General features: G+C 42.2%; 1 protein-coding gene across 2 annotated transcripts; it reads right to left on the reverse strand.

The window, feature by feature from the left end:
• Positions 1–40710: 40710 nt before the first annotated feature.
• Positions 40711–107031, reverse strand: LOC147436982 (uncharacterized). 2 transcript variants are annotated; one of them, XM_086485808.1, is made up of 3 exons: positions 106779–107022; positions 105286–105453; positions 40711–41232 (listed from the first exon to the last, which is right to left on the reverse strand). In XM_086485808.1, the coding sequence occupies exons 1-3, from the start codon at positions 106914–106916 to the stop codon at positions 41140–41142; spliced, it is 399 nt and encodes a 132-aa protein (XP_086341934.1). In that variant the 5' UTR covers positions 106917–107022; the 3' UTR covers positions 40711–41139. The 2 variants fall into 2 exon arrangements, with proteins under 2 accessions (XP_086341934.1, XP_086341935.1); XM_086485809.1 differs by lacking the exon at positions 40711–41232 and adding an exon at positions 58662–58798 and having other exon boundaries at positions 106779–107031.
• Between the last annotated feature and the right edge of the window lie 37148 nt (positions 107032–144179).

Consider the following 144179-nt stretch of genomic DNA (forward strand, 5'->3'; position numbering starts at 1 on the left):
ACAAGTTCTCTTGCAACCGTTCGGGTTGCCTTCAAGTTGTCTCTACTTATTCTCTTAGCTCCTACTCAAGCCGGTATTTTGCATTCTTTAGATTCCCTTGGAATGCATCACATAATATCTTGATAGCTGCGGATCTAGTGTAGTCTTTGGAGTTAGGACTCTTGAGGATGCTTACAAATGAGATACCTGGTTTGATAGCAGCAGATGTGGTTGACCCTTATTCACCTCCGTACAAATCGTCCCCTGGAGCACGCCCGCCTTGAGGGTCTTCACCTCAAAATTGATCTTTTGTGTAGAATGGACATGCTATTTTTATTTATCTTTAGCACCAAGGACCAAGTCCTTAGTGCTAAAGGACCAAGGACCAAGTCCTCTGAGAGAGCGTTATTCACCAGCGATGTCGGATCCCTTGCCTGAGCCGCCTCCTTCATAATGGCATCTTTAGAGGGTCGTGGGGTGAAATCTTCACCTTTGTCCATCAAAGCCTAGCTGCTAGCATTTTTTACAACTTGAAGATGCCTTCGTCTATCGGCAAGGCCTCCAGTTCCATAAAAGGGGTGCGGCGGAGTAAAGCCCTACAGGGGGTGGGGATGGCAGACAGTGGTGCACCCTAGTGAGAACAAGACCTAAAAAAGGCACCCTAGTGGGAGTGAGTCCTAGGAAGGCACAAAGAGCGCCGAATATAGAAATAAGAAAAAAATACCAAATATAAGTTGAAAACGGATGGAGCACCAAAGATATGATATAACGCTTGCAAGAAAAATGGAAATAAGTGCGCAAGCAAAATAATCACGCACAAGATGACAATGGGGAGCATGAGCTGGCAAGGGAACAAAAAGCATATACAACAGCTTGAAGCCACTAGCCCCCTTGTGAGCATAGTTTGTAATTGTCCATCATGGCCTTTGTCATAATGGCCCATGCCTAATCTTGCTTCGTGATTTTGACCATGAGCTTGGCACACTGTGCCTCCGCATGAGTACTTGGGTTACGAACTCCAAGGCCACCTTGCTCAATAGGTCTCGCTACTACAGAATCCTATCTAGCCCATTGCCAAGCCATCAAGTCTTTAGTGTAAGGTTTTTAGAGTATGAGGTTTGTTGTCTTCCAATATCTCTGTCCCTGCATCACCGTATAGTGATTGGATACTGTCGGGGTAGAACTCATGGTCTAGATTGATTTTAATGATAAAGGCTGACTCAAGGGTCTCACTTCCATTCTTTTTGTTTCTGATATCCTCCCACAGATCCTGTGGCCATGGTTCTTCTATTTCAAAATAAGCGTCACCGCTTGTGATCCCATCCCTTATGTGGTATTGGCTACTTCCCTTGTATCTAAAGGTGCCTCAACTTCCGGCTCTTCCTGATCTTTGTTTACAACACCTTCGTTCTCCATTTCTTGGATTCTTTTGCTGATTAGAATCTCCATTTTTGGAACATATGGAACATGTGGTTCCATAAGAGCTTGGGCTTTTTGGATGAGCTCCTTGTACATTTGCAACCTCTCTTTTTCATACCCTAGATGAGGATACATCAGCCATCTATGCTCTTGGGTTTTATTGGGTTTTAGTCTAGCTTCAGAAGCCTTCAAAATTGCATCTAAAGGTTCAAAGACTTTTTCCACAAGACTGAATCTCCCGATGGTAATTCTGATGTTTTTATTACAATAGTTTTTCCTTATGGTTCTAGTCCAATCTCAATTGCTCTTCAATTTTCTTTAAGTTGGTTTCTAAGACTGACTTTTCTTTTATCCTCTTGGCTTTCCTCTTGTCCCTTTTTGCTTTCCAAGATTTTTTGGGGGTCCTAACTGACAAACTATCTACTTTAGTTTGACTGGGTGGGGTGTTTTTGCCTCTCATCGGCATTTTTTGTGGGCCTCCTGGGCTTATGAACTCGTTACAACATTTATTGGAATAGCTGGTTTTGTTTCTGATCCACTTGAGCTTGATACAACTTTGATTTTGTTTGTGGTGACTTTTTTTCCATCAATGTTGTATGGATTTGTATGGCAGTCTGGAACTAGATGGTTAATTGCACATCCCTCACAGTACCCAAAGGTTTTGATGCACTTTGTGTGGACACCTTCTTGCCCAATGATCACCTCTACATTAATAGCATGGCCCTACTGGTGGTGGGGAGGCTTGTGGAGTTCCCATAGGTTGTCCTGTTTTAGGAGGGTATCCCCTAGGTTTGTAGTTCTAGTTTTCCATGAACATGAGCATATTTTCATCAATCAAGTAATGGTTTTTTGGGGATTGTGTTATGCAAAATCCTTTTTTCATCCCCTCAGAACCTATCCATGGGATTTGTCCTTCAGGAGCATAAGCATTACTATCTAACCCTCTCTCATAAGTGTTGTCTAAATCTTCAGAGTATGAAGCTACCGGCATCGTTCTTTGATCCATAGGTGCCTCCATGGGTTGTGAAATTCTCACCATGGCTCTGTTCTTTTGGGGTAAGTGAAGTTGGTGTCCCAACATAGCTTGAGGTCCCCCCCCTTGGACTGCATCGTTTTTTCATATTTGGTATCTTGGAGGTGGTGGAAAATGTTGCACTCTAGGAGGCCCATATGGCATTTCCCTTATGTAGTCTCTATTGTAGAAACAATCGTGGGTCTCATGGTTTGTCCATTTTTTCTCAATAGAGTACCACTCTAATACATGATGTATGTTTTCTATTGGCCTCGGCTGCATGTTGCACCATAGAGTCGGATGGTCTCCTCCAAAAGTGTCACACTTACGAGTGGGATGTTGTCGTGTGTTGTGGTTTGTCCTGCTACCTTGCTTCATCCTTCATATCACTTCCTTGATAATTTGATCAACGTCGACATAGTTGGGTTTTGTCCTCCCAGTTTCAATATGGATTCACTAGTGGGTGAAGAGGTGCTACTTGCCTTTTGGTCATGTCCTCAGTCACCTCCCCATACACTTTGTAGTTGTGACTTGCTCAAAGGTAAAACATGCCTTCAAGTGCAGATCCTTCTTGAGAGTCTCATTTCGCAACCCTCTATGAAAAGAACTAATAGTCTCTCATCCTGAGGTAGCTCTCTAGCAGGACATCTTTCAATGCACTATTTGAATTGAAGGCAAGGCGTCCTTTACTTTTCTTTCTTTTTTTGTCTAAATGCATAGATTTCAAAGACCGTATTATGCTTGATCCCTCTCTTTGAGGATTTCTCTGCAAATTCTCGTAGAAGTTTATCTATGTTGGGAAATCCCGGATATTTAATGGTTGGAACCAGGAAAGGTTGTTCCTTCTAGGGTCAATCCAAATCCTTCGTATGGAGTATGGAAATCTGCTACCTACTCCATCCTCAACACTTGTTTGAAGATTGAAACATTTGCATATGAATCCCCCGACCCACTCTACCTTTTGGGTACACACTTGGATACTTGAGATGGTCACATGCGTCTAGTTTTGGTAAGCATTCTAACCATTCCTGGTCCTCATGATAGGATCTCTAAAACTTCGTATTCTCCCATTGTCACTATAATCGGTGTCCTCTGCGCTACTCTTTCATGTGGTCGATCTATTCGATCTTGTGTAAAAGTCAGAGGGGTCCTTGTTGCGTAAATCAAATCAGATGCTTCACTGTCCCAATGTGTGTTCAAAGAAACTCTAGACCCCAAGGATCCCCCATGGGTCCTACATTCGAGAATCGTTGGTGACCAACTGAATCTTCCACTCTTGTTCTTACTGGACTTACGTATCCAATTTTTGCTCTTGTTTGGATCATTGTGGGTCTAACTTTCTCAGGGGTTACATAATATTGATGGAGTGGTTCACTAAAATATGTATATTATTCTAACTCCTTACGATCTATACGAGAGTATTTATGTTCAAGTTTATCCATCATGACCACATGGATATTTCTCCATCCGTGTATGTGAAAACACACAGTTTCTTGTGGTCGGTCGGCTCCTCAACGCAAGGTTCATCACATCTATAATAGAGTGTTTATTCTCCATTATTATATTTATACATCCCCACATAAGTGTTATCCGTATTGATCCACTCCGTCTCATTAACGTGACTGAGCATAGTGTTTTGCTTGTCCATCTTGGGTGGTTCATCTACTAATTCCTCATCTACTTTGTCCTTGATGCCAGTCAATCCCCATTTTTCCACAATGAAGGGGTTGTTCATGACTACATACATCATTCCTTCCTAGTTAAAGTATCTATCTCCATTATAGTCCACATATACAAGGTCCTTGAACTCGCTTGGTTTGTTCTCCAACTTAACAGAGTAGCTGTCCATACCATCCTTATAGATTTTAGCTTTTAGCTCGTTCTTGAATTAAAATTTTACATACAATAGCTTGACATCCGATGCTGGCCGGGGGAGGGACCTGCCCCATGGAAATTCCCTCCTTAAAGCTCACTCTGTTGAATCCCTCAGCCATTATGGTGTATGATCTTTCCAATGATGTATCAGTCAGACCTTCTTCTATAATGGTTTCTAGCGAATACAACGGCCTTGATTCACACTCTCTTCATTTGAAATGTTGCTCACTTGGTCTCTCAGGCTTGGATTTCTATTTTGGTACAATATTCCTGATCACAAATACATGAAGAAATGAATTTGCAAAACCCCAACCTTGTTACCTCATTGACTGCTTTTTATTCTCTTTGATTTGACTTATTTGTTGAGCCGCACCCTCTAGCCGTTCACCCTGTACAAAATGCTTGATGGCTATGAGTTTACAGCCATTCTATTAGTCAAAGCTTACAATCGACAAAATTTTATCCCTCTCTTTCACCAATATCACAATTCTACTTATAACACCCACAACTCAAGTCCACTTTCAATTTTGAAAAGACCACCAGGGTCTAGGAGACTATCTCTGGTTGTGGTGTAATTCTAGTTTCAATATATCTCAGAGGAACATGGATCACGATCCATGTACCTCAATGGAAAAATGGGATGATTTTGTTCCCACACGTAGCCCTTGGTCTAATGATATCAAGTCTATGCTTTTTGCAAGATTTGAGTCTCTTTAGGGTGGACAAAGTCAAACCCTAGTTCTATTTTGGCACTCTTTTATTTGAATTGATTTTGCCCCTTTTGACCCCTTTCTAAACTTCTTTTGACTTCCTTGCTTTGGGAACTTTTGTTCAAATGGTTTAGGCTCCTCACTGGTCCAGTTCTTGTGTAGAATTTCAAAAAAGATACATGGATCACGATCCATGTTTGGAAGCCAAATTAACTTTTCTTTGTACCGTTAGGATCAGTATATTTACTAGATGCCAAGGTATTAAATTTTTTGCATTTGGACTACTCTTTGTCAACCAAAAGTGAATTCTCAAGTCTGTTCTGGTGGATTTTGACTATCTACTATTTTTGGCCTTTTTCACCTCTTTTGTAAACATTTATGTCAATGGTTCTTTTGAAAAATGTGTTTAAACTTGTATTAGTTACCCACTTGTCAATTTCCAGCCAAAGATCAGGACGAGGTTCATGGATCACGATCCATGTTTGACCTCATTTTGACATGAAACTTGGTCAACTTATAGTCCATGTTATGGTGATAATCTTCCCCAAATTGTTCGGAATTTAAATCACTTTTTCCCAACCAAAAGCAAAATTTAGTGTCTCCTTTGCGGTTTTTGGCTATCTGGCAAAAGTTTGGTGTTTTGATCAACTTTTTGCCATTTTTTTCTATGGTCCATTTTGGCAAAGTTGTTCCACTAGTTATCAAGGATGTACTTATCAAATATCGATCCCAAATATCAAAAAGGTACATGGATCACGATCCATGTTTGGATGCATTTTGTTATGCTGGTTCTCTATTCCTTGTAGAAGTCAAATCTCACCCCTTTTTGAATTTGGAACACCAAAAGTTTAATTCCTCCATATTTTACTAGAATTCCAAGGTTTTTTGCATATTTGTCTAATTTCTTGATTTTGGATGTACTTTAGCAGTCTATTTATGTTTACACTCAGGATTCTGGTGTTTGAGAGCGAGCTTTAATAGTGGGTGACAACTTCCAATCAATTGGTCACAGAGGTACATGGATTGCGATCCATGTTCCTCAGCAAAACTAGAAGGAAGTTGTTCAAATTATTTCCTGAGAGCTTGTTTATCCCTTTTTACAAGCTATTTTTTAGTTTGAATCAACTTTGATAATCTAACCATCAAATTTTCATTTTTTAAGGGTCTTTTGTGCCAAAATATGGTTTTGGATAGTTTTTACCCTGATTCTTTTAGCCCCATTTGATGGTTGAAGTTGTTATTTAACCTACTCCTATGAACTGAGATGAATCTATGAACGAAAATGAATAAAACAATGTGAAAATAACAATGAAATGGATGGTGAAACAGTCCTTTCCAAGGATAGATAAAATCAAAGAATGAAATGTCTTTTGTATCTCACTCACAGCTCTCTTTGCTCATAAATAGTAGAACTAGCTAATCCCCAACTCCAGTCTCTACCAAGCACTAAACGCTCGTCTAGCTGCTTTACTGCCTAAGTGTAAATGGAATGGTTATCAAAATCTCTGGAAAGGATTTTTCATACGACTAGGTAACTCACCATCTAAGGATCAAATCTCCGGCAACGGTGCCAATGTTAGCGGTTCATTGTGAGATGGACGTCTATAGCATAGCTATCTGGCAATAACATAATGTCAATACTTAGGGAAGCGAGTTGGGATGGGACACGGAGACTCTTTGAGGTTGTCAATCTCAAGAAGTGAACCTACAAAACTACTCAATCGACTACTATAGAAAATCTATCACTCTCTAGTCTGAAAATCTATCTATGTCCAATCTCATCGCTCTAGGTCTTTACTCCTTTTTGGCATTCAAACGGAGTCGGAATGCAACAAAACTTCGAGAGGAGTATTATAACACCTAAGGGAACAATCCTATCAATTCTTGTGGAATCTCAGGAGGTACCAGAATCACAATCCATCACAAAAAATGTGTAGAAAATTGTAGTAGAACTATTCAAAAACACTCTTCCATGGTCAAAACATCAAAAAATAACCATTTTAGCACTCAAATCTATGCATTTTAGCTCACAAAATGGTTGTCACAAACCACATCAAAACTTAGTATGATTACAGTTAGATTCAAGAGCAAGAGACAAGGAGCACAATACCCTAATCGAAATCAATTTTTTATTACCCGACAAAGAGAAAGAATGATTCCAAGTTGTAGCAAGAGTTACAACTTAGAGGCCACCTTACAAGGCTTGTAGGCTTTTGAGCGGAAGATAGAGAATATTAGGCTTTGTGAGTTCACTTCAAGAATCATTACAAGGCTTCTTTGAAAAAAATATAGAGTACAATGAAATGTGACTAGTAGACGGCTCTTTGGGTGCCCGTCTATTGCATCCTCCAAACAATGGGCCATCATTGGTGCAGAGCAACCAGATGCCTTACACAAGGTAATTTATGCAAACAACCATTGTTTTTTGTCCCAAAATCACAGCAAATACAAAGCTCCAACAAATGGTAAGACACCTCTAAAGCTTACAATGGCAGATTGGGAAACCATTTTGGAAGAGCACTACAATAATGATCCTCCCTATCTACTCCACAAAAAGGAATGTCAAGGTACTCCATATTTTTAAGGCTTCCATATTGGAACGACTTAAAAATACAACATCTCTTGGATCCCATGCACTTATTCAAGAACTTTGCTCACACACTATGGGACTATATTATGGGCAAAAAGGACTCTTTACGTCTCCCCACCTCTGCTACTCCATATCAAGCCCTAAATGGAAAGAATGTACTTACTAAAGCCCCATGTAATCTAGCCAAAGATGAGCTAGATCAAGTGAAGGGCTCCATTTCATCTATTTGCCCACCCACAAGACACATGAGGTCACTATAAGGAACTTTCACAAAGGCAAAGAAAGGTGGAAGCGTTCAATTGTATGGATTGAAGGCCCATGATTGGCACAAGATGTTAGAGGTAATTCTATCTTTTCACTCTATCCTCTCCCTCGTTTTGTTTAGATATTGAATTTTGTGCAAGACTAAATTAACATGATATTTTAATCTTTTGACATTGTAGTTCATTTTTTGGTAACAATATGCGTATGTCAGGACAAGTGAGGGAATCTATTTTCTAAGTTGGGGAGGTAGTAAGGTACATCATATCTCTATTCAATTGAACTTTTCTATATGCACTATATCTTCTACTGTGTGTACTTTTGTGTGTTATCTTGTAGATTTGTGAGCTCCAAGAAAATTGAAATAGATGTCATCCCTGCTGCTTAGTCGCTTGCCTTGGAAACCGTGTGTGCCAATGAGGAAGCATTTCCTCGATCTGTTCTTCTTAGTCAAGTCCACCTCTTGGTTCATGTGGTTGAGGACATCACTATATGTGGAGTAGTGCATGCACGATGACAATTCTTTCTAGAGAGGTTTTTAAAGACTCTCAAAGATTTTGTGCGAGTGCGGGCTGCGGGCCCATCCAGAGGTATGCATGGCCAAAGGATGGATCGTGAAAGAGGAATTTTTTTACATTTCAGAGTATTGGTACAAGTTGATCCCTCAAAAGCTCGCATGTGGTCAGAGGAGGAGGATGCAAGGATGAACTTACTTTTGCCACGCAATTGTGAGCAGGTGAGTGTAAACCTTCTTTACCCTTATTTTCTTGTAACATAATATATATGTCACTCATTTCTCCTTTCTTTTCTATAGGTCATCTATATCCCATCAATCCATCAACCAAAACTTTGGTTTGTAGTTCCCGTAACACCTCCAGGAAGAACCATGTTTTCCACTAATGTAATGGAGACCGTTTTCATACTACTTTGGATGAGGGTGAGACAAGGGATAGAGAGATTGATAATTTGAGTCCCAGCTCCGCGAATCTCAACAAGGATGATTGCCATGATGACAATGATGAGATGGAAGATGACAAGTTTGAGGATGATGAAGCCAACAGATCCATAAACGACAATTTAATTTCTCTCTTTACTGATTTAGGAGCCATGGCTTTAGATTTATGTCAAGCTACTTGTAGAGATCTTTTGGAAGATGATTTATAAAAAAATTGTATATTTCTTCTATGAAATTTTTTTGTCGTGGTTGCCCATTCATGGCTCTCTCTCTCTCTCTCTCTCTCTCTCTCTCTCTCTCTCTCTCTCTCTCTCTCTCATTTTGTCAAGCATGCCTCCTCCCATTTGGAAGACAATGAGGAAGGTTCTTGCAAAAGTGTAGGCCACTTGCACATTGTTTCAAGATAGAGCTTGAAGAAACTAACATAGGTGCTACCAGAGAAAGTAGTGCTCATGCCTCGGTAGAAGATGTTGTCCATGTTTGGCTTCTCATCTTTGATAGTGCTTGCTTTACATGGAGGCGCATGCATAACTCTAGGATGGAACTTCCTCTTTGTATTTTCATGTTTATCCACATAGCCATTGTTTCATGTTTTAATATCATTTCTTTCATTTTTTTGAAATTTTAAATAATGCTCTTTGATTTTTATTCACAAGAAAAATAGAGGAAAACATCGCAATTTGAATGTTTGCGGGGTTCGGTAATAAGCGCATTGGTTTTTATGGAAATACACGTGGCAATATATGCGGTAATATTTGAAATATAAAAAAATATGCTACCGCCCCCCTCCATCTCCTCTGGACAACCCATTTTGGACTCGCTCTCTACAAAACACGGTAAAAGATCGCGGTAAATGTTTTGAGATTTTCATAGTGCTTAAAGCATTAAGATTTCTATAGTCTTCAGAGATAGAGCAACACCTAACTCAAAATCAAGGTAGAGGGCATCCTAATATCAGAACTTTACTCATATTTGCAATAGGCATAGGTTACGGAACCATTGAATGGGATCATTCTAGACACTTGGTGAAAGGGTATCCCATCCCCAAGGGATTCACTTATACTTGGGGAGGATGTCACCTACATGCAACTATATGGGAAAAACCCTCTATCTACAGAGCCCATGGCACTAGCCCAACCCCCTATCTACAAATTTTAAAGAACCCATATACCCCCTTTCTACAGACCCCCTCCATAATATGTGTACATGCTATAAGTATTTCTTTTGTACATTGACAATAATCTCAAAATTTTGATAGTCTCATTTGTGAAAATGGGAACTTTTTACCCTAACCACAGTCAATATCCCTTAGTGCACATGACCAATGTAGGCTCCAATCAATTTTTTTGAGGGAGTTATTCATGTTTTCCTATGTTAAAAAATGGGAGGATCCATGGGACCCCCACACGTGTCCCTTATCACTCTAGCTCTTAAGTACCGACTCGAGTACCTGACATCCAATGCAAGGATGGTAACTTCAAGCATCTGCACGCTCTCCACTAGTAGCAAGACAAAGTGCGGCCAATGCTTGCACCAACTTTCATAACCATGCTCTCCTTGCAAAGCTTTCACACTCCTTGCACTTCCTCGCATGTGTTTTGTGCTCATTATTCCCAACGCACACCCATAATCTCCTACCTGTATATATATATATATGTATGTATATATATATATGTATGTATATATATATAAAATATCTACTCTATCATAGTACTATATTACATAAACTATATTATATATATATATATATATATATATATATATATATATATATATATATATATATATATATATATATATATATTATATACCTTATATTATATATATATATATAATATTATATTATATTATATTTACTATATACACAATATACTATTTACTATAAGTATAAGTAAAAGTATAACTTTATATACTATATACTCTATTAATGATATACTATATTATATACTCTATTTTATATATATACTATATATGCAAAAAAAACTACATTATTTGATATTTATTTGTTCAATAACCACATCAAAAATGCCAAAAAAAAAGGGGAGAAACAGAGCTCCCCCATCATCCGCACGCGCCCGGATGATGGGGGAGACTGTCTCCCCCTTTTTTGTGTTTTTGATGTGGTTATTGAGCAAATATATATCAAATAATGTAGGTTTTATTTCAAAAACCTTAAACAAAAGCATTTTTCCTGCAATACTGTTGACAAAGCTCATCAAATCGGCCAAAAAAGGGGGGAGACAGAGCTCTAAGAACGTCCAAGAACGTTGCAACCATACTTGCAGCTAACTCGAATCTCTTTTGCGCTTCTTTGGAAATACCATGTCTCCACTTACGCTTTCTGCTACTGGTGCCTCCTTGTGTAAGAGCAGCATTTGTATTGTTCATGCGTCATAGTGGTGTTGCAAAACCTGCAAATTGAATCCACTTTGTACCAAGCTGTCACTATCTTCCTTTGATAAGTTGATTCCAACATCCACTTGCCAGAAAGTAGGAACGACATGTGAGAATTTAACTTGCCTCTTTTTGTGTGGCCTACTTCATAATTGCAGTACCATATACACTGTGCAATTGTCTTGTCTTTAAAAGTACTCTCAAACACAAAAATAGGGAGCAACCATTTCCACTTGACGGCCCTGTAGTCTGTTACCACAACTTTTCTTCCCTACCATTCCAAAACATTTCCTCATGCAATTGGCTGGCATCCTTTGTAAAGCCCACTCTTCACAGGCAACTTTGACCTCTTAAATACACCTTGTTGAATTCTCCCCAGCCTGCACTGGAATGCTCTCTCCTGCCTCACTGTCAGTGACAGCATATACTTCTTCATTATCCTCTCTATCAAAATGTATACTCCGTGGTCTCCATCTGGTTTTGTGATGTCCTGCTTCCATTACATATCAAGGTTTACGTGAGCTTGTAACGACTACACTTGTTTTCTTCTTCCGTTGTACTGTCTCTTTGTCACCTTCCATCACAGGCTCCTCGTACAAAGGACTACCAACAACCAAGCCTTTTAATGTACTTGCAAAATGAGTTGGATTTGGAGATTCTCTGCGTTTGGAACTGGCCATCATTGCTACTATGGAAGGGCCCGTTCCGATGTGTTTGCATGTGCTGTATCCCAATCTTTTTGCACATTGACTATATGCATTCAAAACGTCACTGACATATGCATCATAAAGTGAGATTTTACGTTTACCACCTTCACCTGCCAGCCAACTAGCATGGATGCTCTCTAACAAGTTTATACTTGGAATTTGAGCTTTTTCCCATGGACTCTTACTGACCTATAAATACAAAACGATTAAAACCATTTATATGTAGATATATGTTTTCATGTATTCAATAAGAACCAAAAAAATGATTGATATACCATTGTCTCAGTGCTTCCCCAATGGGCAATCCGTTGCTCCCACCAATTAAACCATCTCTCTAAAGCCTTTTTATTACCCCCTGTCACATATTTCACCCACCATTATTGTATTGTGGAAGCTATATGGGAGGCCTCATTTGTAGTCTTTGATGAGCGCCATGCTTCACACATTTAAATGTGATGCATTTGTCTATCTATATAGCGACAAGTTTTTTTGGGTGTTTGTGTAGACTCTTCTTCCAATGGAAAAGACACGATCGCTCCCTCCCCTCCATTACATTATGCCGTCCTCCATTGTATACAGCTTGTATTGCCAACCAATTAGCCCCGACTTCATCAGACATAAATCCAGCAAAGTCTGTTGGTTCATGCCCACACCTCTCCATAACTGTGTTTAATTTGTGTTTCTTTGTCTTCTTCTTTACATTCACATATTGCAATCACCTGCAATGCTTGCATGCTGTACACATAGAACAAATAAGTAATAAAAGGTGTCTTATATCAAAACATGCTATCTAAGATATTTTTATAAATTCACTTACCCAGGATCATAAATCAAGCAGGACATAGTTGCCCATCCTTCAATCCGATGAGTATGATCAAAGTGCACCCAAGCACTACTCGAATCTCATGTCCCTCCTCGCCTCATTCTATTGACTAGTTCAACTCCAAAAGCAGGTTCTTTTGTGGACATTTTGAATACGTAACATTTGTCGTTAGGTCCACCATGGCTTGGAAAACGACTTCCATGAAAGAATAGAAAAACACATCGTTTCTATAGCAATAGTATAATGTCGTATCCATCACTGACAACCTGACCCCGTTTAGATTTCTCATTTGACAAAATACTTTTGAATCCCCCAGTATAGTAGAGTGTCAGTACAGTAAAGCACCAAGACAATACCAATACTAGTTCAGCACCAGTATAGTGCCATTACAGTATAGCAGCATACCAGTCTAGTACTAGTACTGTGCAATATTAGTACAGTACCCGTACCAGTACAGTACCAGTAGTATACCAATATAGCAATACCAGTATCAGTACTACCAATACAATACAATACCAGTATCAATATCATTATAGTACAGTACAAGTACCAGTATAGCACTATAGCAGTATCAATACCAATATTGTCATTACACTTCAATACCAGTACCAGCACAGTCCAATATCAGTATAGCAGTATCAATACTAGTACTGTACAGTATCAGTACTAGTATAGCAGTATCAATATCAATACTATCATTATAGTTCAATACCAGTACCAGTACGTTTCAATACCAATATAGTAGTACCATTATCAATACTGTCAGTACAATAAAATACGAGTATCAGTACAGTACCAGTACCAGTATAGCAGTATCAGTACCAATATACCAGTACCAGTACAGCCCAATACCAGTACCAGTACCAGTATATTATTAATAGATTATATAGTATATAACGTTAATATTTTACTTATACCTATAGTAAACAGTATATAGTAAATAGACTATATAGTATATAAAGTATATAATATATATAGTATATAGTGTATATAGTAAATATAATATAAGGTATATGATATATATAGTGTATATATATATATATATATATATATATAGTAATTATACGTATATTGTACTTATAGTTATTGATATTATTTATGCATATTATCCCTCATCGTACATAATATAGAGTATGTAATGTTATATAATATTTATCATTCACAGTCAGGTCGAGTTTGGTTTTAATTAGTTTGGTCTTTGTCCATGCATAATGTGAATCTTAAAGCTTAGGTTTGAAGCATTACTACTTTGGGAACCGATCGTCTACCTGCTCGAGCTAGCATAGGTGCCTCCTCTTTCTCTCTCTCTCTCTCTCTCTCTCTCTCTCTCTCTCTCTCTCTCTCTCTCACACACACACACACACACACACACACACACACACACACACACACTACTGCCGTTCCGGCACCAGCACCTCTTGCAATCGTGCTCTCAGTGACCTCCAAAGCCTTGCATCTATTACCTGCCGCATCCCCATCCACCTCTGTGCCATTGAATATTGCAAAGACATGTTCTCTCTCTCTCTCTCTCTCTCTCTCTCTCTCTCTCTCTCTCTCTCTCTCTCTCTCTCTCTCTCTCTCTCTCTCTCTCTCTCTCTCTCTCTCTCGCCCCCCGGCTAGCTCTCCTCTGCTTGTGTGTTTCACGTCTGTGTGCACCTTTGTCACAGGGTTAGGGCACGAGTGGAGAGTAGTCATTAAGGTTGGAGCACGGTTATTTTGTTTATGGTCATGCGATGCCAAAGTTTGCGTAGTTACAAATCGTAACAATGGGTTGAGATTCTCCATGCATAGTTGTGAGGTTCAAAGCATAGTGTAATAATGACCCCTTGTTTGATCGTGCAAGGCTATGGTTGCTCATTTAATGCTCTATTTGGTCATCGTGAGTGAGTGGTCTTAGATAGGCTATGGTAACACAAGGCTTCGTGGGCTTATTGATAACAAAGCTAACTATGCCCAGACAAAGTATTAAATGAATAACTAAGACTCTTTCATTGTTCTGACCTGGCCTCTCAACACACGGGTCAGAACCAGGCCAATAGGGGCCTTAATAATTTCCCAAGGGCTTCACTTGGTTCTGACCTTCTGTGAAAAATGGACGCGGATATACAGTGAATTGTATTGATATATTCTCTTGGGTTAGAGACACCTTCAATCCCTCTCTTCGCTTGGTCCTGAACCCAAATGGGCGTGGGTATAGCGTGGATAGTATCGAGATGATTACGTTGGTAAGAACCAAGCGAATATGGACCGTGGGGTATTTTTCACACCTTACTCGCTTGGTTCTAACTTTTACCACATCATCAGTTCTACTAAACAAGCGGGTCAGAACCAAGCGAATAAAGACCTTTAGGGAATGCCAAGGCTCCATATTCGCTTGGTTCTAGCCCCAAATACCATTCGTTATATAATAATAGCTTTGTCGTGTTGTTTCTTTCCAAGATGCGGAACATAGTACTAGAGACGGACGATGTAGGGGAGGATACATGTGAAGAAAAATTATACATGTTCCTATACAGCGTCCGTGCTCATCATCATCGTACACAAGAGCTATCAAAAATGTTTAATACAGAGTATTGTATCCAGCGGATCATTTATTGCTCAATGGAGTACCTACAAACACATTTGCAATTGTACGAAGCAATCATTTGTGATAGCTCCCTGAAAATTGATGGCATGCGATTTGTGCACTCAACCGAGCTTGACCCTGAGAAGCGTCCTACAAGAAGATTGGATCATTGTCTGGAAAAGTGTCCCTCCAATGCATTGCTTATCAAAGAAAGATGTCGTGAGCACTCTAAAAAGTGTCGCTTAGTGGAATTCCACAAAGCTTTGGGTGTTACTTGTACTTGTTGACGGATGGTGAGTCAGAGACTTCCCAGTCATCAAATTTTGGTAGTTGCCCATTGGCACCGAAGGAAGAGGTAGATAACGTGGTGTTACAATTTGACACAAAAGAAGAGTGGGTAGAGGTATTAAAGGAGACATTTGATGCGGGCTTAACTCTTACTTCTCTTGCAAATGTAGCACTTGGAAGCAAGCAAGAAAGCCCTTGTTATGGACAACAACATTCACTACATTCTCCTCACAAAAATTACACATGAGCTAAGTATACGGGAGGACTATTTCTTAGCTGCAATTGAGAATTTTTGTGAGACAGACATGAGATTTGCGGAGGATGGAGTGGACAAACATCTCCTTGCTGACAATATTGTCCACAACATACAGTTCACTTCAGGGGGTCAGTTGATCAAAGTTATATTCAATGAAGCAAAGTCTGGAGAAGCCAAATTTCCAACAGAGGAGCAGTTCCAATCAACCACAAGACAACTTGTCTTAGAAAACATGGGTATCCCTGTGGCACCCCTAGCCCACCTAGCGAATAGCCACTCAAGTCACTTATAGGGAAGGTCCATGTTGGAAATGGATGAGAATCAGATGGTAATTTCTTTTAGGCATGCATATGGTTTTGCCCATGTCCTAATGATGCAATATTGAGATAAATATGATTTTTGATAGGTGCTTGTGTATGACGATAGTTTCCTTAGAAGAGAAGGAGGCTCAAGGCAAGGACTTGTCATTGGAGTGCAAGGCAAGGATGCGGCATTGTCTCACTACATCGAGCTTTTTAACCACAAAAAGGTTTATAGAAACAATTCAAGTACTTGACACTATTGTACGCATATCAATAATAACCCATGAATGTTTTGATATTGTTTTGTAGATTATAATATACCACAAGGAATACTCCGAGGATAATGTAAGGTTCCCTTTGTTTGCAATGAAAGTTATTACAAGATTGTGTGGTGGGTATCCCTTGCCACTGAACGTAGAAAGGATAATCCTGATAGAAAAATAGTTTGCTCTACACGTTTTTGGCATCGGGTATGGGTGCCAAGCACTCATGGCCCCCTATTTCATGTCGTACACAGCTCATGCCCTGGCGGTAGGAGTCAAAGACCTAGAGATCTTGGATCCATACAACAAAAGGCTATTTTTAAGGGACAAAAGATGCTTGATGCCCACGGGGATGCTGCCATCAACAGAGGAAAGAGTTTGGCTAAGGGTCATGCACGTCGAAGAGATACACAGTGACGAAGAAGGGGGTGTAGTGAAGAGAATAAAAACAATGGGATCATGCCCATCTTCTCCCACTTTGAACTCGTGACTGCCGCCACCTCGCATGGCGCTCCTCCACATTTGAGTTTCCCCAAGCGCTTTGCTTCCTCTCTTTGTGGATGAGATGTAAAGAACGTGTAATTTTTGAACTCTTAAGAAGCTCCTTCTACCTTGCTCTATGTATAAGTTTTCTATAAGTCCATTGGTGTAACTCTAATAGGCTATTGGCTCTTTCTTTGCCTCCCCCGTGTTTGGTGTGCTTAAAGTAACCTGTTCTTGCCATGTAGTGGGTCTTTTCCATGCATTGTGTGGACCATATTGACAACGATCCGTATGTTTTGAAAAAATATGGACCATGGTTGAACAGTATGTGCTGCATTGGAATAAAAAATGGTGAGTAGAGTAGGAATTTATGGATCATATGTTGTTTGCATATGGAACATGCTAACTCACCATGTAGTGAGTGATATGTTGCCCCCACCATCCTGCCAGGTATGCCTTCTTCCAATCCAGCAAGGTTGCTTGAAATGATGTGAGCTTACCTTTGTCCCATGAATGCTGCTCAACATAGTGGAAGATTTTATCAAGTATTTTCCCACATTTTTTCCTTTTGATTTTGGATTGCCCCACCACCAGCATTGTCTTCAACCACTCTATGTAACTATTTCCATTTGTTGAATAGATTTCTCTTCTCCTCTCTATCGGACACTTTGAGGCTAAACCCAAGAAACCTTATGGCATTCACGCCACCTATCAACCCTTTCCTTGGTACCTTGTAACGACCTTGAGACATCTTAGGGTCCTCTTTAATTTTGACATTGCCTCCATGCAAACCAATTGTTGAGAGCACTTCCTCTAATGCTTTGATGACACTTTTTGACTCACTCACTGGTTTTAAGGTCCATGCAAAACATATGTACAAATAAAGCACATTTAATTTATTATGTAGAGTGCATGGAGTGTACAAATGTGAACTCTACATAGAGGAATATCAAGCACTAGCTGAAATGATTTATCTTGAAGATGTTTGTTGGGAGATCTACTCCATTGCACAATCTCAAGAGATTGTGCATTGGCCATGCAGTATAAACATGGATTTGCCATGATGCACCATGTGTTATGTTGTACATGCACTGAAGAGTCTTTAAGTCACCTGTCATGTGCCATTCAACTTTGTAGTCACCAAATCCTTCCACTGAAAGCACACCTCCGTTTCTTTGGTCACTAATGATAGAAGGAATCTGGGTTTGACTAAAAACCCAATGGAGGATTTCAAAATCTCCTTTATTGACTTGTATGTAAAAAAAAAGAACATAAAGCCAAGAACCATACATGCAATATTTTTGTTATTATAGATTGAACAAAGTATACCTCAAATGAACCTAGCATCAAAATATTATTTTTGAATTGCATGCTGAAATGTCGTGGGTCCTTTTTGGTTATTGATGGATCCAAAGCTTTGTTCATAAGGGTAATGGTGACTCTCTCTAGCTTTCTGTTCTTCAGGACCTCACACTCATCGAGCTTCAAAGAAAACTTGAGAACCCCATTGTACTCCTCTCGACTCATATCATAAGAAGTGAACTGGATACCTTTGCAATGCTTCAAGATCAACATGAGGTTTGTTATGCTCGTTATATTGTACCCCTTGCCTATGAATGTTGCTTCGATATGGAATGGTGATCCAACTTTCTCAAACACCTCATGGTTTACGTGTCGAGATGCAACCTTTACATGTGATGGATTTGGGAGCAATGATCCTCTTTGTAATTTATTTTGAGACTTTTAGCTAATGCTTTGAAGAGAGCCTTTTATCCCATCTACGAGATGCCACTCTCATCAAGTATTGCTTGCACTTCCATTGGCTCCAGTCGATTCTCCTTCATGAAGGAGGTAAGGAGCTTTCCTTTCAATTTATCAAATTTCTCTCGAGTTGTCATCTCTTCGACTGCATGTTTTGGAACTAGACAATTGTAATGCACTCCGGCATTGGAACCTACTCCAGCTTTGGAACCTATTCCGTTTGAGTTTGGATGTAGCAAAGTCTTGCAAAGAAAGCACCATGCGGCATGATCAATAATAAGAAAGTGTAAAGCATATATATGATACAAAAGAAAAATCAAACTTTGAGCCACTACCAATCTTTGTATTCTCTATGTTATATAGATTTTGTTTTCTTTTTCGACTCCAAGCACGGTGTCTTTCACACATAAACTTGTGATCTTCTTCTCAAGGTTGTGGATTGTCTCTCTGTTTAATGAAATCTTATGAGCACATACTTCATTAAGTTTATTCAACTGCATGTTCTCCATTGCTAGGATGTTTATTTGCTTCTCCGCATTCAATCCTTGATTTCCAAATGTTCAGTGTATCCCAGTAGCCCGTCCTTGCCATTGCATGTGAAATGTTAAAGGTTAGTGATATTAGAAAAGGAAGGTGGCACATTTGTTGTGGGATCCTTTGGATAAATAGACCCATCGGTCCACAAATCTAAATAATGTTCCTTGTATGTCCTTTTAAGTTCTTTATCCCGTTGGGATAAGAAAGACTCCTTCCTATACATCAACGTGAAGATGATGTGTGTTCTTTCTTTGGGTAAGAATTGAGGATGAAGGGGCTAAGGATTGCAAGTTCAAATTGATGTTTTCATTAAGAAAAAAAGTGTTATCCATTCCTATGACTAACGAAATATCTCAAATTTTGGCAGTGAAGGCTTGGAAGCTCTCGTTTGAAATCACTATAGTCCCATGTTTAGAGTTGATAGAGTTCCTGTAGCTTATGTTTTTAAAGGGAACACTTGTAAATTGGTGTTCCAAATCATTAGTCATACAGTTATTTAGATTTCTGACAAGAGAACAAAGGACAAGAAAAGAAGACGGTGGCTAACAATGAATGTCATTTTGGTTGTTTGTTGGTACAAAAAATCATCACCTAAAATATAATATCTAGCATTTTCATTTTCTCTCTCTAAGATGACTTGGAAATTCTTACAGGGCCCAAAAGTGAGTCCAAAGTTCTTTTAATGTGTATAATGCTCTCAAGTAGCGATTAAATCCTCAAACTCAGAGCCTTATCTAAGACTTTGTAGGCTGAGTTGACAATGGTGATGGATGTCACTGCCAAATCTCATCCAAGAAGCCACCCTCCTTGGGAATAAGGTAAATCAAACCCTCACTCATGGTGTCATGCATCTCACTAGTGTAAAAAATGTGATGGTAGGCGGTGCAAAGCTATGAGCCAAGCACCTCTCAGTACTCCAAGAAGAAGTTGGGAGTCAAACCATCCTCCCATGGCCAACTACCTTGGGGGAGTGCCTTGAGGGCCTCATGGAGCTCCTCTAGCTGGAAAGGCATCTCTAGTCTCTGATGCATCTCCGTAGCAGTAACTAGGCAAGGCATCTGTGCCCAAACCTGCTTTTTGCATGCATCCCCACGTTGTAGTTGTGGCTCAGTTGAAATCAACTCTCGATAAAAGTTGGTAGCAATTGCATGCATATCCTTAGGCTTTGAAGCAATTGACCCATCCGGTCTTCTCAACTGGCCAACAATAGTGCGTGCATGGCAAGGCCCCACTGTGCAGTTTCAGCCCTGGGGGTTGAGCTTGTGCTACGAGTTGAGATCTCCTATGAGGACAGGTCTTCACTAAGTGGTCCATCTATCTACAAATGAAGCACTGGTTTGGGATTCCGAAATAATCTACCTTCTGGTGTAGCCACCCACCACTCATTCTAGGTAAAAGGAGAACCTTTAAGAGAGTATGAGTGTCTCGTACTAGAACACATCTTGTAGGAATATCTCCCGATGTGGTAACAACTAAAGCTACCGTGCACAAGGTCTCCAAGATTGTTCCAATCTTGGAACTAATCCTTGAAACAAGTGGGAGATACTCTCTCCTCAGGCTGGGGAAGCAAATCAACATCGGTAGAACTACTTTCTCGACAAGAACATTGAAAGATGGGTCAAAACCATGGCACCACTGTCGGAAATGGGCCTTGGCTGCTCAGATAGCCAGTGGGCTTATCAAGATGAATTTGGCATCCATCTTGAGAGTCTCAAACTCAATCTAATAGTATCCTCACCCAAGAAGCTGTAAGGAGGTGGGCTTGCAGGAGGTTGCATACCTCACCTCGGCTGGATCGACTACCAATGATCTTGCAAATAATTGAGGTGTCCTAGAGGCACTCCACCTTCTTCCATGCATCCTTGGAGAAGTGGTATTTTGTATATTCTCAATCATGGTATTCTCCACACCAAATAGTTAACCAATACATTACCTTTTGTGCTCTCTAGTTCCAAGTTTTGAAGCCTTTCATCTGTTGAGGAGTAGGATTCTACTTGGACAACATTGGAGCATCTTCTAATTCACCTTCAATATATTCTCAATAACCTTTACCCATGAGGAAATTGGTCATTATGAACTTCCAAACATGGAAGTTTTTCTTGTTCAACTTCTCACTGAAAATAGGATTAATTCCATCATTCTTAGACATGTTTGTAGAAAATAAAAAATCTATACAAACCTTAATGAACCAAAAGTAGCATGTATTTGTCATAACTATTGAGAAATGATCGGTGAGATAATGACACTCGTACTAACCTCAACCTTATTCTTCCTTATTGTATTACAATAAGGAGTCTATTCGTGGTAATTTTTAGTCTACATGACTCTTTGTCTTCCCCTTCTTTACATCACAACATACACACTCCCATGTAGGCACTCACAAATGGTTTCAGAGCTTAGCAGGGTGGTGGCGGCATCAGCTTTGCAGGTACATGAGCTTATAGAGAAGCTAACCAATGGATTGGAACTTTAGAAAGCTTTATGACTCACATATAGCATTGAAATTTAACACAAGCTAAGCAATTGAACACCAAGGGCTCCGAAGAATTTGCACATCAAATACAGGGAAGGTAGAATCTAAATACAATAACGCAAGAGAAGGCTCTTAAGTAGCATAGAAAAGGTTGGCACACAGAAGAAGAAGGCAACATTGTTGTAGCTGCATGTTGACCTCTCATCTCTCTTAGACACACATGCACACACAAAGGCGGGCACACCGTTTCATTGCAGATGAGCCATTAGTAATCAATAAGGCACCCAACTCAAAGTGGCTAGTCTTGGAAAATTAAGCTGCAAAGAGAGTGCTGCGTTGAGCTAAAGAGAGCCACACACACATAGAGGGGCAACATGGGGCTACTTAGCCCGAACAGGTATTTCTCAAAGCTTGGATATAGCTCGGACATAGCTTAAAACTAGTTTGCTAGTGTAGTTATAGAATTTTGTATCCACATCACATGTGGTGATTTGGTTGAGGGATTTTGGACTCAATCAAGGAGTACTTTTCTACATTAACACTACAGTGGAATTTTGTATCCACACTGACATGTAGTGATTTGGTCGAGGGATTTTTGACTCAATTGAGGAGTACTTTTCTACATTGACACTACTGGTGGAGCTTCCTATATCTATAAGCTCAACAAGGAGTCATGTATCCGACCTCCACACATAGGTATACACTTAGCCACCATGCATGGGTGTATGCGAGGGCGTGCTTTTCTCTACATTTTTAAGAGAAATTTGTCAGCCATTAACGTTTATGGCCCATATATGCTTACTATGGTTTGAGAGAGTGAGTATTTGAGTATATGCAAAGCCATAGATTGGCTCATCATTGATTGCTTCTACAAGTGAGATGTTTTCATAGATATAGCTGGACATAGATTTATAGCTGGCTTGAGAGAGTGAGTATTTGAGCATATGCAAAGCCATAGATTGGCTTGTCAGATTGCTTCTACAGGTGAGATGTTTTCACAAATATAGTTGGACATAGATTTATAGAAATAGACTATGAGTACTTTTGGCAATCACAAAGATTTGTAGCATGTTTACACTTATATGGGATGCATTTAGGAAGGTGATTTCACTATTGCTTCTATGCTCTTTTGAGAGTTTTTTTTCCCATAGGGCGTTCAAATACTATTTTATGCTTGCATCTCATTGGCACTTGTTTATGCCCAGTTTATGCTATCATAGAACTATCTGATCCATTATGTATGTATGTTGAGTTATGGATATTGTCTTGTACATCGATTATAGAGCCATGTTGGCATTTATAGTAGTCTTGGTCATTTTTGAGAGTTGATCAATAGATGGTCATCTTTGAGCTTGACCATAGTCCTATTTGTTGAGCCTTTGGATGGTCGTGTGCTGAGGTTTTATTGAGTTGAAGATTTAAAAATTTTGAGATCCTTTCAGTGATATAGGTTGATGGAGTATTTGTTTTTACAAGCCCTCAACAAAGAGGACTAGGTGCTTTGGACACCGTGTTGGCAGTGTTTTGGTCATTTGTGATCTATGTTTGTTGTGCCTATTGTCATTTGACACTCATTATGTGTTTTTTATGCTTTTGACTACATTTTTACTCATTTGGGATTGAGATTTTGCTCATTTTACTAGGGAAAATCTACCAAAATGTCCCATCGCCATAATTTAGGTTTTCTCACCATAGACTTGATACGTGTAGTTATGGCTTCTAGTTCTTAGAAGGACATTTAAAACATCCAAAAATTTGATGGCACAAAAATTTCCATATAGAAAGAGCGGATTCAAAATGTTTTGATCCAAAAAGGTCGGTTGGAGCCATTGTTTAATTTCCAAGAGGGCGATATTTACACAAATGCCTAATTGAAATCACTTGATGCTAAAGCTAGATCCACTAATTTTTATTATCTTACAAAATCAATGTACATCATTATTATAGAATCAATGTTACTTCACTATTACAAAATCGATGTATGTCACTATTGTTGGTGAAGCTACTTCTAAAGCCTTATGGGATAAGTTATACAACATGTATGACAGCAAGAGTGCAAGTGATACGGTTTACTTAATAAAGAAGATATTTGAGCTTTGTATAAATGAAGGTAGCACTATTTTTAGACACTCAACCAATCCTTCAAAGGTTGTACAATCTCTATGGTTTGATCTCCCTATTGACTTGGTGTATGATGTTATGCACACATTATCATTGAATGTCTTAAGATGTAAATCTCTCACTTGATAGAGAATGCTTCATCGGGCCTCAAGAAGAAAATTGATAATATTGTGACAAAGGTTTCTAAGATGGTGCTATAGAAGGTGAATATGGTGCACTTTGAATGAACCTTTAGGAAACTTAAAAATTTTGAATACTTAATTTAGAAACAAATATAACTGACTAACCACCTAATTTGTGGATGCAATTGTTAATTGGAATCCATTACTGTAAAGAGATTGACTTGTGCGAACTTCATTTTGTATTTCATTGTGTGAGAGTACGCCATTCTATTCAATGTTTTAGAATCATGGGAGATTGTATGCATGCATTATAAGTGATATAACAAAATTGTCTAAATTTTGATATTTTGAATAGTACTGCTGTTTAATTCAATGTGTATGTACCTAGAATTTGTGACAAGTTAAACAATGATGATCCGATAAGTCCAAACCTTGGATTTTGGAATGCAGCATTTTGCTATACATTTTGATGCATTGATGACTGTATGTCCAAAAGCGATGATATAGGAGAATATCGTGGGTGCAAGTACCAGTGGAAGTTCAAGTTATGTTGAAGAGGAGTATGTGTAGCTTGATCCTTTCAATTATGATAATATTGAAGGAATATTAGATTCAAAAAATGTTCAGGGCAAAAGGCCTATAGAAAGGGAAAAAGCAAACATAGAAAATTTAGAATGAAGAAGGATATGGTCCAACAATTCAAGAAGAAGAAGGGGCTACAACATCATTTGAATGTGGTATGTCTACTATCCTCTCAAGTAGTTTGAGTACGTTATTAGTCTTAAGGGCTAGAAGGAGGTTGCAGTTTAACCCTCTAGGCATTAGACGCAAGAAATCATGAATTATGCTAAGAAATCCAAGAAATCCACCAAATCGAGCAAAACCATCAAATCAGCCAGCCAATCCTAAGAAATCCAAGAAAGCCACCAAATCGAGCAAAACCATCAAATTAGCCAGCCAATCCTACGGTTAAAAACAAGCAATCATGGTAAGAAATCTAGGAAACCCACCAAATCCAACAAATCAACAAGCCAAAATATTACGATTCAGATAGAAAAATATATAAGGGAAACCCAAGCAGGACCATGACTACCATGTGTCCCAACTCCAAACTAGATGGGCGGTTATTGGATACAATAGAATGTAATGGGATGCAATAATTGTCTCAATGTACTGCTACACAGGAAAGCAACGCTATGGAATGGTATAGCCAATTTGGTGTTGACCACTTTGCAAATTTTGATGACGTGAAGGATGCCTTCCTTTCTAGGTTCAGAAATGAAATGACACCAAAATGTCTTAAAGAAAGTCAAAAGCATGAAACCGGGGGATATGTTAGTAGAGGACTTTGCTCAACAATTTAGAGGAATGATAGAAAGACTACATGGGGCAAAAAAACCAACAATAGAGACTTTTCCAGTTGGAAAGAATTCAAAAAAAAAAAAGAGAATCTCACTTGATGTGAGCAGAGGCATCAAGCAAGGCGGACAGCAGATGAGAAAAGGATGCAAGGTGTCGAGTACGGGGTAAGGGCCATGCACACAAGAGATAGCTATTGCAAAAGGTGTCAGTCGAGAGTAGGAGTGAGCATGTTGGGGAGTTGAAAGGGGTTGCTTCTTTTTTTATATATGCGGAGCATTGCAAGCACCAAATGCATTGGATGAGGTGGTTACCACAGCATGATTAGTGTTATGAACCCGTCTATGCGAGATAGAATCTTGCTTGGGAGTTTTTGGCTATATCAAATCTTGGTTGGGAGGTTTTGGCGGGCACCCACACAAGGGTTGGTTCAGGAGTGGGACATAATATAAAAAGAGTCCACCTATTGGAATCAAGACGAGCCAATAGACAATGCGAATTTGGCTAATGGGTCACAAACATTAGTCACTACACTAGGGAGAGTAGAGAAGAGACTTGATCTAACAAGAAGAAAGAAGAAAGAGAGTTCTAAATCAGATTCAACTTTATAAATAGACATAGATGAGGATTTTGATTTGGATTTAGAATCGAAATCAGATAGTAATAAGTGGAGAAAGAGAAGCACAATTCACCTTCCTCTAGAGATAGAAGAAAGAGAAGTCCAAGAAGGTTGAGGGAGTGGAAGAGGGCTAGTTGTTGAAACAACTTAAGGACTTAGGATATCCTCCCACAAAGCCCAAGGATAATCTCTTCTATGATATTTGTGAAAGAGAGGACCATTCAACTTCCTTTTGTTGGTGTAATCCCAAGAATATAGGGAAGCCTAATCCTTTAAACAAAAGAGTAAGGAAGTAGCTCAAGACACAGGTGTTTCCTATCAATTAAAGCATGAGTAATTTCAGATATAATAGAATTATGCCAAGACCATCTTGGTAGTATCATGGATCTACATTTAATTCAACCCTGATTAAATACAACTACTACCCCAAGGAAGGCCACAAAGTAGGACATGACTGTGAGCTATGGTGCAAGCATAGAGAAGAAAGGGGAATGCCCGTAACCATATATAGTGGGCAAATCACGAGTCCAAATTTGAATCATGAATCATCCTCAAAACCATTCACTCAAAGTAATCTGGTATTTATAGATATGGATCAATCACTTGTAATGAAAACAGAATAGGTTATGAAGAAATGTAAAAGAAAAGAAAAAGATTTATTAACTGAGTCAGTAATGGGAGTCCAATGTGATTGCTCAAATTGTATAGTAATTGAAGAAATTGAGGTTCAAGATATCACAATTTTTTTATAGCTCTATCACAAGATCCAAGAAATAGAGTTTTATCCAATAGAAAGATCAACAAGAAATAGCAAAATCAATTGCTAGCAAATTGGAGGATTTGGCTCTAACTTTAAATGCAGTAGATTAGATACCATAATTTGGGTGGGATTTAGAAACATAGGTATCTATATAAGTGGTTCCTTAGTACATTGCCAGTCACTATGCTACATGCTCTTTGACTAGATTTACTCAGTTAGATCATGTGAGACCTAAATTTTATATGTAAGATAGGGGTATGATAATTTTCTGCATTGATTGTCATATAAACATAATAAGGGGGGTCATATTACCTAATATGAGTCGTATATAGGGGTTTTATCAAAGTTGTCCGGTCGCGCAGGTGGCATCTTGTTTTGTATATAGAGTGAATCCCCCGGGTATGGTAAGTTCTAAGTCGTAAATTTTAGTAACATTTTAAGTTGTTTTGCCCAAATATATATATATATATATCTTTTTGTAGAGATGGCCTTTTTTATGTTTAAAAAAGCCAAGTGTTAGTAATTAGTGTTACAAAATAATGGAATGCCTTTCAAAGACTAGCTTCCAAGTCACATGCAAGTTATATATATAATTTCATACTTGAGTATGTGCTAAATAAGAGCATAATTTTGGTCTTTCAAAGGTCTCCTCATGGAATTAGGACTATTCTAGTGTAGTTTAACAACTACAAATTACATTATATGTTGAAACCAAGAAGCTACGTATTTTCAGCTCCCTAACTCAATTAAACCTCGCTGCTTGAACTAGATCTTGAATTTTTTATTATGTAAAAACTCTTAAAAATCTTTACTCCTCCATAATAACATTGAAACCAAGGTTTTAGGTGCCCCAATTGTTTTTGTACCACGTACTTTCATGTGTTTAGTTGATCTACATGGAAAGTTTGATATTAGTTGAGGTTTTGAATGCTTATGTCTCAAGAGTTAAAATATCAAAGTTTTCTCTTATGCAATTTTGAATATTTGAAGTGATCCAATATTTGTTGCAGACCAAAGCCCTTCTACTTGCCATCTTGAGTCCTCAATGGAAAGGGTAAGGAATGTTTCATTTTCTAAAACTCACAAATAAATCAAAAACATATTTTCTTGTGTACAACGATATGCTTAAAATGGCCATACAAACATGTAGAACTTTCCATTATTCTATATGGTCTCAAGTGAATTTTTCTTCACATGAAATTTTCAATTATCTATAGCACAACTATGGAAAAGTCACGTAAAATTTTCTACAAGGTCGCTTTATTTTTTCTTGAGCTTATAAAGTTGATCTCTTCAAAGCATTAATTGCAGTCTTACGAGGCTCAATTTGATGAGTATAGTTCTTGACCATGTCAAGAGGGTTTTCTTAAATACACTATCTAATGCAAGTAGCATTTAATTTAATTTTTTATAAAAAGGACACTTAAGTGTCCTATTTTGGTACCAAACTAGTGTTAAATCCCGTCTTTGGTATTTCCTCCTCCTTGATTCGGATTTGGTAATACCCTGACTTAAGATCAATTTTTGTGAAGATAGAAGCTCCATGTAATCGATCAAGCAATTCATCAATCGTTGGTATTGCATGCTTATTTTTTACTGTTACCTGGTTCAATCCACGATAATCAATACAAAGACGTAGATACCATTCTTCTTTTGATTAAAGACAACAGGAGTACTCTATGGAGATACGATGGGCCAAATGAAGCCTTGTTCAAGAAGTTGAGTTAGTTGCTCCTTGAGTTCCGCAGATTCAGGTACCGACATTTTGTATGGTCTACGGGCATTTGGTTGAGCTCCTAGAGTAAGCTCCATTGCATGATCAACATCACGCTTGGGCAATAACTGTGAAAGTTCTTTGGGAAATACATCATCAAATTCTTTTATCCATTCAAGTTCAGGTGAATCTATTTTCTTCTCCTTAGGGTTAAGCTTTGCTGCATAAATCCTTTCATTCTTTCTATGACTCTTCATAAGTTGTAAAGTTCATTAACCTGAGCTTAGGCTTTCCCCGTTTCTCAGTAATTGTAACCCTAGAGTTTTGGTCATTTTTGAAAGTCAATGAAGCATCTTTACAATGTATGTGAGCATCATTGGCTTTAAGCCAATCCATTCTTAGGCGTCCATCATAGATTCCTATGGGTAAGACTCTGAAGTTTGCAAAAGTATTATGACCATCCAAAACAAAATTCAAGTTCCCCACTGAAGTAGAAGATCTAACCTTTCTACATGTAGCTAATTCTATTGTAAGGTCTGTATCAGGGTGTTCATGCAAAATGAGGTTTATGATGCACTTAGGAGATATTAAAGAATGTGTACTCTCTGAATAAATCAATAAGGTAAAATGGTTACCTTGATACTCATTGTGGTTGGAATTACTAAAAATTGTTCATTCACTCTCTGATGTTCGATTGCAGCATGAACATACGCGTTTGCCCGATTCCTTCACCTCTGGCCCCTTGAGCTCTGTTAACTTGAGGTCTTCCTTGAGGTCTTTGATTTCCTCCTCCTCCTGGACGAGATTGACGGTGAACATTTCCATTGTTGTTATGTTGACAGGCGGTCCATTACGGACAAAAGGTTGATTTCCTAGTCTAAACTTTCCTTAGTTTTGAGGTTATCTCTAGTTTTGGTTAAAGTTCTGCTAATTGAAGTTCCTTTGAATCGTCGATGGTCTAGGTCTAAAAATTTTAAAAATTTCAATTCAAATTGAAGTTTCTACGATCATAATTGTCCACCAATCCTGTGAAGCTTGAATTGTTAAATGAAAAATCCATGAATTGATGACCAGGATCAAGACAAGTGTAGCACAAATGATCCTGTATGGCCTTCATACGTAATAAGCTCTCTCTTCTTTGCTGTGGATTTCTAGACCTTTGTTCCTCCTCGGGATGAGTCCTTTTGATTTCATGAATAGGAGTAGTTTTTTATTTCCTCTTTTCGGTAGTAGGTAATTCTATTTCAATGGGTTTGCCTGCATCAAGGACATCTGCAAAATCGGTAAGACGAAGACTTTGGAGTCTAGTCTTCATAGGATTATGTAACCCTCACACGAATCGAGCTACCTTGACCTCTTGAGTTATCCCTGCTGGAGCATACTTGACAAGGGTTAAGAAATGTTGAAAGTATGATTCCATAACTCTAGTTCCTTGAGTACATTCAAGAAACTCATTTATACGGTCTGAGTGATAAACTTTGTTCTAATAGTTCTTCTTGAGTTGGGTTTTAAGGTAATCCCGAGTTGCAGCATTGGGATCAACATTTTTTTCTATGCAATGGTCTCTCCACCAATGCTTGGCTATTTTCTCTAGTTTGAATTTAGCGATAATAGCTTTGTTTACTGCAAACGAATGATGCAAATCAAAGTAGTCAGCCATGTGCTCAATCCAATCTTCAAGAACTTTGCTTACATCTTTGCCTTCCCCACTAAAATTTACAGGTTGAGACTTGCAAAGCATAGCATCGATGTCTCTATCAATGATGGTGTGTTGAAAAGTAGCAGCCGCATTCCCTCTAGGAGGCATGGTAACTTACTGCATCATATCAACCAAGGTCACATTTAGTACAATATTCTAATCCGCTCAAAGTCCTTTAAGCCAAATAGAATAGACAGTTGAGATAAGATGAGAGAGAAATAAGTCCTTTAAGCCAAATAGAATAGAAAGTTGAGATAGTATGAGAGAGAAATTGGAGAAAGAATAACGAACAAATTGATCCAGTTTCTATATCACAAAACTTTGGGGTTCCGAAAAGTCTACAAAGCGTCTTAAAGGTTTCTAATAAATTCTAATGGCTCTGACACCCCGGTAATATCCATTGTGACACCCTTCCACCAATGGAGTATAGTTGTTCCATTCCTTGAGTATATCGGACGGATGATCCCAATAATCCTTTTTGATCTTTGGTTGAAACATTTCTTTGTTGACGTGTGAGTCATATCATTGTTGAGTAAGGGATCTATTTGTTACAGGTACCCCCATTTTGGCATGAACAATTACCTTCTTTTATCCGAAGTAGTCATCGAAGTAAGCAGATTCTTTTGGAAACACATCCGGTGTGTCCCACCCATCTGAGCTGTGTATATTTGCACAATCTACAAGGCACTTGTAGGCATTGTATAAAACTTTTACATGGCGAGGATTGTGGACTAGTGACTTTCCAAAGAAGTCAAATAAAAACTTCCAAGGTACCAGGCTAAAGGAATGTTGATCGTTGTTTTGGCATTGACGGCCCCATACATTGAACATAACAATGTCGAAACATCTCATAGCCATAACTAAGGGAAGTATGTTTCTAACCATCCATGTTTCTTTTATCGGTCTTAGGGTAATTTCGTAAGCTTTCATGTACAATACTTGGTTAGTGATAACAATCTCCTTTCCCAACTTGAATTGTATCCACTCAATACTCACAATGAGTAAGGGTTTACGTTCACGTGGTCTAAAGTTGGGGTTCCCTGCAGCGTAATCGTACCAAGCTCGAAATGTACTAGGTACAATACAATCCGTGGACATTAACATTTTCTTCTCTTCCCCATTATGCGTGGTAGTGACAAGCCTTTGTACTTCCACTCCAGTTTAAAGATGTTCCTCCACCATAAGGCGGGAGAGTATATCGGCCCATATCCCTCGAGGCAAGATGTCAGTCATCTACATACACACCCCATCACTCAAGTTACTTAGAATGATAAAAACAAGATTCAAACTCAACTATTATATCCTCAAAACAATATGTGTTATATCAAAATCAAATGTTTATAACCGTAGAAGACCAAAAAGATACATAGTGTCTCTAGGGAGGTACATAATACAAAAGGGTCCTATGAATCAATTCTTGGTTCCTACAACCGAGGTTCTACCCCTATATTTGTTCACATCTCAAGTTTCAAAGTTTAAAACTTCAACTTGTGCATTGAAATTCATGTCTTCCTTTTCGTACCATTCCTCTCCTCGTGATACATCCGTGGGTGGTAATCCATTAAAGCAGTTTACATGAGCATGTCCTTTATTTACATCATCTGTGTAGAAATATATACTCGAGTTCACTACCATTGGTTGTGCCTGGGCAAAGTCACTAATGCACTTGGGCTTCTCGTAGTCATCAAAGGTAATGGTAACATTGTGAGGATTGTATTTGACAATAGGCCCATAGACTCTATTGAACCAATCATGGGGTACATAATAGAATTGGTTTCCGCCATTTAACTTCTTCCATACTTTGATTATGATCTTTTCACAAAAACCGTATCTTCGGTTTAGCATGAGGTCCTTCTTACTAAGTATGAGTTCTCGACTCGGTATGTCCAAAAGAGAACATAGGTTAAGGTAAAAAACATATCCCTTTACTTTGTTGTCGCCTTCTTGGATATTTTCCTTGACCCAAAGCTGTGGATTGGTCTTAAACCTATTAGGCACTTGTGTTCGATGTTCAGGTTGAGCTTCCATATATAATTTCCATGCTACATAAGTTTTCGGTAGTACAAGGTAGTCTCTAGTCCCCTTTGAAGCTCGAACCACTTCAATTTCTCAATGATAACTGAATCCAACCACAATAATTGGAAAAGACCCTTTGTGCAAAATCACTTGGGAGTTCATCTAGACAATTAAGAAGATCCGTCTAAAAACAAGACAAGGAGAGAGAAAACTTAGTACACATGTGAACCAAACTAAGTCTATGCTTCTTTTATTCATCAAAATCTAATTTTTATGATATAATTACAATATTAGGGTGTCTCGGATCTAAATCTCTAAATATTCTTCTAACTCTCATGGCAGGGTATTCTCTCAGATCTCCCACGTAACAACGTGGTCTGTAGTTATCCTCTAGTTTTTCTTTTCCTATGACAGTTGCAAAAGCTTCAAACTTCTTAGCAACTTTAACAATCCTTCACATTTGGAAGCGCATCGCAAAGTAGTAGAACATGTCTTCTAGGCCTAACCATATTTTGAGTTGAAGTAGCCTAAGGTAGGCAAACCACACTCTTGGATTGTCGTCAATGTAGATAAAGAATTGACGGAAGGGTTCTTGGTGACAAGTAAGGTAACTATGATCAACACTCATCCAACAAGTTGTGCTTCCTGGCATGCCAAAGACTTCGGTCTAGATTTCTAAGTAAAAGAGTTCCCTTTCATCCCTGGACAACCGTGTCGCCATATTGTTGAATACTATGGCCAAAACCTCATTCCCCTGGCTAAAGCATTCAAACGTCACTCTGGGAGCCATTTGGTACTACAAAACAAACATTCAAAGAAATTACAACGCCGTGGTTGAACACTCCAACCCCTTTATTATAACTCAAAATAAACACTTCCACTCAAGAAGACAAGTCAAACAGGTACCACCAACCAATGTCACTTATAGATGCACCATAAATACAATATCCTTTTCCCAAACAGCATCCATGAATGCGCGCATGATGCATAACTAATCTGACTAGTATCAGGCTTTAGGCTATTCCCATAACCTTAAGCATTGGCTCTGATACCAAGTGAGAGATATCCCTCCCCAAGGATCTATGCACAAAATATATAATTTACACCTTTATACAATTTTTAATATACATAAGAGTTGCAGAAGCGTTTGCATCGAGGAGCAGTTCTCAGCGCCCGACCAAGCATGGAGTTCAGGCCATGAGCCGGACTGCATCCAGAGGTACCTAGCGACTAGTCCTACCCCTGAATGGGTGTTATGAATGAAAGCGTACTCAAGAAAAATATAACATTGTGGAGGGTGAATATATGTGTACACCGCATTGCGGGAAGAGAGAGAGAGAGAGAGAGAGAGAGAGAGAGAGAGAGAGAGAGAGAGAGAGAGAGAGAGAGAGAGAGAATATAGTGGGGGGTGAAATAGAATGCACAGAGACGTGAGAGAATGACAACAGAGAATATTTAAATGCCCCTCTAAATGAAACAGACAATCATGCAATGATAAAATTTGGGTATACCATAATATCAAAAAAATTATGACAAACTAACTAGCAGAGCACCGGACCCTGTGTAGGGATAGACTGGTCTACCCATCCACATCCGCTCTACTATGGACAGAGAGAATTTCACTTCGTCGAGAGTGAACCAAAACACCTCCAACATACTCGAGCCAGACATAAGCTGAGGCCGCTTCGCCTCTCTCCATGAACTCGAGCTCTGAAAGGATCCCAAGTACCAGTAGGTGGTAGGGTATCAACACCAACCATACCAGTTTAGGTGCCATGTCCCTTCGATGCCTAGCATCGGGAGTTTAGGCAAAGCCAAGGTAAAATTCCCGATGTGTTAGCCGTATGGATCATTCAACCCCCGACGCACTAATCATGTAGATGAGCCTAACAAGAAGTAGAAGACCTAGGCAACACCCTCGGATCCAGCAAAGCCCCAGGTCAACGACCCTTAAGTCTAAGGCTAAGAAATGTAGGTGATTCTAGTCTTGTAGCGATGTTGCCATGAGAAACATAATATGTGAGTCCAATCCCAATAGCACTTTCCATATGCACAAACAATCTTTTCCAAGCAGTTAGACTGTACAGGGTCTCTACCCTTACACGTCTACCATAGACCATCCAGATCACTTCATGATCTAATCCCAAGACCATAAACCATCATCCAATCACTTCACATGGGTGAGCACTCCACCCAACTTGGGTGAGGCACAACCAATCCTGTATAACCACTTTATAACATAATATGATTGCAAAAATTTCGGTAGCATTTCGACAGCATAACCATATCCAGAAAAAAAACCAAGAGCCACACCGGCTTCCACCATAAAATCATAACCATAATCCATGAGGGAATCTCAGCGCTTAACCACAAATCATATTCACAATAAACCAACTTCCACACTTGGAGTTTGACATATCTCCTGCAGTCAATCGGAGTCCACACATATATGACCCTTAAGGCATGAGTTTCTTATGCATAAAAAGAGTCTGATCAGCAACTAATCATGATATAAAAATCCAATTTTTCCAACCATGCAAAGTTGATGCATCACATTTGCACTTCACCTCTCTAGCACATAGAGTTAGTTTTGACCTAGACAAGTGGAAAGCAATCATAAGTATGCACATGAGGCATCCACATAAATCCATAAGGTTCCATAGACCATATGATAACATTCCATCACTATAAACATGATGCAAAACAGCTCCGACCTTCAAGTCAACCATAACTTCACACATATGCAAAAAACAACTTTTTGACATTTTTTGGAGCATGCATAACATGCAAATGAAATCATTTGACCTCAAAACAATGCATCAAGCTCAGCTCTATAATATAGACTAGCACTCTCTCACATCATTTTATCCATATGATACTTACACAACAAACGATAACCCCAAAAGAAAGCCACTTTAATCATATTTGCCTATGCGGTTCGGGTTGTCTAATTATATATCCTCACATAAGTTTATGGGCATCTAATAAAATCAACTCACCAAAACAAACCATATATCATACATAAATAGCTCGGTTAACTCACGACGTCATATGGCACTCCCCTTCGTAGCACCCCTACACGCGTAGGTAAAACCGGTTATGGAACGATTAATAACTCGCATTCTCGAGGTGATAAAATTAAATACCTAAAGCTCTCACAAAAGGGAAAAGAGGGACACATGTCAGAAGGCTATCACTTATGCTCCTTAAATCCTATTGGCTAAGCCTGGAGAGGTCCAATGGGGTGGTAGCATGAGCAAATAGCAAGAGGGGTCGACCAAGAGAGAGAGGGGGCTGAAGTTCTCAAGGCATTATTGCATACACACTCACACTAACTCATGCGTGAAGCAAGAAAACTCTCTCTCTCTCTCCTTCTCAAGCTTTAATGGAAAGCTTATCACCTACTCCAAGCTTGTGAGAAGGGAGGCCTACACCAACAACTCTTGGCTTTGTGATGCAGATCCAACCAAGAGCCAAGCTTCAATGCATGCTCACCTCCTCTACCATGCTAATTACTAAGCTATGCTATGCTAATATGAGTGACTATGTGAGGAGATGTATATCTTTCTCGTAAGACTACTCCTCCTTCCTCTCAATCTACTCTCATACCCCACTAGCTCTCACCATCTTCAAAGGTATGTGAGGTCTTGGGTCTGAGACCGTGAGGGAATTGATGTTGTGTTTAATAAGTGTTTTGCTTAGTGCTTGAAGTTTTCATCTTCATTGCACTAGCTAGTACTGAAGGAACACAAAGAATTGTATTGTAAAATGTCTCTCTTGATGGGAGAAACCATAATACAAAGCCTTTTGGAGGGGGGACCGGCTCCATGTAAATCCGGTCCTCAACTGTTGTCAATAGCTTAATTTCTCTCTCTTTTAAAATATTATTCATGCTATCTAACTAGGTGTTATGCTTTTTGTTGCTTTCTCCACCCAAGCACTCTTGTTATTCTCATTAGGAATCTATTCTAATGAAATGCTCACTATGTTCATGCTATTTTCCGCTACACACAAGTTACTAGGCCATTAAATGTTACAGTTGGTACACAACAGCTTCTTGGTAGCATGTGCACCTTGTGACCATCCATTGGAGAGTCAAGATCATTGTTTGTGGGACTGCCCCTTTTGGTAGAGTAGGTTTGGCTTCGGGTTCTTCAGCTGATGCTAGCCCTCTCCACAACTCGACAATACACTTGGGGTGTTGCAGCCTGGTCCACTCTCACGGGCCTTGTTCTCGATTTTGAGTTGGCTTCCACTAGCAAAATGATAGTGATTGAGGGGGGTTGACCTACACTTCGGCATGCCAACAGAGCTCATCCCCCATGAGTGGTGCAGTGATAGAGAGTGGTGTTGGAGGCTCGTTTGCAGCCTGACACTGGTTCATATGGCGGGCCCGTTGCTTTTTCATCTTCAAGGCTTGCCCTATCCCACCGGCAGAGGCTGTTCGCTCGTGACATTTGGCTGGAGCTGGTTCATACACTCAAGGGCAAGTTTGAGAAACTTCAAGGCAGCTCCGAGCGCATGCGAGAGCGCCGAGAGGCTTTCATGTGATTCAATGCATCCAAGTCCACATACCATACATTATCACCGTGTTTAGATACATTTGTAGACATAGTGTTGACCATATACTACATAACAAGCAATCTCTCTGGCTCATCCATACCTCTGCTAGTACTTACTAAGTTGTTTTGCTACCTTCTTTGTGGACAAACGCACCAAAGTGGTCTTGACTGGCAACATCCCCATCCATTATTTTGCACATTATTTATGGCAAAGTTTTCACAACCTTTTCAATTCCCCTACCTCAAAAGTTTCCTCTACCGTGTATGTTCTACCTTTAATTTTCAAATATACGATAATTTCCTTGATTCCGATTTCCATGACCTTGGCCTACACCACATCCTCTACCTCTACCTTTTTTGTTATTGTAGTCTTCTTGCACTGCATGATCAAAAACTAAACTATTGCGTAAAATTGAGAGAACCATTCATGATTGCAAAAAGAACTACTATTGCGTTGATTTGATAATGGAATATAGATACATATTTTATAGGCTTGTAGCCGTTGATTTGTGCGCTTAATTGGAAAGCTTCAACCCTTTAATTTCAGGAAACTAGCCCTAAGTTTACTGGTGACATTACATACTATTATTATTGTATGAGCCTTGAGTATGCATATTTTAGGATGTCTCACAATTAGACACATGTATTAGGCATAATTTTATTGCTCGCCCAGTACATGCATTTTCTATTTACTACTATTAGTGTATGAGCCTTGAGTATGCATTTTAGGATATCTCACAATTAGATACATGCATTAGGCATAATTTTAAAATTTTATTGCTCACCTAGTGCACATGCATTTTTTATTCTTAATACATCGACTTCAGCGACCAAATAAAAAGTTGAAGGCACTTTTTTCCCACTGGGTTTTCCCTTTTACCTCACACTTTTTTTTCAAGTCTTTAACAAAGGAGAGTCTCACAATAAGACAACTCATGGATGAGTCATGAAAGGGTGTTGCATGTCCCAATACTTCCAAGGCATAACTCAGTTTAGATTGGGAATTGTCCCTTACAAAAATACCTCTTCGCTAGTGGGTTCATCCCTCATTAGTCTCTTTAACATCCATTGCTTCATCAAGCCAGAAAGGATTTTAAAAATCTCAAAAAGTAGAGACGATTTCATTAGGAAGTAATTTGAGTTTCAACACATTTGCAACTACCACTACCATGGAGCCAAAACATTGGGTTTTTAAAGCCAAAGTAACTTCCCATGTTATCCTCTTCAAGTTGAAGGTCTTGCCATACTTCAAATTGAATGTCTTGCAAATAATAATATTTCCTTCCAAATAATAACTTAGTCATCCATCCACACTATGTATTTGAATATACAAAATGGGCATAAATAGGGTCATTTTTAAAAATCAAAATGTCTTGACCCAAACTTTGCTACAATATCAAATGCAAATGGCAATGCAACACAATTCAAGCTATACGCTTTCTTCTCTCTTTTATTATCCCTCTCAAGCAACCACCTTACAATTTCCTACATGTTTCCCTGTGCTTTACCATTTCATCTTTGACACCCTCTACAAGAAGTGTCTAGGCATTGGCACTCTTCAAATATAGGGGATTTTTATGGAGATAAGTGCACACATGTCATTTAGGTTTTTGGTCAACCCTGGTAAAAATAGCCAAAGCTTGGTCAACCCCATTAAAAGAAGATAAGGATGGTTAAATTTATGTTCCAAGGCCTAGTATGGCTGTTTGGAGTCTAAATCCATCACTTTGATCCCTATAAGACCTATCTATAAAGTATTTAAAGATTGTTGTGGGAAGATCACAGACTGAGTTGAATTGTTCTATGAATGCTTTGGGAAGGTTCACGACCTAGCCATGTACAAGGTCAAAGTGAGCTGCTAGTGAGTGAGATAGCAAGATAAGTGGCCATCACTCTTGGTAGGTAGACCAAGACGGTGACGTCCAGTTGTAGTATCACTAGCGGTGATCCTCGTGCCCCCTATATCGTGCCAATAATAAATGTAGGAAAGAAGTCATCCAGGTGTACCATGTTCACAACACTCCCCCTCAAATTCAACACCATCCCTTGTACTCTAAGCATAGCTCGAAATTCCCTCTAAGTCTCTATCCCCAAAGCCTTCTCAAAGATGTGTGCAACCTCCTCATCTGTCCTCACGCACTTGCAAGCCAAGAACCTATCTTTGATGAAGTGATTGTCACCTCTCATCCTCAAGTGGAATACTAGGCTCTACACCAATTGTATGCTACTAAGGTTGTTGATGTAGATGACAACCGGCCTTTGAGCTTGTATGCCCACCTCTCCAAGTAGCATCCCCATCCATGCTACCTCACATGCTCCACTGTCGCACCTTTGTACTCAACCTCTGTACTTAAAGCAACCTTGGGTTTCTTCTTGTTGCTGCATGTGATAACAACACTCCCAAGTGAGAATAAGCACCCACTAGTAGATCTTCAATCACATGGACTACCAACCTAATTTGTATCTGTGTATCATAGAGTTGCACATCTACACCATCCTCATAAAAGAGTTCATGATTCATGCACATAGCGCAATGTGCATCTCACTGCATTCAAATGTGGCTTTTGGGGAAGATGCAAATGTTGATATATTAAGCTCAATTCATGGTACGCTTGGATGACTTCTCACCTACATTGTCACTAGCATGAGATAACGAACATGGAGATCCTCGTGAGTGGTACTACAATTGGACTTCCCCAACATGGTCTATCTACCAAGAGTAATGGTTCATTATCTTGCTAGCTCCTCACATTCCTTGGAGAAATCAAGGTATTCCGAGGCAGAGGAACTAGATTTTCTTTGTCATCCTTATTCGTAACTTGCTCCCATAGTTCATCGGCCATCTTGGCATCTAACTATGGAATCTCTTTCTTTGCTGATTTTAGCTCCTTTCGGAATTTGAATCCACGCTTGAAAGGTTTCCTACTACTTTGGCATTGACAGTTGACCATGAGTCCCTAGATGATGTCGTGTCCTTGTGATCCCCTCAAGTATAGGGTCCTTGGGAACTCTATTTTGACTTGAGTAGTCCTTGTTTGTTGGGTGTCATCACTATCTTGGATTTTTCCTTGGTCAAGCTTTAATTTTGTATTTTTGTTAAGACTCTTCTACCATGAATGGTATGACGACTTATCCACCATATCCATTGATACCAACACACATAGCCTTCCCACGTATGGGAAGTGAGACTTGGACAAGGTTACGGGGTATGGATTTCATAGAGGAAGTGAAGGGATACCTCGTTACGCTTGGATGACTTCTCACGTACATATCACTGGCACGAGATAAACGGACATGGAGATGCTCTTGAGTGGTACTACAATTGGACTTCACCACCATGGTCTACCTACCAAGAGGAATGGTTCATTATCTTGCTAGCTCACTCACATTCCTTGGAGAAATCAAGGTATTCCAAGGCAGAGGAACTAGATTGTCTTTGTCATCCTTCTTCGTAACTTGCTCCCATAGTTCATCGATCATCTTGGCATCTAAGTATGGAATCTCTTTCTTTGCTCATTTTAGCTCCTATTGGTATTTGAATCCACGCTTGAAAGGTTTCCTACTACTTTGTCATTGGCAGTCGACCATGAATCTTTAGATGATGTTGTGTCCTTGTGATCCCCTCAACTATAGGGTCTTGACTCCTTGGGAACTCTTTTTTGACTTGAGTAGTGCTTGTTTGTTGGGTGTCATCACTATCTTGGATTTCTCCTTGGTCAAGCTTTAATTTTGTCTTTTTGTTAAGACTCTTCTACCATGAATGGTACAACGACTTATCCACCATAGCCATTGATACCAACACAAATAGCAGGCTTCCCGCGTATGGGAAGTGAGGCTTGGACAAGGTTAAGGGGTATGGCTTTCATATGGGGATACCTCGTTACAAATATACTATGGAGAAAAATTAAGCATCCCACAAGAACTTATTTCCTATAATAGAAGCTAAGATGTGTGTGTGTGTGTGAAGGCTGACATCAAATCAATGCTCGATTCGAGGCGCGGAGGGGCGGGAGAAAGAAAAGGCCGAGTGCAATCCCACCTACAAAATTTAGATTTACAGCTAATTTCAAACTTTGAAGGTGAATGAGGAAACCTACAAAATTTAGTGTAAAAACCTTCAATATATGTCTCAAATTTAGGTTTTCCCAGTTTTGGAAAAAATATATATTTTTTGAGCACTGCATCAAATGAAAAGGAAAAGGGAGTTGAACAAAAAGGGGATGTAAGCTTGTTGAGCTAAATGCATGGAACATTGGGATTTACATAGATTGAGTCCACTGAGATCAAGAAGCCAAGAGTGTGAGGGGCTGGCTGGGTCAAGGTCCACTCGTTGGGGGCAGGCAGGTGAGTGCAATGGGTGCAGTGCAAGACCACCGCCATGTTGATTTGGGGGCCTTACTCAAAGCCTCCTGCTGGGTAAAGCCTTTCTGAACATGTCCACACATAAGAAGACACTCCTCTCATGCCTTACACCCACAAACTCACTTGTCACATACAGCATCCCAGGCCTTTTTCAAGTGGAGGCATTCGTGTAGGTGAGTTGCGCCAATAAAAGCTCTTGTTCTCGCCTCACGGTTGCTAGAGATTCGTACTCTGTAATCAATCTCTGTAAAAACAGTCAATTCTTTTATATGTCGAAAACATTTTCGCATCGTCAGCACTGAAAAGGTGGCGATTCAAAATCTCCAGAAGGGACTAGTCATTTAGAGCAATCAACAGCTGTGCAACTGACAAGATATTCAAAAGGCACATTCCTGTGAAATTGGTGTCTTTTACCGTTAGAATTTCAGGTTTAGGGTTTAGGGTTTAGGATTCAGTCCCCATAAAGCATTTAATTCACTCATGATTGAAATTATACCACTTCTAACTCTATGTAAAGGACAATGTAAATGCAAGGACCTATTTACACATCTATGTAAAGGACAATGTAAAAGCGAGGACCTGTTTACTTATCTATGCTAAGCCCCTGAATACATGTACATGTGCCATGCATGCTGTGCAAGGATTAAGATCAGGGTCAAGACTTCAGGTCGAGCAACATGATAGATTCTTGAAGACAAAAGAGGAGAGAGAAAAAAAGGAATGCCAGTAAACAGAGAGTGCTGCTACAAATAAAGGCAGGCTCGGCGCACACCAGCAGCAGAGTGCACAAAGGCTGCACAGCAACTCCGCAACATACTCATGATGGGCTTCGCCATGGCAGAGCTAGGGCTCCAACATCTCTCTCTCTCTCTCTCTCTCTCTCTCTCTCTCTCTCTCTCTCTCTCTAACAACAAAAAAAGAGGCTGATTTCTGTTACTTGAAAACCCCTCAGAATGCCCAAATAGTGCTGATTCTGAGGGCAAGTATATCACTGAGTACAAAGTGTGCCCGAAGGCAACAATCTAGAAACTGTAAAAACTGAATACAACAAGCCATATGGCAAACTGTAGAGAACTGAAAGCCAGGGTAAAAACCTTTTAAAGAGAGTAAAAAGTGCCATGATAAGCGAAGTGTAAATCAAAAAAGTGCCCTGCTACTGTATGTCAAAAAACCTGAACCACCACAAGCCACCAGCCGTCAAAGGGACAAGGAACAATGCAAGAGATCGAACGTCAGGCACAGCCCACCAACTGATAGGATCAGGCAGCAATATGCAGAGGATAAATAGAAGAGAGAGGGCATTCGATGACAAAGATGAGGGAGAACAAACAATTGACATCACCAAGAGCCTGCATAAGGAGGTCACAGGATGACCAACAAAGCACTGCACTATAGCTGACAAGGAGCTATCAGCCAGGATAGAAACCGGTTCACTTGCTGAAGGTGGCTCCTGAAGACCAGAGCTCGGGAGGGAACTCCAAGAAGACAATGAAGGAGGCTCTGATGATAAGAACATGTGGAACCTTGATGAAGAAACTTGGTAGAGAGCGAGTAGAGAGCAGAGTGGTAGGCCAAAAACAGCAAATCCCAATAACCCAGTGCAGAAATTACCAAAAAGTGAGGAAGATAGGAAACAAAATAGAAAAAATCGAGGAAAACAAAGACTTCACTCACACTCACGCGCGCCCCGCCCCGCCCCCCACCCCCCACCCCCCCCCCCCCCCCCCCCCCCCCCCAAACACATTGACACACACACTAACTCACACTCACCCCCACCAAAAATCAGTAAAGAGCACGAGAAAGACAAAGCATGCGAATTCCAAACTCTACACAAACACACAAAGAGCAAGAATTGCAAGCTAAAAACCAAAAACAAACAAAGAAAAAGAAGGCAGACACAGAAAAGCAGACTTGTCCATCAGCCTTTACTAGAGATTCGCCAAGTTGGAAACCTGCTACACCTCCACGAAGACCATCGACCGTGACTCGATGCAGGGCTCTTTGCTTGTAGGGTTTGCTGCAGGCCTGGGTGAAACAGGACTGGGGAGCCTCTCCGAGTAGTTTCCACGACACTGCGCGGGGAAGTTATCGACACAACCTACTTCACTAGAGATTCAGGCTCCCAACAAGGTGACAGGGAATACTTGTAACGAGAGGGGCACCACGTGCCAATTGCAAAGAGCACGCTGAGACAATCGTTTAGCACTTCAAACAACTAAACAAAAAGAAAGAGAGAATCCACTCCCACAATGCAATGGCACCTTCCTTATATTGCTTCAACAGGGTACAACTCTATGGCTCTGCTCTGCTTCTCCCCCGGGTAGACTGCCATAGTGAGAGCCCATAGGGCTTATTTAAAGGCCCCAGGCCATCCAAAAGCAAGTTACATGAAACACAACACTTCTAAAACCTATTGATCCTTAAGTTGTTGAGAGCTTTAAGTAAGTTGGCCTTGAGGTTCCGGCCAATCACAAGTGGCATGAATGTGCTATGTGTCGTTTGGAAGTTGGGAAGAGAGCATACAATGCATTTGAGAACATCTGTAATGTGGGAAATGTCAAATGTTGGGTTTTCAAGAAGTATCTTTTTGACGCATTGGTGACACAGGTTCTTAATGGAATTGAAGTGTGGGGCGGGAGCATCTCAAAGTCTATTTGGAAAGAGTTTGAGAATGTTTAAAAGAGTTTTCTTACAAAAGTTCTCCAAGTTAAGACACACACCATAAATGCTCCTACTTCTTGAGTCAGGATCTCTTCCAATTGAGGTTATGGGCATGGAAGGGTTGTGGAGTACATGATAAAGATGCATCGAAACCCCTCACATGGACTTTCTACAATTGCATGGAAGCAAGCACAAAAGTTCAAAGATGCATAAAAGCAAGATCTTGAGCACGTGATGGATGCGAGACATAAAGAAATGGTTGGGGAGATTGGATACATTATACTTGCTACATGATGCCTCAATAGACGTCTAAGTGAATGAAGATTTTCTACAACGCCAATGTATTACAGTTTGGGAGGAATCTGGTGGGTTATGTCACAAAGTACTGACGTGTAAGCTACTAATGCTTTTCATAGCCAAGGGGCCTTTAAATATGTACCAAGGGCTCATCCTCTAGCATACTCCCACGTAGATGCAGAGCAAAGAGTGCCCGCGTTGTACTGAGTTGAAGCAATATAAAGAAATACACAAAGGGGCACCATGGTTTGGGGCCAATGCTCTCTGGGGGTGGCACTCCACCACTGTGTGCCTCGTGTGTTGTGCATCTCTTTCAGTTTGGTTGTTATTGAAGTGCTTAAAAGTTTGTCTCATCTGTTCTTTTTGATTGGCAAGTAGTGCCCTTCCGTTACAATGGTATCAGGGCTTCAGCCGTGTGCTTTTCTGAAAGCATATTGATCCTCCCAAAGAGGAGACGGAGCAAGATGGCGCTTCCAGATTTACATTAAAAAAAATTCCTTTTCGAGAGAGAAAGATCCAAGGAAATCTCTACAGCTTTTGCAGCAGTTTAACAATGTCTATGCCATGGAGAACTACTCAAAAGAATCAAAGAATTTGCAAGCCACCGCTTTTCTTAGAGAGTGCTATGCAGTGGTAGATGTCTATAGCTACGAAGCCACACACTCCAAGGAGTTGGCAATCTTTCAAGAAAATTTTTGCCCAAAGTTACATACCATTTGAAACCTTCCTTCGGAGTGCAGCTTCTGACCCGTGAGTGACAGAGTGGGGTATCCTGAAATGCTTGCCATGGAAACCCTAGCAAATTACAAGTTGACCTTTCTCCACATCTCTCATTAGGTGTCTCTTCTCGAACCGACCACCTTGGAGGCCCAGTGTGATGCTATATCATTGGAAGGCCCAATGTGATTGCTATATCATTGGACTACCATCACCACTATAGGCACACTGTCTATCCAAGCAAGTTTCGACCATTCAAGAGCTTATGGAGCATGTTCCGGTCAATTACAATGTTACGTCCCCAGACATCAAGATGGGCGCCTACAGTATGTCCGGCTAGTGTGAACCAGGCCCATAGGTTATGAAGTCCTATAAATAGGACTTGGGTCTCATTTGTGAGACATCTTGTGTGATCACCACACTCGGACTCTTAGCCCTCGGTAGCTCTGCCTGCACACTCGTATTTGTGTGGGTTTGGTGGTATGGGACACCGGCCCTTGTGGTAGAGGCTAGTCCGCTTGGCTACAGGCTCCAATTGAACTTTACTAGAGAGAGAGAGAGAGAGAGAGAGAGAGAGAGAGAGAGAGAGAGAGAGAGAGAGAGAGAGCACGGCGTAGTTCTGCACCCAACAACACCAGCCCCAAAGACTGGAGCCTCTTCCAGTATTTCTTTATTATTACGAGTCGCAAAGTACAACTCCCGAGGGTCCTCTGCTCTCAGACTCTGCGTCCAGATGTTCTGCAGAGTGAGGCTCCAAGGATCCTTTTAAACTTACAAGGGATGCCCAAAAACAGAGCCTCAAAAGCATAAAACTTAAAAGCACTGCATTTGGCCAAAAAAAGCCCACGCAAAAACTACCACGTCAGCAGCCAGTGCCAAGCACGGAAATTCCATACATCTGCCACGTGGTACTAATAGCATAAATCACGGAATTCCTTACCGTACTTCCACGTGCCATGTCAGCGCGTTTTAAGGGCAACTAGGCCAGAGATCAAGCTTTTGGTTTCTAGGGTTTTAGGCCCCGAGGCCGATGCTCAGAAGTTCTTTAAGTTAGTCGGTTCAATCTCTCTTGTCCACTCAGCCATTTCTCTTCCGGTTGGACATGCCACATCATCACTTTGTGACATTCCCCCCTCTTGAAAGAATTGTAATCGCCCTCGATTACGCCTACAAAAACAACCAAAGGATAGAAACTTTCTTCAGTAGACACTGACTCTATGTACTCATGCACTAGACTCCACCAATCCAACACTTCCACATAGACATCAGTCTCACTAAACGATCACATTTCTGTCGAGGGTCTCAAATACAAATCATGAACATTGTAACCATTTAGCGATCACATCTAGACCGCACTTATCTTTTCACGGATGTCTTAATCTACTAAATCTTATTACTATGAGATCACATTTTTGTGGAGGGTCTCAAATACAACATTGCAACCATTTAGCGATCACATCTAAACCGCGCTGATCTTTTCACGGATGTCTTAATCTACTAAATCTTGTTACTATGAGATTCATATCCTTTCTTTTCACATTTCAATCAAGCAAACCATGCCCATGACCATCCCCACAAGACAATACATCCACATAGCATGCGATTCACAAAATCAAACACTTAATTCACGCTAAACACTGTGTTTCAATCATTCAATCTAGCCATCTCATTCTGTCCACAACTCTTGATGCACCTAGATCACTGTGGAGCCATCTAATCCTTCACGAACTCTTGATGCACTCACAACAGTATCTAGTCATGTCATCCAAATAGACACCTTGATGCACTAGAATCTCACTCACTTCTCATTCACTTATCCATCACATCCAAATCTCGTTGATCTCTAACAGATGTCTAGATGCACTAAGTTCAAATCATTCATCAGACAAATGTTTCATCTTTCTATACATGTCTCTAGCAATACACACATGAGAGAGCACATGTTTTGAATTCAATTAAGGAAATTTCCAATTCATTGTACATCTATTCATAAAGTCACTCCTTAACCTGTCAATACCCTAAAATCTCAGTACCCTCTTGTGCAGTCCACACAGCACTAGATTCAACCTGCTAATTCATTGGTAGCCTTTGGCATAGACACTGCTAATAGCCCAAAAGCTTCAAGGTACAGCTCTCTCTGAAGAGAATTCGCAATGTTCTCCTCCATCTACTTTGCATCGAGGGCCAAAAACTACCCTTGACCAAATTATCCGGTGGACCTAGCTTACCTTTCCGTTCTTTTCTTGTGCCCTATGACCTATTAGTAGCCCTGTTGGCCTCCCTGTCCTTGGCACTTCACCTTTGAAAGGTCTCAATAGACTCACATGAAATGCATTGTGAATCTTCCAAGTATCTGGTAACTTCAGCCTGAAGGATACATCATTGATCTTCTTTTGAATCTGGAAAGGGTTGTAGTATCGCATACTCAACTCTGGAAAAAGCCGCTCCTTACCCTTCCGTTTCCGTAGGCGTGCCTTCTCAAACGGTAAAAGCACCCAATCATCCTCCTTCAGCACGTCGATGCTTGTCTACTGCCTTCTTATGCCGTGCTTGAGACTTCTCAAGAGCCTTGCGCACCTTAGCAAAAGCAATGTCCAGATCGGGTGTACTAATCTGCTTCAAAAATCTTATCTTTGGTGCTTAGAATAGATGGAACCTTCTTAACACCCCTATGATCTCAAATGGTGCCTTTCCTATAGACGTATATACTATGAACCGTGTTGTTGTAGGCAAACTCCACCAAGGGAAAATACTTCTCCCATTGAGTGTTCTATGACTTCAACAAGTCCAAAACCGCTGAATTTGCTATCTCCGATTGCCCATCTGTTTGTGGGTGGAACGAGGATGTAACCATGTACCAATAATCTCCCAGATTTCCCTCCAAACCAAACGTGTAAAGCGGGGATGTCTATCTGAAACAATAGACTCAGACATACCATCTGGTTGAAAAATCTGTGAGGCAAACAGTTCAGCCAAATGATCGGGTTTAACTATCTTCTTTACCGGAATGAAGTGAGCATGTTTGCCGAATCTATCGATTGTTGGGTTTTCACGCCCGATATAGCCCGTGGGAACATACCCTATGGCATGCAAATAAACTCAATGATGAGCCAGTCCATATGTGGAGTTTGCATGGCTAATGTGAGCCTAAAAAGATCTATATATATTACAAGCCTAAATAATACATAGCCTTGCTTTTTGCATCGAAGCTCTCTCTCTCTCTCTCTCTCTCTCTCTCTCTCTCTCTCTCTCTCTCTCTCTCTCTCTCTCTCTCTCTCTCATATGAATAGGCGATATAGCTCAAGCTCCTGTGCCTCCTCAAAGGCTCGCCGCTTCCGGCGTGTGAGGGTCTTCATCTGTCTCCTGGCCTCTCTCTCAGTGATCTCTCCAAGTACTCGTTGAGCTCGTGTGTGACCAGAGTGGGTGGTGTGTGGAAATGAGCTGATGGCTGATGTCTGAAGAACGGATGTGATGCGTGAGGTGAGTAAGGATAGTGTTGCAGCATGGCGTACTCTACGAGAGCCACGACCGACCACTCCTATTGGAGATCCACAGACATGGAATGACTATGCTGAGAGATTGTACGAGGTACTTGGGCAGCCTCCCATCCCACCGCCACCCGAGCCTCGCCCTACTAGCTCCACTTTCTTCACAGCAGGGATGATACATAGGGCCATAGACCGACTACAGCATGGCCGCTCGGCCGACCACACACAGGATTGCAGAGTGGGCATCTGATATACACAGCTTCCACTATAGCCCCTTTGATTGCACACGTTTTCAACCGGGCTATAGCGGAGGGCTTCCCAGAGGACCACAGGCACACTATTGTGCCTCTCCACAAATCTGGCGACACCCTCGACCCAGGGAACTACAGGACCATCATGATTGGCCACACCATGGCCAAGCTATACGGGGCAGTACTTGAGGCAGAGCTCAGTTCATATGCAGAGATTGAGGGTCTACGAGCACGCGGCCAGGCAGGTTTCCGACGGGCCTTCTCCACTATTGATCACATCTTCATTCTGCGCTGCCTCATTGATGGGGCAAAGGTGCGGAAGAAGAGATTATATTGCTACTTTGTGGATTTCCGCAAAGCTTTTGATACAGTGCCACGAGAGAGGCTCTTCCGACGCCTCCAGAGCTTGGGGATACCATCAGATATGATTTGGGCCATCTATGAAGAAAGAGAGAGAAAAGGGACGACACGGGATGTCGGGTCCCAAACCCTCCAAGGCCCCCTTGCTCTATTGCCAAAGCAAGTACTTTCGTTATTCTTGCACAATCCTTATACAATGACTAAATGTTGAGATGCTGACGCTAATGGGTACTGATGCTACCGATATTGGGTACTACTCAGGTATTGAAGGGTATTGCGGGTACTGGAATACTCAAGGTATTGATAGGTACTGAAGGGTACTGCGCGTACTGGTGGATTCTGTGTCGACTACGAAGACGATGACGACAACGACGAGGTACTGATGGGTTCTATGTCGACGACAATGACGACTACAACGAGGTACTGATGGTACTGATGGGTTCTGTGAGTCCTTATGCTCAAGTAGGCAAGAGCAAAGCCGAACACAAGGGGTACTACGTGTTGGGGTACTATGTCAACGACGATGACGACGACGACAAGGCTGTGGCTGAATGCCGAAACTACTAGCGATGTCAATGGCTAGGACCTGCAATCATGACGAGGGCTAGGGCTGAAATCTATCGCCAAGGACGACGACGGGCTGAAATTTGGCTGTTCTGGCTGAAAAGGTTGATGATCAAGGCTGAAAACGCTGATGGAGAGGAGGCTGAAAACGCTGGCTGTTCTGGGTCTGCAAACGTTGAGCTTCTTCTTCTGCTGCCTCTCCTAGCACCCAAAGGCATGCATATAAGGGTGCATAAGGCTCGGTCGAGCAGTCCCAAATCAGCCCTCACGACCAAGCGAATAATAAGCTGAAAATGACTTATTAAAAATACCAGGCTAATACCAGGCTAAGAGGTGGTTCACATGCAGCAAAACACCTACATGCTGGAATCCTATTCTGTGCAAGATGTGAGAGTGAGTAGCGGAAAGAGTGTGAGCCATGCACACCGAAAATGTTGGAGGGAGAGAGAGAGAGAGAGAGAGAGAGAGAGAGAGAGAGAGAGAGAGAGAGAGAGAGAGAGAGAGAACGCAAGAGCTCTGCAAATGATGCTCTCAATACACAATCTCAATCTGTATGACTACAAGACCCTCAGCATTCTAATTATAGAATCTTAGGTTGAGGTAGGGCAAAAATGTGTAACCGGTGCAAAAAACATAAAAGCCCAAAAATGCCTAAAAATGTGTGCACCCAACCAGGCTCGGAAAATGACCGGCCGGACACGTGCTAAAAGTGTCCGCCCATGCAATCTATATGATGTGCGATGGGTGGCCAACCCGGGACAATCACTAGCCGTACAAAATGGCGAAGCAATGGTGGTGTAACTCTAACACCCCCTCTCAACACCGGATGCTGAGACAACACAGAGGAGTCAAAGGTGAGAAGCCAAAGTCCGCTGAGGTACAGCCTTCGTGAAGATGGCTGTTGCATTGTCCGTTGTAGGAGCATACTCCAAGTGTAACAGACTTGGACACTCCAAGTCGAGAATCTACGGCGACAGTACCAAATAACCACTTCAGAACAGCTCATAATTCACAATTTATTTGACACTGACCCGGTGGAGTTCCATGCCTAGAGATATTGGCCGCAAAGACTGGCGCCCCTTTCGGTATTTCTTTTTGTATCAATCTGAGTTCAAAGTACTAGAGTGCGGGCAGGAGCTCAAGCCTCACACTCAGACTCTGCGTCCAGATGCTCTGAGTTGTGAAAAGCCCTGCCAGCTTATTTAAAGGTACAAGGGTTGCTAAAAGCAAAGCCCCAAAAACCATCCTAAAAGCTGAAAATCAAAAGCTTAAAGATTCCCTGCTTTTCCACCAAGCTCTCTCTCTCTCTTGAGCCAAAATAAAGCAGAGAGGCTTCTCTCTCTCTCTCTCTCTCTCTCTCTCTCTCTCTCTCTCTCTCTCTCTCTCTCTCAGTAAAATAAAGCATAGAGGCTTTCTCTCTCCTGCTGTAAGGATTCTAGATACTAATACTTAATTTAAGTACTTAAACTCATGATTAAGACTTAAGAAACTTGAATTGAACTAGGAAACAAGACTTAGAAGACTCTGTGTTGATTGATTGAATGTGTGATACAAGGGCTCCTTATATAGGAGACGAATAGACACAAATGAAAAGACACTTCTCATGGTGAAGAGATGCGACTTTAGAGGTAAAGACACATCCTTTCGGCAAAGAGCTACAACCATTAGGCGAAGAGTCGCACCCGTAAAGCGAAGGGGTGTGACCAATCGTCGAGGGAGTATGGCTTTTGGCGAAGAGGCACGTCTCTTGAGCGAAGGGGTGTGACCATCCAAGCGGAGGGGTTCTCCTTGGCATGGCACTTCGTGTATCTGTAAGTAGGAGTAGATGTATTGCTGTTAACATAGTCACAATCGTGACATTCCCTCCCATTAGGAAAAAAATGGACTCTCCATGGGCCTTGTAAGAATCCCTAATTTAAAGGAAGCCTGCCAAGATTAAGGGGGACAAAGGCTTTGAATGGGGCTATTTTGGTAGGGTCTCCTCCACCTTTGACCCCTAAAAAGGTAGGGGGAAGGGGGGGAGGGGGGTAACCATTTAAAAAGTAGGGAAGGGGGGGTAAACCATTTGAAAAGTAGGGGGGTAGGGGATCTTCTCTCTCTAACTTTTTGGCCAGCTTGTAAGTGGCCTCTTAACTCTCCCATGCCACCTAAGCAAATCCGTGGGTCAAAGAGGTCAAAAAAATGACTTTTTTCAAAAACTTTCAAAAAAACTCTATTCCCCCCTAAAAAGTACCCCCAACATATACACATAATAAAAAAAAGATTTTTAAGTTAAATTACTCAAAATTCAACATTTTTTTACTCCCTCCAAACTTTTAGGAAATTCCCCCCAAAATTGAAAACTTTCCATCCTAATCTAAGCTCCTCTCCTACACCCATCCCCCTTGCACCTGCACGTGCTGCTGCACCTACACACCCATCTCTCCATCCTTCAAGCTCCATCTCTCCATCCTACAAGCTCTATCTCTCCATCCTTCAAGCTCCATCTCTCCATCCTACAATGCCTCTTGACGACGTGACCAATGTCCCAGCAAGCTCTTCACGCGGTAGGTCTCCAGGGCTTTTCCTACGCCCACCTCAAGAGTATGTTCCGACAAAGAAAACATGCTTGGGTACATTACCTTCAGCCAACGAACGCCACGCTCAAGGGGAGAAGAATGTGGATCTCTAGACAAACGGATACTTGTATCCAAAGGATCCTTCTCTCAATGTTCATCCGTCTTTTACAAACATTTCATCACTGTTGCAATACGTTGGAAATGGAGAGCAAGGTTTGTTGGGCTACTGCAAGAGACTCAACAAACACGAGATTGCGCGGTCCGAGATCTACTTGCGTCATTGGCAGTTGCTCAATGGGAGTTTCCACAATCTTCAAGATCAGATGCAAACAGCTACTAGTGCACTTGAGAAGGCAAAGAGCACCATCACAACCAAGGAAAATGTAATTAAAAATCTTGAGGATACTCTTTCACACATGAAGAGTACTGCCATGGGAGGTAGGGTGAGGAAACGAGAGTTGTCCGAAATTCAGACTCTTGCACCACTTGGAGGTGCAAGAAAACGAAGGGTGACAGCTATGAGGTAACATGTTTTGTCCCTCATGTTGTTTAAGTCTAATACGGCTCATCATTGTTGTTTTGGGCAATAGGAACTTCGTCCAAGAAACGTGCGGCGGCGAGAATGCGGAAGCTAGGGCTACTTTACTTCGTTCTTGTTTCAACAAAGAGGATTTTATTGGGATGCTTGATGCTCCAGAGGCAAAACACTTGAAAGACGCAATCACGAAGAGAGTTCTTAGTGATTTTTCTAATATTGTCACTGATCTAGATGTTCAGGATATTTGTGATGTTGTTGGGGTTAGTACCAAGGGCTATCAAGCAATACATCAAGTGTTAAAAGATGCATTAAGAAGTCGAGGAGTCAAGGAAAACCTATTCCCACTTCCTCACAGAGTGCAGATTGCCAAGAAGGTGTCAAATGAAGATGTTGTTCACCGATTAGGGGACTACTTGTATATTGAAGACACGATGCCTCTTCAGCCGCTCCGTAGCAAATTACAAGGAAGGAAGGGCGGCGGGAAGGGAAGCGGTGTTGTTTCTAACAGTGTGTTGCGAACCGAAGGGTTTGTTTACACCAAATTCAACAATATCTTTGTGGACTTGATACGATTGCAGCAGTCCATAGCTGTTTTCTACAATTTGAGTGATGCAGGTTAGTTTAGAGTTGCATACATGCTCTATGATGTGTCATAACAAGCATTCTGAGGCTTTATGTTGTTGGCAGTTCTTGAAGGCAAGCTTGTGTTCGTGCTGAAGTTGGATGAGTGTGTAATTGTTAAAGGGAGAAAGTTGGAGAGAATGAGCATCACGCTTATGAATGAAGCCCTAGCTTATGCCAAGCAATCTTGCAGTTCGAGTGAAGCGACAAAGCCCTCTTTTAGTGTGCAATCAGAGAAGGATATATGGTGGCTTGGTGCAATTGAAGTTCCGAAAGAGACACATGAAGTCCTTGAATGGATTTTCAGTAGAATCCCATGGGTCACAGAGGTCATTAAAGCTCAAATAAACGGTGAGAAGCTCATGGTTCCAGGACGTGGGGAGTTTGATGTTGAATGGCATTTAGGTGGTGATCTAAAGACCATAAAGTGCATGCTTGGATGCAAACAAGGTGCAAATTCTTTACTTCCCTGTCCATTATGTACGAAAGGGCACAAGACAAGTCGAGCAACTCAAGTGGAAGGTCAGGACGAAGATAATGATGACCATATAAATAGGGAGTAGCAAACTTCGGTTCTTTCATGTGATATGCTGCAGGTGCCCAATAGGGATAGCAAAGATCCTGGGTGGAACCCCATAATTCCTTTCTCCCTCAACAATGTTCACTTTTGGACATTGCATGCGTTTATGCGAATATTTGATAGGATCCTAAAGCATCACATTGATTATGCTTTCACAATGAAGCCCCTTCAACGGTCAAAAGACTCCTTGCAGGGGGTGGAGACGCTCCTTAATGAGATTGGATGTCACCGATCAAGGGTGAACATTGTAGCAGAGACTTGTAGGGAGAAGACATATGAGGTGGCACAGAAGGTTTCCATGAATGGAGCCAAGGCACGTCGATTTTTCAAGAAGATGTCAAAGTCTCCAATGCAAGTATCCAAGGCAAGTGTCGATCTAGCAAGTGAGAAGCGGTGGGAGTTGTGGAAAGATTTGTGTTCATGCACGACGGACAAAGATCCCAATGTGGAGGTTGCTAACCAACGCAAGCTAGTATGGTCATCCTTTCAAAAGGTTGTGCAATTGATGAATCTTTCAAGCACCACCGTTGAGCAGCGAGAGGAGTTCAAGAAGGTGCTTTACGAATTCACAAAGGACGCTAAGGACGGATGGTCTGAAAGCAAGATTACACACTACATGGTTTGTTTTAACGGACTTAATACATATGCAATGTTTGAAAATGCAACTTTTCTATTCGCTTATCTCCTTTTTGGTTGTTTTAGCACATTCTCTATGCGCATGGTGCATACTTCATGGACCGCTATGGTTCGCTTGATATATGGAGTACACAAGGCATGGAGAAGTCCCACTATCGAGCAAAAGGAGTCTACTTCAAGAATACTCGGCATGGTGGTGGTAGTTCACACTCCAACTACCTCCAAGAGATGTTTAACTGGTTTTTTACGCACACCTTTGGGAGAACTCGTACTATTGAGAAAGCAAGAGAATCGATGTTAGCAAAGCAGTTACGCAACGCTTCCCGTACTGCAGCATCCGAGAAGTGGAAACGCTCGCGAGCGTCCCTGGGCCATGAAGCTTGGCGTGCAACTAAATATCGAAAAGGCAGCGTTTGGGCGTCGCGTCAGCCGTCCGCATGATCCAGGTTTAGTTGTTAAATTCAATTGCTTTATTTGAGTTTCACTCAATTGGCCGCATAGTGTGAAAGGGCCCAAATCTCAAAAAAACCTATTTAAAGGTTGAAGGGGCTCATTTTGTCATTTTCCCTACTAGGTGCTACAATGGCAAGAACAAAACCAACGGCTAGGATTGCATATCCAGAGGGGCCGGATGGCCAACGACTCAAAGGTACACCAACAGAAGCTGGAACTTCACAAGCTCAAGGTGAAGTCCACACAGAAGAAGCTGGAGCTTCAAATCAGCATGGCCAGTCCTCTACAGCAGCAAAAGAGAGACGGAAGCATCGCCTTGTTGTCTATTCATCGGACTCCAACGATTCTGATGGCAACAAGGAGGATGAGAGCGACCAGGGCAAAGAAACAAACAGCCAAAAGCAACCATCAGAAGGCTCCGAAGAGACGCAAACGGATGAAGATGCCCCATGGGTTGGCGTCCAAATACAAACTTATCAGGCTCACATGTCTATTGGGGGTAAGACACTTCCTAAAGAGAGTGGACCTACACCATCACATCCGGTCAATAGTGAAGAGCACGAATCAGATGGAGAGTGGGTGGAATCAGATTATGAGGTGTTGGAAGTGCCTGTGCAGAAAAAAAAGAGAAAGAGCATTGTCTACAAGAAGAGGAAGCAAGCTGCCCCGACTCGTGCCAAAAATGCACCTCCACGTCGACCTCAGAAGGTACGAAAGCGCAGTCGTGCTTTTGCGGAGATTCGACACTATCAAAAGAGCACCGAGCTCTTGATTCAGAGGGCCCCTTTTGCAAGGCTATGCAAGGAGGTTTTGCAATTGTACAACACTCAGTTTCGGATGGGCGCCGTGGCCATAGAGGCAGTCCAAGAGGCAGCAGAGCAATATTTAACTGGCATATTCGACGATTCTAACCTCTGTGTCATCCATGCAAAGCGTGTAACCATTATGCCCAAGGATATGCAGCTTGCTCGCCGTTTGCGCCATGAGGAGTAGCTTGTAATTAGGCATCAACCTTTTTGTATTTACGGAACTCCAAGATTGGGAAAAATTTGAATAGAAGCGTCTTTTGATTGTATATCCCACTCTGTGCATTGTATTGGGAAGAATTTGAATATAAGCGTCTTTTATTGTATACCCCACTGCGCATTGTATTGTTTTAATTCTGTACCATGCAATGTAGCACTGGTTCAAGTTTTGTCTACCTTCTATTGTATGTATGTAGCCATTAGCTTGTTATTGTGAAAAATTGCCTACGTTTAGCACCTTGGCTAAGTGGGGCATGCACTTCCTGATGTATCCATGCTATGTGACTCACTATTGCATGGCAAAAACATCTACAAAGTGTTGAAAATGGCTTGGAATGCCCCCAAATTGGCTGCCACAAGGGCGCGCATTTGGGGCTTCCAGAGGCCTATGGATGGACACAATGCGCGCCCTTGTGGCAGCCTTTCCGAGTGCTTTCCAGACACTTTCCAGTGGTTTCCAGACAATTTTGACAAGCAATAAGTATGTTTTGTTTGCTTCAATGCTTCAATTAGCATAGATGCTGCTGGCAATCATCCCCCCTTAGTCCATGTCAGTCCTATACTCCAAAAAGGGCTTAGATATTGCCACAAAGTTTACTCTTGTGGTTTGTTAATACAACTTTAGGTATCTGGGGCAAGATGGGCTTAAGGTTACTTGGTCACTCTGTTTTGTAACTGGGTATGCTCCTATACTCCAAAAAGGGCTTAGATATTGCCACAGTTTACTCTTGTGGTTTGTTGATACAACTTTAGGTATCGGGGGCAAGATGGGCTTAAGGTTACCTGGGTATCCATGTCTTTCTCTTTTGCAACTGTGTATTAATGTCTTGTCACTCTGTTTTGTACCTGGGTATGCTCTTAGATGTGTCCAATTTCATCTGCCACAAGGGCGCGCATTTGCTCAGTTCATCAGCTGATGGAAAGCCCCAATGCGCGCCCTTGTGGCAGCATATTTTAGGGACTTCCAAGCCCTTTACTAGGCACATACATAACTTTGGAAGCCTAGATATAACAAAGTATGCATTTTTTAAATTTTAATGCCTGCCAGACCCTTTAGTAGTCATAGGAGAAATTATGGTGCTTCTCATACACAATGGAAGCCCAACATATAAGAAATTCAAAAACTTGCAAGAAAGAGTCCTAGAACTCAAAAAGTAGTTTCATTAAAGAAATCAATGCTTTACATGATATCCGGCTTTTGCTTTAGGATCTTTCTAATTACAATTTTCTGGCGCTTGGCCTTTTGGGGTGGCTCCCTGTTAAGTAAAGTGGTTGTGATTTCTTGGGTGTCATTAACCCCTACAGCTTGGTTCATGCCGACATGGGCAATAAGGCGTCCGCGAAAGTTTACACCGAAAGTGGATATTGCAAAATCTTTCTTTACAAGCACTACAAGGTTGGCCGTTTGGGCAAGTGTTGTTAAACACAACGCCTTGGAGAGTGAACGGAAAGCAAAAATGTTATAGCGACCATTGGGAGAGTAGTCGGCATGGACAACACCACGACACCAGTGGGAAGTGTGCCGAGGTAGTGAGCAAGTGCCGCTTGAGGTCCGAACGGCGTCCTCCTCCCCCCTGACCGTTGCGCCCAGGCGTCAACCTCCAGAACATCCTGCAGAACATAGGTTTTCTGAGATATGGCACAGAATTATCACATAACATTAACAAAATCATTTGTAACAATCAAATGTAAGTGAGCATCTATACCTCTTGTCTACGATCCTCCTCATCGGCATCCGGGTGCAAGTAAAGATCCACGCTTGACTTTCCCTTTGGATCAAGCAAAACAGGTGTTGCAGCAGGTGGTGGTGAATCCACTCTTGCGCGTTTAGCCAAACACATGGCTTGCACGGCCACAAACTCCTCCTCAGAGACCTTGGCCTGCTCGGCCGCTGCCACCTCGGCTTGTGCGATCGCCACTGTGTCCGCCAAAGTATTCCCCATGGGCAGTAGGAGATCATCGTCATGGGAGGTGGTGGTATCAAGATCAAACTTGCCATGGGCATCGAGGATGGCGAAACACTCATCCATGCGAAGCTCAAAGGATTTCTCCAGATCGTGCATAAACACAAACTCCTCCCCACCCACCACAATGGAGGAGAAGCGGATAATCTCTACCTCAGGGATGGCATCCCGAGTGGCGGTTCCTTCTGGCGGTCCGGAGGATGAACCGACTGATGGAGAGGCCTCCAAGAGGCCTTGAATCCCTACAGGGTAGGTCAAGGCAAGCGTCCTCTCCTCTGCGGATGAGTCAATGGCTGCGGGCTTGGGGTCCTTCACATCAACCAATACCCCGCCGATCTGCAAGTGAGGTAGCACTACGTCAGGGCCTGCTGGGCACTCGTGAAGGAGGAAAATCATTATGGCCTGAACAGAGAAAAAAGTGTTTCCGATCCTTCCCTTACGCATTGCTCGCACATCCACAGCTTCAAGCCGAACATATTGTCCGACGGGTTGTGCTATGGTGGCAAAGCGTGCAAGCCGCTGATGAAATGGCCTGTCCCCTTGGTAGATGTGGTGGAGAAGGCCTTCAGGGACCCATTGCCCTGGCCGGTTTGGTAACTCAACAATGAATCTCCCCATGCACGTGGAAATGTATGAAGTAATGTGCTCAAGAGATTGAGAGTGGAGGGTCAAGGTGGTTTCCAAATCGGGTTGGGTTGTGAAAAATGCTTGAAGCTCAGGGCGATTTGCATGCCCAACCTCAGTAAGGAATGCATCTAAAGCACTAGTAGCATCCATTTCTTCTCTTTGCGTGATTGGGTATGCTAGGTCTCTCTGCAATGCTGGGATGAAAATGGTGAAATGAGGAGGTGGTCCTCCTTATATAGACATATTCCATCTCGAAAAAAATAAAAAATATGCATTTAAAAAATAAATTTACACCACCTTAAAACTCAAGTACAAAATCAAGTACAACACCTTAAAACTTTTCAAAATCTTTAATAAAATATCCAATATATAAACGATTAAAGTTACAAGCCAATTCACTTAGACAAGATGATTTCGTCTGTAGCCCAATCTTTGTAAACAAGCATAGTGGCCTCCATCCGCCTTCCAATCTATACAACCAAAAATAGCCAATCAAAATACAAAAACCCACAAAAAATAAGAAAAGGTAGCTAAGCAAGCACAAAGCAGACCTTGCGTTGTTCTAGTTTGAAACTTGCACTACCGACATCCTCGAATCCCATTATGACAAAGTGTTCCCGAAGATTGGCAAGAGTCCAATGCGGATTCACTGCAACCACCTCCACCTCGTTATTGGACATGCGGACACGAATTTCAAAGGAATGAATCTCTTCGGCTGTCAATTGCAAGGGTATCCATTTGCCACGTTTGTGCATCCACCTCTCATAGCTAAACCGTGCATACAAGGTGCACCTTGCTTTCAAATACCGAAGGCAAAGTTGTGTAGGGGACACATTGCACTTATAACGCTCACCATCATGCAAACCGTCAACATAGCCCCAATTGACACCTAGAATGGTGTCCATTGCATCTATGTCAACTTCTTTGCAAACAAACATTGTTGGTGTTTCTACAATCGGCAAAGAGCGGAATGCATGCACAAACAAATGAATGGGACAATGCCAACTAAGACCCACCGATCTGGTTACCTTACCAAACTTTAGGGACCCTTGGAAATCTTACAGCACCTTGCGCTTGAAAGAAAGCAAAGCCCAATGGTCTGGAGTTGGCCATTCTGCACTCTGCAATGAGGGTGTCTCCACGGCTTCTAACCTACCATAGCTTTGGCTTGACTTCGGCACCACGTACTTGTGGGAGTACATGAATATTCGCTGCTCGGTAAGTTTTTTCGATGAAACATTAGGAAACATAAGCTCCCCAATGTGAGCATGCACAACCATGAACGTGCCTGAGAGGCACTCAAGCGGCTGCTCCTCAACTAAGCTGGATGGAAAAACATCTTTACAAATGTCCTTAGTTAAACATAATGATCACATAAACGTAAACATGACATATGCATGGGATAGCTAAACCATGAAAACTTACAATGAGGTGCAAATTGAGTTGAAGCTCTCTTGAGGTGGAGCTCAGCTGCACTGTAGACGTATTGCACGATGGCCACCATTCCGAACTTTGTTTCTTTGAATGCCAATAGCCGGCCCTTCCAATGACGTTCCAATACGCCTCGACAGCGTACGCGATGAGGTCCAGCACGTGACGGTTGCATGTAGATCCATGCACCCTTCTTGAATACTTGTGGGATCCATACCCCCTCTGAGTCTTTTGTGTTGTGCAACACAATCTCCTCTATCTCTGGTTTGGGCCGTCTATGCGTGGACATGCTTGGGAAGTTGGGCTTAGGAAGGGATTTGAAAGAGTTGAGTACTGAGGGGAGGGTGACGTGAGCTGCCTATGGTGGCTATGGAGGCTTTGACAGTGGAGATAGAGAAAGAGGGGAGGAGTGAGAGGTAGAGAGGTAGAGAGGATAGTGGAGCTGTGGGCTATGGAGTGTGGGACTGTAGAGGGTTGATGGAGGTGTGAGAGAAGGGGAAGCTATGGAGAGAGAGGAAGAGAGTGGTGGAAAGCTTTTGGCTATGGCTGCCTTGACTGTAGAGAGAGAATGGGAGGAGGGAGAAGAGGGAGAGTGTGGGAGAGAAAAGTAATGAGGGAGAGAGAGAAAAGTGGATTTTGGGGGGAAAATTTGACTTTTTTAAGTTAGTTTATGTTTTGGGACAGTTTTGAGGCAAATGGATAAACTTTGGAACTTTTAAAAAAATTTCAATTTTTAGGGTTTTTAAGCATGCGCGTTTTTTTTTGGGGGGTCCCTCCCTCTTTTATGACACCTCTCTCCTCCTATTTACCCCCCCCCCCCCCCCCCCCCCCCCAAGCCTACCTCCCACCTCTCTCTAAGAACCAAGCATTGAAGAGGGAGACAATTAGGCTGCACCCCTACCATTCCTCCCCCTCTAGGTGATATCCCAACAGCCTTCTCATTGGTTCTCCCTTAAGCCTTCACTAATCAAAAAGGCCCAAGGAGAGTCCATATTTTTCCTAATGCCATTTAAAATGAGAGCCCGTGTCAAAGAAATGACTTCTGATGTTGATAGAACTCTGGAAAAGCATTGAATCTTCGAAAAATCTTCAATCTTTGAGTTATCGGAAACCTTTGTCTTGAACCTTTGCTTCTTGCAAAACCTTTTTGCTTTGACTGCTAAATCCCATGTCATTGCACTAGTCAAAGACTTTTTAGAGGAATCTGGCATAATCAGGTTGACTGCAAGAGGTTGATCTTCAAAATTCTTCATGCGATGTAAGACTTTTGGTTCAAAATCTTCCAGTAACTGCGAAATATTTGGGAAAGAGGAAATCTTCTCAAGGTACTCTTCAGATAGGGTAACTTCAACTTTATGAATCACTGGAAAGGATTTTGGCTTGAGAGTATAATCATCTTCCAATAATGAATCCCAAAATTCTTCAGAATCATCTTCAGAATCATCTTCAGAAACTGTCACTTCATGACTTGCAATTGGCATATCATCATCAAAGAAAGCATAGTTGTCTTCAGACTCAGAATCTGCAACTATCTCCTTATCTTTGTCTAGTAACGAAGTATCACTTGGAAAAACTTCTTGCTTGAAATCATCTTTGTCTTCATCAATTGATTCAAAAGAAGTTAATGACTTAAAAAATTCATCAATAATAATATCTGCATCTGCATCGGAAATCATATTCTCTTCATAATCCACTGTATCATCTCGCTTGACTTGTACACGTGAGGCTTGAATCACTCTTTCCACATGAGAAAGTCCATGTAAAGTCAATTCACGTCCATCTTTGAACAAATTGATAGTATGTCCTCGAAAGCTAATTGCTGGATCATATCGAAATAACCAATGCTGACCAAGCATCATGTCGTAATAAGATAAAGGCATGACTTCAAAATCCAATTGATCTGCATAAGTTTGAATCTCGAACTGCAACTATCTAAGTGTCTGATCACAAGTCAAAATTGATCCATCTGCTAATTCCACATCATATAAGTGAGATGTCTTCTGAGTTGGAAAACCAAGCTGTTGAACTATCTGAGTCCTGACGAAATTATTCGAGCATCCGCTGTCCACCAAAATATTGATGGAGTGACCATTGATATAAGGCTCAAAACTTGCTTTGAGAGAGGTTCCAAAACTGAAGAATTGCATTGAGCATGCTTCATAAGAATAGTCGTATCCTCTAAGACACGAATCGTATTGACCACTGATTTTTCCTTTATCCTTAACAGAATCTAGTTGCTCAAAATTCGATGACGTTTCCACATTGGAATTTCTTTTCGAAGTAGACAGATTTGGTTCCTTTGGACATTGATACCATCTATGGTCACCACCGCAAATTGTATATAATCCTTCCTTCTTTGAAGTCGAAGATCCATTGGACGAAGAGCCTTGCTGAGTATTGGAATGCAGATCTTGAGAAAAATCTCGTTCTTCACCACGATCAAGTGGAGGAACATGTGAAGAGGATCTGCTTTGAGATTGTCAATCTTGAGAAGTGAACCTTGAAGTTGAATAAGGTTGCGTTGCTTGCTGTCTGAACTAAGACTGATGTTGCTGACTTTTGCTATAGCTGTCTCTGCGATCGTGCTGTGAAAAGCGAGCGCTATTTGAAGATCTGTCACCAGGAAGAAAATTCCGTGTAGGGCGCCGATTATCGGCAAGACGCTCCACATAGGCAATTGCAGCATCCAAGGTGGTAGGGTTGTATTTGTGCACATCGTCCTTCAAGTTGGGTTTGAGTCCGTCGATAAAGCTGTGAAGTTTATCAGAGGGACTAAGAGTCTCTATCTCCAGAGTTAGCCTTTGGAACTGTATGATGTACGCGGCCAAGGAACCTGTCTGGCTCAGGCGGCGAAGAGAGGACCAGGCATGAAAATCCGCATTGGCAGGTTCGAACGCCTTGCGAATAGCACGCCAGAATTTTACCAAGAAGGTGTGTGTTTACCATCAGCAACCCGTCGTTGCCACCAAAGAAATGTTGTGTCCTTGAGCAAATAACTAGCAAGTACAACTTTTTTACTCTCGACCAAATCTGTGTTCGATAAGTAAATCTCCATTTTGAACAGCCATTGGTCGAGTACGCGCTTGTCGCGGCGACCAGTGTATGGTTATGGCAGTTTAACATCAAGCTTCTTCTTTTGTGCAGCATTAAAAATTTTGTACAGTAATTGAAGTTCGCGATTGTCTACCTATTCAATTGGATCTAGTTCGTTTGATTCATCCACTGAAGCTTCGGAAGAATGTGTTGAAGATGCTGCATTAGTAGTCCGAGAAGTAGCAGGACGACTTCGAGAAGTGTTTTGCGTCTGCATCGCATCCAAGCGAGTGTGAAGTGATGCGAGGCTCATGGAAAGTGTGGCCATCTGCTCCTTGATAAGAGTAAGGCCGTCGTCAGATTGACCACCTCCGTCCTGAGAATTCGGCATGGTTATGTCTCAAAAGGAACTCGAACAGGTGCAAGTTCTCGGTCGGGAACAGGTTCTGGGACGGGTGCTCCGTGAGCGGAAAATGCCATAGAAAATATGTTCACACTCTGGAGTCGGGAAATCGGGAATAATTATCACTTCCGGCTCTGAGTAGAGGAATTCACCCGAAAATTTCATCGAGGAATTTCGTGTACTAGTTTGCATCGGCCATGCGTGCGAAATGGCTTGCGTAGAGAAGGTGCACACAGAGTAGATCAAGGGAGAGGCAGCGTAAGGTTTTTGTACTTTTTTAATGTAGGCTCATGGGAGTTTTTCTTTTTTTAGATTTATAAGGTGTGTTCGCATTGGCGTTTTTAAAAAATTGGGTGTTTTCACATGAGTTTAAAAATTTGGGTTAATTTGGGGGAGGCCGGTCAAGTGTGGTTTCACATGGGGTTTAATTTAGGGGCTAGTCGGCCATGTAAATTATTAAAATTGAGGACACTCACTAGCGTAGAATCTGCTGGCTGAAATCGTAAAAAAAACTTTACGTTGCTGTGATGTATTTGGCTTGCGCTGTTGGCTTTAATACGTTGCGCTGCTGAGGTTTTTTCCGTATAACAAAGGGCAGCGAAGAGGCATGCCCAACATGGCGTTTCAGCCCAACGCATGGGGAAGGGAGGGGTGCGATCCTCTCGAAAGGGGTGCAAACCGGATGAGGGGGTGCCAGCACGAACAGTCAATTCAGCCCAGCAGTCAGCCAGCGCAGAATTTCAGCCAGCACCTCAGCGATTCAGCGATTTGAAAGTTGCGCAAACGGGTCGCTCGGGGAAGGGGTGCGTAGGGTTCTCAGGGTACGCGCACACACCTCGCTTCTGTTTTTTTATATTGATATACGTGAAACAGAGAGATACTTGTTACCTCATGCTCGCGTATGTGTGCGTGTACCACCTTTCTTCTGCTTCCATACAACTCCGGGAAGGGGGGGAGAGGGTAGCGGCGAGGGTGAGAGGCTCACAACCTTCGGGTCCCGGGGAAAAAATTTGCTCTGATACCACTGTAAGGATTCTAGGTACTAATCCTTAATTAAGTACTTAAACTCATATATACCTTCATAAGTACAGAATAGTCTGAACTCACAAATTATAAGAGGGAATAAAGCACTCATAAAACTATAAAAGCAAGGGACACACGAAAAGAAAAGAAAAACAAAAACAAACAAACAAACAAACAAACTAAATCACTTTGTTTGCTACGAAACAAAACTAGATAAAACAAAACATTATTAACTTAAAAATGTTTTTAGAAAAGGCATGTGTAAAATAAGTTGACGCAACTTACTTGGCTTAAAACAAGTACTCAACTTTAAGCAAAAAAAAGGATAAGACATCTTAAAAACTTAATCCTAGAAATCAAACTTCACACAACTTATAATGGAACACATTCTTAAGTCCACAGGTAAGCTAAATATGAAATCGAAAAATGAATACTACTACAAACCTACGAAGAGCAATTTCATAAAGTCATCCAGCAGAATACTGTCAACTCTTAGTATCTTTGAAGCTCAAAGAGACATCAGTGACTCTAGTATTCAAAAATCGAGGCATTTGTTGACAAAGGAGCGGAGTAACTCCCCTCTTGTGCAAACCCACTGCACCAGATCTCCAGCCAAGCTGAATTCTGGGTTCCATTTGGAGTAGACTATGCTAAACCAAAAGTTTCAAGGTAAAGATTCACATTCCAAGGAATATCTGCTAGGTCTTCCTCCTCCGTTCGCTTCGCATCCATTGCGAAGTAGGTCTTGAATTTAACCAAGAACCGTCAGTTCGCTTTACCTTCTTTCTTTCTTTCTGTGCCAATTTCTATTCTGGAACGAGTATCTGCTCGCTTTCATCCAATTCGGGTTGCACATCTAGCTTCCAATCATCGGGCACATTGCCTTCAAAAGGCTTTAAGAGACTCACATGAAAAACATTGTGAATCCTCCAAGTATTCTGGCAGCTTCAGTCCTAAGGAGATATCGTTTATCTTTTCGGAAAATCTGGTAAGGTCCACAGTATCTCGTGCTAAGCTTTCAAAGAAACCGCTCCTTTTCCTTCTTTTTTTTTTCTCGGGAGTGCCTTCCCATAGTGTAAGAGCACCCATTCATTCTCCTTCAATTTCAAATCGCGACGATGGCGATCCGCTACCTTTTCTGTCTTTCCTGAGATTTCTGTAAAGCCTTCCGGACCAAGTTCCTAATCGTGTTTCTATAGGTATATTCCACCAAAGGTAGAAACCTTTCCCAAGTAGTCTACAAAGAAGACTTCAACAAATCCAGTACCACTGAATTAGCAATCTCTGATTGCCCGTCAGTCTGCGGGTGGAACGAGAACTGCAATTGCGTGCCTATGTTCTCCCAAATAGCCGTCCAGAACAAACTCGTGAACCTGGGGCCCTGTCGGAGACAATTGTCTCAGGCATGCCATGTAATCTGAAGACCTGGGCAATAAACAATCGTGCCCACGTTGTGTTCTCGGGAGATGAAATCCATTGCAATACTTTCCCAGGGCGGGTGGGTATGGGTAAAAGGATGTAACAATCCCTGTGCTTTATGCCTGTCAAACTTGACCTTCGGGCATACCAAGCAACTGCGCACAAACTCGTCCACATCCTTCTTGAGTCTCGGCCAAAAGAAGTATCCCTCTACCCCTTTCAAGGTGGTAGCAATGCCGTGATGACCCGTGAAAGGCGGACAGTGGCATTCAGTTAGAACCTTTTCCCTCAACGGCTGTGTAACGCACAATATGGTTTTCTTCATCAAGTAGCCATCCTGAATGGAATAATCCGCTACTATCTCCCCTTTCTGTATTCAACGGAATACATCTGCAAAATCTGTTATGTGGCGTACTGACCGACCATATCCTCAAAGTTCCTATGATGCATCGCGGAAATAGCCAGAACCAACGGCTTTCGGGACAAAGTATTTGCCACCAATTTCTTCTGTCCCTGCACATGGACAATCCGGAAGTAAACCGTGACAAGAAGTTTTGCCCACCGCATCTGCTTTTTCCGATAGCTGCTTCCGTGACAAGAAGTAGCGTAAACTCTCATCATTTGTGAAAACCGTAAAATCGGCTCCAAGTAGGTAATGTCGCCATTGAATAAGAGCATGGATAGCTGCCAAAAGCTCTTTCTCACATATCTGAACTGTCAATTTCGGCCTTGAAAACAATCGGCTCTCATAGGCAATGACATGGCCTTCTACATTAAGACCGCACCCAAACTACGACCACAAGCATCACAATATACTTCAATGACTTCTACAAGTCCGGCAAAGTCAAAGCTGGTCCCGTAGTCAATTTCTCTTTCAAAGTCTGAAAGGCAGTCACCTCTGTGGGTCCCCACGAGAAAGGGACTCCTTTCTGTGTCAAAATATACAGAGGGGAAGCAACCTCTGCAAACTTTCGAATGAACCGCCTGTAGTACGAACACAGTCCCAAGAAGCTTCTAACTTCATGGACATTCTTCAAATCAGGCCAATCACGAATAGTCTCTATCTTGGCCGGATCCATCTGCACTCCTCTGCTGACACAATGTGTCCCAAAAAGTGTATCTTTGGTAGGAAAAATTCACTTTTCTTCGCATTAATCACTAACTTGTGATCTCGTAATGGCTGAAAGACCTGAAGCAGATAATCTCTATATTCTGCCTCATTCTTGGAGAAAACAATGATATCATCCAAGAAAGTGCCAACAAATAGCCTGTACTCTCGGAAAATCCTGTCCATCATCCGGTTAAATGTCGCAGGAGCATTGGTTAGGCCAAAAGGCATCACCAAAAACTCAAATAACCCAAAAGTCGTCCGAAAGGCTTTCTTATAGACGTCTCCCGGCGCAATTCAGGTCTGATGATATCCACTCTTCAAATCAATCCTGCTAAAACACGAGGATCCCTGCAATCTGTCGAGTATATCATCGATCCTAGGAATCGAAAATCTGTTCTTGATGGTGATTTTCTTGAGAGCTCTATAATCGATGCACATTCTCCAAGATCCGTCTTTCTTCAAAACCAGCAACACTGGAGAGCAATACGGTGAAGTACTAGGCTGGACAAGACCCTTTTCCAAGAGGTCTTTCACTTGGTTCATAATCTCTTCGTTCTGTGCTCGGCTCATACGGTAAGGTGGCCGGTTCGGTGGTGTGCTTCCAGGGATCAGATCAATAGTATGATCTTCAGGACGAGCGGATGGTAACTCACCTGGCAGGCCCTATGAAAAGCAATCGGCATGAGTGTGGAGAAAATCTTGGCGTTCTTTTGTTCAGGTCAAAACATATTCGGCCTTCATCCATCGTTCAATTCTCTCCCAAAAAAAATGAGTAAAGAAACTGAATTTCATCAAGTACAATCTCTGAGCCCTTCATTTGTCAAAGTCGCTTTCTCGGCCCGGTAGTCAACCACAACGTTGTTGTGGTACCAAGGGATTTCGAGTAGAACGTAACAACCTTCCAAGGAAAATACGTAAAACTTCTCGTGCCCTAAACACCCCTGTCATTGCAAACAAAGTTTGCCAATGCTCGGTGTAATGGCAACATCCCGTCTGGGTGCCACTCGAACTACCTCCGCCTGTGGCCTCAACCTATCGAGCGTAATTCCAAATCGAGCCGCCAATTCCAAGTGAAAAGAAGTTGGCCTTGGCTCCTTCAAAAGAGCTTCTTGATCTTTCACTTTGCCCCAAAAGCGGCAAATTTTGTACTTTCTTCATTTGGTTCAGGCCCCACGCAAGGTGATACCAGTTCTGCTTTTTATCTGCCTTTTTTGCCACGTCTCTCAGCTGCTTTAGAACTTTCTGGCCTTTCTTCATCCTATTCATTGGGTGCCTTGTTAGGACACTTCGCGGAGATATGCCCAGTTTCCCCGCATTCAAAGCACTTCCCCTCCTTGATGAAGCGAGCTCGCTCCTGAGGAGTAAGCTTGGGTCGTGCATCTTTCTTTTCTAAGTTGCTCTTTCTCTTTCTACTTTCATTTGTCGAAGTCTGTTCAGCTCTTTGTGTCATGATCTCATCGGTGGCGTAGGTCAGACTGCCAGAGTGAATGGCAAAACTCCATTTCGCACGACTCATCAACTCCTAAATGGAAGCTGACTTCTGTTCCAAGCAGTGATCTCGGATCTTTGTAGGAAGACCCAAGGTAAACCGCTCAATCTGTTCCTTGAACGAGATCTTCTTAAATGAAGAGGCGGGTAGAAAAGAGCTCCAAAATCTCTCGCAATAAGCGTCCACTATATCCTTCTTGGTCATCCGAAGATGGTTCCAAGCATTTCGTATATCGCGTTCATACTCTCGAGTCAACCAAGAAGAAATAAAAAGCCTCTTGAATTTCATCCATTTAATTGGCACAGTCGTGTTTAATAGAAGCGTGGACCACCAAGTTCGAGCATTCCCCTTAAAATAAGAGGCAGCTCTCCGAATCTTAGAGTGCTCTGAGTAACATCCTCCCACGAAAGCGATGTCAAACTGCTGTACAAAAGACAAAGCCTTCGAAGCATCTCTTTATCTCGAAAATGTGTCAAATTTAATTGACTGTTCACCTTCTTTAAACTCTCGGACTTTCTTGCTTTTGTCTTCCAGGAAGTCATATTGGTTGGCTTTGTAAAAAAATTCTTCTTCTTTGCATAAAAGTTGCTATCATCAGAGTCTGAACTGTCTGTAGACGAGTCCTCTGTAAAACTGTCAATCACGGGGTGAGATTTAGATCTCTTTGCCTTTTTCTTGCCCATTCCGAAGTGTTGCTTCTTGCTTCGTTTTTTGCCTTTTTGGTCTTCTTCGCTCGAGTCAGATGAGCTAGAAGAACTGTCAGAAGAAGAAGAAGAAGAAGAAGAACTTGGTACTTCTTCAAATCGAACACGCTTCTTCTGTTTCTTTGCCTTTTCAAATGTCGATTGACGACCCAAACAACCCGGGAAGTCAGTGCCTTTCTTCTGCTTTTTGCCGTGCTTTTTAGCTTTGTTCTGCGCGTCAAAAAGCTCAGCAATTTGTGCATCAACCACCTCTTCTAATTCCTTCTCTGTATACTTCTTGTGAGCAGAAGGTTTCTTGAGAGCGGGCTTTGGACGTGGTGTTGTGGTTTCTGCCACTACTCGCGCACCTCTTGAAAAGAAGTCTCGCTCATATATTTTGCAAATTTTGGGTCCTTCGCAAAATTGAGCATCATCTTTGTTGCATCACCGATCAAAAGACGCTCCATCTCTCGACGCTCCGCCTAAGTAGGCCGAGGCGGGCCATACTCCTTGCCGGAATCTTCGCTGTGATCCCTTCCCGCATCTCCGGATGCACAGGGAGTCGACTGATCTTGGCCTGAAGCCATAGGTGCCGCGGAAAAAAAAAATTAGGGATCGGATTTCTTGAGAAGAGAAATCGGCCATGCTTTGATACCACTGTAACAGATTTGGACACTCCAAGTCGAGAATCTACCGTGACAACACCAAATATCCACTTCAAAACAGCTCACAGTTCACAATTTATTCGACACTGGCCCGGCGGAGTTCCGTGCCTAGAGATATTGGCCCCAAAGACTGGCGCCGCTTTCGGTATTTCTTTTTGTATTAATCTGAGTTCAAAGTACAAGAGTGCGGGCAAGCACTCACACTCAAGACTCTGCGTCCAGATGCTCTGAGTTGTGAGAAGCCCTGCCAGCTTATTTAAAGGTACAAGGGTTGCTAAAAGCAGATCCCCAAAAACTGTCCTAAAAGCTGAAAATCAGAAGCTTGAAGATTCCCTGCTTTTCCACAAGCTCTCTCTCTCTCTCTCTCGAGCCAAAATAAAGCAGAGAGGCTTCTCTCTCTCTCTCTCTCTCTCTCTCTCTCTCTCTCTCTCTCTCTCTCTCTCTCTCTCTCTCTCTCTCTCTCTCTCTTTTTTTTGGAAAAATCAGGGCTATATATTATTGAGTACAATATAATCCCCTGCCAAAATAGCCTATCACGTGGGGTGTACAATCTGAATGGAAGGGTGAGAGCCACTACAGTGACAACTCGACTAGAACAATCTCATGGTGGTCTGTGTGATGAGTGAAGGAGAAGCCACTGAGGGGGGGCATAATGCCATGTAATCTGGTCACCTGTAAGTGTGAAGAAGAGTGCTGATCTGGCCCAACGCCGAAGGAAGGCAAATCGACGAGCCTCGGCTGCTCTAGAGGTACCTGAGGAAGAATCCCACTGCCAAATGAGGGTGTGAATGATGTCCAGCCAAATGGCCGTGAGGGTATCCTGAAGGAGCTGTGGTGCTGCACTAAGAATGTGAAGACAACGAGCTCTCCAAATATTCCATAGTGTAATGCTAGTGATGACTGAAAAAACTTCATCACGGGTCTGAGGATCCCACTGCCAAGCGATCTGTGGTAACATAGCCAAAGTCCCTCGCCGATAACCAATCGAGGTAAGCATAAGAGCTGGATCTGTGTCTGAGCCCTCGTAGAAAAGATGCGGCCCGGGCATCAGCATCAACCATGAAACAGATCCCCAAGTGAGAAATCCATGCTGAACACCGGCTCTGCTAAGTAAAAAGCAAACTGCTAGCCACACGATATGGGAAGAGGAGCATGACCAAAGACAGTGTGCAGGGGACTCGGGTAGTCGTAGAGGATATCGAGTACATAACGGATCATGACCCATAGTAGCTAGCCAAGTCCCAACTGGAAGTCCTGAATGTAACCAGAAACGCATACGAGTGGGCTGCTGTGGGTGCTGTCTCATCAATGCTAATCTTCCAATTCTGACAGTGTACTCAAAGAATGATACAGGTGCACCAGTGGGGTTAGAGTGAGGCCAATGCCACTCTCCTTGGTCCCAATAAAGCTGAGATAGTGCACGACCCTCCCACACCCAAAGCCTCCAAAGGGCGGCATCAGCGGAAGCGAAACGGGGGTCAACACAACGACGCTTCCCACGGGAGCCTACTACTGGTATGGCCTCCCATCGAGCGCCGGGGTAGACAAGGTGCGGAGAGGTGGTAGCATATGTCAATGAATCCCCTGAGAGTAGTCTGTGTCAACTGTGAACGGCATCTCTCTCTCTCTCTCTCTCTCTCTCTCTCTCTCTCTCTCTCTCTCTCTCTCTCTCTCTCTCTCTCTCTCAGTAAAATAAAGCATAGAGGCTTTCTCTCTCCTGCTCAATTGCGTGGAGCAAAATAAAGCAAAAGCAATGCAAAAATCTGTCCAAAAGCTGAAAACTGCCACAGCTGCTGATTTCCGCAAAATGCATCTCAAATCGCGGGCTGCCATGTCAGCACTGTTTTCGGCCTGCCACGTGTCATCTTTGCAGCCTGCACATTAGGGTTTCGGGTTCCCTGCAGTTAGGGTTAGGGTTTTCCCAGTTAGGGCAGCCACGTCATCACTTTGTGACACCAAGTGAAGACCTCCAGCCAAAACCCGCTCCGAACGTAGTGGTACTACACCTCAATGTGCTTTGTCCGAGCGTGAAAGATAGGGTTCTTGGCAATAGCAATGCAACTCTCATTGTTGCACAAAAGACGAGTCGTAGCAGTATGGGGAAAACACAACTCTCCCAGTAATCTCCGTAGCCATATGGCCTCACAAGCAGCATAGCAAGCTGTTTTATACTCCGCCTCTGTAGAAGATAGCGCAACGGTGGGTTGCCGCTTATTGCTCCATGAAATGAGTCCCGAGCCAAGTGTGAAAACTACTCCTGTAGTAGAGCGCCGAGTATCTGGATTTCTTGCCAAATTTGAATCGCACCAACCAAGTAAGGTGCAACCCTTGGAGCGACCATAGAACACACCATGGTCCAAGGTGACACTGATGTACCGCCAAGTATGTTGGGCACATTGCCAATGTCGCTGACGAGGTCAGGTGTTGAAAGAACTGAGGACTGAAACTGTGTAACAAATGTCTGGTCGGGAATAAGTAAGCCATACAAGGCAGCCAACAACATTCATGTGCTGCTCCAAGTCAATCCGTGGGGAAGGATCGTGAAGCGATACGTTCTCTCCGGGCTCAAGAGGAGTGCCAATCGATCTGAGCCTGTCATCTAGAATCTCTCCAGGATAGCATTCGCATACTTCCGCTGAGAAAAGAAGATGCCGTCTGGTGTCTAAAAAATATGGAATCCAAGAAAATAGTGAAGAAGCCCAAGATCAGTCATCTCGAAACGCGTCTCCATAGCTTTCATGATGAACTTGATCCTGTTGGTCCATGAGCCTGTGAAAATGAGATCGTCCACATAGACAATCACTATCGCAACCAAAGAGCCATCAGAGACAACATAACAATTGGAATCTGATGAGGTACGCCGTAACCCCAGCCTCACGAGAAACTAGTCGAGTGTGAGGTACCACTGTCGTCCAGCCTGCTTCAGTCCATACAATGCTTTCCACAATTGATAGACCCAATCCTTGTTGCCTGGTATACGAAACCTAGGAGGTTGCTCCACATAAACTTCTTTATCCAAACCTCCATTCAGAAACACACTTTTGACATCCATATGGAAGATAGACCAACCAAAGTTGGCTGCGAGAGCAAACATTGTGCGTATGGTAGTAATGCGAGCGGTGGGAGCTCGTCAAAGTCCACGCCTGGTCGCTGTGTGAAACCCCGAGCAACAAGTCTCCCCTTGTGTTTGTCGAAGCAGCCTGCTGAAGCTGCTGATAACATAGATGTCCAAATCGTGCATGCTATAGAGAAGAAGACTCCGTGGTCCTAGACAAAAGAGCAGTGAGGCGGTATAGGGAACCATCGCGCTCACCGTGTGCAAGGATAGTACCTGTCGTAGAATCAGAAATGGTGACTGTGCCACTCCCAAAGTGTATGTCAGCTCCTTGAGAGTCCAAACTCGACAGAGAGAGGAAGTTGAAGGCCATGTCCGGAACATAAAGCGCCTCCACTGAACTGAACTTCGGGTCTGAGGTAGAACGAAAGAGGGTAATCTAGCATGTGCCAGACATTGGAATCTCATGGTTGTCGCCCATAGTGACGGTTTGCCCGTGAGTTTCCCTGAGAGAGCTAAACCATGACTCTTGGGGAGTCATGTGAGTGGTGGCTCCACTGTCAACAACCCAAGTACCTAACTGCGATGTAGCAAGAGCGTGGTCCGTCGTCGCGACAAGAGCGGTCCCCACCGTCTCGTGAGAGGCTACAACTGCAGTCGAGGCTGTATATTTCTCCTTGTTGGCCTCGTCTTGCTTCTCCTTTCTGCATTCTGATTCTCTATGCCCTTTCTTGTGGCAATGGTAGCATTTGATGTCCTTGTTCTTCTTCTTCTTCTTCTTCTTCTTACCTTTACCTTTCTTGTTACCTCCTTGAGCTATCAAAGCTCCTTCTGCATCCACAACACCTTCGGCTCGGAATGCGGAGTGCCCCTCAATCTGTCTAAGGGAAGGGAGAATCTCATCCCATGTGGGAAAAGAGGTACGTCCAAATGTGAGCAAACTCTGAAAATAGGGATCAAAGCGTGGGGGAAGCTTGAATAGTAAGAGGCCAGCCGTGCGTGCCGAGGTGATGTCACATCCGGCAGAGACAAGGTCCTCCCAGAGTTCCCGCATGCGGCGGGTCAACCCATCAAGTGAGTTGAAATCCTTGAACTGGAGGTTGTACAACTCCCGTTCAAGTGTGATCTGTCTGGCAAACGGGGTCTCCTTAAACTGGTCAAGAATCCGTCTCCACAATGGATGTGCATGCTCATCTTTGGAAACTTCCTTCGTGATGCGGTCGGAGAGGTTCGTCATAAGAAAGGTGTAGACTCCTATGTCCCGATCCACCCACTCGTCGATCTGGGCCTGAGTGACGGTGGGAAGGGAAGGCTGAGTAGCCGAATGGGTGAAATCATTCAACCATTCCCAGAGTCGATGGTAGGCAATATTTGTACGGACTCGTGTCCTTCACACAGAATAGTTGTGTAAATCCAACTTCTTCTCCTCAACAAACTGGGTGAGGGCATAATTGTTGGATGTAGCATTGGCAGATGCCGACGTAGTCGCAGAAGTGGAAGTGGCCGTAGTCACAGAAGAGCTAGTGGCCCCCTTCTGGGACTATTGTTGTTGTCCCGTCTGCTTCGAAGTCGACATGTCGCGTGCTCAGAGAGAAGTCCCAAAGGTAGATCGATAAGATCGAAAGTCGTCGATGAAGGTACCATTCCCAAGGCTGTAGCAATCCAAGATAACCGCACGGACAATCACCGGATGGTGTCCTAAAGAGCAAGGGATGGTTCAACCGCACCAGGTAAAAATTCAGCGTGCTGTCTGCCCAAAAAACGCTGCAAAGGGTGCTGAAAACGTTGCTGTAATAGAGATTTTCAGCATGCCTATACGGCACCAGTCGGTGCGGGAGCGTCGCAGAGTATCAGAGGAGAGGGTTCTCACACTTTTCAGCCGTTGAGGGACTGAAAACAGAGAAAAAGAGCAAGTAATAAGTACTGAAAATGGTGTCGATTGGGTGTAGACACCTGTCCAAGCTGTAGATCTGCAAGTTCCAGGCAATGTGGACGACTCCTGGGTGTTCCTTGACCGCTCCCGTACGTGCACAAGATCAACGTTTTGTGAAAAACGCCGTAAATCACCAAAAACGCCAAGAAAAAACAGAAAAACACAGCAAGATCTACAAAACGCAGATTTGTCCAAAAACGCTAGGGTTTGCAAAAACGCCAACAAATGTTGTGCCGGTTTGGTGCGTTTCTGCTACAGGAGGGAAGCGGATCAAGGCTACGGATGCAAAAACGCTGTTGTTCTTGCAAAAAACGCTAGGGCCAAAAAAGGCTGATCAACATTTTTGAGATCCGCCGCAATGGAAACCGACAAAGTGCTAGCACTAGCCTCAGGAGGAGATATCGATGCAGATTCTCCGTTGTTGGCGACTGATACCATGTAAGAGTGAGCAGCGGAAAGAGTGTGAGTTACGCGCGCCGAAAAAGCGAGAGAGAGAGAGAGAGAGAGAGAGAGAGAGAGAGAGAGAGAGAGAACACGCAACTGCTCTGCAAATGATGCTCTCAATACACAATCTCAATCTATATGACTACAACACCCTAAGCATTCTGTCACGATTGTGACTATGTTAACAGCAATACATCTACTCCTAGTTGCACATTCGCGAAGTGCCATGCCAAGGAGGACCCCTGTGCTTGGATGGTCACACCCCTTCGCCCAAGAGACGTGCCTCTTCGCCAAAAGCCACACTCCTTCGACGACTGGTCACACCCCTTCGCTCTATGGGTGCGACTCTTCGCCCAATGGTTGCAGCTCTTCGCCGAAAGGATGTGTCTTTTCGCCTAAAGTCATGTCTCTTCACAAAGAGACATGCCTCTTCACTGATGACTATTCAATTCCTATAAAAGGAACCCTTGTATCACACTTTCAAGCAATCAAACACGGAGTCTTCTAAGTCTTGTCTTGAGTACAGTTCAAGTTTCTTAAGTCTTAATCATGAGTTTAAGTACTTAATTAAGGATTAGTACCTAGAATCCTCACAGTGGTATCAGAGCAAATTTTTTTTCCGGGACCGAAGGTTGTGAGCCTCTCACCCTCGCCGCTACACTCTACCCCTTCCCGGAGTTACATGGAAGCAGAAGAAAGATGGTACGCATATGCATACAAGCATGAGGTAACCTGAATTTTTCTGTTCCAATTCTATAAATAAAGACAGAACACAAATGTGGGTGCGTAGCGTACTCGGAGAGCCTCATGTACCTTTGCTCGGGTTCTACTCCTTCTAACCCGCCCTCGCACCCCTTCCCGTGAACGGGCACACGACAAACATGCCCCTTTTTCTCCGTGCTCGCACCTTTTCCAAGGGTTGTGCCCCTTTGAAGTTTGTGCACCCTTTCCCCAAATCATGTGCTGCTGCCATGGCTGAATGAAGGGCTGAATCGCTGGCGTGCTGGCTGGGCTGAAACACTGCATGCTCTTCACGCACCCCTTCCCCAGGCACCCCTTGGCGCATCATGCTGAAACGCTGAAACGCTGCCATGCTGACATGCTGAATCGAATTCTGGAAACGCTCTACGCTGCTAAATTTCTTACGCTGGGCAGTTTTTTAACGCTGGCAGCTTGTCCAATTCAACGCAAGGGTTTTTATTAAAAACACCCGGCCATGCACTTGATTTAAGTTGGCCGCCCAGAACTAATTTTTTTAAAAACCATGTGAAAGCCCCTTTTCACTTGAACCCTTCAATTAAAACTTACTTAATAAAAAAGTGAAGAACCCAGCAGGATAGTTAGCAAGAGTTTCTAGATTTGCCACCTTGCCTCCCCCTGGTTCCTCCTCTCACACTCGTCCTCTCCTCCGTGCGCCATCGGCACCGTATCCATGGCAAACGTTGAATTCAAAGTGGACATCCCCTAAGTTTCATACAAAGAGGAGATTCCGGACAGCGTTCTCGTGGAAATTCCTACTACACCGAAGTCATAATTATTCTAGATACTCCAAAACCGGAAGTTATTGAGATTCCCGATTTCTCATTCCTCGACTCCAGAGCGCCAACTTTTTCCTCCTGAAGAATCTGTTCCCGACCCAGAACTTGCACCTATTCGAGAGTTCCCTTTGAGGCGTAACCATGCCGAATTCTCAGGACGGAGGTGGTCAATCTGACGATGCCCTTACTCTTATCAAGGAGCAGATGACCACACTTTCCATAAGCCTCGCATCACTTCACACTCGCTTAGATGAGATACACACGGAAAACACTTCTCGAAGTCGACCTGCTGTTTCTCGAACTAGTAATGCAGCATCTTCAACACCTTCTTCCGAAGCTTCAGTGGATGAACCCAACGAACCAGATCCAATTGATGAGGTAGACAATCGCGAACTTCAATTACTTTATAAAAATTTTAATGCTGCACAGAAGAAGAAGCTTGATGTTAAATTGCCGGAACCATATACTGGTCGCCGCGACAAGCGCGTGCTGGACCAATGGCTGTTCAAAATGGAGATTTACTTATCGAACACGGACTTGGTCGAGAGTAAAAAAGTTGCACTTGCTAGTTCTCTGCTCAAAGACACAGCATTTCTTTGGTGGCAACGACGGGTTGCTGATGGTAAGCACACACCTTCTTGGGATAAATTCCAGCGTGCTATTCGTAAGGCGTTCGAACCTGCCAATGCGGATTTTCATGCTCGGTCCTCTCTTCGCCGCCTAAGCCAGACAGGTTCCTTGGCCGCGTACATCACAGAGTTCCAAAGGCTAACTCTGGAGATAGAGACCCTTAGTCCCTCTGATAAACTTCACAGCTTTATCGCGGACTCGAACCCAACCTGAGGATGATGTGCACAAGTACAACCCTACCACTTTGGAAGTTGCAATTGCCTATGTGGAGCGTCTTGGCGATAATCGACGCCCTACATGGAATTTTCTCCCTGGTAATAGATCTTCAAATAGCGCTCGCTTTTGACAGCGCGATCGCAGAGACAACTATAGCCAAAGTTAGCAACATCAATCTCAATTCAGACAGCAAGCAATGCAACCTTATTCAACTTCAAGGTTCTATTCTCAAGATCGACAATCTGAAAGCAGATCTTCTTCACATGTTCCTCCACTTGATCGAGGTAAAGAGCGTGATTTTTCTCAAGATCGGCATTCCAATACTCAGCAAGGCTCTTCGTCAAATGGATCTTCGACCTCAAAGAAGGAAGGATTATGTACAATTTACAGTGGTGACCATAGATGGTATCAATGTCCAAAGAGATCAAATCCGTCTAATTTGAAAAGAAATTCCAACGCGGAAACATCATCGAATTCTGAACAACCAGATTCTCTTAAGGATAAAGGAAAATATGTGGTCAATACGATTCGTGTCTCAGAGGATACGAGTATTCTTATGAAGCATGCTCAGTGCAATTCTTCAGTTTTGGAGCCTCTCTCAAAGCAAGTTTTGAGCCTTCTTGGAAGACTCAATGGTCGCTACATCAATATTTTGGTGGACAGCGGATGCTCGAATAATTTCGTCAGCACTCAGATAGTTCAACAGCTTGGCTTACCAACTCAGAAGACATCTCACTTATAGGATGTGGAATTAGCAGATGGATCAATTTTGACTTGTGATCAGACAGTTCGACAGTCGCAGTTCGAGATTCAAACTTATGCAGATCAATTGGATTTTGAAGTCATGCCTTTATCTTATTACGACATGATTCTTGGTCAGCATTGGTTATTCCAATATGATTCAACAATTAGCTTTCGAGGACATACTATCAATTTGTTCAAAGATGGACAAAAATTGACTTTACACGGGCTTTCTCATGCGGAAAGAGTGATTCAAGCCTCACGTGTACTAGTCAAGTGACATGATACAGTGGATTATGAAGAGAATATAATTTCCGATGCAGATGCAGATATTATTATTGATGAATTTTTTAATTCATTAACTTCTCCTGAATCAACTGATGAAGACAAAGATAAAGATATAGTTGGATATTCCGAGTCTGAAGACGACTATGCTTTCTTTGATTCTTTACTGGATGATGATATGCCAATTACAAGTCATGAAGTTACAGTTTCAGAAGATGATTCTGAAGAATTTTGGGATTCGTTATTGGAAGATGATTACAGTCTCAAGCCAAAATCCTCTCCAGAGATTACTAAAGTTGAAGTCATCCCATCTGAAGAGTACCTTGAGAAGATTTCCTCTTCCCCAAGTATTTCACAGTTATTGGAAGATTTTGAACCAGAAATCTTACATCACACGAAGGATTTTGAAGATCAACCTTTTGTTGCAGTTAACCTAATTAAGCCAGATTCCTCTAAAAAGTCTTTGAACAATGCAATGATATGGGACTTAGCAATCAAAGCAAAAAGGTTTCGCAAGAAGCAAAAGTTCAAGACAAAGGTTTCCGATAACTCAAAGGTTGAAGATTTTCGAAGATTCAATGCTTTTCCAAAGTTCTCTCAACATCAGAAGTCATTTCTTTGACACGGGCTCTCATTTGAATTCAACGATTGTGACTATGTTAACAGCAATACATCTACTCCTAGTTGCAGATTCGCGAAGTGCCATGCCAAGGAGGACCCCTGCGCTTGGATGGTCACACCCCTTCACCCAAGAGACGTGCCTCTTCGCCAAAAGCCACACTCCTTCGGCGACGTGTCACACCCCTTAGCTCTACGGGTGCGACTCTTCGCCCAATGGTTGCAGTTCTTCGCCGAAAGGATGTGTCTTTTCGCCTAAAGTCGTGTCTCTTCACAAAGAGACATGCCTCTTCACTGATGACCATTCAATTCCTATAAAAGGAACCCTTGTATCACACTTTCAAGCAATCAAACACAGAGTCTTCTATGTCTTGTCTTGAGTACAGTTCAAGTTCTTAAGTCTTAATCATGAGTTTAAGTACTTAATTATGGATTAGTACCTAGAATCCTCACACATTCTATTTATAGAATCTTAGGTTGAGGTAGGGCAAAAATGTGTAACTGGTGCAAAAAACATAAAGGCCCAAAAATGGCTAAAAATGTGTGCACCCAGCCAAGCTCAGAAAATGACTGGTCGGACACGTGCTAAAAGTGTCCGCCCATACAATCTACATGATGTGCGATGGGTGGCCAACCCGGGACAATCACTAGCTATACAAAATGGCAAAGCAACGGTGGCGTAACTCTAACACAAGAGAGGGTATGCAACTATGACCGGCATGGACATGCACGTCTTGCTAGAGGCTCACAAAGGTGCCACGCTAGGTCCTAAGCTAATGACGTATGCTAGTCTGTAGCAGAAGCATGTCCACGTAGTGCAAGTGAAGTGCGCACGTGACATACCCCCCTATTAAAGGTGAGGCACAACTGTCGAACTTCTATCTTTGGATTCTTTCTGTACTTCTGATGTTGAATGCTTCTGATGCTTGTGGATGCATAATCGATGAAGAGTGCTCCAAACGGGTGGATACTGCGGATGTAGATTTGTTGCGATGTAAACACCGACCACACGAGTTACTAGGTAGGCTTACTACTGTCGCAAAATACGAGCCTTGGTGTAGACTCTGCCTTGCGAGCAAGTACTTACTACTACCACTCGAATAGTCATGTCGTGAAAACATTGCGGGTGAAGTTGAAAGGTGAGGGTGCTCGGAGGTAATTCCAAGGGTTTCTTGTCACGGAAGTGGATGCACGCTACATGCGATGCGAATGCGAATGCAGAAGAGGGTTAGGGATCCTGTCTCCAACTACTTCTATATCCGCACTGCGCATACAAGGCAAGCAAACCTTGGTACTCAAGATCTGGGTTCTTGTGTATCTGATGTAGATCTTCCTTCAAAGACATGGCAATGAAGATGGGAGCTGGTACTGAATGCTTGACACTGAGGGTATTGAGAGGCTAAAGTCCCAGGTAGGGACGTGAATCTTCTTTAAGGAAAAAAAAATGGGAGAGGTTCTTTGGGTTCTTGATTCTGCTTGGGTTCGTGGTGGTTCTTCTTGGGGTTCTTCTTTAGGTTCTTCCCATGAGTTCGCGAAGCCGAAGCACACACAGAGCTCTAATACCAATGTCAGATGCAACGGAAGTGTTTCATGTCACGTGCATCTAACCCTATGTGCATGTGGACAAGCTATCTCAGGTCTAGGGTTCAGGTTAGCCTAGGAAGTGTTCTTGCACCTTTGTGAGCCTGTGCGCAGGCCGTGCATGTCTAGGCACTTACCGTAGTTGCATATCCTTTGATTGCACAACCCAGTACCAACCAGCATGTTCACTTTCCAGTCAGTGTACCCCATTTTGGGGCAGTACATTATTTAGTATTTTTATGATTTTAATTTTCCATTTTATGAGGTCGTGGGGCTGTTGGAGAGACTGCGACCCAGTTTTGTTTGAAGGCAGAAGAGCAGCAGAAGTTCAGGCAACTTGCAATGCATCTTCTCAGCAAGACCAGCTCAGCGTTTTCAGCCATCAACATAGTTAGCGTTTTTGGACATCCCAGATCAGCCAGCGTTTTCAGATCCTAGCACTTGGCGTTTGCAGATTGCACACCAGGCCTAGCGTTTTTGCATCTTGCCATTCCACCTAGCGTTTTCAGCATTCCGCAGCCCGATCTAGCTGTACAGGTTAGCGTTTTCAGTTTCCAGCCCTTAATCCTTGCAGATTGACCCCTTAGCTTCGCAGATCTCACCTACCCGCCGCAACAGATCCTCACCGTGTCGTTGGATGAGCCAGCGTTTTCAGTTTCAGCCCGCTGTTTGCAGATTTCAGCATCTGTGTTTTCAGTGCATCATCGTCGAATCGTCGCCATTGCCGTCCTCGCCGACACAGTGTCAATATTCAGCAGCAAATCAGCGTTTCCAGATTTCAGCATTTCAGCCCTAGCCTTTTCAGTTTTCAGCCCATCCTCGTCGACATCGTCGACAAGTCCATTGCATCTAGACCATTGTACCAGATTTGTGCAATCTATAGCATAGACCTCTCTCGCTATAGAGAGGGGGACCCTTGGAGGTAGGTTTGAGAACCGTCTGGTGTCATATTCTTCTCTCTCTCTCTCTCTCTCTCTCTCTCTCTCTCTCTCTCTCTCTCTCTCTCTCTCTCTCTCTCTCTCAGCACTTTCATTCACAGTAGCATTCACTTTGTTTGTGATCATTGCACTCTATGTCACGTGCACAGCTAACCCTATGTGCATGTGGACAAGCTACTTCAGGTCTAGGGTTCAAGTCAACTTAGGAAGTGTTCTGGCATCTTTGTGAGTCTGTTTGTAGGCGGTGCATGTCCAGGCGCTTATAGTTGTTGCATATCCTCTGCTTGCACACAACATGATCATCAACATTACAGTCAGTAGCCATCCTGAGCATTTTACAGGGCACAGAACCCATTTTCCCTATTTTAGTCATTTTTCACTTATTAATAATAAGTGACTTTGTTGGGAAACTGGGTAGGGCAAATTTGCTAAGTTAATATAGAAGAAACCTGGCAGTCACTCAGTAGAGCAGAAGAAACAAAGAGAGCACAGGCAACCTCTTGCAGCAAGCCCTCTAGCATTTCTCCTCAAGCAAGAACCCTCACCAAGGCCTGGCGTTTTTCAACAAGTACAATCAGCTTTCAGCACCAGCGTTTTCAGCAGGTCTGTACTAGCATTTGTACCTCAGTGTACGAGTGCTTTCAGCAGACAAAATCAGCCTCCTGCAGTAGCGTTTTCAGACCTACCATACCAACGTTTTTCAACAGTGATATTCAGCTAGAACAGCAGCGTTTTTCAAGCCAGACATATCAGCGAATTCAGCCATTGAAGATAGCGTTTTCAACCAGCCGTCATCAGCGTCGTCGTCGCCGTCTTCTCCGACTTAGATCATCATTGCATCAGAAACTTGCATCAGCACCTTTGTACCAGATGTGTGCAATCAATAGCATAGACTTCTCTCGCCATCGAGAGAAGGGCCCTTGGAGGAGGGTTTAACAACATTCTGGTGTCGTATTCTCTTCTCTCTCTCTCAGTCTCAGCACCTTCATTCACAGTGTCATTCACTTTGTTTGTGATCATTTGCACTCTCTCACTAAAGGAGCGGAAGGCTCTCCCTTCCGTAAGTAAAAGGAACTCTTGAGCACAGTTCGGAGCACTCATCTTAAAGAAAGTTCAACGTTCACTTCCGCTGCACCTTACATTGGTATCAGAGCTTTGGCAGTGTTCTGTATCACTCAAGGAAAGAACCAAAAGAAAAAAAAAATTTCCTTGTTGCGATCGCACGTAACCCAAGTCCTCTTGGGCGTGTCGATTCCTAATCGTGTTTTTGAAGAGTGACAAGAAACCAAAGAAAGAAGGGCTTGTCCGGCCTCCCCTCGTTCCCCTTTTCACTCATTGAGAGCGGACCGTGCACGTAGCATCCGGCCAATCGACGTGTGGTGTGAGCACAAGGCCGCCGAGGGGTGCGCCCGCAATGAAGACTAGAGCTTGGGTAAGAGAAAAAGCCTTCTCTAACACTGATTGCAAGCTAAAGAAAGACCTCAAGACCTCAAGAACCACAAGAACCCAAGTTCCTCGTGAACTTAAGAACCCAAGACTTCAATGTATGGTCATCACCTGAAGCGGAATGGATACTTTGCGTGAAAGTGATGAGCATGGAGGTGGCGAAGAAGAATTTTCCCCACCAGGAGGTTTTTCCGGCCCTCCCCCTTCCCCATCTACACCACGGTTTGCACCAAATCCTATGGAGGCTTTGGTCAAGTCGATGATGGATATGATGCTACAACAAGAGGCGCAACGCGCTGAAACTGGCCCATAGGGCGGTAGGCTTTGGCTTTCACCCGAAATTCTTTACTTTAGACACACACAGAGAACGTGCAAAGGTAACCTACGACAGGAATGAACACTTAAGCACACACACACGGCTCGGAAGCTAGAATACTCCGAGCAAATGCCGACAACCTGTAGGCCCCAAAATTGGCGCCCCTTTCGGTATTTCTTTTTACTTTAAGAGGGTAAATTACAAAGTAGAGTCCTGGGAATTCTTTACCTGTATCCAGCTAGATACCACCTGTTTTGGTAAAATTTCGGCAACATAACAACCCCAAAACTTGCCCAAAACCAATTCCCCTGCTGGAAATTACTTCCACTGGCATAAACCCCCTAATTTCTGCCCAAAAATAGTAAATTCAGCACTCTGTATTTACTGATTTTTGCCTTGTTTTCAGTCCTAAACAGTCCACGAACTGTCCTCTAACAGTGGGACACTGTTCCCAATGGTTCTAGCGTCCGTATGGCTGAAAAGCAGTCAAAATCCAGTGCATAACCAGCGCTGAAAATGCACCTGTACGATGAGGTTATCACCCTCACCGGTGCCTGCTTTTGAAGTAGCAGTTAGCGACTCCTGTTCCTACTCAGAGAGGCTCGTCTCAGCAAAAACGCATGTAGCCACACAATTGTACATGAGTCAAATGAAGAGCCCTCTTGTGGGGCATCACATTACTGCACGTAGGGAAGAGAGAGAGAGCAGTGTAGTGTGTGCAGGACATCACTTCTTGCACTATATTGTACATGAGAGGGAAAGCTTGCATATAATAGCTCTTAACCTATGACAAGAGCTTGCAAATGAGCCTCCCAGCTAGAAATTCAGTGCCACTTCTTCTTGCATGAGGAAAGTCCACCACAGAGTGCCACTTGGCACATTTTACAGGCCATTTCCCGTTTCGTGCTTGCTGCTTAAAAATCTCTCGACTGGTTGCCCAGTTGACTTTGCAACAGAGTTCTAAAATGTTCCCCTTGTCATTCCGGAGGTAATGACGCGAACACATTTCCTGGCCCAAAATAGCAGTTCCCTAATTTTTAGGAGATGCTTCCGTTGGGCTCCCACTGGTCTTCTGACCATCTACCCCCATTGGGACCGCATCCAAAAATGCAATGTGGCCCAACTGTCGGGTACTTTCCTTTGGTGACCCCACCTTGGCTTTATGCCTTTATTGAGTTCACTTCCTAGTATCCACCAACTTGCTAAGTGCGACGGGGGGACCTACATGATCTTGAACTGAGCCTAGACATCCTCTTACTATACGAATTCCAATGCCGACCAACTTCCTGTCTGCGGGTGAAACTACCGTTCACATTGGCCATATAATGTCCGACCATTTGCAACTTCAAAAAGAGGGTCTCAAAAATAAAACAGAAATCATTCGAAAGAAACCAACAACTAAGGTTAGCAGTTGCCACGTCCTCGTGACATAGTCAACAATTGCCACGTCCTCGTGACATACCCCCCTCTTGAAATCGCAAACGTCCTCGATTGCATACCTTAAATACACACCACTGATAATCTTGTGTTCTTAGCACTCTTTTATCATCGCATGTATCCGCAAGAAAGGTCGTAACACATAGATACAATGACTTAATGAGACCTTCATACTTTTGTCATTTCCATCTATTACATTGAATTCATATATACATTTGATGTGCTAGCCCTATCATTGCACATGTTGGGTTGGGACATAAGTAGGTTGTAACCCAAAGGCTTCAAGGTAAAGCTGCAATACATTTGGTGACTCTGACAGTTCATGCTCTTATCCACTTTGCATCCATAGGCGGATAGTTCTTGAGCTTCACCAAGTAGCGTCTTGCAACCTGTCCTTTAACTTTTCTATCCTTATGTGCCAAAACTCGTTCAAGTTCCAGGATCTCATCAAGTTCCTCAACTTCTGGCTGATCCTCATCTAGCATATCTTCTGGCACATCACCCACGAAGGGTCTTAGAAGACTCACATGGAACGCATTATGAATCTTCCACGCATCAGGCAATTTCAGCCTGTAAGCCACATCGCTGATCTTGTCAAGCACTTGAAAAGGCCCATAGTAACACGCATGTTGAGCTTAGGAAACGCCGTCCTTGCCCTTTATCTTCTTTAACCTTGCCTTTTCAAACCTTAACAAAACCCAATCACCAAGTGATAACAGCAATTCACGACGGTGACAATCAGCAGCCTTTTTTTGCTTTGTCTGAGTCTTCTCCAAGGCAACTTTAATTTTCTTATACATTTCATCCATGTTCTCAACATATCGATCTGCCTCAAAGATCTTGTCCTTTGTATGTAAAATGGGAGAAACTTTTTTGCCGCCTTCAACAATCTCAAAAGGTGCCTTGTCAGTCGACGAATACACCGTATTGTTGTACGCATACTCAAGCATAGGCAAATGTTGTTCCCACTTGCCCTTATTATCTGACACATAGCATTTCAACAGATCTAAGACAGTAGAATTAGCCTCTTCTGACTGTCCATCAGTTTGTGGATGAAACGAAGACGAGAACTTGAGCATAGTGCCCATGTTCTCAAACAATCCTCTCCAAAACAAACTTATCATGCAAGGATCACGATCACTGACAATCGATTGTGGCATACCATGGTACTTAATAGATCTGCAAAACGCTGAGGTTGCTGGCAGATGCAAAAACGCTAGGGCTGAAAATCTGCTATTGTCACTGGATGTTCTGCAAATGCAAAACGCTAGGCTGATCTGCTGTCTACTGTAGTCGCCGGGGCTGATCTGCTGTGCAAAAGCGCCATGGCTGGTTCTTCATGCAAAAACGCTAGGTTGATGGATGCAGAAAAACGCCAAGCTGACTGCTCCAAAAATGCTAGGTCTCTTGGGGGGGTTCTGCTAAGAAGGTGCCTGTTGAGCGTGGAGCTCCTGCTGCCTCTTCTGCCAATTAGTGCTAGCTCTAGTTTGCTTATATACAAACTTACTCAATTTGCCCTACCTACTTTTGTTGGGAAGTCACTTAAATTAGTAAGTGAAAAATGTCAAAAATAGGGAAAATAGGCTAAATGCACTGGAAAATTCCCCTGATTGATTCTGATGGATTCTGATGGGAATGCTTATGATCATGTTGTGTACAACCAGAGGATATGCATCTACACTAAGTGGCTGGGCATGCACGGTCTACGAATAGACTCACAAAAGTGTCAGATCACTTCTAAATCTAGATTGACTGGACTGACTGAACCCTTGCTATGATGTAGCTTGTCCACGGACACACAGGGTTGGATGTATCAAGTGACATCCATAGCAATGCTTTCCCATGGCTTATCCGGAATCGGCACTGGTTGTAACAGCCCTGGTGCCTTTTGCCTGTCAAACTTGACCTTTTGGGCAAATCACGCATACTCGCACAAAGGCATCCACATCTCTCCTCAAGGTAGGTCAATATAGGAATGTCTTTACCGCTTTAACTGTCGCATCAATACCACGATGCCCTGCATACGGTGGGACATGACTCTCTTCCATGACCTTATGTCGCAATGACCTGGTGACACAAAGTCTGCCATGCATCATCATAAAACCATCTCTGAGGAGGTAGTGCTCATGATGTTGCCCCTCTTGTAACTGTTCAAAGATCCTTGCAAAATCTTCATCAGTAGCATACTCTTCCTTCATGTCATCCAGCTCATGATGATAAGGAATTGACACAGCAATACCACGATTCCCTGCATACGGTGGGACATGACTCTCTTCCATGACCTTATGTCGCAATGACCTGGTGACACAAAGTCTGCCATGCATCATCATAAAACCATCTCTGAGGAGGTAGTGCTCATGATGTTGCCCCTCTTGTAACTGTTCAAAGATCCTTGCAAAATCTTCATCAGTAGCATACTCTTCCTTCATGTCATCCAGCTCATGATGATAAGGAATTGACACAGCTGAAATTTGTGGCTTTCTTGATAACGCATCAGCCACAACGTTCTTCTTGCCTTCCACATGCATAATCTAGAAGTGGAACATAGAAAGAATGTTTGCCCATTGCATATGCTTTTCGGATAGCTTTGACTGTGTCAAGAAGTATCGCAAGGTCTGATGGTCTGTCTGGACAACAAAATCAACACCTAAGAGGTAGTGCTTCCAGCTAGAAAGCGCATGAATCAGGCCAAGAGCTCTTTCTCATAGACTTGCATAGTCCTCTCTGGTCCTTGCAAAATTCGGCTTTCATAAGCTACTACCCGTCCATCTTGCATTAGCACTGCTCCGATGCTACTTCCACACGCGTCACACTGGACCACAAATAAATTCCTGAGATCTGGCAAAACAATTACTGGATCTGAAGTCAACTTTTCCTTTAAGAGACTAAAAGCTGAGATCCTTTTTGGGTCCATCTGAAAGTGACCTCTTTCTTTTGCAAAGCGTGAAGAGGTGATGCTATCTATACAAAATTCCTCATAAACCTTCTATAGTAGGAACACAATCCCAAAAAGCTTCTGACATCGTGCAGAGTCTTCAAGTCTGGCCATGTCTTAATAGCTTCGACCTTTGCGGGATCCATTCTGATACCATCTTTTGAGACTATGTGGCCAAGAAAGTAGATCTCTTCCAGGAAGAACTCACTTTTCTTAGGATTGACAAGTAGCCTGTGACTGCGCAGCTCTTCGAACACAAAGGTCAAGTGACGCCTATGCTCCTCTTCATTCTTCGAATAGACTATCATGTCATCGAAGAACGTCCCAACAAACTGTTGATGTGAGCGGAAAATCCAGTCCATCATTTTGTTGAACGTGGTAGGAGCATTTGTTAACCCAAACGGCATCACTAGAAACTCATAAAGACCAAATGTCGTTCTGAACGCAGTCTTGTGCACATCCTCTGGCCTTATACGAGTCTGATGGTACCCACTCTTAAGGTCTATCTTGCTGAAAATTGCAGCACCCTCTGAACGATCGAGAATATCATCAATTCTTTGATGGTATTCTTATTCAACGCACGGTAATCAATACACATGCGCCATGAGCCATCCTTTTTCTGCACTCGGGAGCAAAAGGATAAAGAGCTAGGGCTGAATCAGCCCCTTCTCTAACAACTCCTCAACCTAGCCCATAATCTCTTTCTGTTGCGCCGTGCTAACCCTATAGGGAGGTCTATTTGGTGGGCTGCACCCTGGCACCAAATCTATCCGATGATTCTCAGGTCTCTCTGGCGGCAATTGCGACGGTAATGAATCAGAGAAACACTGTAACAGACTTGGACACTCCAAGTCAAAAATCAACCGCGACAGCACCAAATAACCACTTCAAAACAATTCACAGATCACAATAGATTTGCACTAGCCCGGCGGAGTTCCGTGCCTAGAGATATTGGCCCCAAAGACTGGCACCCCTTTCGGTATTTCTTTTTATATTAATCAGATCAAAGTACAAGAGTGTGGCTAGGGTTTCACTCTCAAACTCTGCGTCCAGATGCTCTGAGAAGTGAAGCCCTCTCCACATATTTAAAGGTACAAGGGATGCCCAAAAGCAGAGTCCCAAAAGCTTTTAAAATAAAAAGGATAAGAGCTCAAAAGCTCTTCTCTCTCAAGTTCTCCTTTTTTTTTGTTAAAAAAAAGCATTCTCTTCAAAAGCGAAATTCGCGTCGCTCATCATTTTTTATTTTTTATTTTAAATATTTTTTATTTTTTAAAAAAAATTTTCAGCCTCCGCGATTTCCGAAAATTAGGGTTTTTGGTAGAAATTAGGGTTTGCAAGAATTTTAGGGTTTTTGGCAAAAATTAGGGTTTCTGTTGTCCGCCACATCATCACTTTGTGACATACCCCCCTCTTGAAAGCATTGTAATCGACCGCGATTACACCTGCAAAACCGACAAAAGCCATAGACCGTCTTAGCAAACACTGATTGTTAGTACCTACGTACTAGGAACACATATCTAGCACATGTACAAAATCGACAGTCACATCACCAGACATCACAGGACATCACATGACATTCAACATTCATTCGGATCTTAGACCATGATTTATCGGCAATGTAGCTAGCAATCACATCTAGGTCCAATCGGGACCTCAACGATGTCCGATTGACTAACCCCTATTGCAACCATGTCTATTCGAGATCAATCAGACCAAAATGCTGCAGTCATTTCGGTTATCAGTTCCTGCACTCACAAGAAGTCAAGAACAAATCAGTATCATTATCAAGAATTCCATTTCATAAAGTCATACAGCAGAATACTGTCAGCTCTCAGTATCCCCGAAGCTCAAAGAGACATCAGTGACTCTAGTATCTAAATCAAGGCATCTGTTGACAAAGGAGTGGAGTGACTCCTCTCTTGTGCATCCCACTGCACCAGATCTCCAGCCAAGCTGAATTCTGGGTTCCATTTGGAGTAGACTATGCTAAACCAAAAGCATCGAGGTAAAGTTTCACAATCTGAGGAGTATCTGCTAGGTCCTCCTCCTCCATCCACTTCGCATCAAGTGCAAGATAATTCTTAAACTTAACCAAGAACCGCCTTCGGACTTTACCCTTATTCTTCGTATCCTTATGTACCAAAATCTGTTCAGGAACAAGGATCTCCTCGTTTTCTTCCACTTCGGGTTGCTCATCAGGCTCCCCATCATCAGGCACATCACCTTTAAAAGGTTTCAAGAGACTCACATGAAATGCATTGTGAATCCTCCAAGTATCTGGCAGTTTCAGTCGGAAGGAGACTTCATTTATCTTTTCAGTAATCTGGAAAGGGCCATAGTATCGCATACTAAGCTTTGGAAAAAGCCTCTCCTTTCCCTTTTTCTTTCGTAGGCGTGCCTTCTCAAAACGTAAGAGCACCCAATCATCCTCCTTCAATTTCATGTCGCGACGATGGCGATCCGCTGCCTTTTTCTGTCGTTCTTGAGACTTCTGTAAAGTCTCGCGAACCTTGGCAAAAGCCGTATCCAGATCTCGCGTATATTCATCTGCTTCAAAGATCTTATCTTTCGTGATCAAGAAGGGTGGAACCTTCGCAACACCTTCAACAATCTCAAATGGCGCCTTCCCCGTCGACGAGTGTATCGTGTTATTTTAGGCAAATTCCACCAAAGGTAAATATCTTTCCCATTGAGTCTTCTGATCTGAGATATAAGACTTCAATAAATCTAGAACCACTGAATTGGCAATCTAGGATTGCCCGTCAGTCTGCGGATGGAACAATGACGAGAACTGCAACCGCGTGCCAATGTTCTCCCAAATTGCCTTCCAAAACAAACTCGTAAATCTGGGGTCTCTGTCGGAGACAATTGTCTCAGGCATGCCATGTAATCTAAAAATCTGGGCCACAAACAATCTCCCTAAGTGATCCGGCTTGACTGTTTTCTTCACTGGAATGAAATGAGCCTATTTGCAAAATCTGTCAATAACAGTCCAGATACCATCGTGACCACTCTGTGTTCTCGGGAGATCAAAAATGAAATCCATCGCTATACTTTCCCAGGGGCGGGTGGGTATGGGTAAAGGCTGTAACAATTCCTATGCTTTATGCCTGTCAAACTTGACCTTCTGGCATACCAAGCAACTGCGCACAAACTCTTCCACATCTTTCTTGAGTCTAGGCCAAAAGAAATATCTCTCTACCCCTTTTATGGTGGTAGCAATGCCGCGGTGACCCGTAAAAGGTGGACAGTGGCATTCAGTCATAACCTTCTCCCTCAACGGCTGTGTAACGCACAACATAGTCTTTTTCATCAAGTAGCCTTCCCGAAGGGAGTATCCAGCTACTGTCTCCCCATCCCGTAGCCGTGTGAAAATATCTGCAAAATCTGTATATGTGGCATACTGATCGACCATATCCTCGAAGCTCTTATGATGTATCGCGGAAATAGCCAGAACCAACGGTTTCCGAGACAAAGCATCTGCCACCACATTCTTCTGTCCCTGCACATGGACAATCTGGAAGTGGAACTGTGACAAGATGTTCGCCCACTGCATCTGCTTTTCCGAAAGCTGCTTTTGTGACAAGAAGTAGCGCAAACTCTGATGGTCTGTAAAGACAGTGAAATCCGCTCCGAGTAGGTAATGCCGCCACTGAGTAAGAGCATGGATAATCGCCAAAAGCTCTTTCTCATAAATCTGTGCTGTCATCTCCGGCCTAGAGAACAAACGGCTCTCATAAGCTATCACATGGCCTTCTTGCATCAAGACCGCACCCAGACTACGACCACAAGCATCACAATATACTTCGAATGACTTCTGCAAGTCCGGCAAAGTCAAAATAGGTCCCGTAGTCAATTTCTCTTTCCATGTCTGAAAGGCAGTCACCATTGTGGGTCCCCACGAAAAAGGTACTCCTTTCTGTGTCAAGATATGCAAAGGGGAAGCAACCTCTGCAAACTTTCGTATGAACCGCCTGTAGTACGAACACAGTCCCAAGAAGCTTCTAACTTCATGGACATTCTTCAAGTCGGGCCAATCACGGATAGTCTCTATCTTGGCCGGGTCCATTTGCACTCCTACTGCTGACACAATGTGTCCCAAAAAGTGTATCTCTGGTAGGAAAAATTCACTTTTCTTTGCATTAATCACTAACTCGTAATGCCTAAAAGACCTGAAGCAGATGATCTCTGTGTTCTGCCTCATTCTTGGAGAAAACAATGATGTCGTCAAAGAAAGTGCCAACAAATAGCCTGTACTCTCGAAAAATCCTATCCATCATCCGGTTAAATGTCGCAAGAGCATTGGTTAAGCCAAAAGGCATCACCAAAAACTCAAATAACCCAAAAGTAGTCCGAAAAGCTGTCTTGTAGACGTCTCCCGGCGCTATCCTGATCTGATGATATCCACTCTTCAAGTCAATCCTGCTAAAGCACGAGGATCCCTGTAACCTGTCGAGTATATCATCGATCCTAGGAATAGGAAATCTGTTCTTGATGGTGATTTTGTTGAGAGCTCTATAATCGATGCGCATTCTCCAAGATCCGTCTTTCTTCAAAACCAACAACACTGGAGAGCAATACGGTGAAGTACTAGGCTGGACAACACCCTTTTCCAAGAGCTCTTTCACTTGGTTCATAATCTCTTCATTCTGTGCTCGGCTCACGCCGTAGGGTGGCCGGTTCGGTGGTGTACTACCAGGTATCAGATCAATGGTATGATCTTCAAAACTAGCAGGTGGTAACTCTCTTGGCAAGCCTTCTGAGAAGCAATCGGCGTGAGAGTGTAGAAAATCTTAGCGTTCTTTATCAAGTTTAGACATATTTGTCCTATCATCATCACTCAACTCTTTCATAAAGATCGAGTAAACAAACAGACTGGATTTCATTAATTTTGAAATGGCCGAAGACGATAAAATAGGGACAGACTCGCCCTTCAGTTTAATATCAAGTACAATTGTTCTGCCCTTTTCTGTAGTCAAAGTCGCTTTTCTCGCCCGATAATCGACCACGGCGTTAATCTTGTGGTACCAAGGAATCCCTAAGAGAACATCACAACCCTCCAAAGGCATTATGAAGAAGTCCTCATGCCCCAAATACCCCTGACAATGCAACCGAAGTTTGCCAATGACAGGTGTAATGGCTACGTCCCTGCCGGGTGCCGCTAGAACTGCCTCTGCAAGTGGTCCCATCCGATCGGGAGGAATCTCGAGCCGTGCCGCCAATTCGGATGAAATGAAGTTGGCCTTGGCTCCTCCATCAAAGAAAATCAGGGCCTCTTGATCTTTCACTTTGCCCCAAGCTCGGCAAAGTTCTGTACTCTCATCCATGGTGTCGGGATCAGTACCCACACAATCTGGAACCAGTCCTGTTTTCATCTTGCCTTTTTGTACACGGTCCTCAGCTACTCTCGAACTCTCAGGCCTTTCGTCGTCCTTGTCATTCTGTTCTTTCTGTGCCTTTTTAGGGCACTTCGCGGAGATATGTCCAGTTTCCCCGCATCCAAAGCACTTCCCCTCCCTGATGTAGCGAGTCCGCTCCTAAGGAGTAAGTCTGGGTCGTGCATCCTTTTTCTCTGGGTTGCTCTTTCTTTTTCTACTTTCATTCCCAGAAGTCTGTCCGGTTCGTTGTGTCGTGACCTCATCTGTGGGGTAGGTCAGACTGCCAGAGTGAATTGCAAATCCCCGCTTCGCATGACTCATCAACTCCTGAATAGAAGCTGACTTCTGTTCCAAGCAGTGGTCTCGGATCTCTATAGGTAGACCCAATGTAAACCGCTCAATCTGTTCTCTGAACGAGATCTTCTTGAATGAAGAGGCAGGTAGAAAAGAGTTCCAGAATCTTTCACAGTAAGAATTCACTGTATCGCTCTTGGTCATCCGGAGATGGTTCCAAGCAGCACGTATATCTCGCTCAAACTCTTGAGTCAACCAAGAAGAAATAAAAAGCCTCTTGAATTTCAGCCATGTAACTGGCACAGTCTTGCTTAATAGAAGCGTGGACCACCAAGTGCGAGCATTCCCCTTAAAATAAGAGGCAGCTCTCCGAATCTTGGAGAGCTCTGAATAGCGTCCTCCCGCGAAAGCGATGTCAAACTGTTGTATAAAAGACAAAGCCTTCGAAGCATCTGAGTATCCTGAGAAAGTATCAAACTTGATCGAGTGGCCACCTTCCTTAAACTCTCGGACTTTCTTGCTTTTATCTTCGAGAAAGTCATACTGGTTGGCTTTGTAAAAATTCTTCTTGTTCGCATAAAAGTTCCCGTTGTCAGAGTCTGAACTGTCCATAGATGAGTCCTCTGTAGAAGTGTCACTCACTGGGCGAGACTTAGACTTCCTTGCCTTTTTCTTGCCCTTTCCGAAGCGTTGTTTCTTGCTTCGCTTTTTGCTTTTCCTATCTTCTTCGCTCGAGTCTGAAGAGCTAGAAGAACTGTCAGAAGAAGAAGAAGAAGAAGAACTGGGTAGGCCTTTAAACTTGACGCGCTTCTTCAGTTTCTTTGCCTTGTCGAATGTCGACCGACGACCCAAATATCCCGGGAAGTCAGTGCCTTTCTTCTACTTTTTGCCATGCTTTTTGTCCTTCTTTTGCACGTCGAAAAGCTGAGCAATCCGTGCATCAACCACGTTCTCTAGTTCCTTCTCCGTATATTTCTTGGAGGCAGAAGATTTCTTGAGAGCGGGTTTCGGGAGTGGTGCTGTGGTTCTCTGCCACTCTGTCTGTACCTCTTCCAAAGAGGTCTGGTTCATATATTTTGCCATCTTCGGGTCCTTGGCAAAATTGAGCATCATCTTTGTTGCATCATCAATCAATTTTCGACGCTCCATCTCTCGCTTCTCCGCTGGAGTAGGCCTAGGTGGGCAATACTCCGTGCCGGAATCTTCGTTGTGATCCCTGCCCGCATCTCCAGATGCGGAGGGAATCGACTGATCATTGCCTGAAGCCATAGGTGCCGCGGAAAAAAATTCGGGGATCGGATTTCCCGTAGAAGAGAAATCAGCCGTGCTCTGATACCACTGTAACAGACTTGGACACTCCAAGTCAAAAATCAACCGCGACAGCACCAAATAACCACTTCAAAACAATTCACAGATCACAATAGATTTGCACTGGCCCGGCGGAGTCCAGTGCCTAGAGATATTGGCCCCAAAGACTGGCGCCCCTTTCGGTATTTCTTTTTATATTAATCAGATCAAAGTACAAGAGTGTGGCTAGGGTTTCACTCTCAGACTCTACGTCCAGATGCTCTGAGAAGTGAAGCCCTCTCCACATATTTAAAGGTACAAGGGATGCCCAAAAGCAGAGCCCCAAAAGCTTTTAAAATAAAAAGCATAAGAGCTCAAAAGCTCTTCTCTCTCAAGTTCTCCTTTTTTTTTGTTTTAAAAAAAAGCATTCTCTTCAAAAGCGAAATTCGCGTCGCTCATCATTTTATTTTATTTTTATTTTTTTTTCAGTCTCTGCGATTTCCAGAAATTAGGGTTTTTGGTAGAAATTAGGGTTTGCAAAAATTAGGGTTTCTGTTGTCCGCCACGTCATCACTTTGTGACAAACAGTCACTAAACTCTCGCAAAAATGTTGACCTTTCTTTATCTAACACAGATAAATTTGACTGACAATTATCTGAGACATCACGTGCAAAAATCAAGTGCACAGAAAGATGATTCTTTATTACAGATGTGATAGCCGAAGCAGATACAATAGGGACAGACTTCCCTTTGAGCTTTACATCCAAAACATGAGTTTTGCCCCTATGCTGAAGGGTGATCGTCTTGCCGAAGGCATCCAGCACGCCATGTACTCTGAACATCCACGGAATTCCAAGTAGCGCATTGCACCCTTTTAATGGCATGATATAAAATTCTTTTGTGTCCACATATGATTGAATATGCAGACGCAGCTTTCCAATAATGGGAGTAACACACTCTAAGTGGCCAAGACATGCCAACCCTGCCTCTGCTGTGTACCCCATCTCTTCAGCTCTGATGCCCAGCTTCATAGCTAACTCTGGTGAGATAAATTTTGCTTTGGCGCCTGGATCAAAGAAGATGAGTGCCGTCTGATCTCTAACTTTACTCCATGCTCTGCATAACTCGCTGGCATCAGTACTGGGCCTGTCACTCACCATATCTGGCACCAAACCTGCCATGGGTTTAGGCTTCTTGCCTTTTTGGTCCTCTTTATCATCTAAGTCAACTGGTCTTTTCCTTTGTGGACAGTTGGTAGCAAAGTGACCACGCTGCTCGCATATAAAGCATTTTGTTTTCATCCATTAGGACCTTCTTTTCCTCGAGTGAGTTACGCACAAAAGGATTTCTTTCTGTTTCTTTGCCTGCGCTCCAGAAGTCCCGGCTGAATCCTTGTCTTTGGTGGTCTTTTCTAACCCCTGTGACGCTTCAAGAGCCGTTCTGACAAAGGGCTTCTTCACTAAATTTTTCTTTTGCTGCCCTCCTTTCTCGTTGCTCGGAGACCCACTGTCCTCTCCTTTCAACAAGGCAAGACCAGTGTTAGCAACTTCCATGAGCTGGGTGAGGGTAGCCACTCTGTTCTTGGTACAGTAGTCCCGAAGCCCTTTAGGCAGCCCACAACAATTCTTCTCTATATGCTCTATCAATGGCACAAATCTGTAGGAGGTCACTGAGAGTAATGCTTTACAAAACCTCCCATTGTACTCCAGCAAGCTCTTGCATGTAGCCGAAGTAAGCTAGTGCCAATCTGTCATGACGTCGGCTTCAAATTCATTTGACAGCCAAGCAGATGCAAACATTTATTTGAAGTAGACCCAAGTGGCGGTTGCCTGTCCTTGCATTAACAATGTCGTCCACCATGTAAGCGCATTGTCTTTCAAGAAAGTGGCAGCTTTCCTGACCTTAGAGGCCTCTGTAAAATTCCCTCCTGCATAAGCTGTATCAAACTGCTGGAGAAAAGTGAGAGCCTTTGCTTTATCCTCGAAGCCACTGAAAGTGTTCAACTTTACAGTTGCACCACCTTCTTTGTAAGCTTTCTGCTTTTCCAGTGCCCCCAAATTGTCATAAGGAATAGTCTGCAACATGGGCACTGTAGTAGGCATCATCGGCACATCTTGGCCATTAACATTTTGCGTCAGGGATGCCATATCTGGCTGCTGTCCAGAAAAACCAGCCATGCCAAAATGAGCCAATGGCACCCCAAACTGGCCCTGGTTGCTCTGAAAACCCTGTTGCATGCCGATGCTACCATACATGGGGTTTGGCATCATGCCTTGCATACCCCAAAACACTGTTCCTGGCATGTACGGCTGACTTCCAGGCGCATAACCAGCCATACTCTGGAGCACAGATCCACCCCCAAAATACCCAGGATGTACCGTGGGTGGTGGAAAAACTGGGTGCATAAAACTGGGTGCATTGCCTAGTAACCGGTTCCCTGTCAATTCAAGACAACATGCGGGCTCTGAAAGGTGGCGGCCTGAACTGGTCTAACCTGTGGAATGGGCGTTTTAACCACCTGTTCAAGGACGGGAGGAACTTGTTTTGGAGCCCTTGACTCCACAACATGCGAGTGTTCCCTATCCTGCTGAGACGCATGAAGTACTTGGGCTTGAGCCTCAACAAGCTCTGTTTGCGGTGTAGGTTGCCTATTTTGCTGTTGCACTGGTGGCGCTTGCAAGAACTCCATAAACCTTGGGTTCTACACCAGCTGCGAAAACACATTCACAAGGGCAACTAACTGAGTCCTGAACGCATCATCCTCAAGTTGCCCAGTCAAAAAGCCATGTACTACTGGAGGGACATTCACATCAACAAGAGGTACAGACTGACGTGGCCGTGAGCTCTCGCCAATCTCGAACACCATAAGGGTTTCCTGTCTGTCCTTCGAAGAGGAACCCTCTTCCATAATGCCCTTCCCTTTGTCGGCCATAGTGTAATCCTATGTTCCTGTACTCTGTGTCTTTACCCAAAACAACCGAGTCTCACTCTTTGAGGAAAAAGTGATTGATATCCCGGCAATGGAACCTTGAAACCGGCCTGTAGGGCGGTAGGCTTTGGCTTTCACCCGAAATTCTTTACTTTAGACACACACAGAGAGAACGTGCAAAGGAAACCTACGACGGGAATTAACACTTATTCACACACACGGCTCGGAAGCTAGAATGCTCCGAGCATACGCGGACAACCTGTAGGCCCCAAAATTGGCGCCCCTTTCGGTATTTCTTTGTACTTTGAGAGGGTAAATTACAAAGTAGAGTCCTGGGAATTCTTTACCTGTATCCCGCTAGATACCACCTGTTTTGGCCAAATTTCGGCAGCATAACAACCCCAAAACTTGCGCGAAACCGATTCCCCTACTGGAACTCACTTCCACTGGCATAAACCCTCTAATTTCTGCCCAAAAACAGTAAAATTCAGCTAGCTGTATTTACTAATTTTTGCCATGCTTTCAGCCCTAAACAGTCCCCGAACGGCCCTCTAGCAGTGGGGCACTATTCTCACGGGTTCTGGTGTCCGTATGGAACAGTCAAAATACAACGCTGGATTCGCACATGTACGGTGAGGTTATGACCCTCACCGGTGCCTGCTTTGGAGTAGCAATTAGCTACCCCTGTTCCTGCTCAAGGAGGCTCTTGCCTCAGCACAAAAGCATGAAACCACACAGCTGTACGTCAGTCAAATGAAGAGCCCTCTTGTGGGGCATCACATAACTGCACGTAGGGGAGAGAGAGAGAGCAGTGTGTAGTGTGCAGGTCATCACTCCTAGCAGCACACTGTACATAGAGTGGAAAGGAAGCACTCCATAGCTCTTAACCTGTGACAGTTTGTATAATGAAGCCTCCCAGCTACAAAAATCAATGCCCATTTTTTTGCAAGAGAAAAGTGCACCATTTTGTGCCACTTGGGGCGATTACAAGCATTTTCCCGTTTCGGGGTTGCCGCCTAAAAATCTCCCGACTGGTTACCCAGTTGACTTTGTGGCAGAGTTGTAAAATGTTCCCCTTGTCATACCGGAGGTAATGACGCGAACACATTTCCTGGCCCAAAATAGCAGTTCCCTAATTTTTAGGAGATGCTTCCGTTAGGCTCCCACTGGTCTTCTGACCATCTACCCCCATTAAAACCACATCCAAAAATGCAATGTGGCCCAACTGTCGGATACTTTCCTTTGGTGATCCCACCTTGGCTTTGTGCCTTTATTGAGTTCACTTCCTAGTATCCACCAACTTGCTAAGTGCGACAGGGGGACCTACATGATCTTGAACTAAGCCTAGACATCCTCTTACTATACGAATTCTAGTGCCGACCAACTTCCTGTCTGCGGGTGAAACTACCGTTCACATTGACCATACAATGCCGACCATTTGCAACTTCAAAAAGAGGGTCTCAAAAACAAAACAAAAATCATTGGAAAGAAACCAACAACTAAGGTTAGCAGTTGCCACGTCCTCGTGACATAGTTAACAGTTGCCACGTCCTCATGACACAAGGCCTGGCGTTTTTCAGCAAGTACCATCAGCTTTCAGCGCCAACGTTTTCAGCAGGTCTGCACCAGCATTTGTACCTCAGTTGTATCAGCATTTTCAGCAAAAAAAAATCAGCTTCCTGCTCTAGGGTTTTCAGACCTGCTGTACCAACGTTTTTCAACAGCTGTACTAGCCTTTTTTAGCAGTGATATTCAGCCAGAACAGCAGCGTTTTTCAAGCCAGACATATTAGCGAATTCAACCATTGAAGACAGCATTTTTAGCTAGCCGTCACCAGCGTCGCCATCGTCTCCGACTTAGATCATCATTGCATCATAGCATCAGAAACTTGCATTAGCACCTTTGTACCAGATTTGTGCAATCAATAGCATAGACTTCTCTCGCCATCGAGAGAGGGGTCCTTGGAGGAGGGTTTAACAACATTCTGGTGTCGTATTCTCTTCTCTCTCTGAGTCTCAGCACCTTCATTTAGAGTGTCATTCACTTTGTTTGTGATCATTTGCACTCTCTCACTAAAGGAGCGGAAGGCTCTCCCTTCCATAAGTAAAAGGAACTCTTGAGCACAGTTCGGAGCCCTCATCTTGAGCAAAGTTCAACATTCACTTCCGCTACACCTTACACTCTCTCTCTAAGAACGGAAGGCTCTCGAGTCTCCCATCGTAAGTAAAAGGAACCCTTGAGCACAGTCCGGAGCACTCATCTTGAGCAATATCAACATTCACTTCCGCTGCACCTGGATTTAGCTCGCATCTAGTACTCTGTGTTAGGAAATAGGGCGTAGCTAAGTAGATGTTATAGTTTACTTAATGGAGAGATAATTTTCACACGATAGATTATATATAGAGAGAGAGAGAGAGCGCACATGATATATGTGGTTCACCCAATGCACGAGAAAGCAACCACTCAATGGCTTTAGTACTTCAAACTAGAAGTAAGTTACAAAGGGATTATACCCTTAATGGAGCTCCCGCCTTGCTTCACTCTCACCACCTCACATCAGAAGCCTCCTTTTATAGGCCAAGAGGGCTTCCCTCTCTCATGAGAGGCAGTCGTGTGTAGCTGCCCTTGTGTAGACAAGTCCAAGTTGGACTCTCTCACGCGCCCATGTGTGGCCGCCCTTGAGAAGACGAGTTCGCCTAGAAATCGGCCACCGGCCTTTTTCCGACCACTTTTCGGCCACCATCCGTAATATTCCGGCGAAAAGGGAATATTTTGGCAAACCCGGTCTTGAGCAAAGCTCACGTCTGGGCGTGAATTTTTGGTTTCCCGGCGAGTGATTTTTCTTACGCACCAAGGCTTCTCCTCATAATGGGGGCCTTACAAATGTGCGTTTTTAAGACTAAAAGTTACAAGAGGTAAACCGGGCTCTATACTTAGCACGATTCACAAACACAAGGGTTACTTTACTTCACTTGAGAGGAACTGAAAGAAAGAGAGACACGAGAGAGAGAGAGAGAGAGAGAGAGAGAGAGAGAGAGAGAGAGAGAGAGAACACGGGATGTCGGGTCCCAAACCCTCAAGGGCCCCCTTGCTCTGTTGCCAGAGCAAGTACTTTCTTTAGTCTTGCACAATGCTTATACAATGACTAAATGCTGAGATGCTCATACTAATGGGTACTGATGCTATTAATGCTGGGTACTGCTGAGGTATTAAAGGGTATTGCGGGTACTAGAGTACTGAAGTTACTGATGGGTACTAAGGGGTACTGCGGGTACTGAGGGGTTCTGTGTCGACGACAATGACGATGACGATGAAGACGAGGTATTGATGGGTTCTATGTCGATGATTATGCCGATGACGACGAGGTACTGATGGGTTCTATGTCGACGACGACGATGACGAGGTACTGATGGTATTGATGGGTTCTGTGAGTCCTTATGCTCAACTAGGCAGGATCCAAGCCGAACACAAGGGGTACTAGGTGCTGGGGTACTGTGTCGACGACAATGATAATGACGACAAGGATGACGACTTGACGATGTTGACGACAAGGCTGTGGCTCAATGCCGAAACTGCTAGTGATGTCGATGGTTAGGATCTGCAACCATGACGAGGCTAGGGCTGAAATCTATCGCCGAGGAGGACGACGGGCTGAAATCTGCTGGTTGTTCTGGCTGAAAACGCTGATGGAGAGGAGGCTGAAAACGCTGGTTGTTCTAGCTCTGCAAACGCAGAGCTTCTTCTTCTTCTCCCTCTTCTACCTCTCCTAGCGCCCAAAGGCATGCATATATAGGAGCATAAGGCTGGGTCAAGCACTCCCAAATCAACCCTCACAACCAAGCAAATAATAAGCTGAAAATGACTCATTAAAAAATACCAGGCTAAGAGGTGGTTCACATGAGGCAAAACACCTACATGTTGAAATGCTATTCTGTGCAAGAGAGGGTATGCAACTATGACCGGCTCGGACATGCACATCCTGCCAGAGGCTCACAAAGATGCTAGGCTAGGTCCTAAGCTAATGACTCATGCTAGACTAGTCATTGTAGCAGAAGCATGTCCACGTAGTGCAAGTGAAGCGCGCACATGACAGTTCATGTACGTGGCATTGCAAGTGTTCTCTTGTGTCAAAGGATCTTATCGGAGTCCAACCAAATCAGAGTCAAGGTGTCCACCGGATCGGAGGCCAGTTCTTGTCTTTATTGCATCTTCTGTTGCCTATTCTGACAAGTCAACCGTCCTTGTCACGTGACACATCCCAACCCTATGTGTCCGTGGACAAGCTACACCACAGCAGGGTTCAGTTAGTCCGATCAAGTTAGATTAGCAGTGATCTGGCACTTTTGTGAGTCTATTCGTAGACCGTGCATGTCCAGTCACTTAGCATAGATGCATTTCCTCCGGTTGCACACATCATGATCATCAGAATTCCCATCAGAATCCATTCGCATCAGTTAGGGGAATTTTCCAGTGCATTTAGTCTATTTTCCTATTTATTGGTATTTTCACTTATTATTTTTAAGTGACTTTCCAACAAAAGTAGGTAGGGCAATTTTGCTAAGTTTCTATATAAGCAAACCCAAGTTAGCACTAAATGGCAGAAGAGGCAGCAGGAGCACCTTGCTCAACAGGCAACTTCTCAGCAAGACCAACCCCCGCGACTACTCTGGCGTTTTCTCCACCGTTTTTGCATCAGATCAGACTTGGGGATTTGTGCACAGCAGATCAGCCTAGCGTTTTTGCATTTGCAGAACCCCGGCGACAGAAGGACCAATTTCAGCCCCTGGTGTTTTTGGATTTCAGCAGCAAATTAAGACCGGCATTATTCACCTAAAGTGTAGCAGATTCAGCCCGTAAAGACCATCAATTTTCAGCCCTAAGAAACCTCATTTTTCAGCCATCAAAACGCAGCCAAAACAGTCATTTTCAGCCACCGAAACAGTCCCGAAATTCAGCGATTGGAAGATCTCAGATTTCAGCCATCGTCGTCGTCGTTGTCGTCGTCGTCGTCGTCGTCGACATAGACCAAGTTGCATAGTCCATTGCATACGCATTGTACACCTTTGTGCAATCAAAGAATAGACCACTCTCGTCGACGAGAGTGGGGCCTTCGGAGGAGGGTTTTACAACCTCTCGGGTGTCGTATCTCTTCTCTCTCCTTCTCTGTCTCATTCACTTGCACGCACAATCCACTCACTTTGTTCGTGACCACAGCACTCTACAAGACGGAAAGCTCTCTTTCCCTAAGAACTAAAAGGAACCTTGAGCAATAAAGATCACTAATCTTGAGAAAATACAACATTCATTCCGCTGCACCTAACAGTCCTCCATCTAGATCTCCACCCCAATCCGAATCACTCCATCCTCAAAAAATGATCTTGGAGTTCCTACCTCCAGCCACATAAAAATTACCTAATGACTGGGTCGCATTTAAATACCGCACAGTCCGAAGAGCCTACTCCATTTGTGACTTGGCGGGTCTTTTGCATGAAAGAGCTGAGAAGTCCCACCGGAAAATTGACATCAAACCGGGTGTTGAGAACGCAAATAAGAGAACCGACTAGCTTCCAATACTTTGTAGCCTCTGCTACATCTGAAGGGTCATACTGTGACAACCTCTAGTTGGGATCCATAGGAGATGAGATAGGTTTGCACTCAGTCATACCAAATGCTTCCAACAACTCTTGGACCTAGTGCTACTAACAGAGAAAGATGCCCCTCTCTATCTGCCATATCCCCAATCCAAGAAAGTAATGAAGCAAAGATCTGTCTTCTCAAACTCCTTAGCCAAGGTCTCCATAGTACTGCGGATGTGCTCAACATGGCTACATATCACAAGATTGTCCACATAGAGGATAACAAGAGCTACCAATCCTTCCTCACTAGGTCAACAAAGGAGTGCCGTAGGAAGAAAGAGTCTATCTTTTGGTACCACGCTCGAAAGGCTTGCTTTAGGCCATAGAAAGCCTTTCACAACCTACAAACCATGTCACTAAAATCCGGATCCAAGAAGACTGAAGGTTGCTCCACATACACCTCCTTCTCTAAGTCGCCATTGAGAAAAGCCAAAACGACATCATTTGAAAAATGGGCCACCCGAAAAAAGACAGCAAGGGCAAAAACTATCCGAATGGTCATCATCCTCACAATCGATGCAAAGGTCTCATCATAGTCCACACCATGTCTCTCAAAGAAGCCCTTGGCAGTGAGGTGTGCTGTGTGCTTATCCAAAGAACCATCATATTTGTACTTGGTCTTATAGACCCATTTGACAACAATCACCTGCTTCGCAAGCCGCGGAACCAACTCCCAAGTGTTTCTCTTGATGGAATCAAGCTCTTTCTGCATAGCCAACTTCCACTTTGGTCGTGAAAGTGCCTCAACTTTCAGAATTCTTTGCTCTCTCACTATAGACATTGAAGTATAGTTCACTTGTAACAAAGTCCCATCTGTCTCAGCATCCGAAGTCACTGAGAACGTCGCGTCGTACCGGCATCACACCAATGATTGCTCTGGTGAAAAATCTGAAGCAGCTGCATCTCGCAAAAAGTCTCCAATAGCCACTTTGGTAACTTAGCTGACTTGCCAGCTCTACCTCTGCACTATGGTGAGAACCACTATCATCTGCAGCATCTCGAACGGGTGAATTCTCCTCCGGAGCCTGAGGGACACGAGTAAAGAATAGGGTTCATCAACCTCAAAAGAAACATCATCCAACCTTTACAAAGCAGAGATCCCACTTGGGCAATTGCTTGGAGGCCTTCGTAGCCGGCATTTCAAAACGCTCACAAAATCATGCTTCAAAATGCTCTCCAAGCTTACTCTTGTTTGTGGCGTTTCAAAACACTATGTAGGGCTTCATGCCAAATTCTCCCTTGCAGCGTTTCATAACGCAAATGCGGAGCTTTTCACCAGACGCGCTAGCTGCGTTTCAGAACACTCCTGCCTGCAAAGCCGCCAATCCTCATGCCAATGGCATTTCAAAACGCTGCACCCTAGTGGCGACAAATTCAAGTCACCAAAGCCCTTCTCGCCAATGTTTTAAAATGCTCCAAAAAACGCTAAGGTGTCGAGGGTTAAAACGCCTACCATTTTATAAAGCATGAAAGAACGTTGCACACCTTCTTCTCCTCCTCGTCACACTCTCCTTGACAATCACTGAGCCTTGGGCTCTGATACCATGTCAAGTCGATGATGCGGAAGCATAGAGCTAGGGAGAGAATGCACGAGAGAAAGAAAGATAGAGCTGCTGAACCAACCAACGGCAATGAATTGATAATTTTACAATGGGGGCCTGGGTGCGCTTATATACTACCCAATAAAAATTGCCCTACCTAGAATCATGTCAATAAGTAAAATAAATACCTAAAAGACAAAATATTAACTAGGATTGGGCATTCACTTGAGATGCATAAACTTATGCAAACAAAAAGTGTATCTTTGTTTAAGAGGCCTCTCTATAATTAAATTCAAGTCGATCAATTTTTCATAAGATTTCCTACTAAATACACAGAGATTTATATAAGAACGTGTTTGCTCCTTCATGGAAGGAAGTAGTCTGGAGTAACAGATTGCAATTATAAAAAGGCCAAAGCATTTGGCTGGTAAATCTCAGACAAGCAAGTCACACAAAAACATTTCATGAGGGATAGCAAGCATGCATTCCACAGTAACATACAAGAGTCATAAAGATACTAACATCTAGCTCTTCCTGAAGGCGAGTGATCTCTTCCCTCTGATCTTTCAGTCTTTGTGGTCGGGATGCAATCTCCAGAGCTACTGAATGTCGCAAATCAATGGCTTCTTGCTTTGCACTTTCCACCTTCTGAGCTTCCTCACCAACTTGTTCAAGAATCTGCTTTGACGTCTGCACAAAACCACACACATGTGATTCGACTTTCTTATTGAAAGCAGAAACATGAAATTTTCAAAATACATTCTCTATTCCTAAGCCATTAGCGCATAAACCAAATGTGTGGCATCTCCTTGATTGAAAGAGACCTCCCACACAATTCCAGAATCATCAAGCCCATATCAGAAGTTTTATTTTTGGTGCTAAACACAGGAAAATGAACACATGCTAGACTTCTACAACACCTGAAATCTCACTTTTACATTTTTATCAATTTTGAGGCTCGAATCTCTCACAAAGTGAACCATCCATATCTACAGATAGGGATAATGTATCTGGTCACCAATTCTGGTGCTCTCATGTCATGACATCACACATTGTATGAGGATATCAGATTCGCATGCCACATGGGCACTAGATTCAAGCAAAAAATGTGAGCCACTATACATGATGCACAACTATACGAGGACAAATGAGCCTTAAGTTCAACCCTGAAAGATATAGTCACAAGTTAAGAAAGCTCCCCACAAGCCACATATAGAACTACAAAACAAGAAAAAGAAACAAGGTTTTTGCAAGCTTCAAAAAAGGTATGTTCTTTGATAAATACCTGGAATCAGAGTGCTTCAGTCAGTAAAATGGCAGATTTTGACCATATGCCTCCAGACATTACAACACCATGACAAGAAAAGATAGATTCCTTTAAAAAGCTGCTCAGAACTTTTCTATCCGCCAAGATTATATATACGCATCTATCATATGGGCTAAGATGTAACATGGGCTACATATGCACCTCCTCACGCCAGTTGGAAATAGAGACTAGCAGATACAGTGCCATCTGAGCAGTGTACGTGCCATATATATGCCATATTAGCACCACAGGCGGAGGAGCATTATATACGATTGCTATGAGATCTGAGGGTGTTTTCACTGCCTAGGGGTTTAGATCTTCTTTCGAAAGTTATCTATTATACAGCCCAGAGATGTCTCATTTTGTATTTGTTCAGTTTAGAATTATTTCCGTACCTTACTGCTGTTACGGATTCCCTCCCCAATTTTCTCTTGCACAACGTCCCCAAGAGACCATAGAGACCATAACTAAGAGCCATTAACCATTCAGAAGATAACTCAAATTTGAAGAGTACCACTTGATAGCATAGCAATTGACAGATAGATGATTCTGCGTTAAAAAGTTGTGGCAGGTGGAAACAATGAATGGTGTTACGCAAAAACTTCTAAGTTATCCCAATCTTGATTAACAGGCTCGCCCAAAGCATGCCTCCGGTTTGAATACAATCAAGGACAGATTGTACAGCTCTTCTCTCTCTCTCAAAATGCACCTGATGAAAATGGAGGATCTTTGTGCGAAAGGAGGCACAAGCCTGCGCAATTTCACGGCTTCTGGAAAATTCAGAGGGATTGAGCAGGCGAATGCGGCCGTTGTCGTCCACTATAACACGAGAGCTCTGGGCTTCCATAGCTGCTGTGCAGAAAACCGGTTTCTTTAAAAGTTTGAATTGCTCCCGTAGTGAGTTCAATTCGGAACACCATGACACAGGCAGCCATATATGTTTTATGGGGCCTTCCACATAAAAAAATGCGTTCTGACACACCTTCCACAATGTAATGTGATGCAGATCTTTCTCTTTTTTGAGGAAAGTAAAAAATTTTAATTACTGAGGTGAAAAGAAAGAAAGATACCAAGTACCCACAGGGTGGGGGTGGGTAGACTCCTCAGAGAAGGTTCTAAGACTTAGACAAGTCTCTCATTCTGAATCTTGAGGCACATTAAGAATTGCTCACCATTTCTGCCATCTAGTGGCCTCCTAAAGATCAGAGAGGGCCTTTGAATCACCCTTTAGATTTTTATTTTTATTTTTATTTTGGAGAGATACCTACAACTTGAAATTACAACGCACACACCCAGCCCCCGTTATGGTGGAGGCAGCCCAACCATGTCTCCGCCCCTAAGGGCTAGAACATGTCTTTGAGCAATCAAGGGGTGTTGAACCCACCACCTTTGAACTCAAAGGCTATGAATGTTCCAACTAAGCTAGCACTCGTTGACACCACCCTTTAGATTTTAGAAGGCCTTCCAAATGAGTAGTGACCAGCTAGTGCAAGTCAATTATACCTTTCCACCTACAATCACAAGTTTACTTTTTGTCCTTATTTAGAATTTAAATGGTTGTCCCACCAGCAACTTGCTAGAGGCTGGCATATGGGACTACTCAACTTTTGAAATAGAGGGCCTTCCAATTCAGACGGCCCTCCATTTTGGAAGGCCTGTGTGAAGGCCATCTTATATATATAGGGCGGGTGGGAACTAGGATAATATGAATGAGCATCGTAGATCTCAAGCAAGTAATCTCCGAAAAAAAGAACTTTTAGGTCTCCAAGATTACTTTGCCCCCCCTCCCACCGGCTGTGGGATTGACCCCACAACCCCAGGCACTCAGATCCATGTGCCCTAACGACATCGCCCATGCACGGCTTCATGAACTATAGGCGCCCTCCTCAACTTTTGACGTGCAAAAGTGTCATGAGGTGAAAGTAATATCAAGTACCTGAGATGACTTTTGCGACAATATCTACGGTGCCCAATTGATGTTGGGGCCCCAGGTTGATGAGGGCCTTCATCCCATCTCCCATGCACTCGACCTTATTGTTGGAGCATCATTCTATGTCATTCTGCTCTCATTGACACGCATGCCAAGTAGCTAGAAGTACGAAGTGCAAGAGGAAAAGGGCCATATATGCTTTAGACTTGCACTCAACCTTGAGATTTCAATTTAGAGGTTGTTGGAGCATCATGTTGTTTCATTCTTGCTCTTATTGATATGCATGCTAGAAGCGAGCATTCCATATAGAACTCAATACACATTGTAATAATTGGGCGCCTACACACATGTTGCCCAAACTTGGGTTGTACGTATGTGCACATATATGGATGCCAGCCGGCAGAAGATGAGAGGTTGCATAAACTCAGGAGTGGACAGTCCCTAGCAATCGAAACCTGTCCAAGGAGGCACATCCATCTCAAAATAGGACGGGGACACGTGCTTTTAGAGTGTAAAGAGCCTAAGAGACAACATCTTGGATTGGCAGCTCATCAACGACATGAATTTTGACAAATGCACTTTGCATACACACTCTCTAACATGCTCCCTAAGTATGTGTTCTTCTCAAGTATTCAATTGCCTTAAATGCGAAAATGTATCCTAGTGGCTTCTTGTTGAGAGAGAGAGAGAGAGAGAGAGAGAGAGAGAGAGAGAGAGAGAGACTAAACAAAACACAGGTCCTTACCTTGATACTACTATGTCTTCTAGAGGTTGCCTCCTTTTTTGAAGAAGAAATCTTTGCAATTCAAAAGTACTTGAGATTTAAAAGATTGAACTCTAAGCTAATATATCCTCTTTTATATGTTGTATCATTGTCCTTGTAAAAGGTTGGAACCAACTCTAGGAATACCTTATATACTTGATGAGTTACCAAGTAGAGCTACTGGTAGTTACTAGACCCTGTGTGATTGTGTGGCCAATCAGACCCTAGTGTAGGCCCACTGCGGGTACCTGTAAATAGGACCCATTAATCCCATTTTGGGGGTCTATGTATTGGAACCCTTATATCTCTTGTAACTCTAGTCGATGGACATTTTATAGATCTTTTGAGCACTAAGTGTTGTACCACTTGTACTTCTCAACTTTGTACTTTTGAAGCAATTTATGAGTCCGAATCAACATTTCTAGTTGCCTTAGTTCATTTCATATGAAGTCTTTAACTCTAGTTCAATTATTTGTCTAAATTCTTAATCTAGTCTTCTGAAGTATTCTTTTCATCTTATATGACTTGACATATGGCATCTGACTCTAAAATTCAAACCCTGGAATAGCTATCAAGTGACCAACTCATTCCATGTTGGTGATCACGATGGTGAGTTAAAGCTCTTGACGAGAACCAATCTCCTACTTAGAATTCACAGTCAATCAGCTATTTGCAATGCCTCCATGTCATATAGTGTGAGGAAGGAGAGCGACTACAATGTTTGCTGAGGATCAAGACCATATCAGCACAACAGCTGAGGAATCAGAGCAGGGCTTTGATGAATAACCACACTCTCATATTGATGAAACTTATGCCAATTCAAGGAGAAAAGGGGGTGAGGAGCATTGAGCCTCTCAACACTCAGCACATTCTAGAAGACAACATTCAGAGAGAGCTGAGAGATGCTCTCATTCACATGGATCTTAGCATTCATATGGGAAAGACAACGAAAAATTTTATACTAACGTGAGTGATGCCAATAAGCATAGTAAACGAGTAGGATCACACACAAAATGTGGTTAAGGAAGGGAGACTAACACAATAACAGAGGCTGATGGACAACTACAATGGGAGATGGGAAGCAGACACAGACCATCATGACAAGCACAAATTGTTAGCATTCAAGCCAACTGGCTGGGAACCCATCATACTGATCGTACCAACCTTATTATATTCATTGGTTATATAGAACAATATGGGAGTAGTGAGGAATGGTTAATCTCATGTTGAGCTCCACCAAAACTCTGTGTCTTCTCTTCATCTCCCTCGCACTCTGCATGCACCGTACACTCCACAAGTGGTATCAAATCTACGGTGGTGTCTTCCTTCCGCTCACATGCACGAGCTTCAGAACAAGCTAAGGCTTACAACCTTAGGTGAAGGACACAACAAATATTGTACTCTATGTAGAGCTTTTGCAGATTGTTCAAAAGCTTGAACAGTCCGCAAAAGGAGGTTCAGAGCTTGATTTGAGCACACGGTAGTGAAGTGGAGAGCTCATAGCACGAGAGAGAGAGAGAGAGAGAGAGAGAGAGAGAGAGATGAAATTTACATCCACACGTGTTGTTTTAGGCCAATATTCGGTTTTGGTTGTTGCTATGACTTCTTTGTTGTGCCGAGAGTATTTCCACCAGGCGTCCTAGGGTTTAATCCCCCTTTCAAAGCCATTTACACTATTAGAATCTCCATTTGAGTAGCATAGCAAAAGGTAGTTTTCAGATGATGTTTTTGACATCGATACACACACACACTCCGATTTTTTGGCTTCAGTGACTCCGGCATCTTTGAACAGGCAAGACACTTCCGTGCGATGGTGGAAGTCAACATTGACACGCAATTTTCTCGACATCCATGACTCGAGCTTGCCACATCGATTTCTCCTCTAACACTGATGTGCATAGGTGAGGTGCCTCCTCCATAGAGGAGTGACACCCAGCATCGACATCGGCATCGTCTTGGTATTGATATCGACATTGACATTGACATTGGCATCGACATTGACATTGACATTGGCATCGACATCAACATGACACATCGTTTTTCATGGCATCATAAAGAGAGAGAAGTATTGACATTTACTGCTTGGCTTCTTAGTGCTCTATTTTGCATAGATTTTTTGATGTATGTCTCTTGTGGTTCGGTTATGTGATGCGTAGCCATTGATAGCTCACATGTTACCAATTTTATTAGTCTGCGAACTCACACATCTACACAACTACAGGTTTATAGGTTTCCTTGGCAGATTTTTCTACTCCGAGTCTATTGTTCTCACATGTCTACACAACTATAGCTTTATGGGTTTCCTTGGTAGATTTTTCCACTACGAGTATATTGTTCTCACACTTGATAGGTGTTGATTACGGCATGTATGACATATGTGGTTTGATTTTCCTAGCCTAGTTGGTTACAGTTGACAAGTTTTGTCAGTGAAAGATTCCAGTTTTAGTGGGAGATTTTTGACCAGTGAATTTTTATGTGTATGGATATGTGTGACTTGCATTTTATGTGCGCTTGTGCTCTATTGAGAGCGGCTTTTACTTCCCGCGGAGAGAGCTCACTTGAGTCCAGATTTTGCTTGCATCTTAGTGGTGCCTGTTTGAGTGCGTGTCCTACATGCTTGCAGTGACAATTTTACATTTCTTGGATATACATTGTATGCAGATATTGTGATTGTACCTCATTGTGGAGCCAATTTTGGCTTATTTTGGTAGTCTTGGATGTTTCTGAGACTTGGTCTAGAGGAGCCCTTTCTAAGACTATTGCTAGTCATGTCTGCATAGCCTTTTGTGATGGTCATTGTGTGAGGTCTTTTGAAGCCGAGCACTCAGGACTGGGTTACCCAGTGCGAGGTGGATTAGGTTGTTTGGAGATCCCCATTTGTGGACTCACCATAGGACATGTATGGACAAGTATAGGTGCTTTGGTGCCAAGTTGGCAGTTTTTTGAGCAGTATATGCCATTTTATTTCCAGAGAGCACTCTTGATACTTTATGTGTTGATTTTGTCTTGATTTGGCTTGAGATTTCGATCTTTGTATAGTGGATACTTTGCCAATTTTTTCTCATGAGTCCTCTAGTTTGCTTACAACACTCTTTTGCATTGGCATTGTAGTGCGTTTTTTGTTGAGTTTCTAGTTGAGATTTTCATCTCTAAACAGAGGAGACTCTATTGAAATTTTCACAAAAAATTACTCTCTTGCATTTAACTCTTGTCAGTATGGCTGAATCTTCTGAGAAAGAAGATTTCTACATTAAGGAACTTGATGGCTCAAATTTCACTATATGGAAGAAGACAATACTTAATGTGCTAATCAACAAAGGACTTGCAATGCCATTGAAAGAGCACAGTGAGGCTCGGTACACTGATGATCAGTAGAAGGAGCTTGATGCTCATGCCATGGAAACTATTAGGTTTCACTTTGGTGAGTGTATATTCTTCACGATTATGGACCAAACCAATGCTAAAGAATTGTGGGAGTCTTTATGCTCAGCATGGGATGGTAAGAATGCACCAAACAAAGTGTTTTTGATGAAGACGCTTGATATTGAGTTCACACTACAAAGTGTTAGACAAGTGCCAAAGCTAACTAAGAGCTTGGTTTCAGTAGGACAACTTGATTATCTTGGATACACTAGAGTGTTTGGCAATGGTTCCTGAATTATAAGAAAAGGCAACTTGGTCATGCTGAAAGGCCATAGGTCTTGCTTATTATATTCCTTGTATGTCTCTTTTGTGAAAGAGAATTCTATCTATGTAGCAGAGCTGCCTTTTGCTGAGTTGTGGCATAGCCGGCTTGGTCATATGAGTCAGAATGGAATGAAATAGTTAACAGTGGGTTAAACTATTCTAATGTTTGTGTGAGAATTGCATGTATAAAAATCAGACTAGGCTTACCTCATCACCATTGGATAGGAAGTTAGGAAATCCTCTAGATTTGGTTCATAGTGATCTATGCAAGCCTATGCCACATAAGTCTCTATGGGGGGCATTATATTTCCCGACTTTCATAGATGACTCTACTCAAAAGGTGTGGAAAGATGAAGTCTCTAGGGGGGCATTATATTTCCCGACTTTTAGAGATGACTTTACTCAAAAGGTGTGGAAAGCTAGACCCCAACTCATACAAATACATCTTCATTGGCCACGGTGCAAATTGAGATGTGGGTTATTGCATTTGGCACCCGAAATCTTAGAGAGTTATTTGTAGCTCACATGTGATCTTTAATGAATCAAAGATGCACAAACAGCCCATGAAAGAGGTTGAGTATCGCAAAGTGAGATTCAAGGAGGTAGCCTCAAGTCCAATTACACAAACAACTCAGTCTACTAGCGATGTACCTAATGCTAGTAGTGCTCCTCATATCAGAGTCCACTAGTCAGGTAGTGATGAGATCTACATGTATATCGTGTGCGCCTGAGTGGTTTCAACCAGGATTAGACTATCTATTGGTCAATGACTACATAGAGTCTACTTACTACCAAGAGGCTATTGAGATGGAAGATAGCATGAAGTGGGAGGACACAATGCAATCTGAGTACAACTCGATTGTGGCTAATGAAACTTGGGATTTGATAGAGTTGTCAGAGGGTAAACAAACCTTGCCTTGAAAATGGGTGTACAAGAAGAAGTACATAACATAGGATTCCTAGCTTAAGTACAAGGCTAGATTGGTTGATAAGGGTTTCAAGTGAAAGAAAGGTGTGGATTTTGATGAAATCATTTCTCTGCTACTCAAGATGCCTACATTGCATCTTGTGCTTGGACTAGTAGCCACTGAAGACATGGAATTGGTCCAGATGGATATGAATATGGAATTTCTTCACGGGGATCTATATGAGGATGTCTATATGAAACAAGTAGAGGGCTTTGAAGTCAAACATAAGAAGCCTATGAGGACAAAACTAGTGTGTAGATTGTGTAAGGCATTGTATGGCTTAAAACAAGGCTCAAGGAAGTGGTACATGAAGTTTTACAAGTACATGTAGTCCCAAGGGTATGAAAGGAACCATGAAGATCACTACTTGCATACCCAAAAGTTGAATGATGGTTCACTTATCATCTTGATACTTTATGTCGATGATATGCTCATTGCCGGGAAGTCTAAAGATAAGATTTCCATCATGAAGAAGTTACTTAGCACGCAATTAGCTATGAAGGATTTGGGAGATGCAATTCACTTTCTTGGTATGCGTATCAAGAGGGTTTAAAAACGTGGAAGATTGGAGTTGTCTCAAGAAACGTATATTCACAAGGTCTTGCAATGTTTTAATACGCGGGGGGCAGCTACATTGAGTACCCCAATGCAGGCCTATGAAAACTTAGCAAGAATGATGCTCCCAAGTCTGATGCTTAGAAAGTGGAAATGGCCATGGTGCCATATTCTTCAGTAGTTGTAGTCTTATGTACACCATGGTAGCCATGAGACTAGACATAACTTTTGTAGTGGGAGTAGTTAGTAGATTTATGGAAAATCCTGGCAGAAAGCACTAGGAAGCAGTGAAGCACATTTTGAGATATCTAAAAGGTCGACAGACAAGTGCTTACACTTTGGAAATAGTGATCCGTCCATTTTGGGTTACATGGATCTTGATTGTGTGGGTTGTGTGGATAGTCAAAGATCCAAATTTGGCTATGTTTTCCTATTTACTGGAGTAGCCGCATCATGGAGATCATGTCTCCAAGAATGTACGTCATCTTCCACCACAAAGGTAGAGTCTGTGGTAGTCTATGATGCTAGCAAGGATGTTGTGTGGTTAGATCACCTAGTGGGAGATCTTGGCATTACTCAAACTCCAGTCTTGCATTGTGATAGTCAAAGTGCAATCACATTAGCAAAGAACCCCATGCTTCACTCCAAGTCAAAACACATAGAAGTATGTTATCATGTGATACGTGGCATATTGACTAGCAAGATTACATATATAGAAAAGGTCCAACTATACTAACCACCCTTTTACATGCATGTACCAGAAAAAAAGGGAGTGGCATGTGTAATGGAAATGGCCTATGAACTTTGAGAATAGCAGAATTAGGAGAATTAAAGAGAGCATTTTTGTGAGACTACTTTGAGAACATAGAGGGTGAACTTAATTAGCGGTACAACATAACCATTATACTTAATTAACTTGGCATGAACAATACTTTTGCAAGAGAGAGAGAGTTAGAGAACTTGACAACAGTTGAGGACTGGATTTATGTGGAACCGGTCCCCCCTCCAATAGGCTTTTGTATTATATATTCTCCCGTAAAGAGAGACTTGGTATAATACAATCTTTGTGTTCCTTGTGACCTTGGTGATGCTATGAATATGGAAAGCTTCATGCATCACGATCATAACATAAACTTTATAAAAGCATTAACCATCCCCAACCTCGGTCCCAAGGCCTCAAAAACCTTCGAAGGTGAAGAGAACTAGCAGGGAATGAGGGTAGGGAAGATGAAGAAGAAACATTCATAGGAGAAAGAAATAGTTCCTCACTTACCATCACTCTACTTGCTAGCATACGTAATAGCATAGTAATGAAGATGGAGAAGATGGCAAGCTAAGAATTGAAGCATGTCTCTTGGTTGGATTTGCATTCCATAGCCAAAGAGTGTTGGTGTAGGCTCTCAACTTCTCAACAAGCTTGGAGAAGGAGGTGGAGTTCTTGCACTTTCACCAAGTGAGAATGTGTGAAAAATGAGTGTGAGAGAGTGTATACCCCCAAGCACACCCCTTGCTTGCTTTGGTTGACCCCTCCTTGTAGCTCAAGTTTGAAGCTCATTGGACCCCTCTAAGACTAGCCAATCACATGCACAATGCATTTCAAGCAACATGGGTAGCATTAGGACAAGTGTCCTCCTTGCCTCTTTGAGAGAGAGAACTTGAAAATATCTAGATATTTGTTGAATTGAACTAGAATCTCATTGGACCCCTCTTTAGCCAAGCCAATAGGATTCAAGCACACCATGTGGCTAAGAATAGGGAGAGCTTGACATGTGTCCATGTGCCCCTTGAGAAAGGGGGTGCCCTTTGGGTGAGTGGGAGGTTAAGGCAAAGATTCCCCTAACTTTGGGGCTTTCCCCCTCCTTTGTAGGGTCTCTTTTTGACTCAATCACCTTACCCCCCATGCATGGGAAGCTTCTCAAGCACCTTCCTCATCAAGCATGACAAGCATCTTAGCCAGCACGCACGCCAAGCACCTCAAGTACCTTAGTCAGCAAGCATGACAAGCACCTCAAACATGACAAGCACCTCAAGTGCCTTAGTCACCAAGCATGACAAGCACTTCAAGCTTGGGCCGGGTTCCCACCTCAAGCACAACCCTAACTTGCCTAAGGTCTAAGTACTTTTAACACTAACCTTTGGAGGTCTTTAATGAAGCTAACCCTAAGGTCTTTTAAGCTCCATTAGATGCACGTTGCTCTTTGATAGACTACCTCCTTTTGGACCCCTATTGAGATGTAACCATCTCTGCTCTTGGTCCCTTGCTGAGATAAATCTAGAAGCACTTATTGCACGTTGCTCTTTGGTAGACCATCTCCTTTTGGACCCCTATTGAGATGCAACCATTTCTCCTTTTGGTCCCCTGTTGAGATAGATCTAGAAGCACATATCTATATCCTAACTCTTGTTCCCCTTTTATCTTCCCATATTAAATGATCAGTTTAATATGAGAAAATCATTTGGTAAAGTTAGATATTATATTTTATGACATGTGTATTCGTTTGTTGATAGAGCATGATCCCACATGATAAAATTAGAAACTCCATAGCCCGCTCTAGAATTAAAATTACTGATATTGTTGGGTTTCAAGTCCTTTTAATGTTTGTTCTAACTCGTGGGAAACTACCATATCAAAGCACTGATATACACCACTCTTTTAGATGTGAAAACTTTGGCACAGTCCCTAGTGGGTGGCCTTATCTGGCACATATGATGGAACTATGACTCTTTGTTTATGTTATGGTACATTGTGGGTATGTCTGTTGGTTTCCTACTAAAGTATGTGTCAATGAGTGCATATATAATCTCACATCTGATAATGTACTCCCAAGGTTGTTCTTGCTTACTCTAACATGGAATTTGCATGGGCTTGTAGTCACGGTAAATGGTTTTATTATACATTAGTAAGGGTAGACATCTTTTAGAGTATGCATTATGTATTAATGGGTTTCATTTTCTCTTTTACTAAGGGTTTTAGAGTTATTAGGTTACATGAATATACATGGATTGCAAGATTGGGTGGAGATGGTTTAGTTTTTAACATACAAGCTTGACACTCGTCTCGTAGGGTAACTACAAACAAGGTTGGCTATAAGGTATGGTTATGGTCTATACGGTTAACTACAAAAAAACCAATGAGGGGCTGAAATTCCAACATGGGTAAAAGTATGGTTGATGATATGGTTTGATTATTATTGCAAAAGAATAAAGGGAAAGTTCATTGCATGTACCAAAAATTGCTTGCTTGTTTAATTTGATTGTTGAAGTCTTGGCAAGCAATGCCGATGGGATTAGAGGCTCATTTTGATACATTGGCACTGGTTTAGAATTTGAGATGTTGAATTGACTGACCTAATAAATTGATTTTTGGTTTTGGATTTCACCATGACAAGTGATATCTGCTGGTTTTTTCAGTTATAGTGTTTGTGCTACTGGTGGAAAGATGGCTTCACTTATGCCACCTGTTTAATTCGTTAGTGTAGAAGGCAAAATAAAAAATTTTACAGCTCCTTTGTCCACGTGGATGCACTTTCAAACAGCTACGTCCTTGTTATTTTTAACAGTTCCGCACGTTTTTTAATCGTCGCAGGGAGGTCGAACTCGTCATGGCAGCAACGCTCCACGACTTTCAGAATTGTCAAGCTCCCTCTCTCTGTTCGAAATGTCATCAGTTTTCACCGAGGGCCTCTCTCCAGATGCAATCCCCTTGGCATGCATCGTGAAGGCACGTGGCTCTACGCATGAAAATTTACTATTACATTGTTAGTCAGAGGCTGTGGAAAAGGAATGTCGTGCTTGGCACTGCCTTGGTTGATATGTATGCCAAATGTGGTGCACTTGAGAAAGCACAAAAATTGCTTGAGGAGCTTCTTGTCCGGAATGTCGACTGTTGAAATGCATTGATTGCAGGATGTGCACAGCAAGAACAGGGCTGTTGAAAGAAGATGTCAATGTGCTTGGGACTGTCTTGGTCGATATGTATGCCAGTGCTTGAGAAAGCACAAAAAGTACTTGAGGAGCTTTTTGTCTGGAATGTCGCCTCTTGGAATGCACTGATTGTGGGATAAGCGCAACAAGAGCAGGGTAGAAAGCTCTAGGTTGTTTTTAGCAGATGCAGAGCAAGTATATCTCTCCAAATTCAATCAAGGCATGTGGCTCTATGCTTCGTGTCTTGAGTGTGGACTCTTGGAATGTGCTGATTGCATGATTTGATCCACAAGGGCAGGGCAGCAAGCTCTAATCTGTTTTCAACAAATGCGAGCCGAGGGCCTCTCTCCAGATGCAATCCCATATGCATGCATGAAAGCATGTATCACTACGCAAGAAGCTGATATGGGCACAAAAAGTGCTTGAGGAGCTTTCTTTCTGGAATGTCGCCTCTTGAAATGCATTGATTGCGGGATGTGCACAACAAGAACATGGCTATTAAAAGAAGATGCCATGCTTGGGATTGTCATGGCCGATATGTATGCCAAATGTGGTGTGCTTGACACAGCAAGAACGGGGCTTTTGAAAGAAGATGTCATGCTTGATACTGTCTTGGTCGATATGTATGCCAAATGTGGTGTGCTTGAGAAAGAACAAAAAGTGCTTGAGGAGCTTTCTATCCGAAATGTCCCCTCTTAAAATGCACTGATTACCGGATGCGCACAACAAGAGGAGGGGCAGAAAGCTCTAGGTTGTTTGTAGCAGATGCAGAGCAAGTATATATCTCCAAATCCAATCAAGGCATGTGGCTTTACGCAAGTGCTCGAGGAGCTTCGTGTCTTGAGTGAGGACTCTTGGAATGTGCTGATTGCATGATTTGCTCCACAAGGGCAGGGCAAAAAGCTCTATTCTGTTTTCAGCAGATGCGAAGAAAGGGCCTTTGTCCAGATGCAATCACGTATGCATGCATGAAGGCATGTATCTCTACGCAAGAAGCTGACACGGGTACAAAAAGTGCTTGAGGAGCTTCCTTTCCGGAATGTCACCTCTTGAAATGCATTGATTACAGGATGTGCACAACAAGAACATGGCTATTGAAGAAGATGCTATGCTTGGGATTGTCTTGGTCGATATGTATGCCAAATGTGGTGTGCTTGAGAGAGCACAAAAAGTGCTAGAGCAGTTTTCTGTCCGGAATGTCGCCTCTTGGAATGCAATGATTGCGGGATGTGCTCAACAAGAGCAGGGAAAGAAAGCTCTAGTCTGTTTTTAGCGGATGCAAAGCAAGTATATCTCTCCATATTCATTCAAGGCATGTGGATCTATGCAAGTGCTCAAGGAGCTTCGTGTCCTGAGTTTGGACTCGTAGAATGCATTGATTGCTTGATTTGTTCCACAAGGGTAGGGCCAACAAGCTGTATTCTGTTTTTAGCAGATGCAAAGCGAGGGCCTCTCTCCAGATGCAATCACGTATGCATGCATGAAGTCATGAAGATCCATGCAAGAAGCTGATATGGGCACAAAAAGTGCTTAAGGAGCTTCGTGTCCGGAATGTCGCCTCTTGAAATGGATTGATTACAGGTTGTGCCGAACAAGAACATGGATATTGAAAGAAGATGCCATGCTTTGGACTGTCTTGCTTGATATGTATGCCAAATGTGCTGTGCTTGAGAGAGCACAAAAAATGCTAGAGAAGTTTTCTGTCCGGAATGTCGCCCCTTGGAATGCACTGATTGCGGGATGTGCGCAACAAGAGCAGGGCAAGAAAGCTTTAGATTGTTTTCAATGGATGCAAAGAAAGTATGTCTCTCCAAATTTAGTCACCTATACTTTCGTCTTCAAGGCATGAGGCTCTATGCAAGTGCTCGAGGAGCTTCATGCCGTGAGTGTGGACTCTTGGAATGCGTTGATTGCATGATTTGCTCCAAGGGCAGGGCCAGAAAGCTCTTTTTTGTTTTTAGCAGATGCGAAGCAAGGGCCTCTCTCCAGATGCAATCATGTACGCATGCATGAAGCCATGTAGCTCTACACAAGCTGGTATGGGCACAAAAATTCACAATCATATTGTTAGTCAAAGGCTATTGGTTGCAAAGTGAGGACCTTACAAAACTTGCCTGAGGAGCTTCCTGTCTCAATGGCAGGAAGGGTCTCTCTACATGAAATCATCTACGCCTACGTTGGCATCTCGAAGGCATGCGGGGCACCAGATGCAATCGCAGGTAGGGTCTCTCTCCCGAACGCCGTCTCTTGCAGTGCATTGATTGCAGGACACACGGAGCAGGGCCAGAAAGCTCTCGGTTGTTTTCAGCGGATGCAAAGCAGGGGCCTCTCTCCAGATGCAATCACACATGTGTGCATCTTGAAGATATGTGGCTGTATGCAAGATGTCGATATGGGCTGAAAATTCTCTTTCATAGTGGTTGTTGCAAAAAATTGTCGTGCTTAGCACTACCTTGGTCGATATGTATGCCAAATGTGGGCTGCATGAGAAAGCACAAAAAGTGCTTGAGCAGCTTCTTGGCCAGAATGTCGCCTCTTGGAATGCAATGATTGCGGGATGCACGCAACAAGGGCAGGGCCAGAAAACTCTTGTTGAAGCGAAGCAAGGGGCTCGCTCCTAATGCAATCAGCTACACATGCATCTTGAAGACATGTTGCTCTACGCAAGATGGCACTGATATAGGCACAAAGATTCACCATTATATTGTTACTCAGAGGCTGTTGAAAAAGGATTTCGTGCTTGGCACTGCCTAATGTGGTTGGTGTGCTTCAGAAGGCACAAAAAGTGGTTGAGCAGCTTTCCGTCCAGAATGTGGCCTCTTGGAATGCTCTGATTGCGGGATGTGTACAACAGGAGCATGGCCAAAATTCTCTAGGTTGTTTTCAGCAGATGCAAAGCAAGTACATCTCTCCAAATCAGTCACTTATACTTTCGTCTTGAAGGCATGTGGCTCTACACAAGTGCTCGAGGAGGTTCGTGTCCTGAGTGTGGACTCTTCGAATGCACTGATTTCATGATTTGCTCCACAAGGGCAGGGCCAAAAAGCTCTATTTTGTTTTCAGTAGCCTCTATCCAGATGCAATCACGTACGCAAGAACCTGATATGGGCACAAAAATTCATAATTGTATTGTTGGTCAAAGGCTGTTGAAAAAAGATGTTGTGCTTTGTACTGCCTTCCAAATGTGGTGCGTTTGAGAAAGCACAAAAAGTGGTTGAGGAACTTTTCGTCCAGAATGTCATCTTTTGGAATGCACTAATTGCAGGATACGCACGACAGAAAGCTCTAGGTAGCTTTCAGTAATGCATCTCTCCAAATTGAGTCTGAATGTGACCTTCTACAAGCAAGATGCTGATATGGACACAAAAATTCACAATTGTATTGTTAGTCGAAGGTTGTTGAGAAAAGATGTCGTGCTTGGCATTGTCTTGGTCGACAAGTATGCAAAGCGAGGGTCTCTTTCCAGATGCAATTACCTTTGCACGTATCTTGAAGGCATGTGGCTCTACACAAGATGCTGATATGGGCACAAAAACTCAGAAGTATATTGTGAGTTGGAGGCTATTGAAGAAAGATGCCCTGCTTGGCAGTATTGTCTTGGTCGATATGTATGTCAAATGTGGTACGCTTGAGAAAGCACAAAATGTGCTTGAGGATCTTCCTATCTGGAATGTCGTCTCTTGGAATGCGCTGATTCGAGATGTGCGCAAGAAGAGCAGGGCCAGAAAGCCCTAGGTTGTTTCCAGCGGATGCAAAGTAAGAATCCTTAATCCACATGGCATCGACCATCAGGCAAGTGCTTGCTCGCTTTTTTTATGCCTTCATCAGTCGACTTGTCAAGACGTGCAACTATTTAGCTATTCCTGCTCTAAACTACAGTTTTGGCCCTCTGACGTCTTTCTCATTGCAAACTGAGAAATCGTCAGAATTAAAGCCTTTCAATGAAAACAGGAGATCGACTTCCTTTGTTCTTTCTTGGTACCTTCACAGAAAAACCACAAGATGGGTAATCACTTTGAATCGACGCAAACGTTGGCAAGGAAGCTCCTCAAGGCAATAAGCATATGCAAGGAGAAGGCCTTTCTCCAATGCAATCATCTATGGAAGCAAGCACCTATGCTAGCATCTTGAAAGACTTTGTAATATTCTGACATGGGTGAGAGAATTTATGATGAGAGTGCTAGTCACTCACAAGCTATTCAGAAATAGGTTGTTCTTAGCAAGGATGTTCTTAGCAGGGATTTTCTTTATATGTATGGTAAATGTGGTGCCCTTACAATGTCCACAAAAAGGCAACAAATCCACTAACAACTCTAGAGAAGAAGCAATACTCGTGAAACACATCAAGCAGACTCACAAAAGCATGAGAAGTTTTCATGTCCGAACTGTCATCACTATTATAGATAAGCCCAAAGTGGCTGTTTCAAGGAAGTACTTTGTTGTTCTCGTGGGATAGCAAAGGCCTCTTTCCAATTGTCCCAATGAAATCACTTACGCTTGCACATTGAAGGTGTGTAGCCTTATGAAAGACATTGACATGGGTGAGAGAATTAATGATGAGATTACTAGTCATGGGTTGTTGCAAAAAATTATCGTGCTTCATGTGATCTGGAGTGTGGATGTAAGATTTGTCCCACGGAGGCAGGGCCAAAAAGCTCTAATTCTCTTTCAACAGATGCAAAGCGAGGACCTCTCTCCAGATGCAATCACCTATGCATGCATCTTGAAGGCATGTGGCTCTACGCACGATGCCCAATATCATTGATGCAAGGAAGTGCATCAAGGAGAGACATTCAATCCTGTAGTGAGTAAGAATTATCATTTTTTTATTTTTGACAGTGAGAACGCAGTTAATGAATGCATTGAAAATTGCACGTTGCCGTGGGAATGGTACGTTCCCTCGTATTATAAAAGTAGGGGAAGATTGTGCAAACTCCTCCATGTAAGGAGACTTGCATGTTTTCTTTTTTTTTTTGGAAACATGAAAATGGAACAACAAACAATTAATAACATTGACATCTTGTATGATCACGAACATTGAACTTGACAAAATTCTAACCCTCCTTGTGGTTTTTTGCGAGGTACCCCTTTGAAGCACTACGGTCGGTATCCCATTTTTCCAAAGAACATCTCTGAACCACGAGAATCGGTATCCCAAACACTTTCAGGTAAAAAAATATAACACGCTTTGATGAAATCTCTCTGTGTGCTTCATTTTCTCTCGGATAAAAAACTCTCTCTCTCTCTCTCTCTCTCCCTTCCCTTCGTTTTGAAGTCTCTCCTCACATTTAATAAATATCTTAGACATAAATTAATACCATCAAATAAACATTTTTTTTTTCACTCGAGAAGTGCTAAAATGGCATATATAGTTTCCAATATTTTACTTAATCTTAATTTGATAAGAACACAGCTAACGAAGCACTCTAGTTGGTATTTACTCAGCTTAAAAAGAAGTGATGGGATTTGCAAAACTCAATGGGAAGTGTGGCTTGGGTGAGGTGATGTATCTTTGACGGTTTCATGTCGTCATCATATGACTAAGGATAGCCTATCGGAGTGGCCTCTGAGCCAACATACAAACGATACCATTTTACTTATAAGGGTAAGGTCTCTAAGTTAGGTGTGGCTTGTCATATATGACTAGGGTTAAAAAACCATAAATGTTACAAGGTTGTTACTTACAATGGAGTAACCTGTATTTGATTTTACCTTTAGGAGGGAATTAAACTTCATTAACTTAATATAGGGCTGAATATCATGTTAGTCTTGTTTTCACATGCTCTAAACGGGGGTAGGATTTGAACTTCAATTAGCATTATAGGATTAGAAGGTTTCTGTACACAAGCAATGTACACTATTGTGATGGTTTTTTGAAAGATGCGACTATTCATCAAACAATACTGATCCCAGCTAAACTAAATGTCTATTGACCCCCAAGAAGTATCAGAATATAATCGCTCTATATGATCCACTTAAGAGGGCTCAAATCTTGGCAAAAATTAGAGAAGCAAGGGCTAGCTATGTTGCCTTCTTTGTGTCAAAGAACGTGGCAAATAATAGGAAACAACTCTCCCTTAAAAGGGCTTGCAAGGATAAGGTGATTTAATTATAAGGACAGTAAGCAGAGGATTGCCTCATTTGTAAATCCTTTGTTTTTTTCATAATTTTGTAACAAAATTTGCAATAAAGTGTTGAGGTTGCAATTTACTACCTAAATTGGTAGCTTTGAAGTCATAAAATTTCCCTTTGTTCTAGATAGCATCCACCAAAATATTTGAGCCTTTGTGACATGGATAACAACTACGATGCCATGCATCATCTGCATACAAAACCAATGCTAATTGAATATTGTGTTGTTTCTATGGGTGCAGGTGAGGGCTACTCTCTTTGGTTCAACATTTTGGTTGCTATCGTCACTAAAAGAAAGGATGCAAGTCTAAGATTTTGATAACAATTTTGTACTTATCTAGGATGGTGACTTATACCAACCTAACATTCTTTGTTTGTACAAAATTTTCTATGTAAGTTTATTTTGTATAGAGAACCTTTTTTAAGTCTTGGTCTTTGAACATGTAAATATTTGTTTTTGGATATTTATGTAGATAACAAAGACATACACGTCCTAAATGTAATGCAAGGGAATTATTAATGGTGACCATCCAAGCAAGCCTGAGAGAGAGAGATTGGAATGGCCTAGCTTAGGGAAGAATGATGAACCTACTCATATCCACAAGACCCAAACCTAGGCTAATAGAGATAGCCTAGCTTTAAGCTATAATACCACATGTTAAGTAAATCGATTAATGGGGGTAGATTAGGCTTGCATTCATGATGATGATGAAAGAATCATGTGAAGCCACACTAAGCACAATCAGGAGGCTCAATGCACAAAGATAAAAAGCACAAATTTGATTGATTATTGATCTAGAGTGCAAGTATATAATAGTGAGCCATTATTTGGTCATTCATACTTGTCCATGGGTGTGTGTACCATTTGGATTCAATGCAAGCATTAACTTAAAAGTGGTAGATAAGTCTAGTGAACAGATATAATGAATATGGACAAAGTGAAGTAAGGGGAGAACCCCATGGTGTGGGCTTAGGTACAAAACCTAATAGGGATGTTCTAAAGAAATTTTCCATTGGTGGTGTGAAAGCCCGACTCTTCATATCACTTCTTGCAAGCCCAACTAGAAGACGAGCCTAGCAGACAATGTAAAAGCTATAGTGCACAAGAAAGACAAGCATTGACATACAACCGAAGGAAAAATTGCACAATGTAGTAATTGATCATGTAGAAAATGGTGTAGCTAGGACTTGCAAGGCATGGCTATGGAAAATCTTGGATGCAATATCCAAATTTTGTGAACTGAACACATGGACCAATAGTGACTATGAGAATTTCCAAAGGCTTTGGAGACCTTCCACAAGACTTTGATCATTGTGTGGACAAATCAACATATCTCTGGTAATGTAATTGGTTTGTTAATATGAGAATGTATTGATTGGTAAATGTGTTTTCTATTTATGTTTGTGCTAACGTTCTGTGAGACACAAACATATAATGTGATTGATTTCCATGTAGCATAGTATATGTAATCACATGCCTTGGTTTGCAAGGCAATATGGTAGCTTGGTATGGAGAAAACCTGCTACCAAGCTTGTAAAGATTATTTTAGCCACACCCAACATGGAGGTGTTGCCAACAAACCCAATAGCTTAAAGGAGCTATGCCAATATATGTATAAAAAACGTATGCACATTTAACAACAAAAGGGACAAGTAAAAGACAATCAAATTGGTCATGGATGAGATTAGCGAAAAAACAATGAAGGAAGGGAGGTATCTTTTACAACAAGAAGACATGCAGATTGGTGGCTACAAAAGGAATGCACGGAAAGGGTTTTGGACAACATCATTACAAGTTGTGTTGTAACTCTTGGCGATAGAAAAATTCAAGCACAAAACTCGATGTATCTAGAATACTTGATGTAATTTCAAGTCTCTCCTTGATATGAATGATTTTTGCAACAAAGAAGCACCACACGATAGTACTTTGCAAGATATTAGAACAAAGTCAATCTGAATTTTTTGCATAAAATAAATACATTGGATGTTTTCTAGTCATCCAAAAATGTTACAAGGTACCTTGGCCTCTTGGAATTGTCTAAAGGGTCCTCTTCTTCTTTCCTTGGTCTCTTCAAACAACATGTCTCGTCATTAGTATCTATCACGAGTACATTGAGGTTTGGAAATGGAGTCTCAAATTTTGCTTCAACCTAGGGGGCCTCTTCTCTACGTTGAAGGACTGGTTGTTTGTATAAGTAGATCATGATTTTGATAGTGTGGAAGCTAGCTTAAGTCTGTGATTCCACATGCTAGACCATGCACAACATGTGTCAAAAAGTAGTGACTGCATAGATCATAGATGGAGGGCCAACACAAAACATTGAAACTAGTGCTTGCTTCTCTAGTAGAATGACCTTATCTACATTCCATCTAGCAGTCTTGCCTCCTAGATATCTCAAAAGTTTCTTCAATGTCATAAGAGGAAGCTCAACCTTGTGTGTCAATGGAAAACAAGAAAACTCGGATAACTAAAACTATCTAAGACTGTCCAAAGGAGAAATTATTTCCCAGTTCTCCTTTGGCTTGATTCCCTCCTCTTGTTGATGAAGGCCAATCCGGTAAAGAAAATGGAAGAGGTTATTCTTTGTGAGGGTTTAAGACAACTAGTGATGCATCATCTTACTGACTGTACTAAACTTATCTCTATTCATGGGTAATATAGATCAATAAAGAGTAGTGAGGGACTCCAATCCTCATTGAGAGATCCACCCAAACTCTCTTTGTTCTCCTTTATCGCACATCACGCCAAGCATGCACGCATCTATGCATACACTCTTCACAAGTTGTATCAGAGTCAATTGGTTGCCAACGAGAGAGATTCATCATCGTAGTGCTTTGTGCACTATTTAGAGCTGATTTGTAGCCATTCTTGAGTGCTTATAGAGTAGAGTATTCAGTTAGACTATTATCCTTTGATTGCACACACATTGGAGTGCATTGGTGTGTGCTTACAACAAGATTTGGAGTAGGAATTTTGCAGCCATGTATGGGATTGTGGAGCCGAGATCTTCAACTTATATTTAACTCATTTAGGAGCTGATTTTGCTAATAATGGGACCATTTTACTGTGGTTATTCAGCCCCCAGTGTGGCAATTTAGTAGAAATAGATTTTCATATGTGTTTTTTGGCCATAATTTCCTCATATGGACTCAGATCTGCACAACCCAGAATTTCCAAAGATTTGGAACATTTTGTGGGATGCAATGGTGGTTTCCATTTGACCTAATCTGATCACATCTTCTACAACAAGGTGCACATTATCAAATATGCACATACACTTTGATTTTTGGCTTTGATGACTCCGACATCTTTCAACAGGTGAGACACTCCCGTCTGGCAAAATAGAAGTTGGCATTGACATCCAATTTTCTCGGCATTAATACATCCCATTTTCTTGGCTTGTGGCATCGGCTTTTCCTTCAACATTGACATGTACAAGTGAGTGCCTCTTTCATAGAGGAGTGACACCTGGCATCGACACTAGATTTGGCGTCGACACCTCACACACACTGTCTCGACATCAACACAATGTTTTTCATGGCATCATTAGAGGAGCAATCTTGAAAGTTATTGATTGGCTTCTTAGTGCCATGTTTTGCGTAGTTTTTGTGATATATACCTATTTGGTTAGATTATGTGATGCTTAGTCGTTGATGGCTCACATGTTATCAATTTTCATCAGTTGACACATGTCTACATAGCTACAAGTTTTATAGGTTTTCTATGGTAGGCTTCCCACTGTGAGTCTATTGTTCTTACACTTGACAAGTGCCAATTATCATATGCATGGCATCTGTGGTTTGATTTTGCCTAGCCTGTTTGGTTATAGTTGACAAGTTTTGTCAGTGATAGATTCCAAGTTTAGAGGAAGATATTTGACTAGTGATTGCTTCTCTCTGGGAGCTTTATGCATATAGATATGCGTGACTAGCACCTTGGCTGTGCTTGGGCTTTAATAAGAGAAATTTTTACTCCCTACAAGGAGCTCACTTCAGTCTTCGGTCCACATTTTGATTGCATCTCAATGGTACTTGTTTGAGTGCATGTCTTGCGGTTTTGCATGACAGTTTCACGTTTTGAAAGTACGTTATGCTGTGGATACTGCCATTGTGCCTTGTTGTGGAGCCAATTTCATCTTGTTTTGACAATATTGAGTGTTTTTAAGACTCAACTTGGAAGATCCCTTTTTGAGAGTGGATGGTCACATTTGCATAGCCTTTTGCGAGGGTCATTGCGTGAGTTTTTTTGAAGCTCATTGGGAGCTGGGTTACCCATTGTGAGGTGGATTAAGTTGTTGGAGATCCCAATTTGTGATCTTGCCATAATACATGCATTGATAGGTATAGGTGCTTTGATGCGAAGTTGGAAGTCTTCTCACGATTTCTTTGAGTAGTATATGCAAGTTGTGTTCATATTCACTCGAGATTTTGATCTTTATACAAAGGAGACTCTGTTGGATTTTTCTTGCGAGTTCTCTAGTTTGCTTTAGCACTCTTTTGCATTGACATTGCAATGATTTTCTAAGTTTCTAGTTGAGATTTTGATCTCTTAACAGAGGAGACTTTGCTGAAATTTTTGCAGAAAATTTATCATAAGTTCTTAGTGTTACTCTCTTGTAGTTAGCTCTTGTGTGCATGGATGGATATTTTGAGAAATAAGATTAATATATTAAGAAATTTGATGGCACAAATTTCACTTTATGGAAGCAAAGAATGCTTGATGTCTCAGTAAACAAAGGACTTGCAACACCATTGAAAGAGTGGAAAGAGGGTTTGTACACTGATGATCATGGGAGGAACTTGATGCTCATGCCATGGAAACTATTAGGTTGCATCTTGATGAGTCTATATTTTTCACGATTATGGACAAGACCAATGCTAAAGAGTTGTGGGAGGCTTTATGCTCAGCATGGAATGTCAAGAGTGTAGCGAACAAAGTGTTTTTGATGAAGAAGCTTATGCATCTTAACATGAAGGACGGTAGCAGTGTCAGTTCAAACTTGAACGATTTTAACAATGTATTTACTCAGTTAACATCAAAGGGGCTTAATTTCAATGATGAAATGAAAGCCATTTTCTTGCTGTGTTATTTGCTTGCATCATGGGATAAGTTTAGCACTGCCATTAGTAACTTTGTCCCTAAGGGCAAGCTTGTTTTAAGTGATGTTACTACCGCTTTGCTCACATAAGAGATTCAAAGTCAATTCTCTTGACACTTGACACTAGTGAGCATGGTGATGCATTTATAGATAGTGGAAGTCTCTAGAAAAACAATCAAAGGTAGAGAATGTGTGTAGCAAGAGTCGTGGGCATGATACAAGGAACGTTGAATGCTACTATTGTCACAAGAAAGGACACATGAAAAAAGATTATGGTTTGTTGCAAAGAGAGAAGGGCATATCCATTTTCATAAGTCATGCACCTCCTAAGAGTAGTGTGAAGATAGAGGAGCTTAATGTTGTTGAGTCTCCACATGTTGATGTTGTTTTTGATGTGCCGTAGTTGTCAGATGTAATAGTATTCCCTTCTGATTTGAGTACAGAGGCAATGTTAGCTCTTGACGAATGCTATGCATATAATTGGATTATCGACTCAGGTACCAGTTTTCATATTACTTCTCACAAGGAGTGTTTCTCTAATTATGCTTCCATGAAAGGTTCAGCTAAGCTAGATCATTCTCATCAGCTTGAGAGATGTGGCATTGGAGATGTGAAATTTTGTATGTGCAACAGTCTTGAGTTCATGTTGTGAGGTGTTAGACATGTGCCAAAGCTAACTAAGAGCTTGGTTTTAGCAGGATGGCTTGATGATCTTGGATACACTACAATGTTTGGCAATGGTTCTTGGATACACTACAATGTTTGGCAATGGTTCTTGGATGAACACAAAATGTAACCTGGTCATTCTCAAATGCCAAAAGTCTGGCTCACTATATTCGTTGTATGTCTCTTTTGTGATGAAAGAGAACTCTATGTAGCCGATCTACCTTCTATTGAGTTGTGGCATAGCCGGCTTGGTCATATGAGTTAGAAGAAAATGAAACAGCTACAACAATTTGACTATATCACTATGTTAAACTATTTTTATCTAGTTTGTGTGAGCATTTCATAATTGGGAAATAAACTATGCGTACCACTTTGCCATTAAATGGGAAGTTAAGAAATGATTTGGATCATAATGATTTATGTGGACCTATGCTCCATAAGTCTCTAGGGGGAAAATTATATTTATTGACTTTCATAGATGACTCTACTCAAAAGGTATGGGTCTGCCTCTTGAAGAGGAAAGATAGTTTTTGCTACGTTTCAAAAATTCCTTGCAATGGTCGAGAACTGGAGCAAGAAGTTAAAGGCTTTGCCCATTGACAATGGGGGAGAGTAAGTCTCCAATGAGTTGAAGAATTTCTGTAGCAAAAGAGGAATTTGGTGACAGTTTATGATGCCTCACACCTACTCATAATGGAGTAGCTGAGCATGAACATGAACAAGACTATTCAGGAGAGGGTCATTTCCATGCTATCTATGGAAATTTACCTCAAGATTTTTGGGAGAGGTTATAAAAATGGTGGGTATAATCAATAGGTCACATAGTAAACCATTGAACTACAAGATTTTGTAGGAGATGTGGATAGGCAAAAGGTCTAATTATGAATAATTATGTGTGTTTGGATGTGAGGCCTTCTCACATGTGCCTAAAGAGCTTAGAAAGAACTTGGACCCCAAGTCACACAAATGCATCTTCATTGGTTGTGGTGCAAATGGAGAGATGGGTTATTGTCTTTGGCACCCAAAATCTTTGAGAGTTATTTGCAGCTCATAAGTGATCTTTAATGAATCAAAGATTTTAGGATGTAGCCTCAAGTCCACTTACACAAATAAGTTAGTCTACTAGCAATGTACCTACCACTAGTAATGATCCAGAGAGAGATAATGATGCTCCTAAGAGAGCAAAGTCTAGCAGTCAGGCAGTGAGGAGATCTACACGTGTATCTCATACCCCTGAGCGGGCTCAGCCAGGATTAGACTATCTATTGGTCATTGACTGGCAGAGAGCCTACTTGCTACCAAGAAACTATTGAGATGAAAGATAGCATGAAGTGGGTGCAGGAAATTCAATCTGAGTATAATTTGAATTTGGCAAATGAGACTTTGGAATTGACACAATTTCCAGAGGGCAAACAAGCCTTGCCTTGCAAATGGGTGTACAAGAAGAAGTACATGGCAAAGGATCTCGAGCCTAAGTACAAGGCTAAATTGGTTGCTAAGGGTTTCAAGCAAAAGAAATTCATGGATTTCAATGAAATCTTTTCTCTAGTGGTCAAGATGAATACATTGCATCTCGTGCTTGGACTAGTAGCCACTAAGGACATGGAATTGGTCTAGATGGATGTGAAGATGATTGTGTACATGAAATAGCTAGAGGGTTTTGAAGTCAAACATGAGAAGCCTACGAGGAAAAACTATGTGTAGATTGCGTAAGGAATTGTATGGCCTAAAACAAGGCTCGAGGTAGTAATTGGTACATGAACTTTGACAAGTACATGCAATCCCAAGGGTATGAAAAGAGCCAAGAAGATCACTTCTTGTATACCTGGAAGTTGAAGAATGGTTCAGTTGTCATCTTGATACTTTATGTTGATGATATGCTTATTACAGGGAAGTCTAAGACAAGATTGCCATTTTGAAATGGTCTCTTAGCACACAGTTTGCTATGAAGGATTTGGGAGATGCAAGTCACTTTCTTGGTATGCATATCAAGAGGGATAGAAAACTTGGAATACTGGAGTTGTCTCAGGAAACATATATCCACAAGGCCTTATAGCACTTTAATATGTAGGGGGAGGAAGCTACATTGAGTACCCCAATGTAGGCATATGCAAAACTTAGCAAGAACGATGCTCCCATGTTTGATGCTAAGAAAGTGAAAATGGCCAAGGTGCAAAATTCTTCCGCAGTTGGAAGTCTTATGTACGTTGTGATAGCCGCGCGAGATCAGACATTGCTCTTGCAGTGGGAGTGGTTAACAGATTTATGGCAAATACTAATAGAAATCATTAGGAACCTTTCACTTTGAGCTCTAAAAACTCTAGAGGCACTATCTCTGGCTATCCCTAAGCTCCCTTTTCAAAGAATTGTGTGCAAAATTTTCAAGAGGGCCGACCTCAATTTCTAGTGGGCGAGAAGCGCAATGGGTCACTTATATGAGGCAACCAACGAATTTCTCATTGACCGTTTTTAGGATAGCTATGTCCTCATAGCTCATGCCCATAGAGTTACCATGGTTCCCCATGATATCAACTCTGTGTGGCTTTTGTGATTAAGTTACAACAAGGTGCTTGCTCTAGTGTCCATTTTTGATAGAAAAATGAGTAGTATTTTTAACATCTTGCCCTTAACTAAAGTGAAGGTGATGGATGTCTCTACCACCCAACAGGCTTATGGCACATGCCTAAATGTGGAACTGGGCTAGGAGCAAATAGATGAGGAGTCTCTTGTTCAATCAAAAGACAAAGAGATAGAAATCTCTATTCATGAAGCCAACATAGAGTCCCTTGTCTTCCTTGGTTCCCATTTTATGTTTCCCTTTTGTACTTTCTCTTCAAACCACAAGAGATTAGCATATATGGGAACTGATACGAGGGAGCTATCATATCAAATAATAAATTGCGGTCAATGGTATGTGAGATTTGTTTTGCCATTATTGTTCTAATTTAATAATCTTTAGTATTCTAAATGAAATAGTTTCTACTTGCCGTCTGCTAGTCTCCAACCTTTCATAGAATATTCAATTCAAAGTAGGTGTGCTAAACTCAAAGCTATCAGTGGAACTTGCATCGGACTTCACCTCTTTGATTGATATCATTGATTGGTTTCAATTTAACAATATGGACACAAAAAAGGGTTTACTTTTAGCTTACAATGAAGGGTAAGTGTTGTGATTTTTTGTCATTGTTAAAGTAGTGTGTCTCTAATTAGTAATGAGTAGCAACTAAATTCATTGTTTGGTTCAAATAGTTTCCATTAGTGGCTTGTTGGTTTGAATATGTAGCACAAGTGTTGCGATCTTGCAAAATTTGTGCACAGGTTCCACGAGAATGTTAGGAGGTAAATGAAATTTATTTAGTTTTGCAACTATCGATGCAATTGGCAATTATCCTATAGATGTGTTCAAAAACTTGTGGTTGTCGTAGAGGCATTGGCCGAGGACAAAATCTAAAATGACATGCTAATTCTGAGCTGCAAAGTTCCAAAACACGACGATGGGCATTCTTGTGGATGGAGAGTTTTTGCAAATACGAAACTGCTTTTGGAGCACATTTATGTGAAGAAATGTAGAAAGGATAAGTTTTTTTTATTGTTATGGATAACAAAGCATAACTTCTTAAAGTTATTAAGGGTCGGGAATGGTATTGCAGACTAGGAAGCTGACAGAGCATTCTGACAATCATGTGCAGTTCTTGAAGAAAAAATGGTACAAAATTTAATTAATGTTGTGGAGATGCATCCCAATGTAGTCCCTAATGCAATTATCCCACCACAACCAAGGCCACAACTACTTCGTCTAGCTAGGAGGTACAAAGAGGAGCCTCCAACAACACAACAATCCTATGCAGAGCCTCCGTTCATGTTTCTAAGGACTTTGATTTTAGCCTTTTTGTTATGCTAGATTTTCTCAAAGATAAGGGAGCTATTATAAAATCCTCTCCTCACCCCTTAACCCATAAAGAAAAACCCACGCTCCCCCGTGTGCTCTTCTCCTTGTGACCCAACACCTTCGCACTCTCCTCCTCACACTCCTACCTATCAACCAACACCCTAGATATCGCCACAACATCACCCAATTCCCTTTGTCACTCATGTGTCGGAGGCTACTACTTCTTCACTCACTTTCTCACCTTCTATCCTCACCTTTTTTCCATGCTGCCTCACCCTCTATACCTCCTTAAAGCAAGCCTTTACATTCTACTAGTGATGCTCAAGCCTGGGAAGGATCTTCCTCTATTGTGAGGACAATGCACATAATTATACCCAAAGTAAGGACAACTAGACTTAGAATTAAAAAAACTATTGTACTTAAAATATGTATGTAAGAAAATAGTTTTTACATTGATGTATGTATAATGTTTACAAAAGTGATGTCTATATCGTCGTTATAAAATTGGAAATTATAGCTCTCTAGCAACCTCATGTCGCTTTGTGTGAGCCACCTTCTTGGATCAGGACTTGTATTGCACAATGTTTAATTGGTCATTTCTTATCTCTACACATCTCCTTTGTCTCAAGGATCTTTACCATAGAATTGTTCCAAAATAGAGATTAGACCAAAACATCTTAAAAATAGCAAACATGGAAAGAAAAGAATGCATCAATGGAACAAAAATTATACTTGTAACACATACAACCTTTTTCATGTTACACTAGAAAATAAATTTTGGAGGTAGGTTGAGATCAACCTCATTCTTCAAGTCCTAGCGATTTTGTTGTGGTGCCACATTACCTCGAATCCTAGGAACTGTCACTAGGTCATCTCCACACCATACCTTAAGCATCCTCAAAGGATTATTAATTTCATCAGACAAATCTTGATCCTTGACTACCAAATGATTATTCACTTGATGCCACATCATGTAGAAGAAGGAAGCTTTAAGTTTTGAGAGGCTATCATGCACTTACACACAATAGACTTCTTATGCACCTTACACAAGATGCCATCAGAATCGTAGACATCTCATAAATCATACAATATACCAAGGCATTGATCTAGGAGATAAATATCATATAATATATCAAGATGCCATCAAAATCACAGATATCCCATAAATCATATAGTATACCAAGGCATTTATCTGACTTGAAAATAAGCATAGTAGCAATCTTTCTAAATTCCTCATCATGGACGAACTCAATAGACAAATGCATGGCCATGAAGTTAGAGACACGTACCACATGACATTTGGTCGTAAGCACTTCTACATTTCTTGGTGGGGCTTTAGTCTAACAGACTGAGGTTTTAGAGGCAGTGACTGGCCACTTTGGACTTTCCTTTGGAGAAAGTGGGAGATATTGTAGCGTTTTGAAGCCAAGCATAGATCGAGGAGAATTGTAGAATTGGTCATAAAATAATTGTAGAATTGGACTTTCTTTCAACATCTTATAGCATCTTCACCGCCTCTAAAACAAAATCCCCAAAGCCCTTAAGCTGCTTTTGCCCAAGATGATGGTCCAATAGCACTTGCCTCAAATCTCATAACAAATTTGCTTTCCCACTTGATCCCAAATCCTATCTCAAATCTCATTGATTTTCTTTAAATTAGTTTAGAATGGATGCGCACAGACTTTAATTAGTTCTTTTGCTTGGGCCTCATCTGTTAGTTCTATAGAGTCTGCAAGAATGCCTTTCTTGTGCATTTGTTCATTTGAGAATCAACTTTTTGAAAACCTATAGAGTTTTGAATTTAACAAATTCACAAGCTATTTTCTTAAGCTCCAGGTATACATTCATAATGTGGTAACCCACACACCCAACAAATAGTAATAACAACTAACTGACAACAGATCTTTCTTGCCAAATCTTATATCAAGCTTGTGTATACCACCAAATATTTCTTCATATATATAGTAGGTAAAGCAATGAAACACTATTAGCTAGGTCATAAACAAATGTATTCATGCTTCTTGATGTTTTGGAATTAAAAGCCCCCATTCAATAAAATTACCTCAATTGTATATTTATGCTCCCAGTGTATAATGAATTCTATAAGGCTTTAGTAAATTTAATACCCTCCCATTGGATGCACATGCTATCTTACATATTCCATAGTAGACACCCCAAGAACACACCAATCATCTCCAAGGGCTGGGTCAACTATGGCCATTACGTGCTTTTCCATTCTTTGGGAAGGGCCATCCATTTCAAAGAATGCTTTCTTATATTGGACTTGAAACTCTAGCGGAAACATGGATTCTTTCTTGGCCATAATCTTCTTGAGGGCAAGAGAATACTTGTCCTATATCAATAACGATGTATTATTTTTATACTTGTATGTGTTTTGGTATTTGAATGTCAAAGATAAAGTCACTTACCACATGAAGGAGTTGTGACATTATCGCCACAAAACATTGTACTATGATTTTTTTCCAACTCTCTTATCTATGTTCACTTGCTTCCAAGTGTATATAATGCATGGAAACTTCACCATGATAGTATCTTTAGAGGCTGGCCTCATTGTGCACACCATCCACAACATGTTAGTGTAAGATGTAGCCACAAAACCCGTGCTCATTCAAATTGTAATTACATGGATGTCAAAGATAAATTCATAATTAGCTCGATGCCTGGAAGAGGACAAGCCTACTACATATTATTTAATTAAAGTATGTAACCCACTTGCGTATATGCATCACAATACTGAGCATATTCATCTCGTTTACTGAGTCTACTCTAGCAAGGTCCACTTGAACTTTGAGGTGAAGATTAGTGTGTCTCTCATAAGCAGCAACTTTGAATTAAAAATGCAAACATACTTAGTGGATAGCATCGACTGAGATGCCAGTGGTAAGGTATTAACACATCCAAGTGGCTAATCAATGGTTTCCATCCCACATGTACAACATCTTTCTAGATAAATCACCCCAATAAGTTTTCTTAATGTCCACTTCAAAGTCATCATTTAACTCTTGCCATAATAAGTCTCGATGTTGCATGATCTCCCTCTCTCTCTTTCTCAGCTCACTCTCTCTCTACAAGATATCCACCCTATGCTCCATTTCACTAGTCATATGGAATATGCCGTGTAATTTGTCTATAAATACACCACCAAATGTGGTAAATTTTAACCAACTCACATCCAATTAAAACACCTTAAGAATCTTTTCCTTGTAGAGTTGTGTGCATTGAAAGCACTAATGGTCATATGGATCTTATACAATAATTTGAGTGGAGACATCTCTTGCTTCTGGCAGGTCCTATTCTATGAGATTTTGGTATAATTTTTTGTTGTTGCTTCCAATAGACACTAGCAATATCCTCACTCCTCTCACAAGATGCACTAGCCACCGAATGCTATCTTACTGGTTCCTTCTTATGAGATTGGAAAGCTAAAGCTGCTAAGTGGCCACAAACTTCACAAAACTTTCCTGTCTCGGTGACTTATGATCCTCTCATTGAATCTTTCAATCAAAGGTCTTAAACTTGTCCAAATTGACGTCCGTCAGTGACTTATAATTCTCTCATTGGAAGCCTTCAATCGAAGGTCTTTAACTTGTCCAAATTGACCAACCATAGCCCTATCCATTCAAATATCTTCACTCAAAGCCTCCAAGAAGAGATAGACTGCTCTTTGCTTACTATAGATTGCTTTAGCCACATGTTCTCTCAATTAATAGATGCTTGGTATTAGCTTTCACGAATACTACAACACATCAGCAAATATTGTTTAAATCCGTATAACTCATAGTTACACATCAATAATATTTCTATCGCAAGAAGGACAACCAAGCAAGACTACATTCACACCAGTTTCTTGCAAAATCCAATGGGAATTTTTCCTTTTCATTGTCCTCTCAATCGGCTATCTTGAATATTAGCTGGCTCAAGCATTAAAGGACTTTTGGGTCTCTTTTGGATCTTTTAAGAGTTTCCAACTCAACAAGCATATTGCATCTTTTTTTAGAGAGAGAATATGCTATATCAAAGATCTAAATCTTTTTTGTCTTGGTACAAGAGGACATGAGAGTAATGTAATACTTTCTTTTTGGTGTGACTTCACACTTTGAATATAAAGGGTCGGCTTTGCATGCCAACTATCACTTCGTTGCTCTCTGAGCCTCTCTCTCTGTGCAACACAAGGTGCCATGCACTGGCACTATGGGGCTTTGATCCTCTCTCTCTCTCTCTCTTTGTGTGTTTGTGTGTAGCTGTTTTTACTTAAATAATAAGACATAAATGAGCTTTAACATTCAAAAGACAACTGGCTTTAGAGAAAGGCAACGATTAGTATAAAAACAACTTGGTCTTAGAATTATCTTTGTACATGGCTTATGAGAATGAAGCCTCATTCTAGTATACAATGATAATGACTTATTAAAGAAGTACTTCCCAAGTAGTAGGAGCAAGTGTAATCATGGATAGACATTTGCTTTAAGCCAAAAAAATTTCAAGAAAGGATAGAGTCCTCACTTGCATCCATCCAAACAAGACAACAAATACGTTAGCCTTGGATGTGTTTTACAGGTGTCAATGAACTATATTAGTTGTTATCCATGTCCAACTTACAACTTTTTTAACTTAAAACCACTGTCCAAAGTGTTCATGTATTCCAGGTTTTTGGTTTTTTTTGTAAAAAAGTTTATTATCCCAAAGATTTATAAAGGTACTTATAAGTATGGCTTCTATATAGCCCCATTTTTTATTAGACCTTAAATAGATATTAACATACATATCATTCTGATCAAAAGGCCACCACCCCTTCTAATCCAAGTGTCTTAATCCCCATATCATCCCATAAATCAGTCCTTCAATATCAAAATTACTTTACCAAATTTGTCAAGCTCCAACTCCTCTAGCTTTTTTAAGTACCATGAAGCCATAAAGTATCCAAATCAATGGCTTCAAATATCTCTCAACAACAAAAAATTCATTGATAATTAAAGGTATCAAACTCGGCTATGTTATCAAGAAAAACCAAATTTCACATGCCCACTTGGGCATACGGAATTCATCATCCCTTAGTTTGTATGCCAAATGAGAAGAAAACCTACTAAATCCAATCATCTTAGCCTTAACAAAGTTAAAAAAATATCATGCCCCAATGAACAACATAAAAAGTGGTAGCCTTCATTATGTTGGTATCCTGATAAGAACTCAATATCAGATGGAGCAAAGGTTACTCCAAGGTATGCAGTCAATAGTCCACAAAGTACAAAAAACAGTCACCCTTTGGGGCTAGTGGTACCCAATACACCATTATCGTTCCTGTGAGAGTTAAGGGTATATTATACCACCCCACCACTTCTCTAAAAAAACAAATTTTAGGCAGTGTCATGTTATGGCATAGTTCTACCAGAATCACGGCAGTAACCAATAACCTAATGTGCCATATTGTCCGTCCAAAAAATAGCTTTATCTAGAGCCAGAATATTGCTTACGCAGAGGTTCCACAAAATCAAACCAAGGTGTAATAAGGTTTTACCCAAAACCACTAGTGAAGCATGACTTACTAACCGTAATACAAACTTCTTAACACAGTAATCATGTCAGAGGGAAAGAAGAATGCAGACGTACTTTGTACATAATAACACCGTTAATCCAAATCATATGAACGTGATTTCCAATCACTATTATGAACAGTATACGTTCAAGGTAGGACACCCTACCCATTTATGATGCTCCTAAGTCATGTTTAACAAGCCAGGTGGTAACCTCTTTACTGTGAGGACTTTTGTGAAGTAAACCAATCAACTAATTGCCCTATTTTTTAATGCAATGAAATGCTTATGTAAAGCTTACAGATAGAGTAGCTAGATCATTTAAATCATGAGCTATGTACCAACAAAACCCACAGTATGTCAACCAGATGCCATCAAAAGGTAAATAGCGATCTGAGACGGTAGTTCAACCACCTCCATAACTGCACAATATGCGTCTATGCTCTCACTTCTCTCTTTCACAAACACACGCAAAGAGAAATACACCACAGGCTAAGTGAGGGGCAAAGCACCCTCACCTCTTATATAGTACTGCAGGGTTTGGTTTTTCAATCTTGCCCAAGGTGGTAAAAGCCCCACGATTCAAGTACTCAGTAGGTGCAGGTTTCCAAGAAGCAGCTACGGCCACCCCTGCTCGTATAGTGGGGGTTGAGAGAGAGAGAGAGAAGGGAAGATTTAGCGCGGGGTTTCTCTAAGCACGAGGTGTGCTATAGTAGGGACAAGGGGGAGAGGGCGTGAAAGGTCGGGCCATTTTTAAGAGGCATGAATGCCATGTTCTTCAGGCTTTGTATTATGGGTGGGTACCCATGGGGGGAAGAAAGGAAAGAGTTTTCCACATGACCAGAAAACACAATTGTTTGTAGTGTTAGGAAGCTTGTGTGCCTCCTCATTTATGCATGAATTTTTCTTCTCTAAATGGAGAAGTATTCAGATACAAAGCTTGTGGCATTTTGAAGAATTTACATGTGAAAATGTTGAGAAGAAAAGCTTCATTGTATCTGATAGTTGTGGATCAAGGAAAGCACTATGGTAGGGTGCCTTGAGTTGTATCACAATGTCATGAGTTCTTGGCAGAAGGTTGTCACATGTGTGTATGGCTTGCCTCCTCTTGCTGGTGGGAACTCGTGTATTGTGTGTAAGTAGTGCCCTATCTTGTGGCCTATATATAGGAATGGTCTCGAGCTCTATAAGCCATCTCCAAAATTTGTAAAGTGATGTTGATCTAGTATATCTTGTAGCATAGTCTTCTGATCAAGAAAACATATACCAAGTAAAGGTTGAAGGCAAGCATGAAAAAACCTCTTGTGATGTCTATGCCAAATGAAGGCATAATCCAATGCAAGAAGGAGGGTGTTCCAAGTAGTGTAGACTCCTCATCTACCCCATTGCTTCTAGATATCCATCCTTTCAGCCTTACCCAATCTGCCATCCATCCACCTATCAAGTATGCCATGCATCCTAATATCACCCTTAGTAGCACCTTACCATTAAATGAGTTATAACTTATGCCCCGTATCTAGTAGTCATAAAAATTACATCATAAACCAGGCACCATTTGGATGCAAGCTCGACAACTTGTTCTAGCTCAAGTTTCAACAACTTGAGAGAGACCTCTCTTACTGAGGGTGGGATACTTTTCATAATATTTTTGGGCTTGAGATCCTTTTTTGTAGCTCGTCCATGGAGCTTGCGAGAGCCATATGAATGTTTCCCTCTAGCAAGTTTGAGGTCAAATTCAAAACTCTTAAATTCCTCAATAAACCTTGCCTTTTAAGAAAACCTCCTGTAAGCCTCTTGTGGCAAAGCACAAGTAGAGTCAACATCTTTAGCTCTCCTACAAGGCATTATTGTCAACCAAAACAAGGATCTTTAGATTCACAAGCTTGGATTCGTCCTTTGGCAAGCTGTCCACAAGCATTGTATTGCAAAGAAAGATGAGCTCTTCTAAGGAAGAGCTTGGAGCTACCCAAAGGAAACTTAGCGATATCACTTGATTAGAGGATTATCTAAAAACAACTATAGAACTTGAGCTAGTGTAGGTTGGCCCATGCATGTGTGCTCTTCTAATTTTGTGAGTTCCTTCTTATGGCTTTTATGGAGCTCTTTTCTTCATGGATGTTATGACAAGCACCTTGCATGCTCACTCAAGATTAAAAAGTTTCACAATGATGTCTAATGATCCATTCTTGTGGTTTTGGGTTTTTATATTTGGAATTAAACAAGTGCTTGCTACATATTGCCACTGTATCAAAGGTTGGAAAAGGGTATAGGCCCTAGGGAAAGAAATAAGTTGGATATGCAATGTCTCCATGTTAGGATTTGTGGAGAGTTATTGTAATGCCTTGTGATTGTGGGACGCATGTCTAACCTCACCATCCTATCTTATTGCAGTATTAGCGAGAACCACGATTAATTTGTCAATCCATGGGATGAAGCTGACTGGACTAGTGCATAGAGGCTACAAGAGGTTGTCAATCTCTCGGAAAACAACTAACAACTCACATCTAACTTAGGCTACACTCAAGTGACTGAAATCACCAAAAGCCAATCGCTCATTGGCAAACAAATCACATTCTTTACAGCATCAGATGACATCCAAACGTAACGAAACTTCTAGGACAAATTTATAAGACCTAAGCACACATACTTATGGTCTCAAACCCCACTTTAGGTCAAGTTCCAAAATCACGATTATTAACAGTAGTGGATTTTTGACCTATTCGTTTTCGACCCAGAATGCATCTAAATGCTTAGCAAACTAATAATCTGGAGTTCTACCAAGGCTGGGAAATGACTTGCTGATACAATCTGGAAGCTTGTAGCCCTGGCTCATTAATTACAAAGTTTATCCGAGATATTAGGAGTTACAATATTCTCGATTTATCAAAATAATAATTGTTTTACAAAGAGAACTCCAAAAAATGGTATCCGTGTTAGCTTGCTGCTAACATTCCCCCCCTCCTCGCCTGTGTCGTCCCTTGACACAGCTTTATGGGCTGCTGAAATAATCTTCGGCTTGACGGCTGGCGAGGCGGTCTTTAAGCGCATCTAGTGCCTTCTGGTATTTGATTTTTCTTTCTTTGTCTGGCACTTGCAGAAATTGCATGGTCACTCTGTTCTTCAGCTCCACCGCTGAGTAGCCTACAAGCCTGGATGTGAGGTTGCTGATCACTGGCGCAAAGATCTTCGTTCGCCAAGTGAAGAATCTAGTGTAGAAAGCTTCATCAAACGCCAACATATTATTCGATGGCAAGAACATACACCGGGCGTAGAAGCCATAGAGTATTTCTTTGGAAGGTTGACTACTTAGATTATAGCATAACCTTATTTCCCTCGAGGAATGACATCCACGAGGTGCCTGCTTGCTCTGGCTCATGAAATACTTCAATACAAGTGAGCAGCATTCGGCATATTTTATATAACATGGCGCAGGAGAGGTCTGGTAGACTCTTGAAGAAAGTCATGGCGTCCGTTAGGGTTTTCACCATGTATTCCTCTGTTGCTTGTCCTTTCGTTGGAGCTGGCAGTCTTGGGTAGTTCATCCAGGTTGGTCGCTTCTTTGTCAGTGCCTCATGCTCTTGCCATGTCTTTAATTTGGGTACATGAAAAAATGTGGGATCTCTTTGCAGGGCTGCAGGTGCTCTTGTGAACAGAATCAAATACCGTGGATTCTTGTTCAGCCAGCTTAACCTCCACTTTGGATGGTCTTTATCAATGCCTTCTTGCCTCTCTCTTACTTGTAGGAGTTCTACTTTTATGAGAGGGTATGTCAGGGATTGATGATGCCATTGCGCATTGATCTGATTGGGAGTGAGTTGAGTGACGTTGACAGAGTGTAAAACTCTCAACTCCCAATCCATTGCGGCTTTCCACTGCTCATCCACCTCTTGGGTGATCTTCTCTTTTAGTGCGTCCTCCTCAGCTTTTGATAGCTTGACCATAGGCACTGTGTCTGCATGTGTGATGTTAATGTGAAAATCCTCTTTACCACTCGGCTCTGCTGTGGAATGTCTCTCAAACTCAGCAAATGAGACCGAGGGTATGTCTATCTGCGCCGGCTCTGAAGTGCCTGCCTCTTCCTGCGTATCCAGCCTTCCTTCCCTCAGGAGCTGGTTAACTCTTTTGAGCTCAGCTATTTCCTTTAGGAGCTCTTCTTCTCTCTGAACCTGCATCAGTGCCAGGTCCCTGCGATATGATTGCTCGAGCTTTAGTTCTAACTCAAAACTTTGTTTTTCTTTTCTAGTGCCTTGTATACTTCATCAGTCGTTTTGATCGAGGCCACGATTGGATTTTCTCTTATTTGCCGTAAGAAGATTGCCTGATCATTGATTCTCTGTTCAGAGTACTGTAAAGAGGCATTTGCAACATTCAATTGCACTTGAATTTTTTGGGGTGATAGGGATGTTGTAAGAAGTTCATTCGTAACTTCTGTCAGCTGCTTGTCTTTTGCTTTGCAAGCATCGGATAACTTGGTGAGCAGATCACCTAACTCCTCCATTTCTTTCTGCTATCTATCTCTAGCTAGCTGCTGTTGTTCAACTTCGGCTTTCATCTCCTGCACTTGCCTCTGAAGATCGGTGATGACAGTCATCCTGTCTTCTAACTCTCCTTGGAGAGCGTCAATCACCATCTCAAGCTCTTTCGCCTCTGTGCTGCGGCTAAGGGCTGCTGAACGGAGTATCTCCGTCATGTCTTGCATCTGGCTTGCATATTCGTTTACTTGAAATATAACCTTGTCATTTGACTGCCAATCCTCATGTCTTGCCAGCTGAGTGGATGTGCCTGCAGCCTCATGTGCGTCTTTCTGCTGCGTCAAAGCTGCTGGTTCTTCTTGCGTGGAGGTAGAGGATTGGTCTTTTTCTTTGTCATCCTGAGTCTTTGTTGCCTCGATGGATTTTGGCTAAGTGGAAGTAGAGGGTGATGGCCCAGACTGTGTAGTCTCTTC

The sequence above is a fragment of the Adiantum capillus-veneris genome, chromosome 17, assembly GCF_014529385.1.
Source record: "Adiantum capillus-veneris isolate H3 chromosome 17, ASM1452938v2, whole genome shotgun sequence".
In the NCBI taxonomy this organism is placed as follows: Eukaryota; Viridiplantae; Streptophyta; class Polypodiopsida; order Polypodiales; family Pteridaceae; genus Adiantum; species Adiantum capillus-veneris.

What these genes read in the sequence shown, in the direction of transcription:
- LOC147436982 (XM_086485808.1), bottom strand. Translation starts at nt 106,916, where the DNA reads ATGGAAGCCCAGAGCTCTCGTGTTATAGTGGACGACAACGGCCGCATT. An exon ending in AGATCCTCCATTTTCATCAG is followed by an intron (nt 105,454 to 106,778) that starts GTGCATTTTGAG and finishes GGTTTTGTGCAG; the next exon opens with ACGTCAAAGCAGATTCTTGA. An exon ending in GCCTTCAGGAAGAGCTAGAT is followed by an intron (nt 41,233 to 105,285) that starts GTTAGTATCTTT and finishes CTGTTTTTACAG; the next exon opens with AGATTGATTACAGAGTACGA.